Source organism: Amborella trichopoda, chromosome 2, assembly GCF_054954075.1.
Source record: "Amborella trichopoda isolate Santa Cruz 75 chromosome 2, AtrichopodaSantaCruz75HAP2 v2.0, whole genome shotgun sequence".
NCBI lineage: Eukaryota > Viridiplantae > Streptophyta > Magnoliopsida > Amborellales > Amborellaceae > Amborella > Amborella trichopoda.
Genome location: NC_142337.1, coordinates 10,289,115 through 10,433,293, shown reverse-complemented (window position 1 = coordinate 10,433,293; position 144,179 = coordinate 10,289,115). Strand labels below are relative to the sequence as shown.

Here is a 144,179-nt window from a genome sequence, read left to right as displayed (position 1 = left end):
TGGCAAGCAGGCTTGAAATTACACAAAAATCATGAAAGAAACCAACAAAATATGAAACTAAAAAAGTTTTAAAAAAAAAATTAAAGAAAGAAATTCTATCTGGAGTTTGGTTCGGTATACCGAGAACCTGATCTTGGGACCTGGATCATACCACAATTGATTTACCCATTTGCCTTCTCTTTTATTCGAGAATTAGTTGAAATTATACATAATGCATGTCCTTCTGAGGATTTTGATGCTTAGGACATGTTCTTCTTAAGGTTTTTTTTACCCATTTGCTTTCTCTTTTATTCGAGAATTAGTTGAAATTATACCTAATGCATGTCCTTCTGAGGATTTTGATGCTTAGGACATGTTCTTCTTAAGGTTTTTTTATATTAAATTATCTATCTTCATGATTTTTGGAAACATATTCTGTCGTACACGATTTTGAAAGTCTTCTTTCTCAACCGAACGTAGGGAATATTGGCTTGAGTAACAATTTAAAGGATCACTATGAATATTAGTTTTGGGAAATGGAAGGAAACTTTGTCGAGGAAATTTTTTTTTTAAAATGATTAAAAGTAAGTTTTCATTAATAAAAGGTGCCAAGCTCCATAAATCCAAATACAAAAAGGAAGAACTAGAGAAAATTCCCGACTTCCTAAAAAGACGGATTAAAACTCCCAAAACACAACCAAACTCTGAACCTCCGAAACCATACACCACCAACTACCTAAGAATCTCCACTGATCACCTAACGCACCTTCCAAAGGCCTTGTCCTCTCGGATTCCTCAACCCCAACACGACTTCTCACCACCACTCCTAGTGTGCGCCATCCGTTCCACTAGACTCACACAATCCAGGGTTGGATAATAAACCTACCACATATGAAATATAGACACGTATGTTATGAGGTTTGACCATGTGTCGACGCTTGGTAAACATCAATATGTGTGTCGATACTCTTAGACACATATACAATGCTTTTATTAAATGTCTACTATCGTGTACGTTTTTTTTAGAGGCTTTTCTTTTTTTGAAATTGACACTTCTTTTTTTAGAAACTTCATTCTTTATTGAAGAGTATTGTATTTTAAAAATAACAAATATTTTAGAATAAAACAAGTAGTTTAGAATTAAAAAAAAAAATTTGTATTTGTTAAATTAAGGTGTCTAGAAGTTATTGTTACTTATAAATAAAATATATGATTTTTTTGTTTTTTTAACATTAACACGACAAATATACGATTTATTTCAACTACCATAAAAGTTTCTAGGATTTCTCCCTCCCCAACTAGTTTATCCTTTTGCAAGTCGTGGAACATTGGTTTTTCCCTCTCTAAGCCTGTGGAGCACTGGTTTCTCCCTCTCTAAGTTGTGAATCAATGGATATTCATCTTTCTTCTTCAACTTTTCTCTTTTCCATGCACGTTGTTCATTGCGCCATGCAAGATCTTCATTGTTCCATATTTTTTAAAATTAATACATTGTATTGTACCTTGCTTTGTGCTAGTAATTGACTTTTACTAATTTTGAAAGCTTGTATATTTTATGAATGCATGTCTTTCCATGGCCACACAATAAGGGTGCTACATTTTGAATTAATAATTAGATAATAATTTTTCACTTTTTCCACATTTTTACAATGTCACCTTGGATTGGTATATAAGAAATTTTTATGAATAACTTTTTTTGGACTATTAATTTAATTATTTTTATTTTTTGGATGTTTTACTATTGTTGAATGACATGAATTATTATATGTACAAATGCATTTGTGAATTACACAGATTTTAATATATATATTGTATGGACATGTAGTGTCTAGATGTCATTTTTTAAGGCTCAAATTTTTTACACCCGTATCAGTCTCATAAATAGACACTCATGTCTATGTCTATGTAACATAGCATACAGGTGATGACGCCCAAAAAAGGATATTGGCACAACCAACAATTGAAAAGTAGGATTTATAAAATGGAAAATTGTTTCATACGGGCCGGACCGCATTTCTACATATGCGGTCCAAAAAGTGTAAAGCATCCATCTTAAAGATGGATGCAAGTAGGTGTTCCATCTAAAAACAATAGAAACTAACGGTCTAAATGTTTTTTACTAGAATTGTTATTTCTAATTTTTAAGATTTATTTATTTTTTCATATTCATGATCTCCATATTAGAGATTACATGTCCTTAAAAATTAAGTCCTAAAGTCCATCTCAAAAATAGATTTGTAAGAAGCCCACATTTCTACATATGCGGGCTTGGCCGCATAGAAACCGGGTCGTTATAAACTTGGAGGAGATTGTTGTGGCAGATTTTTATTCCTAGAAAAAATCATAAAAAAAAGTAAGTACTTAAATTTTTGACGGGTAAAAGAATGAAATAAAATGATTGTTTGGGTCTCAACATCTTCCATGGTACACAATGGAGAATTATTGTTTTCCTCTCTGTCTGGATCAAGTGGGAGTACATTTCTTTGGGTAAAGGCTTGGTTTGTGTTGGTGTGACAGCGTAGCTAACTCCAATAATCCAACCCTCTTTCATTTGGCAATGGGAAATACTTTCCACGCCTCTCTTTGACAACTTTTCGTTTCTCACTTTCTTGTAAACTAGGATTTCATTTTCCATACCCAAACCTCTCTAAAAAGAATAAATAGTTCATTTTTCTTTTTTTTTTCTTTTTTTTTTCTTTTTTTTTTTTTGAACTCTAAATACTTCACAATTTATTTTCCAAATCTACTATAATGATGTGTGGTGTGGATTGGAACATATATAAATGGACATTCATGAAACCTCACTTAGATAACATAGTAAACAAATAATGGAAAGAAAGGTTTTAAGTGGTGATGAAGCCATGGAACTCTTCATGGGAAAGGGCACGAGGCCCACAAGAGGTAATTGTACATGGAGCATTGTCCCATCACACAAATTGTAAAAGCCAACTTAAGAGAAACTTGGGACTTGGAAAAAGATGAAGTCATGATGAGCCCTAATTTTCTAATTTTCTACATGTGATACAAAGTGCGGCTGCCCCACTTTTGGCTAGGAGCGATGTCCCATCACACAATTTGTACAGGAAAATAGTACGATAAGGCTGCACCCCTATTAAAGTAAAAAAACCCTCACCTCATAGTTCATCAAAAAAATATAATTCAAACGTAGAAAAGCATTTACATTGATCATCTCATTTCAAAAGTTGAAAAGCATTTACATCGATCATCTTATTTTGAACATTATGGTCGTAAAACAAAATTAAGATTTTAAGCTATACAAATAATTTATATGATAACAAATTATCTACGACGTCTATTTCACCCATGTATTCTAACAAATAGTTTATATTGTAACAAATATGTAAGATCTGTACCTTTATTTTAGTTTCAAAATCTATTATCATATCAAAATTGATTTTATATGCAACACGGAAATTTTTATTATCAAAAGTGCTTCCTTGACAAGAATTTAAGTTGAAGTTTTATTTGTTTTCATAAGCCTAAGCCTTATATAAACTTCATCCACTTTTAAAAAGCAACCTAGTTAAACTAAGGGAAACTTGGGACTCGGTCAAGATATAGTCATGATGAACCCTGATTTTCTACATGTAATACAAAGTCCCTCATTTTCTGCATGTAATACAAAGTATAGCTGCCCTACATTTGGCTAAAAGGCACAAACCACTCAACGCAGCATTACGAATTATAGGATTTAATAACTCTCTTAGATGTAGAAACAAAAATCCCAAATGTTAGATCCTACTAAAATCGTGTATTTATCTAGCAAGAAACAAAATATGAGAGAGCAAGCAAGAAACAAAATACGAAAGAGCACGAGCTATAATATTAGAAATAAAATATAAAACACACCCACAACAAGAATATAAATTTACGTGGTTCATCCCAAAAAGGTTACATCCGCGGGCAGGGTAAACTAAAATCCACTATACTAATGAAACTTACATCTCAGATTTTGGGACAAAGAGTTACCTCTCTAATTCTCGATAAAACTCATTCGAGTAAATCTTTTTAGACCCAGTCTCCCGATCGGCACTATCGTCGACCTCTCATCTCCATTCCACAGCTAAACCATTGTTCAAGAAGAGACCATCTCCATTTCACAGCTAGACTATTGTCTAAAAGAAGAACCTTGAGGAAAATACCATCTTCATTATACAGCTAAGCCACTCTTGAGGAGGAGAACCTTGAAAGAAACTGATATTTTCTCTCATTAAAAAGGGAAACCACTTAAAATCTTCACAAAAACCGCTTCTCTATAGAAATCAGCATCTCAATTTACAAGAGGCACAACCGTTTCATCTATTTAAATGAGCCCTCTTTCCGAAATGCATTTTACCGATGGATTTTAGATTCAAAATTTTAAAGAATGACAATCTGAACCATGATGAGGCAAAATCCTAAAAAAATAAATAATTTTTTTTAAAAAAATGAATATTTGCATACCGTTGATTTTAAATTCTTTGAAAGGCATTAGTTTCTACCGTCCATCTCTCGATGTTATATGTATCGAGGGACGCTATTGTAAAAGTGTGTCCCCAGACACACTCCTCGATAGAAATGTCTTATTTAAATAAAAAAAATAGAAGATTAGACACAAAAATAATTTTTGGCCATTAGATTTGCCTTGTGAAATCGAAACTTTCAGCCATCCGCATCATGTGGGCGGGATACTTTTCCATTTAATATACCATGCACATACATACGAGATCCAAAAATGTCATATACACAAGGATCCAATCTTTAAAAAATTAGAATTGGCACGACTCAGCAAGGATCTGATTCTGAACCTCTTGACAAGTACTTCATGGGTGGAACCGAGTTATAGTTCTCATAGAAACTAAAATAGGTTAAAAACCAAGATAATCAAGTGATACAGGGGATTTTCAATCTTGATCCATCCTCCACCTAGTTCTGGTCCAAGTTGGCCGATTCCAAATCTGATCAGCCATCTTTAATCACTGAGTCCTTCATATCATACGCTAATGCAAATTAAATCCATACCTAACTCCTATAGACAAAGTGGCCCCTTTATAAATTTTAGACACCTTTGTGGTTGAATAATACTTGGGGCTGTTTCTTTTGGGTGCAATACTTGCTTTCTCATTATTATAGACTCAAAAAAGGTAGAACTTTCGCTTTAGGATGGGGAAAGTGGATTCGAACTCATGACCACACCCTTAATACTAAGGGCTTTGGTATGGGAAAAAAAAAACTTGTGAAAGTATTTTCGTACTCTTTTGGATTAGATATGGGAGTTTTTTCACCTGAGTTGGCTGTCAATTGATCTAAAAAAATATATATATTGAGATCAATTAGTGTGAAAAAGCTCCCACACATAATCACAGTTTTTTTATATGAAAGATATTTACGTACCAGCAATATTGGGGAGAGGGCCAATTTCAAAATGGAAACACGTTTGCCGCAATTTTCAGGTGGCACTCCTCACTTCCGAATTTTTTTTTTTTTCAAATTATTTCTGTCCGAAAAATCGAACCCCGGACAAATGAGATTTTTATGTTTAAATGAAATGTTGATGTTTGGTATTAGAATTACCGGACAGCTCCTTAAGGTCTTTTTTTTAGGAATTTCTTTTGGCAATTTCCTTTTGCCTGCAACCCTCTCTCTCTCTCCTGTCTTTTTCTTCAATAATTTGTCTTTAACAATCAGCACCATCCTTTGTCACATATCTCTCAATCGCTATCTTGCTTCCCCCTCTCTCTCTCTCTCTCTCTCTCTCTCTAAGATCTAAAAATTTCATATCAAGATGGGAAAGGTCGGGCAACCTTCTGGCCGACTACTACGAATACATTGATATCATCTCTTCCATTGACAACACAGCAAGGTACATAATCGACCTTGACTTGGTCGCAAATTTTGACAGAGCCCGACCCGCGAGCCACTTTATCGGAATCGGGGACCTTATTCCCACTGTCTTCATCGGAAAACCACAAACCCTAAAATCCACCATCAAGCTCCTCTGTGAAGAAACAAAGAGGTCGATTTGGGCACAAGATATGCAACATCTGTTGGATCCGGCACGAACGGCATCTTTTGGATGCTTCTGGAGTGCGAAGGAAAAACCTTATTGGCTTTCCTTCGCCTTCCTCCATGGAGGAGATACAGGTATATTCAGGCCAAGCCCCCATCCCCGTATGATTAACAATAAGCTGAGGTCCGAGGAATTTGGCGAGTGCATGTAGGATTTCTGGTGAGATTTTCAAGGATTTTGGCGAGGCTTCGGCCGAAATCCGGCCAGTTTTGGGGGGGTTGTCAGCATGCCTCTGTTTTAAGGGAGAAGACGAGTAGTTTTGCGATGGCAATAGCAATGGTCTGTTTTTTTCTTGTAATATATGAAAACAGAGTTTTTTTTTTTTGTCCTTTGGACTATAATTCATTCTTGCTTGAAGTGTATCCGGTTTTACATTAGAGAGAGAGAGAGAGAGAGGAAGGTGAGAGAAAAGTGGAGGTTTCGAAAGAGGGTTAATGTGCCCTCAAGCCCAGAAAGAAGAGAGACCGATCTTAGAGAGAGAGAGAGAGAGAGGAGCAGAGTAGCGATTGGGAGAGATGTGACTAAGGATGGCTGCTGATTATTAGAGAGAGAAAATATTGAAAATAGAGAGGTTGGCGAGAGGGTTGCAGGCAGAAGGGTAGTGCCGAAAGAAATTTTTGAAAACAACGTAAATTAGAATGTTCGTCCCGTATTTCGAACATCAAAAAAAATCCAGTGTTCGACTAGACAGTTGTTTTTCGTTTAAATACCAAAACAAACCCGGTGTTTGGTTTACTAGATAGGGTTAACTTGCAACAAAAAAAAACGCCCCGAGGAAAAAAGGTCGTGCCTGTAAATTTAGACAAATGTGTTCCGGTTTTGAAATTGACCCCTTAATATTGCCCGCCCGCCCGTAAATTTCTCTCTATATAGAGATACTATATATTTTCATGCATGCCAACCGTACCCTAATTCCAGAGGCATCGAAAGCTTATTGATTGGAATTTAACTATTGAAGCATCCAAAAAAACCACATTTATAAAAAAAAAAAAATCACATAACTATTTGAGTGCCAGAACCTAGCCAATAAAAAACATGGATACGGCCACAGACCCACCATATTTTAAGGGAGAGAGAGAGGAACCAAAATCTAGGGGAAGAGAGAGAGTTTGAGAGAGGAATCAAGATAGAGAGAGAGAGAGAGAGATTTTGATTAGTTGTAACCTCAGGTAGAGTTGTGTATATTAATAATTCGTGGTAGGGTCCAACTAAGCTGTCTACATTGTTCTAGAAGAAGAAAGCATTAGTGACCTTATTCTCAAGAAAGGAGAAAAAAAAAAGAGAAAACAAAATGACCTTCACCACAAGTCTTTTTGTATACGCAACTAGCATACATGTTTGCCACGTACTACGTCGTCTTAATCACTTCAAATGATCCTTTCACATGTATATGCATACTCTTGAGAGAGAGAAAGAAAAGGCCCATTATTATTATTATTATTATTATTATTATTATTATTAATAAAAGAGTTTATATGAAGTTTTAACTTGGAAGTATTGAAATAAGATACACATTAAAAATTCTCTAGAAGAAGGTGTTCTAACATTATAAAAGTCCTCTGACCAATCATCTTGACCTGGAGGTCTAGAGTAACGTGGATATGAAGGAAAAAAAAAAAAGAACTTCGAGTCATAATAATAGCGTGTCTTGTAATAAGTTAGTTGGACCATATATTTCCAAATGTTTATACTTTTGTGTTTTTTTAAAATTTTAAATTTATAATTAGAGATGAAATATATTTTCAAGCAATATTAAGATTTTTGATATTAAAACTCCATCTACAATCAAAATTTAGATGTGTATTGTACTTCTACAATATAAGGAGCATGCTTTAGGCTTTATACAAACCTCGCCCAAAGAATTAATCCTTACATTCACAAAAAGAAAAAAAATTATTTCAGGTTGCAAACCTATACTACTTAACTAGAATTAATCCTTACATTCAAAAAAAGAAAAAAATTTATTCCAGGTTGCAAACCTATACTACTTAACTAGGGTGTACCTTAAAAATCCTCTAGAACAAGAGTATTTGGATGTTCGAAAAAACTTCAATTGATCATCTCAACCTTGAGATATGTGGATATGAAGAAAAAAATTTCAAGTCTTAAAAATGACACATCTTGTAACAAGTTATCTTAACCATCTATTTTCAAGGTTTTCAATTTTTTCTAATTTTACTATTATAAATTTTATAACTAGAGATAGAAATAGATTTTCAAGTTGATATAAAATTTATAATACTGAAACTAAATCTCCAAACAATTTTAGAGATACGATTTACTCCTATACTATAAAGATAGCACCTTATACAAACCTCGCCCGTATGAAAAGCAAATTATTGATACTTGTAAATGTTGCAGTTTTTATAAAGCCTAGGCTTTACGAAAACAAAATAAAGCCTTATTTCGAATCCCCATCAGAAATCACATTAGGTATAAAATTACCCATGATGACTCTAAAATCAATTTTCAACACCAATTATAACATTTGAAGTTCTAAAAATGCAATATATCTTATGTATTTGCAAGCATTTTTTTTTGGAAAAAAATAGATGGTCCAAATAATATATTACCATATATATTCTTTTTAGGGTTTAAAATCGTAAGTTTTTTGTTTTTTGTTTTTACAATCATAATGGTCAAGACCGAGGGGATTGATTTAAAAGTTTTCCAACACCAAAATAAAAAAAAATTAGTATAGTGAGTTTTAAGGTGAGACCTTTTTTTTTTTACCAATGTTAACCGAGCTTTATTGATAATGGAAAATTACAAAGATAAGATTAGATCATCGGCCACCACAATTGAAGAAACCGTAGCACCACACTTAGCAAATGAATCAACCACATCCTTAGCCTCTCGATAAACATGAACAAAGGAGATTAAGAGGTGATCTGATAACTTCAAAGTTTGCAACCATAGCGATCTCAACATCGAGGGGATTTTCATCTCTCTCTTGCACCCTAATCACCTTCAATAATCAAATCCAATCTCAGATTTTTAGCCAAGAATATCTTCCAACCCTGAAAGAGGGCAACAAGCTCAGTATGAGACTTTATTGTTTTAAGGGAAAATTTCATACAGACCTCTAATTCCCCATCTTATTTTACGATGGACCCTCGTTCTATTTTTCTTTCTAGCTGTATAAAAAACCCTCGAGTATTTCACCTTACTCCCTCATCTCTTCTCTCCCATGTTCATTCACTTTTGGCTACAAAAACTAGTCTCAACAAATTGTTTTATTTCATCTCAATCCAAAAGCATCTTTAACCCTATTTTGCACTTTCAGTACCTAAGTGATTGAGATAAAATAAAACAATTTATTGAGGCTAGTTTTTGTGGTTAAAAGTCAACAAATGTAGAAGAAAAGAGATGAGGGGGTAGGGTGATATACTTGAGAGTTTTTTTATGTCGCTTGAAAGAAAAATAAAAAAAAGATCAACCGTAAAATAAAATGGGCTTCTCTACAAAAAAAAAAAAAAAAAATATTTTAATAGGGCTACAGCCTATCAAAAACATATCCCACTTGTAAAAGGGACACACATTTGGATTAATTCTTTACAACCTCACATCATAAAGGCCATTGTATACGAGAGTATAATCCGACACATTTTATGCGGCGGGGACTCGTGTCCCTCGCTTTACGTCGTTAAATCTCCAATTTGATACGTGAGATACAAATTTCACGCGGTTTCTGGCACGTGTCGCAATCGTGAAAGGCTGGCACTTGAGTGGGACCCATCAAATAAATGATGGGATGACTAACTCCTGGAGCCATATTTCGTAGGGGACCCAAGCAAGGATAAGTATAACCCAATGCGTTTCGTTTGTATAAGACTGAACAATGACGTACCTTCAAATATTATTGAAATATGTTTTTTTAATATCAAAAATCTCTATAATGGCTTAAAATTTTATTTTTATTTCAAATTACCAATTTTAAAAATTTAAAAATAGTATCGATCGGGCATATATATATATATATATATAGACACTTGAAATCTTGAAAATTGATGACCTAGATAAGATGTTTCAAGCTGCATTATTTTTAAAACTTGAAATCCATTTTTTTCTCATGTTCCTACCTATTGAAGTTGAAATCCATTCTCCTACGGGTTTTGATTTTCAAAAAACTATTTTTTTAAAAAAAAAATTGAAGTTGTAAAATTTTGGACTGCAATTAAGTTTGGGTTGGATCCCGGTTTATGGAATTTTCAAACAAACTAAAATAGAAACAACACATAAAGAATCGGGATTGAGTTGAATATGAGGTGCATCCGCCAAACATTAAATTTAGAGAAAAAATAGATTATTTATTTTTAACACAAGAACGTCACAATTACTCTTGTCCGCTCGATTTCATATTAAATAATTATGAATGTCATTGATTAGACTCCAAATTCAAAAAAAAAAAACTTAACTTTGTGATGCACCAAAACCACTCAAATTCACTTGAACTTATCCACACGACACATTTTGCCTTCTTGCATCTTTCATCGAATGTCATCTTTTACACGTAACAAATTTTTCCTTTTTTTTAAACTTTTGCCCTCTTTTTTTTCTTGAGTTGCATGCCATGTTACTTCATTCTTGTGATTAAAGCAGCAAGTTGCATGCCGTGTTTGCTACACTAATAGTAAAGACTCACAGGGACCACAAATTTTCCTATCTAAAAGCACTCTCTCCCTCTCTCTCTCCGCTCTCTCTCTACAATAGAAAATCCCTCCCCTACCAGTCGTGACTAGTCAATGAATTATATACAACGTTAGTTACAGTTAGGATGTTCAAATCAATTTGGTCACCAACCCATCCTATCCCACTCTCTTTTTCTTTTTCTTTTCAATTGAATCCGTGCCTAACTTTTAATTTGCCTGTGTGTAAATATAATTCATAGCCAACTTTTTTGGATAATCCAGACCTTAGAACTTCTTCCATAAATTTGGACCGTCCGATCAAATCCATGAACCTGAAAAATCCTACTATAGTATTGCCACTTGCTTTTGTGTCAAATATGAAACTTCCATTTCTTTACTACTTGGAGCTTTTTCTAAAAGAGACGTCGCCCATATGTTGGTCCTCTTAATTTCATGAAAACCGTATGCAATACGAGAGAAAGAGTGGGTTTTTTGGTTGTCTTCATCGTCGTCATCATTAGAGCATTTTTCCAACTAATTAGGGTCGGCCATACGGATAATGGGCTTTCCAATCTAATATGAAAATAAATACGATATACAAGGTATTTCCCTGGATGAAAGTCGGAAATAAAATACTTCAAAGAAATAACTAGCCCTTGACCTTTGCTTTAATTGCCGAATCATTGGTCTTTTTATGTTTTGGTACATATAAAAATATTTCTATGAAAATATTTTCATATAAAATATCTGTCTCATGTGATTAGGTGTTAAAAATTTTTCACACTAATTGACTAAATTGACATAAAAAAATTTGTTGGACCAATTGGTATAAAAACTCCAGCACTTAATCTCATGAGGGAGTTCTTTCATATGAAAATATTTTCACAAAAGTAGTTTCACATGTGCCAAACATACCCTTATTATAGTTTTGCTAATTTAGATTGCAAATCAATAACGATCATTTTGTTTTTAGTCAGGAAAACAAATTGCACCAATTTTGATAGTCTCGCCCAGTGGGAATCGGCACCCCCGTGCCGGTTCCAGCAAAACACACAGAACCGCACGTGTCTAGAGAGAACTAGGCGATTCTGAACAGTGAATCGCCTGAGTCACTGTACAAATATGGGTGAACAGTAAAAAGCTTTGTGAATCATCAAAATTTAGCTTTTTTTTTTATCATTTTTTTGTTTTTTCAGCCTTTGAATCTAATATTTCAGCTTTTATCTTCAACTTTTCAGCCTTATTGTTCGATATATTGGAGTAGAACGCATCAATTTCGATCACAAACCATTGGATTTATGAAGAACATGAGTTTTTTTATTAGGTTTTCGCCAATTCTTAGATTTCAAGTAAATCGGGCATCATTTTTTATAATAGAGTTATTAATCTTAAAAGTGTTATTGAGAAGAAATTATATGTACTTTGAGATTATTTTGGTTGATTACAAGTCAGATTTGGGTTTGAAGCCACGATTGCAGAAAAAACAGGTAAGAACTTCGATTTTCTGCCATTTAATTGATTGTATTCAAGTTTTAGCAAATAATTTTTTTATAGTATAGGGTTTTGATTCCTTATAGTGTTATTTATTATAAAATGTAACCAATTTGATCTATTTTGTTTGATTTGAGGTGGATTTTTTAGTTCAAATCACTGTTGTCAGGTTGGGTCTGCGTTTTTTTTTTTTTTTCGGCCATTCGTTGGATTACAAAAGAAATACGTCAGGGAAATTAGTCGTGATTGTGTTATTCTTCAGAATTTGTACACCTTTTTGTGTTGATTTTGGTCGATTAGAAGTGAAGTTTGAAAAGTCGGTTTTAGAAAAACATGCATTTTTCACCATTTAATCGATTTTGATCCATTTTTTGCAAATTTTGTGTCATATCATGGGGTTTTAGTCCTTTATAATGTTATTCAGAAATATTTGTATCTCATTTTTCATTTTTTGGTTGATTTGTAGTGGATTATAGATTTTGAATCATGGTTTTGTGAAGAACATTTAGTTTTTTTTTTTTTCCCGGCAAACTACAAATATGAGACGAATTGAAGCACTATTATGAATTATTTCAGATGATTTTTTAAGGTAATATTGTTCTTCAATTGATTTTGGGTGTAATTATTTGGATTAAGCAATTTTTATTGCTCGATTTTGGATGAAGAGGAGTTGTGGCTGTGTTTTTAAAAAATTAAAATTTTGATGATCAATTGTTTTGAAAAATCATGATTTTCAAAAAAATTATGAAAATAGTGACCAGGTTTTGACTATAATGAGGAAATAAACTGTATTTTAAATTTTTATTGTTAGATTTTTAATGCAAAAATTTTATGTTTATAGATAATTGATTCAAAAAAATACATGTCATTAAATTTTTAATGCAATTTTTTTTTTTAATTGTTAAACTGTATTTTTTATTTTCAATGCATAAAATGTATGTATATTATTGATAAATATTTTTTCACTATATTATCTTGAATGACTATATCATTGTAAATATTATTTGTGGCATATATGTATATTCTTGGTATTAAATGTATGAATATCATTGTAAAAAAATCGTGGCGTATGATAATTATATTATCTTGCATTTTTTAATTTTATTGTTAAATTTTTAATATAAAAAAATGTATGTTGATACATAAATTGTATATATAATCTTGATAATTAAGTTGTAGGCAAGTTTGAAACTTGCATTTTTAATTATATTATCTTCCATTTTTGTAATTGAGATGTATGACTATTTGTTCTCATTTTAATTGAGTTGAGATTGTGCCCACATATTGTTATATACTTGCTAGAAACTAATTTTAAAAGAGGTTTTGAGTAGGTTAGGCGATGCTATCATGAAAACCAATGATTAAAAGTACCTCCATTTTTTATTAGATTCCTAAAAATAGCATTTAATGAATTTTAATAATTATTTTCAGATTTTTTTTTTAAAGCTTAATCTGACCGATTCAGCCGATTCCCGATCCGAATCGCTGATTCACCGATCTGGATGGGTTTTTGAGGTGCTCGATCTGGGGCACCGATATGTTTTTTAAACCATTGGTCTCACCTAATTCTGTTAGAGAATTAGGCGAGCCATCAATCAAATGAATCAGGCTATTCCCACCTATTTCTTGTTTTTATTATTTTTCCAAATTCTAAACTTTCTTCAAATTTTAAATTTTAAATTTTTTTCAAATATAAGTTACTAGGAAGTCTTAGTATCAAGTGATTTCAAATTGGGATCATATACAATGAGACCATTTACCTTCGGTAGAAGGAGGTCATAATTACTTACAATCATCCCATTCGATGTAAAATCTGATAGCTTAGGCGTATCTGAAAGTTCGAGAAAATTTATTTTGAACTTTGAACTTGGTCAATGAAATAAATGTGGCCACCCAACTTCAAATTTAATAACCTTGTACCAAAGGTAAATGGTGTCATTGTATAGTTTCCCTTTCGATATAAGTTGATAAAGAGAAGGGGGTGTGCCATTTCTCTCCCATGAACATGAAAAAAATTTAGTTGGAGCGAAGTGCAGTCAATGATGGACCCCATCCACCACATTTCACATTTGATGGGCAGCGGAGACTGTGACTTTTTATACCAAAGCTATACAGTCTTTCAAATTTTACATTTCTTAATATGTTGAAAATGTATCTCATGCTTCGGTGAGTTTGGTATCTGAAATATCTATGATAGTCACTATTTGTTTTCTTGGGTAGGTTTGATTGGTATGGATCTTTGAAAGTTAGGATTAATTTATGTAAAGTTTTAAAATTTGAAGGGAAAGAGACGTATACTCCCTTTTTCTGCCCCTTCTCTTTAGGTTAAATTCAAAATAAACCCTCAGGCCCATAGGAAGCCTGTGGCAACCATTTTAGTTGAAAGAACATAATATTTAAGCCCTTCCATTTTTTTTTTTTTTCCAAATTACAATATTTAATTTAATTTGTTTTTCTAATAACTTTATGTGAGGTCTTCGGGAACTCTTGGTACTAGGAATCTCAAATAGCAAAATCTCATTTAAGATCTTGTACATAGTTGGCTAAATTTTAAATAGATGAATACAACTATAAATCAAATGCAAGAAATAAAGTAAAAACAAAAACACACTATAACGGCGTATGATTTATTTAGTTCACCATATACGTCCACTTCCTCAGTAAGTAGAAATCGAATATTTCAATGAAGATTATAATTTTGGATTATAAGAAATACACATCTATCTATACATGTGAAAAACCTCACAGATCTTTCTTAATATATTTGCTTCTCACGACCGATCAAGACCATCAATTAACATCATTTTTCCTATAGCTACACTACTACTAGAAAGATCAAATTGAAAGCAACCGAAAAACTTTTTTTCTCTAAAAGCGAAAACTAAACCAACCCAAAATCTCATGAAAATATCATGTCTCACTCCCACTCTCTCTCTCTCTCTTTGAAACCCTAAACTTTTTTAGAGATTCTTTCTCATGAACCCCAAAGGGTGACCTTTAAAAGAAATGAGTATTATGTCTTATGTAACCCCTTTAAGAAAGATCACTAAAGCTTCATTATTATTTCCTAAGAAAGCCCATTTTTCTCTTTTCCATAATACTTTTAATGTTTTAAAAAAAATATAGGTGTGGTGATTTTGACTATCACCATATCTAAAAATCTCTATCTTGATAACAAAATCATCATATTTGTCTTGTCAATTTTCATTGAATAGATTTCTTGATTTTTTATATCTTATCATAATTGTGAATTTTTCACAAAAACTTTTTTTTCATTTTTCTTTTAGTCTTTTTAAAAATCCTAATTGTGGTGAAGTTCATGAGATGATGAGATAGAGAAAGACAGGAGTTCAAAGGCGGGTACGAGGTTAACTTTTTGAGGATTTGAATAGTAATGTTATGTAGGGGAAAAAGGATAAAAGAGGTTTGAATGTAGTTTTCTTTTAATTTGAAAGAGATCCATAGGCTTTTTCATAAACTCCAAGATTTATTTCAAATTACAATTATAGAGATGGGGATAAGGAGAGGGAAATATATATATATATATATATTTTTTTCCCATATTTTAACTGTATATTCAGGTGATTAGCCAGCTGTTATGTTCACTTTAAGATAAATAAGTGGGCATTTTCGAGCTACTTTTTATTCTCTCACTAAATAAAATAAGAAGCATCCCAAAAGAGAGCTAGACAATGATAGCAGACGCGTATACAAAGGAATGGAATAAATCAATAAATAATAAGACGACCCCCAACACGAACGACTCTCTATTTCATATTGGCCGGCAGATTCGCCATTACCGGTCAACCCAACTCCTCCTCTCCATTTCCAATCCGCATCTCTCTCTAGAAAACCTCTCTCTCTAACCACATAAAACTCTCTCTCTCTAGCCAGATAAAACACCTCTCTCTCTCTCCAACACCAAGTTCTTCCTCTCTCTGTGTCCTTAAGAATGGTATTGTGAAATCCTGGTTTCATGAATGGCTGCATATATATGTTGGGTTTGCTGGAAATGACGAAGTTTCGCGGGCAAATGGTGAGAGTTCACGTGAAATGGGGCCTGGCTCGGCAAGTTTCGTTTCTGAAGAGAGTCTTTAGGTATCTAATTGACCGGATTCTGGCGTGTTCCTGTGATAGGAGGAGTTCTTATAAGAGGTTGGAGATGAGCCCTTCTGCGTTTTCCGGCCGATTTTTGCCGGAAAATGGTTTTCAGGAGAGTGTTTTGAAGTGCATGAGTGGGGATTCAGATGGGGACTCCAATTTGGTGGTTTTGAAAATCAGCCTTCTTGGGGATTGCCAGATTGGTAAAACCAGTTTTATGGTGAGAATTGTGGTATTTTGTTCTTGTCACAAAAAATTGTGGTGTTTTGTTGAATGCTTGTTTTTTAGGGTCTTTCTCTAGTCTCTAATATTTTTTTTTTTTCCAAACATATATATATATATATATATATATGTTTTGATTTTGGTTTTTCAGCTGTTTCTTGATATATCGTGTATGGGTTGATTTATTTTTTCCATTTTTAGTCTCCCTCACAAATTTTCCTTCTTTTTTTTTTAAATTTCTTGTTTTAATTTTTATATTATTGTTTACTTTTTTAAAAAAATTTGCTTGAAGTGATTTATATTAGGTTGAAGCCCTAAACAATCAGACTAAGACATAGTTGAAAGATGATTTTTCAGCGGCAAAAGTTTTTGATTGACTGAAAACTTATTTTTTATTTTTAATTATAAAACTTAAAACTCTAAAAATAATGTATATCAATCAAATCTATAAACACTTGAAAGTACTGAAATTGATGGCCTATACAATATATTGCAAGACACACTATTTGCCAGACTTTTGAAATCTAATTTTTTTTCACGTTTACACGTCCGGAGGAAGTCGAGATGATCAATTTATGGGTTTTTTTGACACGGAAACAATCTCTTGTAGTGTATTTTTGATGTGCGCTTTATTTTGATTGTTTAGGGCCTTAACCTTATATAAATTTTTTTCTTTTGCATAATGGGTTTTTTCCTACAAAGCTATATACTTTTTCTACCCAATTACTGCGTAGTTTTTTTTTTTTGTAATAAAATGGGCTAATTATAGTTTATTTTGCATTTGAAGACTAAATATGTGGGAGATGAAGAGGACAAGAGTTGTCTACAAATGACGGGGTTGAATTTGATGGACAAAATATTTTTTATTCAAGGGGCGAGAATTGCATTCAGTATTTGGGACGTCGGAGGTTTGAATAATTCTTCTTTCTTTTTATATCAATTTTTTTCTTTTATTATTCTTTTTTTTTTAATGTCTCTTCTTTTTCTTTTATTATTCTAACCACATTTTATTTTTATTTCCAACCCCTTTCTCTGGGGTTTATCATTTTTATATTTTCTTCTTTTTCAAATTTGTAGGGGATAGGCAGTTTCTAGATCATGTTCCGGTGGCATGTAAGGACGCGGCCGCAATTTTAATAATGTTCGATCTCACTAGCCGAAGTACATTAAACAGGTAATTTTTCCATTATTTTTGCTTCAATATGTTTTATTTAAATTTATGTCATTGCTAAATTTTGCAGTGAATTCGATTGATTTTATTTGTTTAATGGGAATTTCCTCTCTTCTACATACAGTGTTATTGACTGGTATCGACTAGCAAGGCAATGGAATCAGGTTTTTGTTTTTGTTTTTCAAAATATTTAATTATAGGTGTGTTTTGCATAAGATAGCAACCTTATGTAAAAATAAGGTCCTGATTGTTTGTATCATCCAATTTAATTAGACGTTGTAGATTTGACTCCGCACCGTCTGAATATAATGGATGGTGTAAATTACTGTAGCCTAAACTTCAACAAAAAGTTGTAAGTTTTACATAAACTTTTTCATTTAAGCATTTTCTTTGCAATTATAGGTTTTTCTCTATGCAATATTATATTAAGTTTTTTTTTTTTTTTTTTGTTAATTAGACAGCAATTCCGATTCTGATTGGGACCAAATTCGACGATTTTGTTCACCTTCCTCCTGATATCCAATGGACTATCGTTAATCAGGTACCCTATTTATTGTTTATGTGAAAATTAAATATCGATTTTTTTATTAATTATGTGAATAAGAGATATTAGAAAAATATAAAAATTTGATAAAACATGTGAAATAGAAAAGAATGTCTGTCGGTTAGGTAGTTATTTATGACTTTACATACCAACTAAAATCACGTGCGGAGAAAGTTCAATTGAACTTTTATGTTTAGGACCCGATTTTTATGCGGCCAAGCCCATAGAAATGTGCGTTTCTTGATAAATCTATTTTTTATATAGATTTTAAGACGTAATTTTTAAAGACATGTAATCCTTAATATGGAGATCATGAATAGGAATAAATAAATAAATTTTAAAATTTAAAAATAATAATTCTTATTAGAAAACATTTAGACCGTTAGTTTCCATTGTTTTTAGATGAAACCCCTACTTAAAAATAGCTGGACCACATATGTAGAAATGCGGCCGAGCCCACATGAACCAATTTTCCTTGTGCTTATTATGGAGATGAGTTTAATTTCTTAATAGGGATAGCTAGAGTACTTAGAAAATACTCATATGAGAATCCTAACTTATCTCAAATATATACCACTTTATATATATTAAAAAAGAACTCCTATTTTACCTTTTTTTAATGCTAACCATTATGGCTAACAATGGGCCGGGTGGCCCGGCTCTTAAAAAGTAGGACCTGGGCTACAAAATCGTGGCCCAAGGATTGGGTTAGGGTTAGTGATGACCCCAATTCAGCCTGGCCTGACCCCCAGTTGGTCAGGCCTAATCTTATGGTGACTAAGGACTTGACCAGGACCTGGGCTACAAACTTGTGGCCCTATGACTGCACTAGGGTTAGTGATGACCCCGATTCGGCCTGGCTTGACCCCCAGTTGGCCTGGCTTGGTCCTATGGTGACAAGTACCGGACCAGGGCTTGGGCTACAAAATTGTGGCCCTAAGACTGGTCTAGGGTTAGTGATGATCCCGATTCAGCTTGGCTAGACCCCCAGTTGGCCTGGCCTGTGGCGACAAGGGCCAGGGCTGGGCAAGGCTGTTGCCAACTTGTAACCATGACTTACTAAAACAGAATGGCGTATGTGTGGGGATTGGTTCTTCCACGCCGGCATGATTGAATTCTTTGAAAAAAATTCCACTCTACTTGTTAGCGGTATTCTCACTTGGTCGACTAATCTTAAGTGGGAAACTGGGATGGTGACTATCACCATACCTCAATGCGCTTTGAGAGAGAGAGAGAGAGAGAGGGTTGAGGACTTTTTGAGAGAGAGAGAGAGTTGATGCCTTTCTCTTTTTGAGTGGAGGGAGTAGAATATTTGCCTTTTGAGGGTGAAAGAATCTCCTTTTAGAGTTAAATAAGGTTTCTGGTGTAGGATTTATCAAAACAAAATAAAGCATCACCTCAAATCTTTGTCTAGAAAGGTGGTTCCAAAATCAATTTAATAAAATTTTAAACTTAAATTGATACCGATCTTACATATATGTGAACACTTATTTGTAGAGCAAAATGGAAGGTCTGGATATTTTGTTATAAGATACACCAGTAGAGCTTGAAATCCTTTTTTTTTTTTTTTCACGAACTGTAATGTTCAAGTCGATATGATTGATGTAAAGGTTTTTCACTATTTGAATTGTAATTTAAAAAAGTTATGAGATGAGGATTTACTTATTTTAATAGGCCTGCATCCCTACCAAACTATTTTCGTTTAGGATTCCCACAGCACACAAAAATTTCCCTTTCCAGATAGGGCGAGACATAGAAGGAGGGTTTAGGGTTGAGGTATTTTAGGGAAATCCAAAAGGGAAGGAAAATACGCATTTCACATTAGAAACTCATAAATTATTGGAAACTACATCCAAATAGAGATTGGGCCTAATCGTGGTGGTAATACCATCCGACCATCAATTAAAGGTGACAGCCTCCATTCTCGCTAATATTTTCAATGAAACTACATCCAAATTACATGTGTAATTTTTATATATGGTTCCCACAAATTTATATAGTTTTTATTATTATTCTTTTAATACACCTAGGTTGTCCCCAAGTATTGGGCTTGGCCAGGGGCCTAGGATTAACCACTGATTTACATACCATAACACCTGCCCATATTTCTGTTTCTTAATAATTCACATTTTACACTACAGAGTACAGACTATCCATTTACTCCTATGATTATTCAAAATTCTAAGGCCGAAAATTCGCAGGCGAGAATGTATGCACATGCCATGAAGGCCACCCTCTTCTTCTCTAGTGCGCTACACAACATCAATGTGAACAAGATTTTCAAGTTCATCACAGCCAAGCTCTTCGATTTGCCGTGGAGCATAGAAAGAAACTTGACGATCGGGGAGCCAATTATCGATTTTTGAGGACTCTTGGGGCACGTTTGACAACCGGAACTTTGGATGTGGGGCCCTCGGATTTTGTAAATAGGAGATTGTCGGCTGCACGACAACTGTCTTCGCCGCGTGGTAGAAAGATCGACTCGCGCCGATTACTTGCCTTGAGCCGGTTACTTGGTCCGAGTTGGGCCGACTTCGGGGTTTGTATACTCGGCCAGTCAAACCGGAACCGGACACTGGCCAATCAAGTTTTAGCCAGTTTGGGTGATCCAACCAGGTTTTTAGAAATGAAAAAAATCCTAAAAAAATAAGGGATTTGTTTGTAATGTGTTTTTGAATATTTCTTATCATTTTGACAAAGATCGGAAAGTGTTCTGGCCATGAATACTTATTTTTACATGTTTCCATCTATTTTGAATTTTTTTTAAAATACCCCTGGGAACAAATCCGTTTTTTAAAATCCATTTTTTTTTGCTACTTTTCAACTTCATTTGGATGTGCTTTATTTAAACACGTTTTAAATATACTTTTTCATATTTTTTGGATTTTTAAGTTTGTTTTGGTTTTCAATACTTTTTGTACTGACCAAGGCCTGCCTGATTAAGCCCATTCAACCAGTCAGTTCACTGGTTACTTGGACCCGGCCGCCCTTGGCCGGTTTTTTACGCTAGTTCGATTTTTTCAAACACTAGCCGACTTAGGGCGAAGCCAAAACGTGTTGAAAATAAAAAATGTATAAAAAAATCCAAAAAAAATATGTTTAAGGTAAAACTAAACAAAATCCATCTAAATGAGGTTAAAATATTAGTGAAAAAATAGATTTTGAAAACATTAATTTGTGAAGGGGTATTTTAAAAATAGGATTGTATATAATGAGACCATTTATCTTTTATACAAGGTATGTGGTTACAATTATGTACAACCATCCGATGTGAAATTTGATAGCTTGGGTGTGTCTTAAAGTTTGAGAAAAATTTCTTTGAAGTTTGAGTTTGGTCAATGAAATAAATGCAGCTATCTAATTTCACATCCAATGGTCAAGATTATTTATGACCACCTTATATTAAAGATAAACGGTCTCATTGTATACTTTTATTTTAAAAATAAATAAAAAACGAAGGGAAAAAGTAAAAATAAGTATTCACGGGCAACACAGTTTTCACTTTTGATAGAAAACATAAAAAAACATATTACAAATAAATTTCTTATTATTTGAATTTTCATAATATTTTTTAGAAGTTTTAAGATCCCATATTGGACCATCGAACTCAAGGATACTTGGGATCACCAGGGTCGCTGGTCCGAGTTGGCTCACCCAAGTAAATGTTTGGTGTTTCACTGGACACACCTATTGTGCATTCACTTTTCATAGTCGTTATTAGATATGGATTTTGGTTCTAAAATCTTATATATCAATAATTTCGACCACCATGATTGTGAATTTGCTATTTTTAACTTTATTTGGACTATTAATTTTATTTTTTTCTATTAATTTTATTTATTTTTACAGATCATTAGATCTATGCTACTTTTCGAGTAATTTATAAATATAATCCAAAAATACACTTCGTAGTTATTTTGGATGGGTTTTGAACCATAAAACATCCAAAATCAAGGTGGACTTATATGATCCAACTGACGATAAACTTTTCAATAATTAAAAGAACAAGTTTATGTGAGGTGTCAATCCTTATACTATAGAAGTAATGTGCACATAAAAAATCCATTAGAAAAGGTTGTTACAAAGCTTGAATGATTCATCAATTGACTATCTCAACTTCAAGATGTTAGATATGACAAAAAAAAAAAAAACAGGACAAAAAAAAACAGGACTTCAAGTTTTTTATAGTTGACTTGACTATCTATTTTTAAGACTTTAAGTGTTCATAGATATGCTCGAACTCGAACTGTCCAAATATTTATACTTATGTTTGATCTACATTATTTTTGGAGATTCAAATTTCATAAGTAATGATAAAAGTGGATTTTGAGACCATGGTAAAAGTTTTCGATACCAAAAATACATATTTGGACAAAGTTTGAAGATCCGCCTTAGATTGTTTAAGGTGGGCACCTCACCCATAATTAGGTGCAAGGAAAAGGTCTTTGTAGGAGAGAGGTATGGCAAGTTGTTAGAAGTGGTCAATTTTCATGGCACTCTTTCCTCTCAACCTAATTTGTTGTCTGGTGACTGAATCGTAAGAAAGCAGCCAGTGTTTTTTCATTATTAAATGCGTTGCATTTTCCTTTCCTTATTATGATGTTTGTTGGATCAAACAAGTTTTCCTCATATTCTTTATTATGACCTTCTATTTACCATTGAAAAAAAAAAAACCAATAACCTTTTTATGTTGTCAGCTTTCAACATCAACACGGGTAGAGGTGGCAGCGGGTGGGCGCCCGGGCTAGACCATCAGCTTTGGCCCTAATCCCAATAGCACCACTCCTAGACCAGCCTTGACCGGGCTGTAGAGCCCTTGGCCAAGCTTTGGACATGTTAGGGCTGGGCTGGACTGGACCAAATAAAACCTAAGAAAAAAAGAGAAAAAAGACGTAAGAAAAAAGTGGCCTAGCCCTAGCCCTAGCCCTAGCCCACCTTGGACTACCCGGTTCATCCCTCAAGCCATGGTACCCGGGCCCATCCTAACCCTCAGGACAAATCTTGTGGCACAGGCTCTATACGGGTGTTAAAAATATTCATTTCAATAGTAGCCATTCAAATAATGGTGTGTTTGTTTGTCATTTTAAAAAATATAGAGATGAGATTTTACGCGAGTTTAAGCATTTTTATGGTGAAATTTCAAGAACAAATATCCATATGAAGGGTTCAAGTTTATAAAGTGTCAAATAAAAGCATCGCTTTCTTGATGTGTTGACAGGCACAAAAAATCCGATATGTATGTCTATGTTACATAGATTGAGGGCCAAAAATAAAGACTTGCCATCGAGGATTGAGATCTTGAAAAACTTTATGAAAGCCCATAAAAATGCTCCATCTTGATTTCTATCTCAACATTTGATTTAGACCATCAATTTCAATGGACCCAAAACCTATAAGATTTGTATCATTTTAAGAGCTCCAAATCTAGTTTTTTAAACTAAAAAATGGACTTATATCTTTGTATCTTTAGTAGGGGTTTTGGGACCTTTATAGTTTTAATCCAAGATTTGCATGGATAATTTTCAAAGTCCAATATTTTTTTTTTCTTTTTTGTTTTTGGGTGAATCAAATTACAATCTTACTTGACGCAAATAGAGAGTGAAATCTCTTAACCATAGTGAATATTCATCTACTTCTATTTAGTCATAATGAAAGCATGTTTTGCACTATTATCATGGATAAAACTTACACTTCCATTAGCTAGAACTGAGATCATAATCAGAAAAATACAAAAGGTACAGAGTTGGGTGAAGTAGAATTACTTGGGCAAAAAATTGGTCGCTCCTGTTATAGTTGTCGTGAAATCTGTGAGAGATATTTCGATTATTTTAACAATTTAAAGTAATTTTTTTGCGGGAAAGTTGAAATTAAACAGTTTTGAATTGCACTAATTCATTGATGGCAAGAAAGGTAGATCCAAACAATCAAAGCACTCGCGCCTGTGGCAGAAGTTGCTCTTTGCTCGAGTGCTTTTGGAAACAGCACAAGTTTGCTTCCGGGACCAAACAAATAGTTCTTTACTTTTAAGTCTTATTGCTTCAACGACTAAGCCTACACTATGCGGGGATCAAAGCCTGCCAAAATGACATCTTGCTATACCCAGAATAGTCGAAAGTTACAGAAAGAGTTAGGATGGAGGCGGTTGTGTGCCAAATAGGGTCGCCGTTAAGTGAGCCTATTTACGAGCATAACGATAAGCCTTCTGTTAGTGAGTTCAAGGGATTAAACGACTTTATTTCCTGTCTCTATTCTATATTCATCAACACATAATAATTCTAAATTCTTTAGTTTGAAATCAAAGGCTATAAACTTTATTTAAGTTGGTTGAAGGAGGGTTTTAACTTTTAAGCCCTTGATTTATGGAAGATGGACGTCTAATACATGAGCAGACCCACATGTTTCGATTGCTTTAGAGGGCGGGTCTCCTTAGCATCTTCTCAAGTGGGGGAATGCACGGCTATGATTCGTGCGGCCCCCGCCAATGCCAACGAATCTCAAATGTTTTTGGGTTTTTAGTTTGGGAAAGTTCCCCTACATAGAAGTTCTATGTTCTCCTCTCCCTACCATCCAGCTCTTCATTTTTTATCAAGATAGACACTCAGCGTTTGATCTTAGATTCTACATCTCAAAATATTTTATTTTTAGTTTTCATAATACCATGTTTTTTAATATGAAAATTGGTACGCGCCATCTTCTCATTGGGGTGTACCTATAAAAAATATTAACAATGATTTTTCGATAAAAATAATGACCGAAATACCCCTTAAAATTTTCAAGGTATTTTGGTAATTTTATTTTATTGAAAATATTTTTTTTATATTTTTCGTTAGTGCGAGTTCAATATAGGAATGGCCTTCCAAAATTTGGTGTCAAAACAGTTTATAGAAAAAAATTAAAAATAAAACAGTGTAGAGACGTGACATTGTGATTGAAGCAATCTTAGCCCTCCATTAAAAAATGGATGGTTGGATAAAGGGGAACATAGAACTTCTATGTTGTAGGGGAACATAGAAAGCTTTCACTTTTACTTTAGCTAGTTGAATTAAAACATTTTTGAAAAAGTTCATATAAGTGTGAGGCTCTAAATAATCAAATTAAGGCGCAGTTCAAACATTAAAATTCATTAAAAAAAGGTTGTTTTGATGTTGAAAACCCTTCAATTTCATCATCTCAACCTCAAGATATAGGGACATGAGAAAAAAAAAAAAGAAGTTTGAGCATTGAAAATAGTGCATCTTGTAATGTACTATCTAGACTGTCAATTTTCAAGATTTTCAAGAGTTCATAGATCTGCTTGATCTACACTATTTTTTAACTTTAATTTTTATTATTAGACATAAAAATAAACTTTTAGGCCATCATAAAGATTTCTAATATTAAAACAACTCATTTTGGCAATATTTAAAGGTGCACCATGTTTTGATTGTTTAGAGCCTCGGCCCTATACAAACAAGACCCAAACATTTTTTGTTTCATATTTTTAAGTATTTTCTCAAGAAGCAAAAGTAGTTTCATTTTGGCTGCAAGTGGATTTTAAGAAAGGGAAATTACTTGGAATAATTATGGAGTTTTTACTATTATGTGATGATTCAATTTTTTTTTGTCCTTCTTTTTTTTTCCATTTTTCACTTTTACCCTTAGGCGGTTTTTATTACAAAGAAAATTGTTTGGTCTATGCATTGGAGGACACATTTCTATATTTGCATTCATCAACACATTTCTACAATTGCATCCTCCGATGCATTTCTATATTTGCGATCCCAAGCAATTGAAACTAACGGTCTAAAAGTTAAGTTTTTCCCAGGCAATTGAAATAACGGTCTAAAAGTTTTATTCATAAAATTGTTATTTTTTGATTTTTTCATATTCATAATCTCCATATTAGAGATTATATGCCCTTAAAAATTGCGTTTAGAAATCCATCCTAAAAATAGATTTTTAAGATGGGACTCATTTCTACATGAACTCATGTAAACCATGTTCTTATTTTAAATTGGACATGGTTTCTCTGCGGCCATCCCGCATATTGTCGAAATGCAGGCATGGCAATAAATATATATTTGAAATATAATTTGATTCTAATTTTTAGATAATATATAATCTTTAACATAGAGATCATGAATATGAATTTTTTTTTTTTGAAAACTAAAAATAATAATTATATTAAAAAAATATTTGAACCGTTAGACAACCTATTTGCATCCATCTTTAAGATGGATGCTTTATACCTCTGGACCGATAATTGTAGAAATGCGATCCAGCCCGCCTAAAACAATTTTCCTTTTGAAATCCTTGTATTTAACTGCTGTTGTGCTACCACCATATCCACACTTGCACTAGGGTTCTACTTAACACGAGCTATACTTGTATGGGGCCGTACTTGCGCCGGTTGTACTTGCTCTAAAGATGTGCCACAACTGAAGTTGTACCAGGACTGAGCATGTTCTAGAATTGGATTTATATTTGCACTGGAGCTGCACTTGCATTGTAGCTTTTGGTTTTCCATTTTTACTACTAACTTGGAGTATGAGATGGTGTCATTTTTGCCGAAGTATTGAACACCCACAGCTTGAGTATGGGAACCAATATTTCATTGGGTTCAAGGGAGTATACTAGGTGTACAAATAGTTCGATTGAACACCTTTTGATATTTCTAGTTGTACGCTCAAAAACTCTTCTAGAATCACAATTAACAATTATTCGTATAAATTTGCGTTCAAATTAGTAGAGAAATGAAATGCATCAATTTAAAACAAATCACGATAAAATCAATAGAATTAATACTCGAATTTCAGAGTAATAGCTAGTCCAGAACTCCAGATACAAAGTCGAGAGAAAGAAATCACTGTGAATTCAAAGAGAAACATCAACCAAAATAAGAAAATAGGAATGTTTGAAGGTACAGTTATTTTGAAGCACATCATCCAAGGTTAAGGCAGAACCTTCGGAGCACACAGATTTGATGAATTTCAGGGCAAAAACAAATGATCAATAACTTGCCTTAATGGACACTACATTTACTGTTGTGAAGGACGTTTTACCAATGGAAATTTCAAGCATTTGCAGTAAAAAAGAAATGGGCAACAAAAAAGTGAGTTCACCCTCTGATACTGGTGATACAATCCAATTCAAAGATTCAACCATCTCTTAAAGATACATTATTGCTGGCATTATATGTCGATACTGGTGATACCATCCAATTCAAAGATTCACACACAAAACCTCCTATAGTTTCATTGGTGATTTGCCTTCATTACTGTTTCTTCGCTGATTTCGTAAGAACATTTTTTATAATCGTTGGGGTTTTTAGCATATCAAAGAGTCTCCCTCACTAAGCTTCCATTAACGTGCTCCACTATGACGGTTATAATGATCTCCATGTACAAAAGATAAATGGTATCTTTATAGACAATCCTATTAAACTTTTCCTATCAAATGAATGCATATGGCATATTCATGCAAGAGCACACAGAGCTGGCCAACGAGCTACTTCAAGAGATCTTTTTTCAATATGAAATTATGAAATCTACCTAAGAATCAACAAATGCTTATTTTGTATATATCTTTTTTTGAGTTTTTAAACACTCGTATCTAACATCTAAAGATTTGATGGTCTCTATTCAATCTACATATGTTCTATTTTCAGATACATGTAGAGTGTTTGAGGTTTTTTGTTTTTTATTTTCTAATTACCTTTGGGTTGGTTGCTAGATTGAGACTTGATTTATTCTAAATCACTACAAATCCATATCCACCTCAACAAACCCATAAATTTAGAGCTCCAAAAGAATCTGCTGATTTGATAATCTTGAAATGGGCAGTCCAAAATAACGTATAAACTAAACCATCTTTAAGGACTAATTCTGGTATGGAAAATTGTTTCATGAGTAGGGGGATGGATTTATACATACATGTCCCCTAGGTATAAAGCATTCATTTTAAAAATAGATGTAAATAGGTTGTTTATCTAACAACAATTGCAATTAATAGTCCAAATGTTTTTTTTATAAAACTATCGTTTTAATTTTTAAATTTTATTTATTTATTATTTTCGTGATCTCCGTGTTAGAGATTATATGTCGTTAAAAATTAAGTAAAAAAAATCCATCTCAAAAACAGAGTTTTAAGAGAACTCATTTCTACATAGACTCGTAGAAATGATCGTTTTTTTATATTATTTGATCATTCATATGATAGACTGTCACAAGTTTCGATCCGCAATGCATCTTATATAACCCTAGACTTGGGTCTACCTCGCTTCCCATCACCGTTCCATCCACATTGCACAGTGAGGATTCAACGCACTATTCAGTGGGAGCATTCCCTAAATTTAAATTCACTCATTGAGCTTGTGGATCATCTCTCTCTCTCTCTCTTGGCTCAGTTCTAGGGGCTCTCTGAGTTCAGTTTATAGGGAGGGACAAATGGGCACTCTGAATTCTTCTTCTCTCCTCTTCTCTCACTTGATCACCTCCGTGTGGTCCTCAAATTGGAGGCAAATAGTGACCCCAAGATCGCTTTCTCTCACTAAAGTCACTGCCCAGTTTCTCACTCATTCATACCGCCCTGCACCATGCTCTTGGAGCTTCACCAAAAGACTGGTTGGTTCTACCTCAATTACACAGGCCAATACTACAATCAGCACTTCTCCATCCAACGTGTATTTCCTTTCTCATTTCTGTTCTTTTTTTTTTCTTTCTTGTCCTTCTTTTTGTTCCAATTTTCTTAGAAATTAAATTTTGGGTTCCATGAAAATGTCAAACAAAAGAGAAAATATTACTTTGGGTTTTCTTAGTTAAATTTCCGGCTCTGTTTTGCCCATTATTACTAACATTTAATGGAAATCTCGATATGAATGGTGATTCTCTTAAAGCAGGATGCTTTGTATGGGAGCGGTATTTATGGTGACTATTGATACAGTATAATATTTGTAGTGGCCATTGTTGCAGGGTAATGGAATTTGAATGTGAGTTTATTTGGTATACATTTTTTAATGCAGCTGGGTATGTGAACTAGAATGTGGGTTGATGTAGGACACATATTTATGTACCTGGGCATTTGAATTATGGAATACAGCTAGTTTATTCAGTTCGGTTTTATTGATTTTCTAACTCAAAGCTGAGTTTATGAGAACCCATGACGGACAAGAGCATATGCAAACCTAGACGCCAACTGCCATAGCTTGTGCATTGAGTTTTTCTAGTGCTTAAAAGTTACAGATTTTATCTTCATCTATTCTTTTTACAGACGAATCGGTTGTTTGAGTTTGATCTCTAGGGAAATGATATAGATTCGATTAACAGTTGTGATTAATTTTAACATATAACTTGACCATATGTGCACTGAGCAAGGATGCTCATGTTCCCATTCTGACATGAATGTAACAAGTGATAGATAATAGGTTTGCTGAGATTGTATCTTCCAATGTGTTCTCGATATACAAACAACAGTCTTTATTGTTATTGAGTTAATCTCGTACTCTTTTTACTGCATTAAGTACCTTATACATGAAGTCTATGGCTTGACTCAAATGTTCTATTTGTTGAAATCCTCATAATTGGGACGCAAACAATGGCGTTGCTGAGGTTGCATCTTCCTATGTATTCTCGATATAGAAACAACAGTCTTTATTGTTATTGGGTTAATCTCGTGTTCTTTTTACTTCTTCAATAAAAACCTTTTACATGAAGTCTATGGCTTGATTCAAATGTTGTGTATTTCTTAAATTGTCATTGGGAAGTAAAGATGTATAAAACCACATGCTTCAAAAACTACTTTTTCCATCCTTTTAATATTCCTTTTCATAGGTCATATTACTAAATCTTTATCACGGGGTCCTATCTATTTTATGGTTTCATTAATGCTAGAAATGAGCATTTGCAAATTTACATGAACATTTATTTATACTCCAAATTTAGAACATTTGGTTACTTTTAAACAATCCTTAGTACCCAAACTAAAAGCCTTGTATTACAGCTATCCTGGCTACACTAGCCTACTTCCGTGCCCATCAAAAAATGGACCACCAAGGATTGAACACCTAATAGTCTCAGAGGGAGGGCCTGTTCTTGACTATATATGCAAAGCTTTGGACCTCCCCACTTTGTAAGTTTGAAATCCTCACTCTTCAGGAGCTAACGAATAATGATCGATATCATTTTTGTTCAAGGTTTAGTTTTCAGCCCAAAAGTTTATTTTATTGAACAATACTAAAAAAAAAAAAGTTTATCTTGTTGAATTGAGGAGTCTAAAGTTATAATACATGTGAAGGTTTGTTGCAGATCTCATCCATTTTGGAGCAGTTTATTATGCATTGGTATCCCCTGAGCCTCCTCCAAGTGCCACCCCTGAGCAGGTGAAATTGTTCAAAGAAGCGACTGCACGATCGGTTTTGAGGAAGCGTGCATCTCTCAAAGGGAAAACTGTAAGGGAAGCACAAAAGACTTTTAGGATAACGCATGCTAATGAATTTGTGGAAGAGGGGACTTATCTACGAGTATATGTTCACCCAAAGCGGTTTCCGAGGTAACTGAATCAAAACTACTTTATATATATGAGATGTTGATGTTGTATTGGTTGAGTTCTATGTGTAATTGATTACAACAATTAGCCCCTGTTTTCGTGAAGCAGTTATCTTGTTTAGTTGTTGTTTTATCCGATATAGAGTAATTACATATCGAGCATGATGTGAATTAATTTTGTGTTCTCAATTCAGATGCTATGAAATTGATTGGAGATCAAGAGTCATTGCAGAGACTGAGTCATATGTTGTTCTTGACAAACCTGCTGCAACAACGGTTAGTACATTGTTCTTTGCTATCCCATTGTCTATATGTTTGAGGATGTGCGTCCAATCCCTTATAAATTGTGCATTATGTGCATGAGGGTTAAATTTTCATCTCGTGCAAGGATAGATCTGATGTTTGTAGTGCACTGTACACAGGTGTGACGTAGCATTCAGGTCTGCATGGCTTTTCATGTACCACTAAATTGGAGTTTGAATAATACTAGGCTTTCTTTTTATAATGAGATCTTGAACGTACTCCTGTATCTTTCAAATTTGTAGCTTTCCCTTTTTTTTTCTCGAAATGTTTGGACAATGCAATCCGAATGCATGAAATATTCGGCATCTGGACTTATGCATGCATGATGGACACGATTAATTTTATTTTAAATTCAAGGGCATTAGGATCTTTCCTATAGGCGAGGCGAGTTTTGGGCAAGTCAGTTGTGTACATCATATTTTTTTTTAGTTTAATTCTATTAATACATCGAATCTAAATTAAATGTGCCGAAGTGTCTTTTTGGCTAGTAGTACCACCTAAAGTTCAACCCGACTAGGTTCGAATCCCCATACTAGCCACCTTTTCCCACCTTTGAAAATGTCATTTTTTTTGAAGTTTTTTAAAAAATTTAACCCCCCGCCCGAATGGAGGTCTACACCCCTTGCAAAGTGGCGGATTTATGTGGAAAGCAATAACCAACACGGCAACTGTTGCTTGATGATAAAAACGTGGGACTTCTAATTAATATATATATATATATATATATATATATATATATATATATATATATATATATATATATATATATATATATATAACTGGATTTTATCTTCTTTTTCTTAAAAAAAAAAAATGAACTGGACTCGGGCGAGTTACACAGACTCGCTCGAGTAAATCGCCTCGGCCGGGTCTCGAGTACCTTGGCCGAGTCGATTTTTTGAACACTGGTCATTTTTATCCTAAACAAATTAGGAAAATGTTATCATAGGGCTGCAACCCTACTACAATAAATCTGTAACCCTCCACACCGTCAATTACTTTGGATGGTGCGGATTTTCCACCAGCGTCAATGAGTGTAATTTGGCCACCTAAACCCTTGGTTATTTTTATCCTAAGCAAATTAGAAAAATTGGATCGTAGGGCTGCAGCCCTACTACAATAAGTCTTCAACCCTCCACACCATCAATTACTTTGGACGGTGTGGATTTTCCACCAGCGTTGATGAGCGTAATCTAGCCACCTAAACCTTTGGCTGCCATTTTAATTTATATATATATATATATATATATATATATATATATATATATATATATATATATAGGAAAATGCTGAGATTAGCCACTAGCTTATATGAACATATGAGCCCAACAGCCCAGATTGAATCCGGGCCGATCTAACGGTCACGGCCCCATTCTGTATTTTAATTTTAATTTTTTTCTACAAATCCAAATAACTTGAAATTTTAGGCATGTGTTTTTCAAAAATAGGAGAATCTAATAGAAATATCAAAAAACATAATTTTCAAGAAATAAATTGATCAAAATACCCTTGAAAAGTTTCGGGTGTATTTTGGTCAATTTATTTTTTACGAATTATTTTTTAAATATTTTTATTAGGTGCGTCTTGATGAGAAGAATAGACGCCTAAAATTTCAAGTTATTTTTAGATTTGTAAAACAAAAATTAAAATTCACATACGAAATGAAGTCGTGATTGTCAGATCAACCCAAATTCAATCTAGGCCGTTGGACTCATCTGTTCATATGAGCTAGTCGGCTAATCTCAGCATTTTCCATATACACACACACACAGAGAAAATCAATGCAATATGTGAGATCCATTCTCTCAAAATTCAATTCATGACTGAAATTTTGATTATGAAATCATGTAAACAATAAAAGTCAGAGACTAAAACCCTCTCCGTCCCCCTCCAACAATTAAATTCGCCAAAATCCATCTCCTATTTTGGACTAAAAAAACCATGGCAGGCTCACATAAATCAATTTCATAAAAAATCCAAATTCTCCAATAACAAGGAAAGAAGCAGAAAACAAAAAGAAAACCAAGCAAAAAATATATATTCAGAAAAAAAAAAACCAACATGCTTTTTTATTGAAATTGGATTGGAATGACAATTGAAGAAGAGGCATCTGGTTCAATTTCTGGCCTATCTCCAGCAAAATCTGGATTTCTTCAATCGATCTGACAAAGAATGAAACTCCAAGTTCTATCTCGGTATGATGAAACAGCAAGGACATTATTAAAGAATTAAATAAGAAGATCACTTACAGACTCTAATAAAAGGGAAAAACACTGGAGAATTTCTCGAAATATGGGAGAACTGTAGAAAAACTCACAGAGAAGGGAGAAACCCTAGAAAAGAACTAGAGGTGATGTTCACTGAGAAATGTTTGATAGAGGGGTAGACGTTTAGAGAGTAAGAAGATTGTGGTTGAAAAGAAAGAGAGAACCAGTTTTCCTTAATGGGTAATGTGCAAAGTCTAAGTCATCCAAATAAATGGATAGTGCCGATGGCTGCGGCATAGTTGTTGAGTGCAGGAGGAGAAATTGTGAAAGACTAAAAGATCCCTATGGTTGAGAGGTTTGTCCATACAACGCATGTATTAAGGATTGAAATCACCAAATATTAGGGATCTCGATCCCAATTTGGGATGTCAATCAACCTTTTGAGGATCTTGCTTCCAACCATAAAAGGCAAATATAGTCTAGGTTTATATATACTCTTTAAAGTATATATCTCTTTATTTGTAACCAGTAAGAATGCAACTATATTAAAAGTATGGCCGCATGGCTTACTTATTATAAAAAAGAAAAGAAGAAAATCATCAGTGACTGATGATTGTCTTTGGTCTTTAAGGTGTATATTGAGATCCCATAATTTAATAATCAAGGTCCCATGCAGGTCCCTTTGCTAGTGAGTAGAAGCGAGATTCTGGAGTGGGATCACTGCCTAGGTTGGGAGATCCTGGCAACTATAGGCTGCATCCCTAGTTCAATAACTAGGGGTGCAGACCTATAGAAAGTGCATCCCAGATGTTAGAAGCAGTATAGCTATCAATATGCCTAAATTAAATATGCGATGGTATTTACTTTTGGGTAGGTAACTATATAGATGATCCTCCAAAAAGTACCATCTCTGTGTAATATAACAGGGGATGACCTATGTGTCATATAATAGGGGATCAAATACGGTAGGCATGTTTTTGTTTTAAGCATACTTGGTGGAATTTCTGCTGTGATATTGCCACCCGCGTTTCGGGTTGGCAGTAGCAAGAAAACATATGATGATAAGGGAAACATTGGTATAAATTTAATCCTATCCTACTGTAAAAGTGATAACAATTTAAAGTACACTACGTTAGAAAGTGATAATTATGAGTTGCCACATACCATTAGTTGGGGAGCAAAGAATATTAAAGATGCTATACTGTAGACAAGAAAATGGATGCCCGATTAAATAGGCTAAGTTAATGGCCATATTCACGAGCTGGCATTGTGGGTCAGGTCAACCTGGTAGAGTTTCAGGTTTGACCCAGTGTGTTTTTTCAACCATGCCTAGAACTATAGGTATTTTGGGTTTCTAGTTCTGGAAAAACCAAAGTGCTTCATATTCAAAAAAAAAAAGACAGACCAGTTGCTTCTCATTGATGCTGATCAACAAAATTTTGAGATCCTCAGTTTGTAGGGATCTTGAAGAGTGGCAAAGAACTGATGAATTTTGAATAAAAATGGCAGAGAACTGTGCTTGGATAATGATGATTCTGAAGCAACAATTTTGCTTCAAAATTAAGGACATTGTGGCTTGTTTGGAGTAAATTTCATGTCAGGAGGACTTCCAGGCAGCAAGGACCTCCATAATCAGAATCTTGGGACTCCTAGCTTATAGGTGCCTCAACTACTAAACGTGCTGGGACTTGTAAAGTATATAGGAAACCATGACTGCGACGATGTGACATATGGTTATACATGATTCACCAACTTAATTTAGGACAATTGATGACTGTGATCATAATAACCCCTAATTTGCACATGACGTTCTTACATGAAGGATACATACGAGTTCGAGTGCTAAGACTTGGTCATTATTGTTTTTAGCAAGCAAGGCAAGTTCTTCAATAAATTTTAGGGAACTCCTTACTTATGATTGTTTTTAGACTGTTTCTGTTTTGATATTTAGTTAGTTTTATTTTATTTTTTGTTTCCTGATAGAGCTATCTATATAGTTCAGAGGCCTAGTGGCATTAAGTTCCATTAGAAGCATAACAAGGAGTAGGATAGGACTCTAGAAGCTTTCTTCATTATAACTAGCATGGGCAAGAATTATTGTTTTCTTAGCATTTTTGTATTTATAGAGGTGCAATGGCATTGGGTGATAGTAAAATCTAGCAAGAAATGTTTGAATCATAATTATGATAACTTTTAATAATTAATTAAAGGCTTGTTTTTGTGTCTTGGCTAGTAAGAGTGTAGTTGCGCTATCTGTCAGTGGCCTCTGCATAAAACATGGGTACAATGATCTTGGGTTTCCCATACTCAAGCCACTCACAAATAGGAGTTCTATTTGTGGGTGGTTCATAAACATGGGTGACATGCAAAGGGGCCTGAATACCCTGTGTTGATTACAAGTGTCAAAGCCGCTAAAAAGCCTTGTAAACCACATTTTGGGTGGTTTCCAAACAGCTCCTAATTCTTCATCCTTGGATCATTGTTATTTAGTTTCATTTGGTAACTTTCGTCTATCATATTGGAGGGCACTCAGCTTGCATCATGCTAGAGAAGGCATGCAGTAGGGACAACTTCTAGCAAGCCTAGCTTAGGAAGGGAACCATGTTGTGGTCTGCGACTCCCTCCAGGCTCACTAGGTGTGGCTTAGAGGCACTTCTCCAGAGAATTCAATCTCAAAACAATAACATGCTTGGCATGAGTAGCTTAATGCCTGTTATTCTTGTGTTCATCCTTAGAAGCAACCATGGTACTTCAGTCTGTGATGATAATATCCTTTACTGATTTATTTTTCATATCAACCAGTGTTTGAAAGCTCTCCAAGTCTGACTAGGACACAGATCCCCAACTTGCTGGGGCTAGTTGGTAATGATACTCACCCTGTTCACTGCAACTGCGGTGAGTACCTGTCCGACTTGGGTGATCCCACAAAACACGTCACAATGGTACTTTTTATATAAAAGGGAATGGGGCGGGCTGGCAGTTGGAGAAATCTGACCCCCCTATCTTCCATTTTATTCATTGTTTGTGGTAGGATCTCTATTGAGATTCACACCTAGGCATATTTTTCCATCCTCTATCAAATCCAAACATCAAATTCAGCCAAAAAAAAAAAAAAATTCAAATTGGCATGATTCTCTTTTTGAACCAAGGTCTGGTTGAAGTTTTTCTTTGCTTGATTTCTGAACCCTAGTGTGATCCACCCAGAAAATGCATCCCATAGACTACTTGTGTGTTTTCTACTAAATCCTAGGTTTAAATTTCACGAAAAGCTCTCAAAATGTTGAACTTGTGAGATTTTGAATTTTGAAATAAGGTTTAGCTGAAAAATTCAACAACTTGGATTAGCTTTTTATCAATTTTCATTTTGTATATAGTTTTTCTTTATTTTTTTATGATTCTTCCTTCTTTTTTATTTTTCTGGATTCCCCCAAATTTTTTGGGTTCTTTTAGCCTCTTTGGGGGACTTGGTCCTTGGATTTTTTAAGCCTTTGGGACTCAACAAGTCATGGGATCTTTTGAGGTTTTTTGCTGGACTTCGCGCGTCCACTCTGGTCTCATGGAGCTGACGTGCTCTGGGCACTTTCGGGATGTAGTTTGGCGTTTGAACAGTGAGGTCGACGTAGCAGCAACAAATGAGGGTGTGAGAACAAACGTAATTCAGGACATATTCAATGAGCATTTGATGAGGAGAGACACCAACAGGAATCTTGAGGGAATATAGAAGTTAATATTATAGAGCTTTTCACACCACAGGTGCAGAGGAATACTGCTTTGAAACAATAGAGATAATGTAGATTTAGAAATGTGGCAATGCTTACCACCACTCTATTGTAAGTCAGAGTAATGCTTGAAATGCTGTTGCAAAATATGGTGCAAACTTTCAATTGCTTGAGATCATATGAAATGAATAATGGAAAAGAAGTTTCATCTCCATGATTTTAGCGTTTAAGTTCCCTACTCATTGTGTTTCTCTACAAACCAATTTAAATTGCTAAAATTTAGGAAGTAATTTATGCTCGAGAAAGTAAATACACGTAAATCAGAAGGGATACCTAGCAATGACTCTAGTCTGAAGGGAGGCAAGCACAAAAACCCTCACATCTGTAATTAGAAGCTTGAGAGGATGTATAGTTTTATATAACATAAGGTTTAGGTGCATCTGAGGACACATCCATCCTAGTGAATTCACCCTTCCGAAGTCTATCTTTACAGATCTATCTTCTCAACTGCCATGGTCATGAATATGAAAAAAAAAAAAAAAAAGGGAATTTTGAGCCTTAAAACTGCTCTATTTGTAACCTTCTTTTGGACTGTTCATTTCAAATTCTTCAAATATCAGAACTGTGCTGTTTTTGGAGCTCTATTATTCATGGATCTTAGGGGGAAGGGGATTTGCATTGAGGTTGGATGTCTTTCAGGTCCTAAAACCTTTGAAAACCAGTGCGGATGCACGAGTTGACAGGCTCCTCAAAAAAATTTCCTTCTATTAATCGAAGAAAAATCAATTATTTATGTTTCCAACATATTATCCTAAAAAGTACATTATTAACAGGAGTAAGAAAAATAGAAGAAAAATCAATTATTTATGTTTCCAACATTTTATCCTAAAGAGTACATTATTAACAGGAGTAAGAGATGTTATGTAGATTATTGATAGTACAATAAGTACCATTTGTGGGAAACGAGTACCAATTAAGTGCTGGATGGAGGAAGGAAGAACAACTAGAGCATTGATCTTGATCATATCATCCTTGAGGGCACAAAGATGCTCTTCATTTTGTTGAGTTATTGTAAAATTGGTTGAGAACTCCATTTGAAATTTGACATTTGAGTTGAAGGTGCATAAGTACAGCCTTTTGTTGCTAAGAGTAAGAATTGGGGAAGCACTGTTCATGAGATTTCTGGGGAAGGAGTTGAACTCAACCAAGATAAGTTGGTCTCGAGCTACCCTTGCATCATATTTAGATTTTTGATGATGGAAGTGATTTCCTTTCCATTGATCAAAGTATCTTCATATACAAATTCTTCTGGAGGAAAATGCCTTTAAATGTCACACAAGCTATGGACACAATCTGACCTTTGCAGTTACAAAACTTAGCCTGTGATAACTTAACCATAATGAGTTAGACTATATATTTAAAAAAGAAAAATAAAGATTGATAAACTATGGGAAAATTTGTTTTTGCAGAGTTTATGTTCATTCTTTTTGGATAAGTAATATATTTTATTGGAGAAAGCAAAAGCTAAAGGTCAGTGTAAAAAGAAATTCTGGAAAGTAAAATTAATTAGAGTGGCTTGAAAGCCCAATAGACAATCTATCTCTGCTAACAACCCCATTTATTAATTTGTGAGATTGTTTCCATGGTTATCTGATATAAACTAATAGTGTTAGATTTTGAGTAAAATTCTAAAAAACTGGCATGAAGATACCAAGGCTCTTTACCTCAGTCATTGAGGTGGGCTAATTCGGTTTGGCTCTTTATGTTCCCAATGCTAAAAGAATTTTGCCTCGGTCAAAGTCATTGGCTTACTTTGTCCCTCTAAAGGCGCTATTGGCAGATCGCTACCTGACTGTCAGGGAATTTTGTTTCTTCGGGTTTCTAACCAATCTGTCTATAAATGTTGATTGACAAATAGTTCCTAAAACATGCAATTTAGTGTTGGGGACTAGAAGACCAAGGCTTTATCATGGGTACATGAATTTAGATGTAAAGTAGACTTGCAAGTGATTGTACATAAATCTTTCATCTTCTATTGCAAATTTAGATGACTCTCTAATATAAATGATGAACATGATGCATGAATGATTTTTACAAATAAAAGAAAGGAATACAAATGATTTAGGAATACAAATGATTTAATTATTTGACATCTATTCATATTTTAACAAAATAATTTTTATTTTTCATAATTTTTCTATTTTTCAATTATTCCCATTTTGAAATCTGAATTGTTCTTTCCAATCCATGAAATAACCATTCTACCTTCTACCTAAGCCAAACTGAAGCAGGTTCTGATGTGAACTTCGTAACATCATTCCATAGGATTATACCGTCATTTTAATGCCATTTTTACAATATTTAAGTAGTCATGTTAAATGCCCTTATGAAGCAAGCAGAAATTCTTAGTCCTTCTGAGCCTGCCAAGTAATGATTCAGCATCAAATGAAGTAAAATCTATCATTCCCAAGAATCTGAGAAGCATCTAACATCTTTCCATCAACATTTTTGTAAAAAGCTTCAACCCCTATTCCTGGTCCTACTTTGCTATTCTAGCAACTAGAAATTTTTTGTATAAAATCTGATTCAGGAATCACAAGTTCTTACCCATTCCAAGAAAATAAAATAGAGCAACCATAAAATAAAATCATGAACTGATGCAAGCCTGAGACTTCTCAACTAGTGTTGGTATGTGCCCCCGATTTTTTTCCACATGAAACTGCCATGTAGGATATTTTCCCTTTAGATAATATATGAATGAGTTTGGAGGAAACAATGCAACAACTAAGAGTAAGGAATCTAATCCAATTGGGTTTAATCAATGTTTTCAAGAAATTGCATAGTAGCATTATCGCTTATTTGTTTTGTTAGGTGGGAGGAACACCATGTAATATCGAGGAATGCTGTGCTACATTTGTCTCTCGTGCTTTAGGATTGGATTTTCCTTTGAGGACTACTCATCAGATTGATAACTGCACCGAAGGCTGGTGAGATATTTCCCTTTCCATGTTGCTTGGAGTTTGACGTGCATAGAAGTTCACTACCTCATGATGTGTAAAAGCTATTTGGATGCAGTGTTGTATTTTCTAAAACGAAGGAATTCTGCTCGATATTTCATGGAAAGATCCGGGTACGTGCATATATGTTATCATCCTTATCGATTAAGAATTATGTACTATTGTGCTTCAGTGAAATTGGTAAGATTAAAAAATCACACTTTCCAAGCAATAAATTCATGATGCTTTGTGATCTTGCTATATATTCAGGAAAAACAGGTGAAAAAGTTGTATCTAGCTCTTGCCACTGCACCAGTGCCAGTTGGGGTAATTTCCCACTACATGCGTCCAGTAAATAGGGCCCCAAGAATCATCTCCAAAGGTAAATAACACTGGGTTTTACTACATACTTTAGGTGCTCTATTAGTTATACTCTGCCAAATTTTCTCCTTTGTGATTTAGACAATTTTTCATTTCCTTTGCAAGACTAGTGAAAAATTAATAACTATAGTTTCTTTGCGATTGGCACTACATTACATTTCTTGACTTAAATAGCAGTCTTTTGAAAAATCCATCCCTATCCTAGTTTTGATAGTTATGGGTTTTAAATTTTTCCATGTATTTTATCATGCAACTAATGGTTATAAGGTTGCATTTGCACAGTGACAAAGCCTGCAATTGTGAAACACCTCCCTTCTCTGACCATATAGATGCATTGATGTGGCTTTCTCCCATTCTTTGTAACACTCAATATCTGCCTACCGAAAATATAACAGGAATTTCCATTTTCTAAGGGTTGTTCTTCCATTTCTGCTACTTTCCTGCTGTTTTGTTTTGGAAAGATTTGGTGCCTGTGTTAAATATCTTAAGAAACATGCCCTAAAACAAAGATTTAACACAGGAACTTGTTCAAAATTTTAAATTACAGGAAGTTTAAAATCGTGAGGGGAGCTTAATACTCGACTCTTACAACCAGTAAATTAATTTGAGATTTAGTTGATTTAACTTTGCAAAATATAATTGTCTTGGGAAGTTATCAACTATCATCATGATCATCATTTTAGCCTTTTTCCAATTAATTGGGGTCGGCTACTTGAATCCTGGTTCTCCATTCTACTATATTAAAGGCCATATCCTCAGAAGTTGTCAACTATATGTCCACAAAAACAAGGATGTTTTTCACTGTACAGAGGGCAATTTCGTGATGTGTTGTATGGATTTGTTAACTATCCAGAAACTACCAAAATGTTTCTGTAATTGTAAGCAAGCATTAAACATGATATAGGGAGCTGGTCACTGACTTTTCCAATAATCCACCCAATACTTTTGTGGTCCAGTCAATCTTAGCAAGTATTGCCACGCATGTTCTGTGTGGCAGAGTCATAAGCAGTGGGTCAATAGTGAGCGACCAAATGGGCTCCTAACTGATGTTGCAAGGTAAATTCTTTAAACAATTGGAACTATATGTTTTTTGGCGATATTTTACTCTGCTGGGTTTTGGTCTGGTTAGGAGTTTCGCTAAACTATAGTTGACAAAAGATATAGTGAAATCAAACAATAAAAAAGATAAAGGCAAAGTATATAAAGAAAGAAAAACATATTTGACAAAAAGGACACAAGGGGCCTTGCCAAGATGATGAGGAGAAAACGAAACAAAAAGTTTCCAAACTGTCCATTGCCATCCATAAATTTATTTTGTATAAACTACTGGTTAATTTATTTGTATAAACTTCTGGTTTATAATACCTCACATTTTCATTGTCGTGTTTCAAAACTCTGTCGAATAACTCAGCGTCGACACCTTGCTAGGGCGAGTATTTTACATAAACTAGGCTCCTTAAATTCACTCAAAAAAAAAAAAAAATGGTAATAAATAATTAATAAATGATTTAAAAATGTGTCTCTATATAAGTTTAAAGTATAAATTGTATTCTATGAGACCATTTATTTTTGGTACAAGGAGGTCACAATCACTTTTAGCCAATCCAATAGATGAAAGTGTATTACAACATTAGAGATATGTTGTTCGGGAGTATGTGCGTAAAGGCCCTAAACAACGGCACAACCTCCACTATCCAATTTCAAATCTAACAGTCAATCATGATTGTGACCACCTTTATCAAAAGTAAATGGTCTCATTGTATACATTTCCTTTAAGTTATTTTATGGTGATTTGCAAATGTTTCTTATTATATGCTTAAATATTCAAAATTTCCTTTTTCTTTGGATTTTTCTGAATTGTTTCAAGCTATAAATCAATTTTTTTTCATAATCCATTTTCTATATGCTTTTTCCCATCTTTTCTAGCCTTGTAATGATGTTTATAACTTATTTTTCTTTTTTACTGATTTTTAGTTATTTTAATAAAAACTTTGAATTTGTTTTGGTGATTTTTTAGCCCTTTTTTGGCTCGTTCGGGATGCGAATGTTTCTTATTATATGCTTAAATATTCAAATTTTCCTTTTTCTTTGGATTTTTCTGAATTGTTTCAAGCTATAAATCAATTTTTTTTCATAATCCATCTTCTATATGCTTTTTCCCATCTTTTCTAGCCTTGTAATGATGTTTATAACTTATTTTACTTTTTTTTGCTGATTTTTAGTTATTTTAATAAAAACTTTGAATTTGTTTTGGTGATTTTTGAGCTCGTTTTTGGCTCGTGCGGGACTCAGCAAGTCTACTTCACCAAGTTACTCGGTTAGGGCAGGGGTTGAATCCCAAGCCCGAGCTGAGTTTATTAACATTGTTTCATAGAGATTGAAAACTTCTGGGGAAGGCATTCTCAATGTCTTTTTAGTGTTTTGTCTGTCTTCATGAACTTGATTTTCTTTCTTTATTGTAGATCATATTGGAGGATGGCATCTTTGCCAACTAGAGGTTCTTGAGTGCAAAGAGGTGCCATGGCCAAGGGCTGCAGTTGAAGCCCAAAATGGTGTGGAAGATTGTGGATGGCCCTCAAAAGACTTCGCATATGAATGCAAAATTAATCTTTTGACAGGTCGAACACACCAGGTATCCCGGTTCTTGATTGTATTCTAAACTTTTGAAAGATTCAGATTGGTATTTATTTTTCTCCTCTCATCTAATTCTACAAGAATGGCTCCAAAGCCTTTAAATGCACATATACCTGATAATACACAAATGGGTCTTGTGTTCATTTTTTCTTTAGTTTATTAGATTTTTGACGAGCATATCTTGTCTCGTTATTCAATAAGGAAAAATAAACATATTTTTGTCACCAGTGAATTGAGGTTGGACCCTATGCAGATTAGAGCACAATTGGCTGCATGTGGTGCACCCATTGTGGGAGACACAATGTACTTGCCTGCTTCAATAAAGGAGATTGCATTTCCAAATATCAACCCCTTCTGTGAGGCAAATTCAGAATCTATGTGCGATGAAAGCAAAGGGGAAGCTGTGGAGGAATGGATTGCTCAGCATGGGAAAGAACCCAATGCGGCAATTGGTCTTCAAGCATGTGAGATCTCTTGGGATGGTGGGGCATGCTTTTATACTGCCAGAGCTCCATGGTGGCGATCATTGTGATAAATAGGGCAAATTAATGTAATACTCTTTCTCTCTCTCTCTCTTGCATGCGCTTATGCATGTGTATGTGTGTGTGGATACATGCAAGAGCAAGCCAGATCTCTCTCTCTCTCTCTCTCTCTCTCTCTCTTACGACTATTGGTGCTCTCTCTCTCTGCCTCTCATGACCATTGGTGCTTGATAATAGTTTATCTGTGGCACTTGCACAAAAGAAAGGAATCGTAGTTTAGCTAAGGCTGATTGCATTTGTTTTATTTCAGGTACCAGCTTATCATTTGAGCCTGTAAAGAATCAGAACTTATGAAACTCGAGCTGATATTAAGTGTGGATCTTTTATGGTACAACAAGAAGAGAGTGGATGAGAAGGCAATGGAAGAGCTGGACCTTGTGCTAATAGCAACTATAGATTTATACATTCTTATCATGCTGATTTTCTTTTATAATACATCAAGAGGAAAGGGCAGGAAAGCAATGGAAGGGGTGGAGCTAGTGCTATTATTTGGAGGCAGCATAAGGCTTCTTAATGAGGGATTGTGTGTATGAAATGTTGTGGTGCTTCTTGTAGTTTTGAATGAAGCCTTTGTACCAATCAGCTGAGAGCTTTGGAGTCCTCTTGAATGTGGTGAAATCAACATGGTAAAGCCCAAATCTCATGTTGTAACCATTTAACCATTCAAAGTTGTCGAGTAATGACCACACCATGTATCCCTTTACATTTGCTCCTTTCCTGCATGCAACATAACATTGCTACGCTTCAAAGCATGCACATGTGAAATTATTCCCATGTTGAATCACTCATGCACATGTGCAGGAATGTACGAACATTCTCACACATGCACATGGTAGATCTCTCTGCTGCGAGAGAGAGAGAGAGAGAGACCTGATGGCATTTGCAAGGGACTCCAGGTAGCTGCCGAGATACTTCACTCTCTCAGCATCGTCTACAAATTCTTCAGCTTTGGCTTTTGGGGTGCTCCCTTGGGCATATCCTAACAAGAGAAACACTCAAATTTTTTCAGTTATGGGCAAGCAAAATGTATGCCTAAATGAAAGCAACTATCTTTGATTGCACTGTCTGACCATTTTCAGTAATGAACATGGGCAGATTGTTGTATCTTTCCTTCATGTACATCACGATCTTCTCCATTCCTTGTGGATACACATAGAATGTTGTCATCGCCGTCTACATGAATGAATAATAGTGCACACATTCTCAATGACTGAGGCAATTTACTTTCAACTTTTAACCCTAATATCAATCACAAACTCCTAAATCTATTCATATGCAACATGGTTACATTCATAGAAGCATGCATGCGCATAAATTACATACGATGCATCCATGCATAATTCCATTTTGTACATTTGAAATACATGCACGCATGCATAAATGCCTAATATCAGATACTGTATGTATATGCATTGATTGTACAATCTAGTAATTAATGTAAATGGTGGATGTATTTCATATTAGATAATCTAAAATGTGACAATATCTCTCATGATCTGTGTTGTAATTTATTGAGGGAATAGAACACAAATATTAGAGTTCTCTTGTTATCTCTATTGGGCCAAAGAAGACATTTATAGTTCCATGGGTGGGAAAAACTATCAACAATTATTTTTTACTCACTCTAAATAATCATATAAACTTAGGAACTTAAATTGCTAAGAATTAAGGTCAAATTAGTCATTTAGGTTATGAAGTCCATAAAGAGCATTGCAATTTCCTTTCATATATGTTAAATTCTAGGACTGTGTGATATCGTATATCATAGACTTTTTATCCCTTGATCCCATATATATAATGACTTTCCTTTTACTACCTTTCCTTTAATTTCTAGGCTCCCTAAAGCTTATGTGGTATAATTCATATGGTACATGTTCAAAAAACCCCTGGCCTATGAAATTTTTTAACAAATATAACCACATTTTATTTACTACATTTTGTATAAATTGTTAGAAACTAGAGATTGTGGTGTATTATCTACCATAGAACAGTGGCCATTCCTGGTAACCACTGACATTCACACATTTACTCAAAAAAAATTTGCTTCCATGTAGGGACATGATGAAGATGTATGTATGTATGTATGTATGAGGTATCATGAGGATGAGTGGTTACAGGTTCTCCGATGGGGATTCCTTCCCTTTCTAGTATCATGGAGTAGAACCCTTCAATGCTAGACATTCCATATGTACACTCAGAGAACAAGCAATCCTTAACATATAGGCTGGTATAGTGGTTGATCCCTATAAAATCCAACCCATTTTGCAGCTTCCTCCTTTCTTCCTTGGAAAATCGAGGCAAGCGGGAGCCCAGTATCTGCCTCATTTCTGGAGGATAATCCCCAAATACAATTGGATCCAAGAACCTGAAATCAAAGGAATTGGAGTTTTAATGAGAAGATTTTACTTGTTTCATCAGAATAAAGAGATTCTAACATGCACCTAATGCATTCTTGATGTAAGCCCTAATATATTGAAGGCCGAGGACGTAACCTTTATGGTCGTGTTTGGGTGGACTGATAAATGGGACTTCTAATTCTTTTTTAACATGTTAGTGCAGGAAATCATTAGCAACATGTCTGTTTCCCTCCCTTTTCGAACCTCATTTGTCTGAAAAATGCCACAGATTGCAGCTAAACATACATAGCCTCATGAGGGGGAAAAAGAAAAAAAAAGCTTGTTTAGCGCGTATCTAGAATCGTATTCCACATGAACAAACCTAAAGAGTTGATCCAAACTAGGCCTAAAGATATCTAGTGTACAACAAATAATATCACAATATTTATGGGCCACCATGTTACCGTCCTCTTACTTAGATAACATGCTACCTATCCCTGATTTCCTATTCAGGGTAGAGGGTTAACATGCACATTGGAAAGAGCAGAAGTGGTGTAATATAACCCCATAGCTTATCAAATTTGGATCCCGAACCACAAAACTACCTTTTATGTTGTGTCAATTTCATTCCTGTTCGGTTAAGAAAAGTTGAATACTTCGAGTTACATGACACAAAAATTTCTCTTGAAAATAATTTTACTTTATAAACAGAAAAGGTTTTATAAATGATACAAAAATTTCTCTTGAAAATAATTTTGCTTTATAAACAGAAAAGGTTTTATAAATGATACAAAAACTTCTCTTGAAAATAATTTTACTTTATTAACAGAAAAGGTTTTATAAATGCTAGCATATGAGATTCAAACTGTATACCAACAACTCTTCAACCTGTTTCAAAAAGTGTGCTAGTAGCTCCTTAAATGTTTGATGTCTATGGACAGTTTTTGGCCTTTGTTCAGAGTAGCAAACACGCCCCATCTGTCTGTTGCTCACATTGTTGATGAACTTCTAACTATTGCCTCAGGCCCAAATTCTAAACATTCTATTCTTTTGTATATAAGAAACTTTATTTATTTTCTAACTGGGGCTCATGGGAGTGTGTTTCCTTCTAGTTATTCACCAGTATTTACAACTTACCAGGCAGACTCGAATGCCAGGGCTCTTTGGGCAGCTATTCGATCAACAGGGGTGTCCTTAAGCGGTTCAAACCAATAAGAACAGATCACTATTCCAATGGATCCACCTTGCTTTTCCTGAAAATTTTCCCCCAAAATAAGGGAGGAAAATCAATAAGATTAAATCATGCAGCGTAGAACAGTTTCACGATCCATAAAAGTGAGATGCATCTTGATAAACTTTAGCAATTTTCAAGGGTTATTGTAGAGCTGAAGCCCCAAAAATTTAAGAAAAATGACTAAATCATCAATTATGTTTATAAAGAGCTAAACAAATCATCCCACCCCCCCTTTTCTCTAAGTACATTCACAGGAGATATCAAGATCACATATTCTAATTTTCAAACTTAAAACCATTCCATGGAGACGTACAGTCACAGGAGATATCGATATCACATATTCTAATAATGTTCAAACTTAAAACCATTTCATGAACATAAAGGTCCATTGAACTCCATTGAAGCAGATAGTAATTGGGCAATGAACCATTGCCTCATTTGGGAAGAGAAAAAGGGATTTTGTTTACATATGGTGTAAGAACATGATTTCAATTTTATTTAAAAAATAATTATTTGCTCCTCAGGCTAGCTGCTCTGATGGTCATGTTCAGGAAGGGACGGCCCTATACTGCATCTAGGACTTTCTTGGATAAGTAGATTAAGAGTTTGGATAAAAAGGTTTCAGAGGTACAGATGCAATATTTTGAGGAAACTGCTCTTTGCACTTCCTCTGTTTGCTACTTCTCACCCCTTAATCTAACTGCAATAACTACTAATAAATGAGAACATTCAAAAAACACATTGCTTAGAATTTAAATAATCAAAATTCTAAAAACAGTATTTTACTTGATACTTTCTTCGATAGATATCAACCGCAGTCGCATGAGAGAGGATGACATTGTGGGATGCCATGTATGGCTCGAAATCTGAGTCTCCATCTGTGCAGTTTCCGTAGGGCACAGAGCAATGGGCAGGTGGGTAGGAGCCACTCATGTACCCGAACCTCACCACGATGTTAGGCTCATTCAGTGTAGCCCAATACTTCACCCTGTCCCCAAACTCTCTAAAGCACAATTCGGCAAAGTGTCCGAAATCTAGCCTGCTCAAAAGTAAAACATCGTAAATTCATATATATAATACATGCATATTCACATACATAGGTATGTGGAACATCCATACATAGATATGTGCATATACCAACATGCATGAATGCATACATGTATGCATTCATATATATGAAGGTCCATGATTACATTAATGTGTAGAGCGCAGGTGGGTATTTGTCAAATCATCCACATAAAACTCTATTACACTAATAACTATGCATATATGAAGTTGCAATATCTGTGGGTATGCATGTATGTTATGTATGCAGCCATGTCATGTAGACTTATGATTTGGTGATTTATATAAGAGATATTGAACAAAGGTATGAATGCATTCGTGCATACATGCTTACATATGAACAAAGATACAAATATGCATGCTAGCATGTACACATACATACGTGAATGTATAGACGACTGCACAGGCATGAAATTTACATGCACAGATGCCAATGTTAGAAAATTGGGTACCTTATCAAAGGGCTGAGCCATGATCCATATCTGTTCTCTATCTCTTGTGGAATATCATAATGGTTTATCGTTACAAAGGGTTGGATTCCTATGAAAATATGATAATTCCGCAATGGGCAATGTATGTGTAAGCATAACCATGAAGATGATGGCATAAATCACAAAGGGAGATGAAACATGAGTAACTTTGAACTCCTAGAAAAAACAAAAAAGAGTTTAATTAGAAGTACCTTTCTTCACTAGTGCATCTATGAGCTTGTTGTAGTACTTGATGCCAGCAGGGTTTATGCCTCCAAATTTTCCTCCTTTATTTGAGATATAAAATATATTGAGAGAGTTGATTTTTATTTTCTTTATTTTATTTTATTTGTTGGGAAAAAAAAAGGGTTTTAGAGTATAACAACCTTGAATAATTCTTGGAACAAATTTTTCCTTAAAACAATGAACTCACTTGGGAGGACTCTTGCCCATGAGATGGAGAAGCGATAAGTGTTCACCCCAAGAGAATGCATCAACTCAATGTCTTCCTGTCATGTGCATAGTGCAGGTGCATGCACCATACGAATACATAAACTATTTTGTCTTGACAAAACTCCGCATTATGCTTGTGTGCCAACAAGCATTTAAATCTGGGTGCAGTTTGCATAGCGCTGAGGCTCTAAGCAATGAAAGTATAGCGCACCTTCAAATAATGTCGAGAAATGTGGTTTCAATATTGAAAATTTTTGTGATAGTGTTAAAATAAATTTTCATCTCTAATTATAAAATTTAAAACCCTTAAAAATAGTGTAGGTCGAGTAGATTTATGAAAACTTGAAAATCTTGAAAATCAACGGCCCAAAAATGCATTACAATGTACACTATTTCCAAAACATGAAATCTATTTTTTTCTCATGTCTATACATCTTGATGTTGAGATGATCAATTTGAGGATATTTGGACATCAAAACAACCTCTTCTAATGAAATTTTGGAGGTGGGTTTTAATTTGATTGTTTAGAGCCTCGGCTCTATATAAACTTTTTCCTTTATATATTCACATATACCCACATATTTGCGTGTATTTGTACGTAAAATGGGCATATGTCTATGGTTTTTTGGGCGTGTCAACGTATCAAAGACACGACACCAGTGTCAGTGTTTGTGTCCAGTGTTCGACTTTGGCTGTGTACTCAGTTTGAGTTCGAGTAACTTGGCCCAATTATGGGCTGAGTACAGTTCAAGCTAAATAATGTAAAAACATAATAAAAAATACAAAAAAGTTCAAAAAAAGTAAGAAATATATGTTCAAAGTAAGATTAAACAAAACACATCTAAATGAGATTAACATAGTAAAATAATAGATTTTGAAAAATCAATTTGCGATTGGAAATATTTTTAAAATAATCCAAAAAAAGGGAAAACGTGAAATAAGTATCCATCTTTGCCAAAATGATGGAACACTAAAAATATGTTATACATAGAATCCTTATTTTTTTTCAAAATTGTTATAATTATTTTTTAATCTTTTAAAGATTCCCGAGTTGAACACCCAACTCAGGATATTCTTGGGCGAGTTCGAGCGGACTCGCCTGAATAGCCGGACACTGTGTATTTGATACTTTGCTTCTCTTTTACTTCTTGCAATCTCAAAACTAGAATTTAACATCATTTATAATCCCAACTTTGGCATCTTTAAAGTCCGTAGAGATTGGCAATTTTAACCGTCAATCATATATGGAATATTGTTTCATGCATGGGGGATACAGTTCTATATTTGCGTCTCACGACGTACAAAGCATCAATCTTTAAAGATGGATGCAAATAGGTGGTCTATCTAAAAACCGTTGAAACTAAAGGTCCAAATTTTTCTTTACAAAATTATTATTTTATTTTAATCTATTTATATTTTCATATTCATGATCTCCTTGTCGGAGATTATATGTTATTAAAAATTAGGTCCCAAAATCCATCTCACAAATAAACTTTTAAAAGGTACTTATTTCTACATGGGCTCATACAAACCGTATCCAAGGCTCTAAAATCAATTTCCAACAGAGACAATAAATTTGAATCTCAAAAAATGATAAAGACCTTGTTGATACAAGAACACTTATTTTTAAGACGACATGGACGGTCTAGATAATTTGTTATAATATACACTATTTTTAGAGCTTGAAATCCTAAATTTTTTTCAACAACCATAATATTTAAGCCAAGATGATCCACTTAAAGGTTTTTTAATGCTTGAATTTCAATTTTCGATGAGTTATAAAGTGAGACTTTACTTATTTTGATCATAGTTAGCAAGTCGGGGAATATCAATATATCGGTTCACCATAAAATCAGAAATAAATCGTTTTTATTTTAAAAAGTCGGATGAAAAAATCAAGTAAAAAATACGGATCGGCAAAAAGACTTATGTAAAAATGTCGCAAATATAGCGGACTAGGCTCAAAAAATTGGAGTGAAAAATACGGATAAGTTTAAAAAAGGGGCACCTTATTTATGCTAACTATGATAATACTATAGTCATCTATTCTAACTATGCACCATACGAACTATACACCATACTCACCTTACTAACTATACACCATACTAATTATATCAATATGCACCGTACCATCATTTTATATTATATTTACACTTTTAGAGAGAGAAGACGAGGGGGGGGGGGTGACCGTTTCCTTTGACCGAGAGAGAAAGAGGGAGGTGGCATCGGAGAAAGAAATGCAGAGGGAGAGAGAGAGGTGGATGCAGAGAAAGAAATGGAGAGAGAGAGCGAGGGTGTGGGGTGACCATGCATCTCTCAAAGGAACACAGAAGAGCAAATTGGGTGACTTTCTTCTTAATCATAATGCTGCTGTCTTTTTGAAGCTGATGGTGAACTTCTTGTGAAGAAAATCAGATGGGAATCATGCCGTATTTTTTAATATGATGGATTGAATCAGGTTTAGGAAAAATCCCTTTGTATGTTTTTCCTTAGTTTATTTTTCCTAATATGTTCTTTGAGCTATCTTAATTTGGGGATTTTTGAGTTATGTTAAAATTGGGGATTTTTTATGTCATTTGGAAGTTCTCCATCATATTATTCCTCTATAATTTCTTTGAAATGTTGTTAAATTTAGGGATTTTTAAAAGCTAATGTTAAATTTATACTTCAATATAGACAGTGGTTCTCTTTCTCTAAAGCTTGCAATATAACCAGTGGTTCTCTTTTTCCTCTCTCTCTATATCTATCGATCTCCATACCCATCAAGCATTTGTGATGTAGTTCAATTTGGGGATTTTTTATACTTCTTTATCTCTGTTTTTTCCTAATTTCTTTGAGATGGTTATCTTTCTCTCTGTACCCATTGACGAGATCTTCTCTATCACATGTTTCTCTATGTGTGTACCATGGAGGACTATTGATAGAAACGTTTTTTTTAAATGACTTCTTATAAAAATTAAAATATCGTGTATTAAACTTCTTCATTAAAAAAGCACGATTTTTTTTACGTTCTTTTAAAAAATACGCAGTTTAAGACGTTTTTTAAAAAAACTCCGATTTTTTGAAAAAATCGCGCTTAAAACACCGATTTGCTAACTATGATTTTGATAGGGCCGCAACCCTATCAAACTATTTTCCAAATAACAATTATGCCCCAGTCAGAACCATTAGGGCGCGGCCGCGTGTCATGCGGAGCCAATAGGGCCGCGTGTAGAGTGTTACGTTATTAACCTGGTAACGATGGTACTCGTCAACTGCAAAATCTCCATTATCCCCATTAACGATCCTCCCTGCCAAACAACCCATATATATATATATATATATATTTATCAATCAAACCTTTGTCCTTTTGCTTTTTATTTTTTTAATTAAAAAAAAAATTAATGATCTGAGCCCTTCTACGGGACTCCAAAAGATCACTATTAAATTTAACATATATCTCTAGAAATATCAAATTTCACACCTATGGGATTAGTTTTTTTAGAGATATGTGTAAAATTTAAAGGTGATTTTTTGAGTTTTACACACATGGATGTGGACAGGTCTCGTATGATCGTTACTCTAAAAAACAATTTTTTTTTTTGGAGAAACTATTTCCCTTAATTTCCTTTCGAATCTATTTCGTATAGACAAGTAAACAAAGAAAGGGTCGGAAATGGGGATGGGGTTGTAGTGGTAGCCCACCCAGAACTTATTCGTCACGTCACAGTTCTCATTACCACCCTACTAACAATTTCAAAAAATTAATTCGTAACCTATTTGAAAACCCTACTAATAATTTCAAAAAATTAATTCCTAAATAATTTCAAAAAAAATTAATTCCTAACCTATTTGAAAAAACGGGTAGGGCGTGTCTTCTCCATTGAATTACCAAAAAAAAAAACCTCTACTAACAATTTCAAATAATTAATTCCTAACCTATTTGAAAAAACGGGTAGGGCATGTCTTCTCCTTTGAATTACCAAAAAAAAAAAAGAATCGGGTAGGGCGTGTCTTCTCCATTGAATTACCAAAAAAAAAAAAAAAAGATAAAAAAAGGGTGTTGTGGGGAGTTGAATGCCAAACCTAATCAGGTCGAGTCTGGGTCTCAAAATAAAAAGGATAAAAAAATTTATTTTATATTTGGTAATATATAGTTAATATTATTTTACTTGTATATTTTATACTTATACATACCATGTTCGTTCAGGTTGGGTTAACCCGGACCCAACCCAACCTGACCTGATGGCATCCAATCCAAACCCAAACCTAGACCTGACTTGTTGGGTTCGACACTTGGACCCAAACTTGAACGTGGTTCAGGTTGAATCAACCCCATTCCCACCCCTAAGAAAAAGTAGTCTCTTTACCTGGAATGTGAGAGAAGACATCCCAATTGCTCGGACCTTTGCCATCAGTTAAAAAGGCTCCTTCATACTGTATTTTTTCAGTAAAAAATAGTTAAAAAATAACTCTATATCCAAAGTCATAAACACCCCAAAATCAATAAAAATAACTTTGAAATAAAACACTTCCTATTTCTTCATGAACAGTTCAGACAATAAATTTTGGAGGGCAAAACTCTCTAATTTAAATAAGGACCCTATGCTCCTAGATTTAGCAATGGAAAGTGTTGGAAAGAAAACAGAAAACACCCACGGTCTCCCATCTTTCTATGTCATGTTGCTCCTTTTTAGTAAGGTTTTCAAGGTATTTTAAGTCATTCTCCCTCTCAGAGGCAAACCATTGCAGATTTTACAAGGTCTAGGCTCTATGAAAACAAAGTAAAACTTCATCTCGAATCTTTGTCTAGAAAGCACTTTGGGTATTGAAAAATCTCCATGATGGATCTAAAATCAACTTCTAACATTAGCTATAAAATTTGAAGCTCAAAAAATAGTAGAGATCTAGGGGATCCGCGAACACTCATTTTTAGGATGAAATAGACGATCTAGATGTTGTGCTACAATACACATTATTTTTAGAACTTGAAATCTCAATTTTTTTCCCAACCATAATAGTTAAGGCTGATCGATTTGAAGGTTTTCTAATACCAAAACAAGAATTTTTGGCAAGTTTTGAGGTGAGGCTTTACTTATTTCAATAAGATTGTAGCCCTATCAAAACATTTTCCATAAAAAAAAAAAAAAGATTATGTTGCTAAACGAGTTCATGCAATGTTGTAGAGACCTGGTACGCAGATGCTGCAGTGCCAAAAAGAAATCCCGGTGGAAAGCTTGTGTAGTCAATCTCACATGAAGCCCACACACTAAATAAATGGATCTGAATTATCAGAACAAGGAACCCCACCAAGCCCATCTCCTTCAAATAGAGAAACACTACAAGCAACTCTCTCTCTCTCTGTCTCTTCTTTGAATGGTAAAATTTTTTGATGAATCTCTTTCTCTTTCTCTGACTGATAAAAATGATTCTCTCTCTTCTTTGAATGGTAAAAAACTACAAAAAAAAAAAAATTATGAATCTTTCTCTATCTTTGAATGGTAAAAAACTAAAAACTTTTGATGAATCTCCATCTCTCTCTCTACTATGACAACAACTAAATGTACTTGTTCAATGGCAGGAGAGGAGAGAAAATGGGAAACAGTGGGGAGCATATTTATAGATTGTTGGGGTTGACGCATTCCTTGATTGATTGAGGTTTGCATGAATGAAGCATTTGTTGTTTGACATGTGTTTTTAATTATATCCACTTACCTTCCCGGGTCACGGACTTCACCTCAAGTACAAAACAATATAATAAATCAAATTAAAGGGGCAAAGTGTACCATAGACATAGCGCTGCAATGCCGTAGGACCTTGTCCGAATCAAAGTCATTGCCGGCCCAGCTCAAAGCCATTGCCGGACGGGCTCAGCATTTTTTTTTTTTAATTATATATATATATTTTTTTTATTTGTTTTTGGCCCGGCTCGGCCATAGCAGGGCCCTATAGGGACAAGGGCCACTGTGATTTATGTGCGGATCTTAAAATTATTTTCGAAATACGAAATGCTTTATTTATAGGCCGAAATTACAAAGGTCGATCAACCCACTTTTCTTTTTTTTTTTCTTCAAAATTTTCTTTCAGTCTAAGGATGGAATCATCAATCTAAATTTTATTTTTTATTTTTTTTATTTTTTCGGTAACAGGGAAATGCCACAAGCTTTAGAGCAGTATTCTATTAACCATAAAACAAAAATAAATAACTTAAAATTCAGCTCGAGGATGCCCTCAAACAGAGGGGATTTTTGGAAAAAAAAGGAAACTTGACCGACCTTCTTTTGAATTTCCACTTATAAATAGGATTTAGTTAGAAAAAATTATAAGGTCTGGATGTAAATCATTCATGTATGGATCCAAAAGAATTACCTGCCCTGGAAATGAGTTCTACTCGGTCCATAATCAAGAGAGCGGTATGAGGTCGCAATTTTCAGACCGCCGTTTTTATCAAAAAATAAAAAATAAAGCGCGGTCCAAGGATGGGGACCTTGGACCGTTGTTTTCTCAAAAAAAAAAAAAAAAGAGTCGTCCAAGGATGGGGACCTCGGACCGCTCAGGAATTGAGGCTTGCTCAATCCAGAGGGCAGTTCGAGGATTCTAACCTCGAACCGCCTAGGCATTGCCCTACTAACAAAAAAAACTAAAGAAAACAAACTTAAAATGCGATGCGAAGATCCTCGAACCAAAGGAAATTTTGAAAAGAAATAAAAAAATGATGTTGACCGACCTGTCACGTAATTTTCTCCCAAAATTGCCCCATTTCGTGTTTTAGGTAAAAATTTCTGATCCACTCGTAAATCACTCGAATTTTTAACTGTGTCAATACGCTATTGTGAAAATCGTGATAGAATTTGGGTTCAAACAGTATGCTCGAAGCCCTAATTCGAGGACTTCGGCGCGCCTCAACCCTCCTTTTCTGGCATTGGGTGGTTGAGGGACTTTCAGCATATTGTTGGAAACCCAATTGCTAACATAATATTAAAACCTCAAGTCACATCAGCAACAAAGAAGAAACTCGAAGGTGTGTCTCAAAAATTCCAACATTATTTAGGTAAGGTATTGGTAAATCAACAGGTTGAAGAAAGTGGACGGTGGATGGGTGCACAAGCGCCCTTTCAATGGTTGAGATTTTACAATGCCATATATTAATGAAATGGTATCATGCTAAGATTCAGGAAAAAAAAAGGAGAGGCAAAAAAGGAGGATAGAGATTGATCTTGAGAGGTATTGTTCTCTTTTCAATCAAAGATGTATACATTACATAGTTCTTTGAATTGTTACACAGCTAGCCATCAAATTAGGGCTTCCTCGAGGTTTATTGCTCATAGTAGCGGCATTATCTCCAGAAATCAAGATAAGATCAGGAGATTCAAGTGCCACATTCGTGTGGAAAACATATTCGGCCAGGTGATTAAAGATTGCTTTTGTTTTTTTAAAAAATATCTTTTTTTTTTAATTTTAAGTTAGGTGCCCACTTTATACCATACAATTAAGGCTTACTTCTAATTCACCTGGCCTGAATTCGATCCAAAGGACACTAAAGAAAAACCGATGCAAAGCGAACCATCATTCCAAAAGTCGGTGCCTAGATTCACCTGGCCCTGAATTCGACCCCAACAAATTACCGCATGGATTGTGCCTTATAGATTTGGAACTAGGAGGGTGGATTGTACCTTATAGATTTGGAACTTGGAGGGTGAACTCGAAGCACCAACGCCGAGATGAGGGTCGCCTCAAATAACCACATAAACATTAGGGAGTATATTAGTAATGTGATCTTATGATTTGGGGGCTAGTAATGTGATGTTGGGGGACTAGTATTGTTTGATTAGTTTAGAGGGATGAATATATATATATATATATATATATATATATATATATATATATATATATATATATATATATATATATATATGACTTAGGGGAGTTTTTAATCATTGAATTCTATTTATCTCAAGATTGACATATTTTCTGAATTATGATTATCTACAAAGGCAGTTTAACTTATTAAGATCAAGAAAAATACTAGTCTCTATATTTGCGTGTGTTCGTAAAAGGATAATTCTTTAGAGGATTTGAGGGAAGAAGTCCCTAAATTACTATATTTCCCATGTATTAATCTTGTCATTATAAAAGAATTTCTTAAAGGGATAATAAAAGGATTTTCTTGATCCCCTGGGATATAGATTGACAACTGGACTGTATCGAGAAAATATAATCTTGCATTAAGAAAACATTTTTTTCAATCAAATTTAATCAAAAAAACATTATATACGATGCTTACTTTCAAAACTCATGAAAATCCATTTAGTTGAGAGTATACTTAGGGAACCTATTCTTTCAATTGTTTCTTGCTATCATTTTGCAGCCTTTGTAAGAATTCACTTAAGAGTCGTTTGGATACTTGGAAATATATTGTCTGTGAAATATATTACTGGCGTAATACTTTATTTGCAAATGGTGCAAATGGATTGTTATTGTTTGGGTAATACATTGCTACTATTTGGTTGGGTAATACAGTACAGATCAAATTCTTAGTAGCACTTGCTTATACATTGCTACTATTTTACTTGACTAATAAGGTTAGTTTATTTAATAAATAGTTATGGGTGTAAAACGCCCACAACTAGGTATGATTCCTATGGGTAATTGTTAGAAAACGCTCCTATATTTGCTTGCATTGTAGAATTCACTAAGAATTTGATCTGTAATTTTCTTTATTCAAATTTGATCTGCAGATCAATCATCATCAATTTGTGTGAATTTATTCTGAGGAATACATTTCATTTGGCTCTTTAATCTAAGTTTTAAGGGAACATAAACTGTAAACTGAGGAAACTCAGTCATGATTGATTCTTCTATTGAATAATTGGTTGGCATCAAACTTCAAATGACTCTTGCAACACATAGCTCCCTTAGATTTGGACATACTAAAAAGCATAAATTGGATAGGCCATCGTGGGATCAGGATGTTTATTTACTTTGTTGGAAATGCAGCTTAGAAGTTCTGCGACATGATGATAACCCCTACATGGCCAAAAAAATGTGATAACCCCTTGGGATGGGAACGGATTTGGAATATTTTGTGTAGCTTATAGCAAGTTTATTTGATTGATGTGTTCTAGTTAATAGTTTTATAATGATATTTAGGTGTTGTTTATGCTGAAATCCTCTTGTGGATTGTATCTATAGAATTGTCTTTGTATCTGTTTTAGAGCTCTTTCTGGCTCCAATTCGGGTCATACATCTTTGCTCTCCCTCTGATAGATAAAAGAGATGAAAGCTGTTATTGGCAAGAACCAAAGCTACTTAACCTGCGTTTATCCATGTCAATGTCTTGTCTAATTGGAGTACCAAAAAACAAACAAAAAAGCTTTGAACATAGTTAATGGGAATGTAAGAAATTCTCTCAAGAAACAGAGGGCACCTTAATTGGATTGTTTAAGGTTGCAATCTTATAAAAACCACAGCCTTGAGCAAAAGAAAATAATAGGCTTTTAGAAAACGAAATTTTAAGCATATTGGACCACTTTTATATTATTTGATTCATTGTAAGGAAAAAAAATATTGCAATTGAAACTCTTGATTAGAGATTGTCGAATCTCAATTCAGTACCTCTTATGCGGTGGTGCTTTCTAATAGGTTTCTTTGTGTGAAAAAATGCTTTTTATTTTTTAAGGGTTTTACATAAGGGTGAGGTTGATATAGAACCTAGGCTCTATATTAAATTAGAGCCTACCTTCAAATAGTATTGAGAGATGTGGTGTTAATACTGAATATATTTATAATAACCTTAAAATATATTTTTATTTTTATTTATAAAGTTTAAAGCTTCAAAAACAGTGTAGATCTACAAGATTCATGAAAACTTGAAAATTTTGAAATTGACGGTCAAAAAATGCGTTATGAAATACAATATTTCCAAACTTGAAATCCATTTTTTTTCTCATGTCCATACATCTTGATGTCAAGATGACCAATTCGATGATATTTAAGCATCAAAACAACCTCTTCTAGTGAAATTTTTATGGTAGGATCCAATTTTTACTTTAAGCACCTAGATCAATTTATATAATGATAAGGGCGAGGGAGACAACCTCGATCGAGCATTTCAATATATATATATATATATATATATATATATATATATATATATATATATATATATATATATATATATATATATATATATATATATATATAAGAGAGAGAGAATCAAAAGCAAAGTTTCTTTCTCTCATCACAAATTTCCTGATAATGTTGTTATTTGTTATTAACGCCAATTTTTTGATGGATCTGCAGGTGAATGTTTTTTTTGGAGTAGAGACGCCTCAAAAGCAGAATTAGATGGCCATCACAGTCGAAGTTTGAGATGAAAGAACGGGGTACATGTTTTTTTAGAGAGAAAGAGATCCTAGACAAAACTTAGAACCATGCATGTTTCTTGACAAAGAGAGCTCATGCATTAGCCAGCCAAAATTTGAACCCACGCTCAAACGAATTTCTTGAGTTTAGAGGGAGAGAATGGGGGTCATGCCCAATAAATTTCTTTGTGCACACTTAAGAGTCCTACATGGAAATTGTGATAATGCTCAATGCATATGCCAAAGAGTTGTGGTAAACAAACTCTTTTCCATAATAATTGTAAAATATTTTACATTGTTTCCCCTACAAGAATTTGAGGTATTAATTATAAGTTTCAAAATAAAAATAAATAATAATTTGATACATTTCTAATACATTGACGTTAATAGTCTTTGGAACGTGAAAAAACTATATTGAGGATACATTGGAAAGGAAAAATAAAATAATAGGATTTCATTATAGTTAATAAACAATATTAAAGTTTGGAATGAATGTGAGAAGTTAATTGGTATATCTCAAAATAAAATGTAGGGAAAAAATACAAAAACTGCAACTGAATTTCTATGAATTCATGTCTTGTGAGCAATCCAAATACTACACTGGCATATTCCATGTTTCTTACAAGGTGCTATCCAAACATCATATTCCCACATCCTAGGGACATGCCAATTCTAGGAGAAGTCAATTCCAGGAGAACCCTAGTACATGCTTCTCCAGATACCCAAACGGACCTTTAACACACTCTGACACTCCCACTGTAGCCATTAGATTGTGATGAATAGTATTTCAACTCTCAAATCTTACACATATAGGATATTAGTTGTTTTTATTGTGATACTGAGGCCTATGATTTTGTATTCATATTAAAAGTGTAGGGATTTAGACCATATGTAATATATGAAGAGTGAGGATCAAAGAGTCTTGATAAAGGTTGAGGAGGTCAACGAAAGGTAGAGAGTTCATTTTTCAAAAATTATCAAATGACGAACACATTGGGAACACAATAGTAGAAGGAACTGTTGGCATAAATGAAGGCGCGGGTCATAGATACATTCGTAGGATTAGGATATTAGAAGTGAAAGAAGTTTTGAAGGTGATTGAGATAGGAAAGGATTTAGGACCAGATGGTATCCCAATAGAGGTTTGGAAGTGCATGGGGAGATCAGTATTGACTGGCAAACCAAGTTGTTCTACAAGGTGTTGAGAATAAAGAAAATACCAGATAAATGAAGAAAAAGTAATGTGGTGCCTATTTACCAATAACAAAGACATATAGAATTGTGTGAACTATCGAGGGTTCAAACTTAAGGATCACACTATGAAGCTGTAGCTGTAGAATAGAGTGCTCGAGGAACAACTAACGCATGGAATGAGTGTATCAAAAAAACAATTCGATTTTATGATAGGGAGATCAACAAGTGAGACTATTTTCCTACATAGGTAATTGATTGAGAAGTTTAAGCCAAAGGAAAAAGACATTCACATGATTTTTATTGATCTAGAAAAAACATATGATAAAATACCTCAGGATTTAATTTGGTGGGTGTTGGAAAATAAAAGAGTCTTTAAATACTATATCTACTTGGTAAGAGATATGCATGAGGGAGTGTTAATTAGTGTACAAACAACTATTGGAGAGACACATGAGTTTTGAGTTACTATATGTTTACATCAAGGGTCAATGTTGAGCCCATACCTTTTGATTTGAGAGCTTTTTATGTACAAACACCTTTCGTATCATTTTATTACCATTTGATGTCATTTTTTCCAAAGATTATGAATACCCCTCTCCGCTGTAGTTTTTTTTTTTTTTTCTACGATGCCCTCCTTTCACGCAATAACAATGCACAAGTGATAAACCTCTCACACTTCTTACATGCATGGTAGTTCAATTAAAGAAGGAAGTACTCCTGCAGGAGTGTAGTGTAAATTTACTCCATCGTTAAAAAAGACCTATTGGGTAGGAATTTTTTGAATTTAAAATCTTGAGAACCACTTAATAATCACTAGATTATTATGATTTGAAGGATATATTTTTTGGGCAACATTTAAAAAAATAAAAAATAAAAGAGTGACAACAAGGAAACCAAGAAACAAATAGCAAAAAGAGACAAATTAAAGAAGAGATTGTCTACAAAGAGACCATTTCTCTTTTGTACATGGAGATCACAATCAGTCTCACTCATTAGATGTCAAATTAGATGGCTTGGGGTGAGTTATGAAGTTCGAAAAAAAAAATTTGGAACTTTGTGTCTATTCAATGACAACTACCCAATTTGGAATTTAAGGGACAAGAATGATTGTGACCTCTATGTACAAAAGATATATGGTCTCTCTGTAAACAATCCAGTATTGAAATCACATTTCTCGATACTATTTGAACGTACGCTTTACTTTGATTGCTTAGAGCCTATACAAACCGCACTCAACACTGTTTAGGATTCAAACCTTAGCAAGGCCAAACTTTATGTAGTCGTACAAACCAAAAAGACTTTCTAATATATGTAATTTAGATTTGAGGTATTAGAATAATTAAAGTAAAAAATCATCTTTTATGGAGTTTTACTAAAAAAAAAAAAACACAAACTATAGGTCAACTATGTGGGAAGCACTAACCAACACATCAACTTGTGGTTTATTAATAAGAAGTTGCGCTTGTACTATAAATATTCGGATTTTCAAAAATAAAAAATTCTTAATTTTCGGTTTTTCAAAAACTGAAATTTTTAATTTTAAAAATTTCAATATTTGAAAAATAAAAAATTTTAAAGATTTCTGTTTTTGAAAAATTGAAAATGGACAATTCTGTATTTTTAAAAAAAAAAAATGTTAGGAAGTTAAAAAAACGGATATATGAGTAATAACATAAATTTTGAAGTATTTTCGTAATAACAGTAAAGAAAAATAGGGATCAATTCGTTGGGAGAGAAGGAAGAAGAAAGTGAAAATTGTCTTTTGAATATTTAGCGGCTTATTAGTTGACATTAAAAACTTTAAAATTGTATTGTAGAATATTGGCAAATATAGATAATGATTATATTAAAAAGGGTGTAGCTGTCATACGGATGCATCCGTACCTGTAGAGGTAAGGTGCACCTTCAAATTTTAGCATGGTATATAATTTTGATGTAAAATGTTCTTAGGATTATCTCAAAATCTATTTTTATATCTAATTATAAAATTTTAAAATTTAAAAATGGTTAAAATCAAGTAGATCTATAAACATATGAACATCTTGAAAATGGACGGTGTAGATAATATGTTGTAAAATGCACTATTTTTTAGATTTAAAATCTTTTTATTTTTCATGGTCATACATCTCGATGTCGAGATGATCAATCAAAGGGTTTTTCAACATTAAAACGACCTTTTTCGATTGATTTTTGAGGTGCATCTGCAGCTCTACATTATAAGGTTGCAACCTTATATCAACTTTTTTCTATTAAAAATAGAGTAATAACATTATGAGACCCTCTCATGCCCAAGTGAGTAGGATCCCAAAAGGTCACTATTAAATTTTGAATCAGATCTCTATAAAAGTTATCACATGGGTGTATGGGACTTGGGTGAATGGGTTTATTGATGACTTTTCTAGATATCTATGTCAAAATTTAATGGTGATCCTTTGGGTCTTACTCACATGGGTGTGGAAGGGTCTCATAGTGTCATTACCCTATTTTTAATAAGAAAGTTTTTATAAAGGTTGCTACTTTATAATGTAGAACTACATATGCCCCTCAAAAATCCATCGGAAAAGGTAGTTTTAATGTTGAAAAACGCTTTGGTTGATCATCTCGACATCAAGATGCATGATTATGAAAATAAAAAGATTTTAAGTCTCATAAATAGTGCATTTTACAACATATTATCTACAACATCCATTTTCAAGATTCTCATATGTTTATAGATCTAATTGATTTTAACTATTTTTGAAATTTGAAATTTAAAATTTTATAATTAGATATAAAAATAGATTTTGAGATAATCCTAAAAGAATTTTGCATCAAAATTATATAGCATGATAAAATTTGATGGTGCACCTCACCTCTAGAGCTACGGATGCATCCGTACGCCACGTGCACTCCTTTTAAAAATATGAGAAATGATCATATAAGACCCTCTCTCATTCATGTGTAGGACCTTAAAGGATTATCATTAATTTGACACGTATCTATAAAAAAATTCAAGTCTCACATTTGTGTAATAACTTTTTTAGAGATATGTGTCAATTTTAATAGTGATCATTTGGATCGGCTCTTTAATAATGATTCATTGATGTCCTACATGACTGGAGGAAGGTCCTATAACATCATTACTCTAAAAACACATACAAATATTTTAAGTTTAACAATAAAAGGGTATGCGTAAGGTTGCGTGCCTTGAACGTGCACACACGTTCTGAATAAATAAAACACCTAACCCATCTCCCTCGACCCTTTTCTTGTCAACGATGCCCCTAAAAACCAGTAAAAAAACTAGAGTGAGAAAGAGAGTAAAGCCCAGGAAAAAAATTTTAGAAAGAGGAGGTGTGTGTCTGTGTTAATGGCTTCCCGTGGGCTCCTTGTTCGGGTAGCTGAGATCATCCTCGTCCCTCTATTCACTTTCATCGCCATCTCAGTTCCCGTTTTGAACGCCCCGCCCAAACCGTTCTCCCCTCCTCGCTCTTCCCTCAATCATTCGCCGATCTAAATTCTCAGTACGTTACTTTCTCTGGCGATTATCTGTTCACAAAGAAGCCCCACTTCTTTGTTGGTATCATGCTTCTATGAATTAATCGTCCAATGGCCCCTCTCACTCGCCAATCTCTACGGCCTCCAAACCCTGGGTTCGAACCACCTGCCTCGCATATGGCGTATCCGTTTCTACAAGCATGGTACTTTCTACCCCACCTTACCATGAATTTTTGTTTGTATTTTACTTTGCGTTAAATAATCTCTCGTAGAACTAATGAATTATTTTGATGCATTTTTTGTGTAATTATGTATGGGGCATTTTTATGCTGGAGCGCATTCTATATGACCCCACCCTCATATATGGTGTATGTGACTTTGGATCTCAGCCATCAGATAGCTTGAGTCACAATATCATGCGTAGATGGTGCCCTCATGTGGTGTATGTGACCTTGGGTCTCAGCCAGCCATCAGATTTTAGTAGATGGCTGAGATGGCTTGAATACAATGTCATGAGTAGATGGTACCCTCATATATAGTAAATGCGATCTGAGTAGATGGTTGAGATGGCTTGACACACAATGTCACGAGTAGATAGTTGAGATGACTTGAGTCACAATGTCATGAATAGATGGTTGAGATCGCTTGAGTCACAATGTCACAAGCTAGCACTTAACCATCGGACACCTCGTAGTATTTTATTTTTTAATTTTATTCTACAAATAAGTTTGAATCAAAATTTGGAGCATACATGGATCTTGACAAGAGTGCACATGATAAAGATATTAAAAAAAGATTTCCCGTGATGAAAAATTACCAGAATGCCTTTGAAAATTATAATCTTTGATGCTAAAAATATATTTACGATAAAATTTGGAGGTGTGCCTTAATTTAATTGTTAAAGGTGGCAGCTTTATACAAACCTCACCCAAATTTATTTCTTAAAAGTACTCTTATATTGAGATTTACCCCATGGAAAATTTATTTTGAAGAAAGCTTCTCCTGCGAAATCCATGTAAAGTCTGAACCGCTATCATTAAACTTACTTTACTACAATAAACTAGGATGCCTCTGTAGTTGTGTTTCTTTCTCATGTATCGTTCCACTCTCCCATCACAAATTTTAGGGAATCCACCGAAACCCTTATCATGTAGCCAAACGGCCCCTTAAACCAATATATCATACCTGGTGATTAAATTATCGATTTATATTCAGTTGCTTGTACCATAGGATCTAAGTTCCAGCGCAGGACCACCCATCCTATCTTAACAAGAAAAATTTATCTGCTCGGCATGTATGACATGCTCCTACAATGTACTCTATTCACTTGTCTTTTTGGTAAAAGGGCTATTAACGTAGATCTTTTACATGAAATTAATCCGCTTTAGAGTCACTTATATGAGATATTTTTAAAGAAAACATAGATTTGAATTTTGAATTTCTAAACACTTAGATTTAACTACTAAATTAAAACAAATAGTTTATACGTTGAGGGACACATAACTACATATGAGGCCCTGAGGCATCACACATCATCCTAAAGATGGATGTGGCGTTGTGGTCTCTCTAGTAAAATGCAAAATCAAAGGTTCAAAAATTTTCCTTCAAAAGTTTATCGTTTGCAGCATTTAAGATTTATTTAATTTTATTAATTCATGCTCTTCATTTTACATGTTATATTTATGTAAACAATTGAGTCCAAAATCTATCTCAAAAATGGATCATGCCTAAGGGACAGAGATCTAAATACGACTCCTAGGATGAGACTTTTTTGTTTTTTAATGACACATTCAGAGTGCATCTAGATTCTTTTATTATAAAGGTTGGCATCTAGATCGAAGAGCTTATGTTTGAAGCTTTTTTTTTTTTGGTAAATAGGTTACTCGGTTGGAAAAAAACAGTGAATATGAGTTTACATGAGACCAAATAATTTTTTTTTTTTTTGTGTAAGTCAGTTGTGGAGAAGGCCCCTACCAGTTTTTCATTAATAAGTAAAAAATAAAAAGTTTACAATTCATTACCGTAAAATCCTAGAACAGGGTACTTGTGTCAAATCATGAGTTAAAACAAAGCAAATAAAATCTGGTGGACGAGAACGTCAATCAATAGCTCTTTGATAACATGTAGCACTCTTTGCAAAAATATCAGTCACCATATTGGCTTCACCATTTATTTGACTCTACCATTTATTCTCTCGGGTCAAAATTCACATAGAATATCTGAAGACCCTAAATTTTGGGGATGTAACCTCTTCTACCTATATATAAACGTCAATAAAAAAATTCCCTAATTGTACCTTTTATGCACTTGAAAAATGTTAAGGGAAAGTGTTTTATGCCGTTAGACCACATTTTTATATATGAGGTCCAAAAAGTGTAAAGCATCCATCTTAAAGATAGATGCAACTAGATGTTCCATCTCAAAACCATGGAAATTAACGGTCAAAATGTTTTCTTACTAGAATTATTATTAAAATTTACTTATTTTTTCATATTCGTGATCTCCATGTTAGAGATTACATGTCTTTAAAATCCATTTCAAAAATAGATTTATCATGAGACCTGCATTTTTACATACATATGCAGGCTTGGGCGAGATTGAGATACTCCCCAATTTTTAGATGCAGAGATTTGAGTATTAAAAAACTCAAACCTCAAAAAACATTTCTCCAAGAGAATTTTTTCTTTTGGAAATAATCATCTAATCTTAAGTAATTTTCAAATTAAAAAATTAAAAAATTCCTACCAAATAGGTATGGTGACGGAGGCAGTAGAAGTGCACTATGATCCCAAGGGAACATAGTATACGTGCTCTTAGAACGGTAGAATGCTCGTGGAAGAGCATATAATCTTTTGACCCATTTTAAAGTGAAAAATAAAATATAGAATGCCAAACCCATCTTCGCCCTAAAAACCAGTAGAAAAACTAGAGTGAGAAAGAGAGTAAAGACCAAAGACCGGGGAAAAAAGTTTAGAGAGAGAAAGTGTGTCTGTGTTAATGGCTTCCTGTGGGCTCCTTGTTCGAGTAGCAGACGCCATCCTCCTCCCTTTCTTCGCTTTAATCGCCATCGCAGCTCCTCTTGTCGACGCCCAAACCGTTCTCCCTTCCTCTCTCTTCCCCGAATTTCTCGCCGATCTAAAGTCTCAGTACGCCACTTTCTCTGGTGATTATCTGATCGCAAAGAAGCCCCCCTTCTTTGTTGGTCTCGTCTTCTACGAATTAATCGTCCAATGGCCCCTCTCACTCGCCAATCTCTACGGCCTAATCGCCTCCAAACCCTGGTTTCGAACCACCTGCCTCGCATATGGCGTATCCGCTTCTACAAGCATGGTACTGCACCCTATACTTTCTACCCCACTTTAAAATGAATTTTTATTTGAATTTTACTTTTTGTTAAGTAATCTCTCATAGTATTAATGAAGTATTTTGGAGTATTAGTTTTTTTGTGTAATTATTTATGGGGTATTTTTGCACTTTGTTAAAATGGAGACTTTTTCCAGAAGCTGTCTTTAAGATGGGTGTCGAATCCGGATCTAGCGATTCCGGATTTGGCTGAGTCCGCCTCGACTCCGCGGGGCGAGGAGGTGCCCGGAGTTGCATGTACAAATCCGGGTACATAGAAAAATTTTAAAAAATCCTAGAAGTTGTGAAAATTAGAGAAATGTTCTATAATTGTTTACATGATTTCCATGTTTTTAGCATATAGTTGTGTGTGTTTTTTGTTATACTCCATGTTTTTATATTATTTTTTCTTGGATTTTTAAAATATCCTCGCTTAATTTTTTAAACCTATTTTTTCTATTTTGTTTTTAACAATTGTTTCATGCAGGCTGGACCGCATTTCTACATTATGCAGTCCAGTGGTATAAAACATCCATCTTAACTAACCGTCCAAATGTTTTCTTATTATAACTATTATTTTTATTTTTTCAAATTTTATTTTTTTTCATATTCACGATCTCCATGTTAAAAAATATATATCCTCTTAAAATTAGGATCAAATTATATTTAAAAAATTTATTTATTGCCAAGCCCGCGTTTCTACAATATACAGGCTGACTGCATTCTAACCGCATCCATCCATCCATCCTTTTATATATATATATATATATATATATATATATATGAGCAATGACCTAATGCAATAGTTGTATCATAGTAAATGCAACAACACTTCTAAAAAAACCATGTTTGTGGTATTTGTATGATCCCAAATTTTGCACACACACTCTTCATCTCAATAATCAATCCAAAAAAAAATTCAATTTGAACGGTCAAAATGAGTCCCCTCCAAAAACAAATCTAGACTATTCATTTTGTGAATTTCAAGACCTTAGTATTTATAAACTCAAAATCATTTTTTTTTTAAAATATTGTTTATTTAATAATAATAAAGCCATCCAAAACAATTGTAAATGAAAAAATCCTTCTAAGGCTTAGATCTAAGCATCTCACCAAAATGAATGCCTTATGTTAATTGGGCTAAAAAAAAACTTTCTAAGTTGTGTTTTCGAAATTTCCTTTTTTGTAATTGTTCATTAGAATAAAAAGAGTGTATATTTCAAAATTTGAATCAAACAAATGGCTATAAGATGGTTTTTTAAGGTTATTGCGTCATATTACTATACAATGGTTGCATGAACTCATTGCTATATATATATATATATATATATATATATATATATATATATATATATATATATATATATATATATATATATATATATATATATATATATATATATATAGGGATTGTCTTTGCGGACACCATTTACCTTTTGTAGAGGTCACAACTATTCTCATCCATTAGATGTCAAATTGGATGGCTTGGGTTGAGTCACGAAGTTCGAGAATTTTTTTTTTGAACTTTATCTAGTCAATGACACATTTACAACCACCCATTTTGAAATTTAAGGGACAAGAATGATTGTGATCTCCTTATACAAAAAAATGATTGTGATTTCTTTATATATATATAAAAGTATACAAAGAAACCATTTATTTTTAATATAAGGAGGTCACAATTACTTTTGTCTATCAGATTTCAAATCAGATGGTTGTGAGTATATCATTTACTAGATTTTAGATTCAAAAAAAAAAAATTCTCGAACTTTGTGACACACCTCAAGTCATCCAATTTGGCATCTAAGGGCTGATACTATTTGTGACTTCCTTATACTAAAAACAAATCGTCTCATAATATACAATCTCTGTATATATTCCAACATATAGTATTCTAATGTTTTTATTGTGCTAAAAAAAAAGAAAATTTATCAAAATATACATAACAATGAAACTATGTAATATTTTATTTTAGGTGTATTTTGATTACCTTAGGTGTATTTCGGTAAATTTTAAAAACCACTTTGATGTGTCATTTGATGGGCTATTTGAAATTTGATCAAAATAATGATGGAACTTTGAAGTTAGACAAAAGTATGGGAAAGATGTTAAGTAGTTTGAATTATAGGCGTAGTGCTTTGATAAATTTCCCTAAAAATGATGAATTTTTTAAGTGATTTTGGAAATCATACTTTTTGGGCTGTTTTTTTATTAGGGATTGTATAATAAGGGCATTAGATTGAAAACATAATAAATTGAAGTGTGTCATAACATAAGAAATTTTATTTTAAATTTTGTGTCCAATCAAGGATATATCTTCAGCCACGTCATTTCACGTAACGGTCGATAATGATTAATACTTTTTTGTATTAAAAATAAATGATCTTATTGTATACATTTCCCATTTAAAATTGGTTCTTTTGAAAAATCACGTTTTTTTGCCATGAGTTTTTAACGACGGTGCTGATTATTAATGAATTAGAGGGGTTTTTGGCTCCTTTATTGCAAGATTTGAGTAGGAGTGGCTAGATTTTTTATGTGGTGCGATATGTTGTCCAACAAAGAGGCATCTGAATGTCCATGATGGAAGGTGGAGATTATGCTTAGCCCCAGTAGCCTGGAATACAGATGTTCTCAACGGTGGATCATTAGAAGTGGACAACTCAGGGTCACAGGATGCAACATCTACCATACACCATATTGGTGTATGGTGTATTTTCCCTTTGATATGGGAGTTTATGAGTGAAGAATAGATCTGATCTTGATCGAAATTAGGGGTATAGTGGCCATCTTGCAGTGCAATTGTTAAAATGGGATTGTATATTATGAAATCATTTATTTTTGGACAAGAAGGTCAATTTTTTTTTAGCCATTGGATGTTAAATCCAATATTTTAAAATGTGTCGTAGCTTTCGAGAAAATTTGTTTCGGATTTTGTGCTCAATTAGTAAGGCTTCATTACGATTTCACATCCAACAGTTGACAATGATAGTGACCTTCTTGTTTCAAAAATAAATGATATCGTTAAATATATTTCCCTATCATATTGCCAATTTTGTCATTCTCTAGTAAAGGGTAATTTGTCATTCCTATTGAGGGTAATTTTGTCATTCCATTTGGTAACGTATGCAAAGTTGTGGTAATTTTGTTGTTTGGGAAGTTTAGGGGTGTAATGGTTGTAGGGCTATTTTGGTATTTTGGTTTTTTAGGTGACCTCAGCTTGAGTGCCTTATTTGTTCACCCTCTAGGCCTTGTCAAGGGTCGGAATCAGACTTGACCGGTTAGCGATTGATGTTTGGCACTCAAGTTTGATTCCTACCACTCCACTACTCAAGAAAAGAACTCTATAAAGGGTGTTTTAGTCATCTCCGGGATGGACATTTTGGTTTTGGTTTTGGTTTTGGTTTTGGTTGGCGGAGTCATTGCCTCAAATGGAGTTTTAAAATTCATAATGAATATCGCAAGAAAAGAAAAGAAAAAATAAATAGGATTCGTACTTATCAATGTGGGGTTTACGAGAACATCTCACTTGTAGAACTAAAAATCTTAAATATCAAGATCTCACCCAAGATCGTGTACATAGTTGGCTAGATGTAAAATAGATTAACACAAACATATATCGAGTACAAAAAATAAAGTAAAACTTAAATCACGTCATAACGACAAAAATAAGTTTACGTGGTTTACTTTCATAACGCTACATCCATGATCTCAATAAGTAGAAATCTATTTTATCAATAGATATTACTATTTTGGGTTACAAGAGATAATATCTCTCTCTAAACATCATTAAGATCTTCAACAATCTTCCCTTATAAATCCGCTCCACTAAATGAATGACATCATTGATCAATCTATCTTTCCATTGTCATATTGCGACTGTAAGTAGTACCTTGAGAGCAACCAATAGACTCTCTCCCTCTAAAAGTGAAAATTTAACCAACTCAAAATCTCAGAAGGATGTTGCATCTCTCTAGGAGGCTATCTTTCTCTCTAATGGATACCATCGTGTTCTTGGAGGTCCCTTTCCATGAACCTCAAAGGGCGTATCGTTAAAATGATAGGTATTATGTCTTCTTTAACCCATTTTTATGAAAAACACTAGGTTTTTTTCTTGCTTTATAAGAAAGCCATTTTCTTTTTATCATAATACTCTTAATCTTTAATAGAACATAGGAGTGGTGATTTTGACTATCACCAAACCTAATAGACAAGACCTTATCATACTAGCATTTTGATTGGCCGAACTGCTGCTCGGTGCCTTTGACAGTCTAGCCAAAAGCAAAAATAACGTTTGGCAAAAAAAAAAAAAAAAACCAAAATCAATATTTGACCGGTTTTGGACTTCTGTTCGTTTGGTTTCGACTCCTCTAACTAGCCGGTTTCGACCAGTTTGACTGTCCAAACTAAGTAGGCGACTTTTTATAATATATTACATATGTTAAGCTAGTATTCATACTTTCTTTAATATTTTAAAATCCAGCCAAATTGGTTCTACCAACTGTCAGATAAGCTTTTATTTGGCCAAACCCCTTACCAATTTGGTGGTCGGTCAGATCTTGATACCACTTATTTTGAACTATTTTTTAACATCTTCTTTTACTCTTTGATCTAATTTCAAATTACTCATTGTTCATCATTTTTCAAATCACCCATCGAATGACACATCAAAATGGGTTTTGAAATTTATCAAAATATATACATGGAGTAAACAGATTTTATTAGGTTTGGTGATAATCAAAATCATTATACCTATGTTTTTTTTTAAAGATTAAGGATATTATAGTTGAAAGAAAAGCGGATTTTCTTGAAGAGCAAGAAAAAGCCCTAGTCATCTCTATAAAAGGGGGGTCAAGAAAGGCAAAATATTCATCCTTTGAGGGTCACCCTTTTTGGGATTCATGGAAAAGGATCTCCAAGAAGGAGATGGGTGTCTAAGAGAGAGAGCCATAACTTATAGACAAAGGCGGTTTTCCCATGGGACTTTGGATTGGTTAAAGATCTACTTTAGAGAGAAAATATAATGGTTGTTCTCAAGGTTCTCTTTTTGTAGTGGTATAGCGGTGGGAAAGATGAGGTTGATCAATGGTGTTGTTCGGTCAAGAGCGCGGATTTAGAAGGGAAAATCAGTGACGTTTTTATTGATAATTAAATAGTTATATCTCTTGTAACTCAAAATTGTAATATTCATCGAAATAGTAGATTTTTACTTGTTGAGGTCATAAACACAGCCCTACGGGGTAAACCACGTAAATAGTATGTTGTTGTGATGTGATTTAGTTTTTGATTTATTTTTCACACTCAATTTATAGTTGTATTTATTTATTTTACATTTAACCAACTGTGTATACGATATTGGGTTGGATTCCGATGTTTGGATTCTTAGTTTTGCAAGCGAGGGGTTCTCGAGGACCCTACAATTGGTATCCAAGCACAAGGTGTATACAGGTTTAAGATTTTTAATTTCAGTGAAGGACAAGATGAATGGTGAATTTACGTGGATACATGGTTGGTTTGAGGTGGTGAAATATGGAGGCGAAATGTTTGTAAAAATTCCACAATTGATGCAAGAGAAGAAATCAATGAATATATTCAATGAAAGTCGACGAAGCAAATTTGGTGATTTTGCTATCAAGATGGATATTGTTAGGTTTGGTGATAGTTAAAATAACCACGCCTATATTTTCTTTAAAAGATTAAGGGTATTATGGTAGAAAGAAAAAGAGATTTTCTTGGGAAGCAAGAAAGAAGCCTTAATGAACTTTCTAAAAAGGGGTTAAGGAAGATATAATGCTCATCCTTTAAGGGTCCCCCTTTTTGGGGTTCATAGGAAGAGATCTCCAAGAAAGAGAGACATGGCCTCATAAAGATAGGCGATTTTCCCATTGGGGTTTTTGGTTGGTTAGAGTTCCACTTTTAGAGAGAAAAATCTCTTGATTGCTCTTAAGATTCTCTTTCCAGTAGCAGTTTAGTAGTGGGAAAGATGAGGTTGAACAACAGTGTTGTTAGGTAGGGAGAGTAGATTTCGAAAGGGAGATATTAATGTCTAGAGTGGTTTATATCTTGCAACTCAAAATTGTAATGTTCATTGAGATAATGGATTTTTACTTGTTGAGGCTGTGGACGCAACGCTACGGGGCGAACTACGTAAATCATGTGTTATTGTGGTGTGATGTTGTGAATCCTAGTCCGTCATTCTACTTTATCAAAGGCCATACTTTCAGTGAGTACAAAAGTCTCCATATTATGCATTGTTAAACAAAATTTTGAATAATTTATTAATGCTCAACAAAATATTGTTTTGTTGTGGGATGTTGCAGGCTGCTATTTTGGGAGAGTTGTTATTGTCAGGGCAGTCATCCGATAAGCTACTGATGATATACCTCCCATTTCTCTTTGTCTCTCTAATTGCCATTGTTCGAGGTCTCGCCCCTTGTTCCACAATTGCTTCAACGCCTGTGCCGGCTAGAAAGAAGAGGGCTTAATGGTGCCCATTTTGTCTCAGACCCATTTTGTTTTTCAGCTCAACTTGTGCAGGCATGCACTTTTGTTTAGAGAATTTAGTGCACCCTTGGTAATTGGAAGTTGGGGATTCTTTAGAACCTGAAAATTCTAGGTCCCTAGATGCTAGAACCGTTATTATGTGGGAGTTTTGGAATGCTTGTTTTGGAAGTTTTTGAATGTTTATTTGATAAAAGTTCTATGTTCTTTTTTTGGAATATAGAATTTCCTAAAGCCGGTCAGCGGTAGCACTTCTAGTTTAACAAATAAAGAAATGCTACAATAAGCCTAGAACTTACAACTTTTGGGGCCTGAACTTCTAGTTATCAAACTTGCCCTTCGAAATATTTATCCTGGACAACATGGTCATTAGAAGTGAGCACCAAGCATATTTTAGTTGGCACTTCCGAGGTACTCTATTAAGGACACGGTTTCTATGTGTCTATGTAGAAATGTGTCCGCTTTTAAAAATATATTTTTGAGATGGAGTTTTGGACCCAATTTGAAGGAGATCATGAATATGAAAAAATAAATAAAATTTTTACAACATAATAATAATTTTATAAAGAAAACATTTGGACGATTAATTTCAATTGTTTTTAGATGGACCACTCATTTGCGGCCATCGTTAAGATGGTTGCTTTATAATGCAGAGGAGCAAATGTATAAATGCAGGATACGATGCATGAAAGAATTTTCCTTCTATTAATTCCATTTATAGTTTTATACAGTCAAAGCCTATATGCATATACTTATCCCAACTGTGTGGGATGTCAAAATAAGGGACTAAAGCACGAATTACTAATATCTGAAGGATTTCCTTTTCATGATAAACAATATCTAGGGGTTGAACCAGCGTAACATCCGTAAATTAGTTAAAAAAAAGATAATTTTGTCTCTGTAAGTACTGTAAGCCCATTCATGTTGCTGTACTTTCTTTCGTAAGGGTAGACCATAGAACGTATGCTATGGTTAAAAAAATAGATCCGTGATGAAGATCACCTATTTGGAAAGCTAGTCTGGATCTGCAATCTAGCCAAGTGAATTGATCGATAAGAAAAAAATAAATAAAATTTAAAAATAAAAGATGAGACCGGATCTAGCTAGATCTATGACATCACTGGCCAAAGCCGTCCCACCCCTGCCAGTTCCCGATCCAAATCAACCAATTGAAATTTAGATTGCTGATTTTTTAAACATTGTTATAACTTGAGCTCCTATTCATTTTTTAAATATTTATTGATTTTTTAATGTATTAGGTGAGAATGGAAGTTTAGATCTTAACTGGGGCACCCAACCTCATTCTAGGCCTTGTAAGCCAATAAAGATTGGACATTGTAAGTGTAATTAGTAGGAGGATGCAAATAATGGAGTGAAAGACAGCAATTCACTGAAGTGGAGGCAGAACGAGAGATGAAAAAAGTTAAAAAGGTTTTCTATGCTACAATCTCATTTCCCACAGCATGCTAGCCCCACCGGACCATCCGTCGACAACAGATTGTCTGGAACAATTGTTGTGCTACTCAAAGTAACCCAAAGGATTCAATAGATATTAGAGTGGAGAAACAACTCACAGAAACATGCGTTGAGGTAGGAGCATAGTTAGCAAGTTTGGGAATAATAATGTATCGACGAACTAAAATATTGGTAATAAATCGACTTAATTTTAAAAAGTCAAAGGAAAACATCGAGTCAAAAATACAGATCGCCAAAAAATATAAAGTAAGTTATAGAGTGAATATTTCATATTTGGCTAAAAAAAAGTGAGTGAAAAAAGAGATATTTAAAGATAACATAAAATTATGATTTGCAGTTATTGTATAGAAAAATTAAAGTTATTGAAGAATAATTTTATGGGCCTTACCTAGTATCATTAGACTAATACTTGACATTTTATTGTCTAAACTTTCAATAAATTCAACAACAATGCTTATTATGTTATCACAACACAAAAGATATCACATATTTATTGGGGGCATAAAATGAAACAACAACAATAACATTGAATACAAGAACTATATTAGTAAAATAACAAGAACAATAAACCAAGGTATAGAATTATTGTACAAAGAAAAAAAAAACAAAAATATCCTTTTTATAGGATTGCAGTAACTAAAACAGAATAAAAATAACCAAATATGTAAAATAGTGGTTCATCCAAAATATTATAGTATATACACTAATAAAATAAAATAAAATAAAAAAAATGAAAATAAGCAAACTTCTCTATGCATAAAGAAAGCAACAAAATGCTTAAAAAAATTCTAATCTTACACTAAATTCCTAGATGCTTAAATCTTTGGTATCATTGCATCTCTCTTGCTTTGAGTTTAAAGAAGAAAAAAAATTTGGGTTACTCTTCTTCTAACTAACCTATTATTTTGAGATATATGATTATTTTGATATCTTATGTTTTGGAGAATAAATTGCTTGTATTTTTTTCATACACTTTTTTTAAGAGAACTTATTAGTGAAATTTTTTGATGGAATTTTTTGTTAAACCAAGATGGTTAATATACTCCCCCGTTAATGTGCCTAAGGACCCGGTTTCTATGCGCCATGCCCGCATATGTAGAATGCGGGCCTCTTAATAAGTTTATTTTTTTAGATGGATTTTAAGATTTAATTTTTTAAAGGCATGTAATGTCTAACATGAAGATCATGAATATGAAAAAATAAATAAATTTTAAAAACTACAAATAATAATTCTAGTAAGAAAGCATTTGGACTGATAGTTTCTATTGTTTTTATATGAAACACCTACTAGCATCCATCTTTAAGATGGATGCCCTACACTTCCTGGACCACATATGTAAAAATGTGATCCAGTCCGCATGAAACAAATTTTCTATCTTTAAACCATAATTCAATAATACTAAGTTAATGAAGAAATAAAAGTACAAGGAAGAAGTTTTTTTGAAAAGTTTATTTTAAAAAATGTTAAAATACGAATTTATATCAGTTTCACTAAAAAAAAACACATTTTTTTGAGGATCTTATGGAAAACTCGAACTTCTTAACGGATTTCGAAAAATCTGATGTTTTAATCGAAGACTTACTAAATATGGGTAGTAGGAGTATGAGGAAATTGAAATGATAGAATAATATGTTGCACTAACCTGCATACATCCACTTCATCCATGTTATCTCTAATACCATGTTATCTCTAATACCATGTTTTCTTCTGTTTGGGAATGGAAAAAAGCCTTGAAAGGCAGACGCCCACATCTCCACACTTTTCCCTAATTCTGGGGAAAATTGCAGCACACCCCAAGGGGTGCGTTGCCAATTTCTTAAAAAAATAGGGAAACTATGAAACCCCCTCATCCACCTTTTATTTTTCTAACCTCACGATCTCTCTGAATCTCTCTTTGCCTAAGTTCTAGCCCGAGTTTTCTCTGATTTTCAGAGACAGTTTTCTATTATTTTTAACAAGGATACTTCTATTTTATTAAAAGTAGAAGTACAACATGAAGAAAGCTCAAACAAACAAAACCTCATAAAGAATCATGTTACGTCCCTTTTGGCCAAACTATATGCTATCTCATTTGCTTTTCTATAAACATGCCTAAAAGACACTTTTAGTTGTGCACAAATGTCCATTATCTCCATCCACTTGGATTTAAGACTCCATGGTGTTCTAAAATCCGTGTTGCACTAATTAATAACATTAAGAGAATCTCCTTCAACATAAAAAGGAATAAAAGTAAACCTCTAAAAGTAAACCTCTGTTACACCAACCGAAGCCCTTGTAATAATGCTTCGAGCTCTGCATAATTTGCAGTTGTCAAACCACAAGGGCCAGTATAGCATAATATAACTGCCTCGTTTGAATCCCTTATCACCCCCAAAGCCTTATTGCCACACGAGCTATCATCAAAGTTCAACTTCAAACTGTCATGCACAAAAACTTGTTGTCGACCCTTGAGTCTGACCTTAATAACCCTATGCATAATCAAATTGGAAAGGTTAACAACATCTGCTTCGGAAACACCAAAGCACTCCTTTGTGATAGAAAACCAGCTCCACATATCGTGTTAGATCCTCCTTTTTACCACCTCCTCTTCCAAAAGCAGCTCCTTCAAAATTCTTCTATTTCTATCCAACATAATTCTCAAATTAACAATTACCTTTGAAATTTTCCAAACCATCTTTCCCACCTTTGAGAACCAAAACTCAGTTGTTCCAAGATTTCCAAGACTCCAAGGAATGATTGGAGTTATTTCCAGCAATCGAAAGATCCAACACCAGAAACTATAAGAAAACAGGCAGCGCAAGAAAAGACTATCTCCATTCTCCTCATTCTCCTTATACGAAATACAAACGTTAGCCAAGATTGTGCCTCTCTTCACAAGATTATGCCTCTCTTCACAAGGTTATCCAGTGTTAATGTCTTCCTTGAAAGAGAATCCAAATAAAAGTTCTGATCTTTAAAGGAATAGGCCAACTCCAAATCTTATTTAGCAATGGGTGACTCCATTTTAATTTGTCATAGAATGGGAGGTAAGCAGATTTAACACTAAATTCTCCATCATTCTTAACCTCTCACACCAATTCATCTTTCATCATATGTGACAACCGAAGTTCCTTGAAGGTTACTAAACAATTCCAAATATTGCAATCAGCCACCCTATTATACAAGAAATTAATGTTCCACTCCATTGTTTTCTACATTTTCTTTTTTCTCAAGCTTCCAATTTCACATAGAATCTCTAGGAAAATAGCATTCTTAATTACCAAACAAGGCTTTAGGGCCTGTTTGGTAAATGGAAACTGAAAGTTTTCTAAAAATTTGGTTTTTTGGACTCCTAAAGTTGGATATTTTGATATATGGAATCAATAAAGACCATGTTTGATAAGCTACCTCTATGAATTCTGGGAACCTGTATTTGATTAAATCTAGCAATTTGGAAACTGAGAGACCTGAAAATGAGCCAGTTCCAACCGTTTATTAAAGATTCCATCATATGACATAGTAATATTTGTTCGAATTTTATAATCAATCAGCATCCACCACCATCATTATCATCAACATCAATAGAGTTTTTTTCCAACTATTTGGGGTTGACTACATGAATCTTGGTTTGCCATTCTGCTCTATCAAGAGTCATACGCTCAGTGAGGCTATAAGTTCCCATATCTTTTCTCAATACTTCCAACCATGCCCTTTTGGGCCTACCCGTTACGCTTTTTGAGCCTTCCACTACAACCAACTCACTCCTCCTAACATGGGTTGTAGTAGGTATGCACTGCATTTGGCCAACCCGCTTTAGTCTATTTTCTCCTATCTTATCGCATATTGGAGCTATATCTAAGTTCTCTTGAATGTATTCATTATGAATCATATCCTTTCTTGTCTTGCTGCTCATCCATCTCAATATCCTCATCTCAACTACACTTATCCTATAGGTATTATTGTTTCTTGACCACCCGATATTATGCCCCATAAAGCAAAGCTCTTCTCTTCTCACAGTTGTCTGAAAACAACCCACCCCCCCCCCCCACCCCCCTTTGAGTTTCATTGGTATGCAGCGATCATGTAAAACTCTAGTTGCACCAATGTTGTCAAATTCGCTTCGGAGTCTTCTTCGGTTTGACAAGAAAAATAAAGTAATTCGGTGCTTCATCCAATGCGAGAGCAGATTTCAGACTTCTTTTTTTTAATTTAATATAAATAAATTAGATATTTATATATAATGAAAAAAATTAAAAATGAAAATTTAAAAAAAAAAATTAAAAATACTTTTATATAGGTAGTTCTTTTCTGATCGAAGCAGCCCAAAACTTCAACCGAAGCAACCAGAAACGACCCAAATTTGACCGAAGCGGCAACACCATGCATCTCTTCGCTTCGATTTATGCTTAAACTCCGAAAGCTTCGACCGAAGCGAATCAAATTTAATAACATTGGGTCCCACCCAAATCTAATTATATATGCGGCATCTTTCTCGATCTCCTCATTTTCCTAAATTTCCAACCCAAAATATCGAAAGTACCATCTTTTTTGTTTTTCTTGACTGCCAATATTAACTACTTTTTCATCTCTACTCCTATTATTTCTAAACTTGCATTCCATATATTATATCTTAGTCCGGCTAATTTTAAAACATTTAAATTCTAAAACATCCCTCCAAAATTTTAACTTTCTATTGATGCCACTTCAGGTCTCATTGATCAAAACGATGTCGTCTATGAACAACATACGCCACGGTGCCTCATCTTATAAATGCCTAGTTAAATCATCCATAATTAAGAAAGCAGCAATCATCAGCATCCATTCATATGTAAAGTAAAATAGGCACATAATGTAAACGTAACAAAGTTACATTGTCATAATATATAATTTTTTTTATTTAGAATCCACATCATAATAGTGCACACCTTTTCTCTTTATTTGAAAATAATGCAATTTAGATATTTAATCATTATTTTGTTTTAGGGAAGTAGTCCTAGGGCATTGATTCAATCTTTGAATATTGTAATATGGCTATGGCGTCCAATTTTTGCACATTTTCGAGATGAGAATGATTGTAAACATAAAAGCACTACGCATTATAGACAATTTAGTCGTGTAGTCCACTATAACATGAGGATTAAGGCTACATATAAGTCCACCAAAACACCAATCCTATTGTCAACCAAAAAAAGGGACGGGGAGATAGAGAGGTTCACTGCACAGAAAAAAATTTACAAGAAGAAATAAAAGCATAAACCGACAGAAAAAAACCTAAACTACAAAAGGTATGGGCTTGGTGAAGATGAGCTTCTTCCGTAGTCCTTCATTGCAAGGAAAAAAATTTACAGCAAAAAAGAGATAAGTGAGGCAGAGAGACATTCTACCTTTTGCTGATTGCGATGGTTGGGTTGAGAGAGTGTAGCAGGGCCGTCGGGGAATGGTGGAATGGTTGTGGGGAATAAAAGGATGCTACAGGGGGGTTGTCATCTGCTCAAATGGTCACACAGGTACCAGTTCCAAAACCTCCGCTTCCATGGGGAGGGATGGAAGCGGCGGTATCCTCTTTGCAGGGATAAGGGTACTTCAGGTTGATAAAATCATTGTAACACTTCCAGTTATTAAACACAGAAGTGCTACAAAAAGTGGATACCACCTTCCAAAACAGGCTTCCAAAACTGGCCCTTAAAGACAACATTCTCAAATATCAGAAACCTTAAGCCACTTTCCTTCATGACATGTACTTCCTTGTTTTCGTAACTTATATTTACAAGTTTATTAGCATCACTTACACTAGCATAAATTCATTTATTCAATGCGAACCATGGGAAGATATCTCATTATATTAAGATAATACAAAATTCTACCGATATTTTCAACAAAAAGAAACCTAGGCGACAGACTAAATTTTGACTGATAGAAAAGAGGGCATAAATATCACAAACTTCTAATATCCAGGCTACATATCCATCACTCAAAAATTTGGAGAAACTCAAGCCCATAAATACAACATGGTGACAAAAAAAAAGAACATAATTGAACACCTCTGCTGCTCTACACATGAACCAAAACCATGGAAGGGATGCCTGATCATTTGTCATAACCCAGCGCATCATCAGGCAGAGTTCTCGTGCAGAATTACATATTCTCGGCTGGGAAAAAAAAAAAAAAAGGAGAACAGAGAGGTTTAAAGGAATTATTCAGAATTCCAATAACAAATGAACTAAACCTATATCAAACAAAGATTCACTAAATTAAACCAAAACATTGTTGGAAACAAAAGGTTAACATAAGTTTTTATATTAAGCAAGTCCATAACTGAGTGGAGCACCAAGATAACAATCAAAGCCAACAAGTATAAAATGTGTGCTCCATTTTTTCCTTTCAAGAATTAATAAGTATGAACAGTAATACAAGCACTATAAAGTCTGATTATGTAGCTATTATTTGTCAATCCCTTTTGTTGCCTTTTTCCCTTTGATATATATGCAATATCTTGCATGGAAAGTCTATACAAATCCCCCTTTAACCCTGAAAACTTGATCTTGGTATGCTTGAGACAGCTCCTTTTAGCTATATTATAATTTTTTTTTTGAATAAGTTGACATTTTTGCTCCAGGTCTTCCTTTAATGAACTAGAAATAAGGAACCATGATCTAGGGTCTAAATCATAATTTGGAGTCTAAGCCTGACTGCAAGAACCTCCAATATTCTAAAGAAAATAAAAAATACAAACACTATTAAATGGTTACTTTTCCTTGCACCATTACAAGGAACTAGTTCCAGAAATGAGGAATATGCCATAAGTATTCTCTTTGTGTGTGTGTGTTTATGAAATTTTCAAGCATTCCAATGCAAGGTAAGACTTAAGATATGGTCAAATGGGTTTTTTATGCTGTTCCCTGTATGGGTTACACAATAAAGGTAAAACACAAGCAGGTAAGCATGGGAAGGATGTATGAACCAAATAACACACATGATTGGTAGCTGAGACATATGCCTACACGCATGCAGATGACAAGTATAAATGAATCTAAATATAATAATAAGACTCCTCTTTAGAACGACCATAATATTAAATAGGAAAATCAATTCAGAGTCCTTGCAACAAGAGAATAAACATTAAAAAAATGGGTTTTGACAAACACTAGCAGGAACAAATTGTCCAAAACACCAGAAACATTTATTGCCCACAAAAGAAATAAAGATGTCTATGGGCAAAAGATGATAGCAGAATCTGGTGAAAACCTAACAGGTAAAAGCAATTGATAGAAACCTAACATTATCAAAGAGCATGATGTTAAACCACATGAATGCTGCAGATAAATTGCATATAGGGAATGTAAACAGTGACGCATGCTATTGAGGTGACAAATAGTTCACTCTTTGTAAACTACAAACGCATCACGGTATATTTTTACTGATATATACACACTCCAGAAGTCTATTCCCTACCTACTATTACCAAACTTAATTGTGTCCTTTTCAAAAAGTTCATAATAACGTTGAGGTTCCATAAGATTATCCTGCACCCACAAAAGGTTTAATTAAGTACTAATGAAAAGAAAGGCATACATGTTAGTCCCATTTCAACAAAACAACAGAACTAGAAATTCAGATATGCGAATGAGACTTACATTAATGAAAGTTCCATTGGTGCTACCAAGATCCATCAAGTAGGGCCTAGGAATATAGGAAGGAAAATTTTAATTTGACTGAAGAAAGCGTTGGAACAGATACCCATATCACTATCAGAGGTGTAGAGAGAAGACATAAAGCCCTACCTTACTTGCTTTGACAGCATACCATCAGGTTCCTCCTTTTCCACGAGCCTGTAATAGAATATGAGAGAATACAATGAAGAAATAATAAATCTTTGCCGAAAAATGTACAGTAGGCATGTCTACACAATTCTATATGAGCCAAATACTAGGCGCCATTACCTATACTGCAAAACAGCATGTTGCTTGCTGCAAGAAGGATGATCTGTAGGAATATCTGCAACCCTCCTTTCTCTCCCAAAGAGATAACAGCTTTGGCGATGCACATAAAGAGGTTCTGCACAAAAGCAAATTTATTTAAGAAAACAAAACCCAAAAAGCATAAAAAATACTCACAAGCATCATCTGCAATTTGCTATTACATTTATAATAGAAGCAGTTTCTTTTTATTGAAATATAATAAAGGCATTGTCAATGATACATTAAACAGCACGATTATAACTAGATCTAGAATTTCTCGACTTCTTGGCATGATAATAACAGTTTACTATTGTCAATTAAAAGTTCCACAATCAGTCACACTCCAGTAGTATGCATTTTACAGAAATAAGGCCCATTTATTTGATATAAGCAGAGTCCATGTATTTCAAGTCTGCTGGTCTTTTATTTTGATAGAAAAGTTCTTTTTAAAAGAAAGAAATGTTGTTCAATAAAGTTTACCGAGGTTAGACAATTGGAAAATGGTGAAAATTGTAACACTAGTTTGTCTAATTCCAAAAATAGAAAATAATTTTCTTGTCATTAGCAAAATCATAGCAGTATTTCAGATAATTTGTCCATGGTTCTTGATAAATCACAGTATTTAATTAAAAACCCCCAGGATTTACCAAAAGTCTGAGCCAGGGTTCTTAACTCAAGACACAGTTATAACACCTTCCGCAAAAATACATCAAATGCCGTTATCTAGCACAAGACATCAAGAGTATTTTTATGAGCACAAAAAAGTAGACAGAGAAATTGCCAACCTAGATTAATCAAATTAGAAAGCAGCAAGTACATGAATGAATTACTGCAATATAGTATAATTATTACTAATTATTACTTCTAAACATTAAATGACCAAATAACAAGTAGAACATAATGAATGGGTTAAGTTGGTATAGGACATAGATATTAAGGAAATCGTGAATCAAGATGTTCTGGAAAAAAGAAAGAAATTAGCAGGGAAACAAATCCTCCATATGAATGTTGGCCATCATTTTCTGCCATTTCGTAAATGAGATTTTTTGAGGTAGGAATGCACTAATAAAACAATGAAATGAGAAAAGACTATATATATATACCGACTTCATGCTTGTCTAGTTTCCCTTCTGGATTTTCAGACTTTTCTTTTTTGAGATCTTCTTCACTAACCATGAGTTCTATCCTAGATACTTGTTTACCTAGGCTTTTCAAATATAAATTTGTATAATTATTTTGTTCACTAACATGGTTTATACTCTCTACCGTTGCTGTGAGATTTAACCTTTTTGGTTCAAGTTTATAGGGTCCGGCTTTAACCCTTTTAATATCTACAGGTACCTCAAGAGGATGGACAGATTGGATTTATTTCCCGTCTTTGGTAGTAAAGACTTGGAATTCTTTTATCACCATGTTTAATTCTTTTTTTAAATTAGGAAACCGAATTCCTTGTTTCCTTAAGAAATATTCTAACCATTTAAAGAATTTTAAGTTCATTTTTTTTTCTTGTACAAATTTTATATATTTTTCATATAATTTGATTTTGAGGTTTTCTTTAAACTCATTTTGGTATCATTTTCTTATTTCCCTATTTTCTTGAGAGTAAAAGTCTCTTTTTAGAGCAACTTTATCCATTTCAAAATTTTCTTCTTTACTAAGAACAATAAGATCAAATACCATATCCGACCTGTGAGCTATGACCTGTGACCTGTGAGTACGTGTGTGTGTGTGTGCGCGCACGCGCACGTGTGTGTGTGTGTACCATTTATGAAAACACCTGAACAAAACTAATCAAAGGTACTCCACCCAACAAGCACATGCCCCTAAGTTCTAACAAAAGTGCATAACCACATTAGGCAATGTGAATACTTAAAGTGTATTCAAACTATGATAGAATATTGATTATCATGCCCCAATAATTGCTAGGCTCCATTGGGGCATGTGTATCAGAAGTTGCTTAATAAATGTCTACCACCATCACAGTTCGGCTTAATTGAATAAAGAGAGGTCAAATTAAGTTGAAATGATCAAGGCTAGGGAGCGGAGCAAAATAGTAAAGCAGAATAAATAATGTAAGCAAACTTCCATCGAGTATGATAATAAGAAAGGAGTTACTTTTTGGGTTATTTCAGCAGTAGGAATCGAACATGGGACGTAATGTTCATTAACAACTAACCAATCAATCACAAACCCGATTCAGGAAAAAAGTTTACACCTTTAAGCACTTCACCAGCTTTGAATACATATAATCGCCATCTTATATCTGGTTTGCGAGCCTCAGGTGGTTCAGTAAATAGCAAAGTCACACCTGCAAAAGGAGAAATTTCAGCTACCATAGAACCCTTCGCTTGGAAAACCCCTTGAGGATGCAGTCTTAATAATATGTCCCATTTTAGATTAGCTCCAGGCGGAGATATAGCAGCATAATAGGCAAGGAATACTTGCCTTGTTGCACTCAGAAAGGTGCATATCACACTAACTGCAGCATAAGAAAAAATAGGAAAAGCCAATGATCCAAAAACAAAAAAAGCAATGCTTCATAATGTGCCTCAACATCGACTAAGCACTGAGGAATGATAAGAAGATGGGAAAGTGCACAAGTAAAGGGAATACGAAATGTGTAAGATAAACTAAGAAACTTCAAAACTCACGATTAACACAAATATCACAGTAGCTGGTTGACGATTAAACAATACCAAGGGTTTTAGTAATGCATTATTACACATATATGCTACCCAAGCAATGAGCACACAATCAATAGCAAGCTTCATTACCATCTCGATGTGCAATATGAGGGCAACTCACCTCTTACTCGGTTAGTTTCAGCAGCAAGCTTCCCTGACAACTCAAATGAAGGCTGTTGCTGCATTTCAAGAATCTCATCAGTTAGTATAATATAACGCCGTGACTTTGCTAGCAAATCTAAACAGAGACATACTTATAACAAACCTTGACCGATCTAGATTCAAGAATGATCTCATGAATGTATTATTTACCTTTGGCTTTGTTTCTAGGGCTTCCTCAGCAGCTTTCATCTTTGCTAGTGAATCATTATTGCCATCCCTATTCATGAAAATAAATCCAGTCATCGGTCACATCAAGTACCCAAACTCTTCAGGCATTACAATGTATTAAAGAAAAGGCACTGTTCAAGAGAAGAAAGAAAATAATATCAGACAGATCTGAAAAAACATATCCATTTACACCAAAGACAATTCAGAAAGTTTTCTCATACTTATCAAATCGCCATGCGCTAACAATACCCCTACCTTTGGGAACAGTGCAATAACCAAAAGGAAATTTAAGCAGTTGGCATTAACCACAAGTGTAGGGCCTTAATCTTCTATGATAAATAAATTTCACACAAATGACAGATTCAGGTAACTAAAAGTTAAATTGGGAGGATCACAGGCACACTTAGGCCTATGAGAGTTTTATAATTTAGAAGAAGTGAAACTATCCTGGATCTCATAATATTTTAAAAACATTCTACAGTAATATTCCTACCTCCTAGTAGAAATATATACTACTGCAAGTACAGACTGCTTACTTTCAGAAAACAAGGCATTTTTCCAACTTCACTACTATCTAGGTCATTTGTACAGAGCCCCCAAAAGTTTTCTATAAATTTCTCAATCCTAGTTTCAAAAACAATTTCTCAATCCTCACTTAACACCTAAGCAAGTTCATTAGCCAACCAGTGGGAGGACTTCTGATCATGATTGACCCTCAAGTCACAAAGCCCTAACTAAATCACAGATCTCCTCAAAAAGGTGCTCGCATGGTTCTCAATAGAATATTACAACTCCTCAGTAACAGCATCATCATACATTTCCAAAGACCAAAGAATGGCTACTTTATGTATCTTCATCTCTTTAATATTTTATTCAGAGTGAATATTACTTATGTACAACTGTCTATTTTAATAATTTTACGCAACCCATGTATGAGCTTCGTAATGGATAATCTCGATTTCCCCAACTTCAAATAACAATCCTAACATAGGGTCAGAGCTGCCACAGGGGATCTCAAGGAATTACATGGTGTTCCAAACATTCACAGTTTGCATCTATTATTTGTTGATTGACCATTAACTTTCAAACAAATATTGCCATTAATTGCCTTGGATGCAACCACAAAGAGTGCATGCCATTAACACAAAATCCAAAACACTCCAAACTGCAACAAAATCCTCACCATAATCGCAATACACCCTACCCCAGATTGAGAACTTTTTTGGCATTTAATTGTCTGAGGAAAACATAGCAGGCATCAAAATTGTAAGGCATCCTAAACACTGTCATGAAATAACAAGAATACAATCTAAGTGAAAATAACTCACCGCTGTTGTTCTCCTCTTTGGTGTGCTACCTGGAATCACAAAAAAATGGCATCTATTAAAGGCTGCACCAATGATAAGTAGCATGAAAAGTGAAGAATACAAAACTCCAAGTAAACACTCATTAATTTTCCTATTTGGCTGATAATGAAGGTGCACAAAACAACAAAGTACTTCAAAAATATTGGAGTTAATATTAAAATTATAAGATACAAACGTTCACAGCATAGAATAGCTAAAAACTGAAAAACTACGAATTCAAATGCTTGGCTAGGCAAGATAGCAATCATTATGAAATTAAATGAACACAGAGGTGAAAATGTTGATGAATGCACAGGACAAAGTTAAATAATTCAATTTTTTTGAAAAAGTTAAATAATTAGAAAATATTATACATAATTTAAGATACATACGAAACAACTAACGTGATAATGCTATCCAGAGTACATTAGTTTTAGTTAAGATAGGCTACGCCAAGTAAAATAAATTGTCATCCAAACAGGCCCTTACCAACAAACTCTGTGAAATTCACCAAGACAACAATCACCTATCCAGCTAATCTTAAAAGACTAATACAATCCAAGCCCTACCCCATGGTTTTCATGTGAAACCAAAAAAATTAGCAGGTAACAAAACTGAGAGGCTTTGTATTTTAGAATGTCCATGGCAACTGGCCAATGAAAGAAAAGCTCCTTCTAAACTTGGACATTCATGACAGACCATGAAAATGAGAAGCAGGGTAAAGCTCTGAAAAAGTAATACTCCAAGAATACAGATGAGCCTAACACCACACCAATAGAAATAAGAGAAATATTCAAAAGAAACCCACACAACAACTTAAACAATGAGATAACAGCACAAGATGTGCAGAAAGAAGGCAAAAGTTGGATATCACCAGACACCTCGTCACGTGCTCCAGCTTTGGCAGATTGGTGGTGATCCTTTCCATAGTCATTGGCTATTCTAGGGGGTGACTCTGACCCACGTTTGTTCCAATGTCCACGATCCCTAGGAGAAATTGAACGACCATGCTTTGATCGTGAAGAGAAGTCATCTCGCATGTCCCTCATTGACTTTCTCTCAACGCTTAAGTCCTTATCTGAGCCCCTTTCTCTATGCCTCCCCCTATCATCATCCTTATTGTCACTTCTCCTGTGCTCTCTGTCTGATTTGTCCAGTTCTCTCTCTGCATGAGCTCTTTTTAGGTGTTTCGCATGTGGAGAAGGGGAGCGAGAATAGGGAGAACCTGACCTTACATTATTGCGCTTCTTGTATTCACTGTCTCTTAACTTATCTGCCTCTCTCTCTTCTTGAGCTCGCCTTATGCGCATTGTACGGGGAGAAGGAGACTGAGAATCGGGAGAACCTGACCTCACAATGCTGCTCCTCTTATGGTTTCTATCTCTTAACTTATCTGCCTCCCTCTCTTCTTGAGGTCGCCTCAGGTGCTTTGCACGGGGAGAAGGAGACCTTGAATGGGGAGAACCCACCCTTAAATTGTTACTCTTCTTTTGCCCTCTATCTGTTAATTTATCAGCCTCCCTCTCAGCTTGAGCTTGCCTCAATCGTATCGTGCGGGGAGAAGGAGACTGCAAATGGGGAGAACCAGACCTTGCATTTTTGCTCTTCTTGTACTCTCCATCTCTTGACTTATCCATCCCTCTCTCTGCTCGAGCCTGCCTCAAGTGTTTTGTACGCAGCGAAGGAGACTGGGAACGGGGAGAACCTGACATCACGTTTTTGCTCCCCTTGGGCTCTCTATCTCTTAACTCATCCACCTCTCTTTCTTCTTGAGCTCGCCTTAAGTGTTTCGTACTAGGAGAAGAAGGTCTTGCATAGGGAGAACCAGACCTTACAGGAGACCTCAAGTAGTTGGGGGACCTATTTTGACTGCGCACTTTTTCGGTTGTCGGTGATCTTGTTCGGTGATAAGTACCTCTATCAGGTGATCTCAATCTTGGGGAAGTCCTCCGACCGAAGAGAAAGTTTTCTTTTCTAGGTGGGCTTCTTCTACGGGAAGGACGAGGATATGGTGAGGATTGCCTTCTTGGAGGAGAACCAGACCAATCAGACGAGCTTCTCCTAGCAGGAGATCTAGGATTGACAGAAGGACTCATCTAAATCAACAGTAAGTGATTTATTAGTAAACAAGGCCAAGAAGGAAAGTTGAATAGTAAAAAACAAGTTCCTTAAAAATGCAGGTGTAAATATGGTAGCATCTATCATAAATTGTAGTTTCTTAAAAGGTTCGAGTTAAATTTACAAGAACATCAATATGAAAGAGGAAACTGAATAGACATGCCTATTAAAATATACAAAAAGAATATGGCTATGAAGCAGAGTCAAAACTCCCATTCTTGCACTGGAAAACGATTGCAGCATTCAAATTACATAGTTACAGAATATACTTTCTTCTTTCTTTCTACTTAATTGCATGATCTAAGCCAAAGGTCATCATTTTGTGGAGAGACAAGTAGGGAGCTGGCGCAACAATTTTAATGGAGACATAATGACCAAGAAAACACAGAAAGGATAATCAACTAGTGAAAACCATCACTCAGTAAAGGTACATCCTGGTAACGTGTACACTGCACAAAACGAGTTTTTATATATTCCAACTAGAGGTTGAGCCTTTTCAGCATATCAGGAGAAGGGAAAAAGTATTCAAATTTTTTTCATACTTAAGTAAGAGTATCACCTAAAAGTATCTCAAAACAAAGAGTGTCACGTAAAGATATTGACCTTCCCACTAAGCAGGTGTTACATAGACACCAACACAAGTGTCAACATCCCTCAAATGTCCTAGGTGTCTAGTACTCAGTCTAAAAAGTTGATATGGCTAGACACATCCCTAGAAACTTTTTATGAGTAAAGTATTAAGTTTACTAATATATATAACATAATTTCCATTTCTTTCACATATGGAGTAGTCAGGAAGGTGATTGAGCTCACAATGGTATCTCAATATCACTTGTGTTTGAAACTTACCTTGAGCACTAACAATGTTTTTAATATACCCAAGTGTCAACACGTGTCGACACACGACAAAATCTACAGACTAGAGTGTACACTGCAGGTAACACATAAAAAAGTTACACACTAGGTTAAAAAACATAACAAAAGTCAAAGCACTCAAAATTCACCCACTCTAGACCTGAAGATTGGACTATATTCTATCATTTGGATAAGAAAAGGCTCAGCGCTTGGGAAATATCAAGGAAATGTTGGGAAAGTCTTTGAAACTGCTTGGGAGAGATGGCGACCTGCTTTTCCTCTAAGGATGGGGGAAGAAAATAAGGGGAAGGACCTTCAACAGTGTTGCCAAGACCGAACCGTGACTAAACCGGTGAGGGCATCAGTCTAATTGGACCAACCAAACCGGACCAGTTCACCAGTCAGACCAGTACACTAAATTAAAAAATTAACAAAAATATCTAGAAAATAAAGAAAAAGGGGGGCACACAAAGAAAATATGGAAAAATCAGAAAATTTCAAGAAAATGAGTAAAATGTAAGTCTATGATTCACGATATCTTCTAACAGATTTAAATTTTTATATGCCTTTCATGGTGCGTTTTACTATTTTGGAAAATCACTTACATAAAAGCTTAAAAAGAAAATATCCCTAATACCAGAGGACCCATCCAATTATCCCTAAATCAAAATATCCCTAATAAAGGAAAAATATCAACTTCAAAGTTCATTCAATCATTAAAAAAAACGTCAAAAACAGAAAATTCTTGCTTTAAGGAAATGTCAATGACTTTTAGATAGAAAGCCCACAAAAAAAGGCATATAAAAACCCACAAAAAAAGGCACATAAAAACATAAGAAAAAGCATTTTCATGTGAAAATAACTACGAAAAAGCATTCCCACATAATGCACATTGGATTGAAATTAAATGATCACAAATCCAGAGATTCAAGGCTCTATAGAAGATTTATTGCAAAACCCAAAAAAAGGGAATTTTTCCATTTATTTTCCAACAATAGATCAAACAATCAAAAAAGCGGTTGGATACGCTTACTTGGGCTTCAAACGACGGTGGATTGATGGCCAGATTCGCCAAGGAAAATCACCAGAGAGAAGCCCTAGGGATTGTGGAGTTTTGGTAGGGAGAGAAAATTCCCCAAATGAGTGCTCTCCCTCCCTCTCTTCAAAAATTCAGTTTCTAAAACCTATTCTTCTCTTTAATTAAATTTGACAAAAATGCCTTTGAATGATTTTAAAATGACATTTTATGAAAGGAGTATTTTCAATAAAAATAAAAGGCATAACAGGTAAACATGCCACCAACCTGTTTGGAATTGAACTAGTACAACAAACCCTCCATACACTGGACCGAGTGGTCCACCAATCCATGGCCGGTCGATGGACCATCCGGCCAATATGCCCGACCGAATCGGTTGCTACCGAACGGGTCTAGCAACTGGTTTCCAGTTCGAACCGGCTGGTTCGGTCCCGTCCAATTCCTACAACACTCTCGCCTCACTCCCTCATCTCGACAAATTCTACCAAAGTCAAATGCATCCCAATTTATATTTAAAAATGAATGTTCTATCAACATAAGTGAAGTCAATTTATTCATTTCATAGACAATAAGTAAGCACATCATTTACATAAAGGGTGAGGTTTGTATAAGGCATCAACCTTAATCAATCACAGTAAGGTACTCCTCAAAATTATACCAAAAGATGTTGTTTCAGTGCAGGAAAGCCTAATAATGGCATGACAATCTACTGTCACCTGTAATTTTGAAATTTAAAGCTCGTGCAGATCCAGTATATATACGAATCAATGGACAAAAACGTGTCTATGGTGGGATCGTCTACCCTGGTTGGAGGAGAAATTACCAAACGTCTAGCATTCCCTCACGCTTGGCGCCATCAAGCAAATATACAAACAATTAAAATTTTGAAAATCGACGGTTCAAATAATGCATTAAAAATGAAAATATTTCATGACTTAAAATCCTTATATTTTCTTTTTCATATATGTATATCTCGAGGTCGAGATATCAATCTAAGGACTTTGTATCATTCGAACAACCTTTTCTTACGAGTTTTTGAGGTGTCTTACTACAATAGTATAACGTTGACACCTTGTATAAACTCTTTCTATAAATTACAACCAAGGAGCCAGCACAAACCTAAAATGACAAAAAACAATGGGAAAAAGTGATAGAAGAACAAAATAGAAGGCAACAGGGAAAGAGGAATAGTGACAGAAGGAAGAAGGGGGATAGGAAGTGAGAACCTAGAGTAATATGCACATGAAAGACACTGAGAAGAATGAAGCGGAAAATTAATAGAAGGCAATAAAAAGGGAAAAGTATACAAAGACACCATTCACTTTTGGTACAAGGAGGTCACAATCACTCTTGTCCATTGGATTTTAGATCGGGTGGTTGTGAGTTTGTCATTGACTAGGTTCAAAGTTAAAATGAAAATTTTTTTGAACTTCATGATGCACCCCAAGCTGTCCAATTTGAAATCCGATGGCTAGGGATACTTGTAACAAAGGTAAATGGTCTCATAGTATACAATCCCAAAAATATGAAATAGATATCACTTTCCTAGACAAAGACAAAGATGAAACTATTAGGTTTACCTAATTATCAAAATAGAGAAGTATGTGGCCAAAAAATCATTATGTAAAACAGTTTCAGGCAGTCCAAGTTATGTTGAATAAACCCTAATATGCAATAAGCAAAAAAATGAAGAAACATATGCAATACCACAAATTTATATTTGTGGGAAACCAAGCTTCTCTCTAAGAATCGTATTCACTGTAAAATTGTAACTAAAAACGTTGTACAACTAAAATGTCAAAAGAAAATCACTTTTTATTGAGACAGTGATACAAAATCACCACCCATTTGACATATGGTATTTTCCTCAAGGGCAAGGACAATTTTTTCCAAACGAAAAGGCAACTTTTATGGGGCAAACAAAAGTCATTGTGAGAAAAAACACAAGAAGAGGAAGAGCTTATGAGGGAGAGCTCTTGTGAGGTAGAGATTGGGAATTTTAGGGCAAAACCCTAGCTACCAATGTGCCCTATTTCGAGTGGTTACATCAGTGATTTCTATTGTTGGTGTATCCATTGAGATGGAGTCCACAATGGAGGTTGGATTGATGGATCTTTTAAAGTAACTCATGTATTTATTCAAATCTTGTAATTCTTCCATTAATAATGAATCCTTTCCTTGCTGGTGCCCGTGGATGTAGCCCGATTTTAGATTAACCATGTATATTGTGTGTTTATGGTGTTTTGATTATGGTTGTAGTGTGTGGTTGTGCGATTGGACTTCCTATTTATCTTCACTTGATTTCATCATATTTTTCTCAAATTTACTACACCATATATGGTTCTTTGGTGTTAGATTTCTTGGAATCAATTTGCTCTGGCAAATTGGTTTCGAGATATTAGATTTGTTGCAGTGCAAAAGAGGGGGTGATCGAGGTACCCTCGGTTCCCAACAAGTAATATCAGAGCTCAAGGGAAGTGTGTAGTAATTTGGGAAAATGGCTACTTACAAATTTGAAGTATCGAAGTTTGATGGAAGGAATAATTTGAACGTTGGAAAATAAAAGTTCATGATATATTGGTACAACATGATCTTTATAAATAACTACAACGAAAATCCAAGAAACCAGAAAGTATGAAGGATGATGATTAAGAAGAATTGGATGGGAAGGCCCTTGCCACAATTCAATTGTGTTTAGCGAATGAAATATTTTTTAACATAATATCAGAAAAGACGGCGACGGATTTATGGGCAAAGCTAGAAAGCTTGTATCAAATAAAGTCCCTCACAAATCGAACACATAGAATTTTCTTGAAAAGAAAATTGAATTCTTTGAGGATGCGTGAAGGTATGAAAGTGTCCGAACACTTGAATGAATTCAACGACATTATTCGTCAACTCGAGAGCATCAGGGTAAAGATGGATGGCGAAGATAAGGCAGTAACATTGCTATGTTTGTTACTGGAATCTTATGATAATCTTGTTACTACCTTGAGTTGTAACAATAAAGAATCTCTCAAATTGAATTCGGTTTGTAGTGCTCTACCAGCCAATGAACTTCGAAAGAAGGTATCGATTGATGATTCAAAGCATAATCAAAGCACCATAAACACAAAATATACGTGGTTAATCCAAAATCCGATTACATGGAAATAATTCACTATTAATGGAAGAATTACAATAATTGGATAAATACATGGGTTACCTCACATTTGGTAAGTACCACCAATTTCCCTTTCCACTACCAGAAAAGAGTCAGCAATCCAACTTCCATTATTGACTCCATCTCCATGGATACGCCACCAATAGAAAACACCAATGCAACCACCCAAAATATAGCACATTGATATCTAGGGTTTTAACCTAAAATTCCCAATCTCTACCTCGTAAGAGTTGTCCCTAATAAGTTCTTCACTTTTTGTTTTATCTCTATTATATGCTCCATAAAATTCACTTTTTCATTTGCTCAAAATTGTCCTTGACATTGAGGAAAACACCGTATGTCAAATGGGAGGAGATTTGGCACCACCTTCCCAACAGTTTCCCCAAAGGAAGAAAAATGAGGAGAAGTCAAATCAAAATTGATGCATTCGCATGGTCTCAGAATTATTTCAGGCCATGAAGCAACTGAAACCAACAAGCTTAGGTTTATGGAACTGATTGGTATGACACTAGAAACTAGAATAGATTTCAATGAAATTGAAAACCATTGGGGGCCAAAATAGAATGAAACTTTTTAGTTGTATTACTTTTTGCGGTTTCAGAACCTGCATCAATTAGACACTATCTATATTCTAGGTTGTAGTAACTAAATTCCACATTTAAAAAGATAAAAAAGGAAAGGAAACGGAACTCCATTTTTTTAAGGGAAAATGAAAGGGAGTAACTCACTGGTTATAGCTTGTAGAGAGCTCTGTTAATCTCAAAAACCCCTTTAAAGTCTTAGAACCGGTTGAGGAAACTCCATTGATAAGAAACTCACCTAAGGCTGCCTTGTTTTGGGCTCGTCTGGATGCAAAATAAATCTATCCAAACAAAATATTACTTTGTTTAAAATTAGTATATCACAGCAGCAATGCGCTTTTATTGTTTGGCCAAAGCATTCACATGCATAAGATTAGTGGCTCATGCATATCATATCTTGTTTGGCTCAGGCAATTAACACAGAGACCTCTCTCTCATCAATGTAACCCACAAGTGATGATGAACGTTCATAGCTGAAGCTACCAATCAACATCAACCCAATTCACATAAGGAACCTCCGCCATTGAAACCTTTACATCAATCCGAAAATCAACGAGAGCTACTGACCTTGAGGGAGTCACTGTGAGCTGACAATGTTGGATGCGCTCACGGAGATCGATCAGAACAGGCTTGCAGGGTGTTGCTGAAAGTTCACAGTTCCCGGAAATTGCTTATGGATATGTGGATTTGGCAAGAATTTCTAAGCCAAAATATTTTCCAGCTGTTTTCCGGTGAGTGCTGAGATATTGCACCAAAGTAGCACCTAGGGTTTTGCGTTCAATGGCGGTGCCTAGGGTTTTGGGACCAACCATGAATCAGGAGTCCGCCCGCTCGCTCTTTGAAGAAATTCCGCGAGAGAGGTTTCAGTGAGGGGGGCGTCGGTCTAACAAGAGCGATTAGTAGCGTCCAAAGGCGATGACGATAGCCGAGCATGTATTGGTGCTGTCGCAGGAACAAATTGTATATTTACTCCCTCGAGTAAAAGACCCGTGAATCCTTTAGGGTACGTTTGATAACTCCCTCTATAGTTTCTTAGGAAAATCTCAATAGCTGATTTTTGCATGAGGAAAGTGAAAATTGATAGCTTGAAAGGGTACGTTTGATAACTCCCTCTATAGTTGTTTAGGAAAATCTCAATAGCTGATTTTTCTAGAATGCAGGAGGAAAGTGAAAATTAATAGCTTGAAAGCTATAAATTTTGTTTGATAAATTGTGGAGTTGTTATTTGTATCTATTTGGTATTTTGAAATTTTGAAAATGCATGTCTTAACCATTCATTATGTATTTCATTGATTTGATGTGTAAAATATATATTTTGAATATGATTTTCTTACTACAAACCATCTCATGCATATCTTCTAAAATGTAATGGTTGAGATTTAAATTTATTCTTATATTGTGCAATGGCATGGAACATTTCGACCCCAAAAAACATGCAGAAAATGATAGACTCAAAGTTCCAATTTGATATCTAATGACCGAAAATGATTGTGACCTCATTTTAATAAAATAAATTGTTTCCGTATACAATTCAAAGAAAAGGAAAAAAGAAAAGAAAAAAAGAAGAAGAAGAGCACTCATACTACTGCCTCGATCAGACCTACTTGGGAGGATTTTTTCAATTTGAAATTTTAGTAACCACCTAGAGTCACTAGATGACTATTCTCAATAAAAAAAATTAAAATTTGAATTTCTAGTACTTAGATCTTACCTATTAAAAATTGGACGGTTTCCATTCAATCTTGAGACATTATTTTTTTAAGTGTTTAAAAGGTGCAATTAGGAAGTTTTTTATTGAGATTAACCTATGTGTTAGAAAGTTTTTTATTGAGGTTAACCTATGTGCTAGAAAGGTTATATCCCCAAGATCTCAGGTCCTCAAAAAAATCCGATGTGGGGTTTACACGAGGGAGTAAATAGACAGTATACTCCCGAAGGAATAGAATATCTTTCGGTGAAAAAAGGGTTCTCCAATCTTTGATATCAAACCTTTGAGGTCCCTCATCTTGTTCTATGTTTCACATTATGAATGCGTCTCATCTCCTAGATTTCAAACCCAAGATCCGCCTCATCTTCTTGATTTCAAAACTTTTTTATTTTAACCCATCAATTTGCCTCATCAATTTGATTTTAGACCCTAATCTGCTCTACTTTTGTTTCTCCAAATTCTATTCCAGCTCTTCGATGTTTCAGAACTAGGAAATTCTAGCTCGTACACCATTGGCTTCCTTAAACTCGTAAGTAATGTACTGATTGGGAAGTCTCGATTAGCTTTAAAAAAAAAAAAAGGGAAGACCTTCAATGGCTATATTGATGGACCAATAAACCATGATGCTCATACGCTCACTTAAGTAGATGAGCGTTAGTTTCAAATTATTATATGGAAATTCAGTCTTTATGGTGTATCAATAATATGGTTATTAATACAACAAAATGACATACCAAAATTCGTGTAGCCAAAACCCAATTACTTGAGAAAATCGTTTTATGATGATGATGATAATAACGACAATCTATGATAATCCAATTTGTTTCTTGTCATTCAATCTCTAAATTTCACAAATATAAGAATCCATTGTGCCTCTCTAAATTTTCAATGAACCTTCGAACATAATTTCAGAATGTCAAATCCCCCATACCCCAAACCCAAGAAAAGTCTATTTTCTAAGCCAAAGGCACTAGATCCGTTATGCATAGCCATATCCAAGCCTAGCTTTCACAGAAAATCACAAAGTACTCATGATTTTTTGGACATGATCAAGCTGAACAAAGTTCAAATCTCGAGTGATAGTGGTAAAAGACTTCGTTTTTTCTTCTCCTTCGAGGCCAAACAGGCCCTATCAACAGCATTTTCATAATAGACATCCATTTCGCATAGTTACATAGATACCTTATCTTTAGTAACCTTAATGGATGACCATGAATATAAGCATGATTCAATGAACATGATCATGTAGAGCAATATTCAAATGTCGAGTCATAATGGCTAAAAAGTTCCTTCTTTCTCTTTTTTTCCTTCTAATCTCTTAGACCTATTATAAGCATTTTCCCAAAGTACAAAGCAGTCACATTACACATCACCCATTGTTTTCACATGTGTTTGAGACAGACAAAAGAGGGCAGCACTGGTAGTTTAAGGCAGAGCACACATTATCCAAGGAGATTGACAGTCGAGGGAGAGAGAATTAACTCTTTTCAGAGTTGCTCTCCAATTCCCTCCTCAGCTGCAGGGAGAAGTCGTCGTTAACATCATCATCATCCCAATCATCTTCCCACTGCTGCAAGCCTTCTTTTCCATCTTCCTTGTCATCATCCCACTCTGCATCTCCAAACAAAAAAAATAGAAATTACCAATTTATGCAACTTTGTGCACAATAATAAGCACATGGCTATGCCTATTTTGCAACACGATGCATTTTTTTATCTAACACAGACATGCTCCCAAAGAAGCTGACATAACTCACTGAGATAAAACAAGAAATCACAAAGAGGATTACCCAAAAAGGACAATATTAATTGTCAAAAGAACTGCATAGCAGACATTCAAATAAGAGCAACTGTTAGCCTACAAACCAAGAGGGAATACAAACACATAGGGGGAACTTGTACAGATAAAAGCATAGCCATATCTTAAATTGTTTTAAGCCTAGGGCCATGTGTAAGAGTCCAATTAGTGTTCAACCAAACCTAAACAGAGGCATACGAGGTGATAGTTTGTAAATAATTTCTCTATCTCCTTTTTCCACCAGCTGCAAATTCAGTTACCAGTTTTCTTCCTTAAATGCGTAGGAAATTACCAATGTTCAGCAGCTTCTTTGAGTGATTATTCTTTGAATGGATACAGGGTGTTTAGAAACCATACACTTAAGGTATAAAATCAGAAAAGTGCCTAACACTCCAAGTTACTAAGCTATATGGCATAATATCCACATCTCAGGTTTGATCAATAGGGAACAGTGCATTTCATGATTCAAAAACTAAAGACTCGTACACGTGAAAGCATTCTTCCAGTTAGTACATGGATAGATGATTTCTTTGATGTTGAGAAACCAAACTTTCGGCAGATCACTCAATGAATGAATGGGGAATATCAATTTATGGGGAAAGGACTGTGAGGGATGTGCAATTGTTCATCATTCAAGTTTCTCCTGGTGCAATTTAGATTGCTTCTTAATGTTGCAAAAATGTATCACTCATATTTCTTTTCTGAAACTGTTTCTATGGATTGTTGCCTGGCAATAAAAATTCTTCGTCTTATTGCCTTCCTGAAACTGTATGTTACGAAATGATTCAACCACTAATTTATCTGTTAAAATAAAAAAGATTCCTCTAGTCACTCTTCGGTTAATCATTCTTGAGAAGTAGCCCAGATTGTGTAACTCTGAGATCAGTTTGGGGAAATAGGCCAGCCAAGCGGTATGCGCTCCTGACATAGCATGTGGTCAACAAAATTACCCTTTCCTGGCACAGGGGTCTTGGAAGGCATATGGGTGGTTTAGGGACATGGTCCTGAATTGCCTACTTGGGAAAGGATAATGGTCAGCTTTTATAGCTTTTGAAGGGTCCGATCCTAACTCTAAATGGGGGCTTACAGCAGCATAAGGGCCTAATAAACCACAGGTTAGAGAATACTTTTGGGTTATATTGGACAATGCAATCTTGCCTTGAAGTCTACGGTGTGTGTGTGGGGTGTGACTTCAATGCTGGCAGACGGGCTCATCAGAGTTAGCCTTCACCTGAACCAATCAAAGATTATAAGATCCAATATCCACTGCATTGTATCTCCTTGTGGTGAATCCAGAATGCGAAAGTGAACTCCCTGAAGTGAACAAAGCAATCTTGTCTTTAGGTCTACGGTGTGTGGGGTGTGACTTCAATGCTGTCAGATGGGCTCATCAGAGTGCACCTTCATCTGATCCAATCAAAGATTATTTGATCCAATCTCCACCGTATCGTATCTCTGTGGTAAATCCAGAATGGAAATGTGAACTCCCTGACGTGCACTCATGTGTCCTACCTACACCTTCCATGTTTTACCAATCATTCTTGACACAGAAGAATCAATAGAACAGGGCCAAGACCTTGCAAGTCTGAATTAGTTTGATCGGTAGATAAGTCACTGCCCCGACCTCCTAAAGAACGGGAAGGAGCCCTTTGAAGTCAAAAGATGAGTATGATATCAATATTCAAAGAGTTTCAACTCCTTAAAAGGGGGTGTTTGCCATCAGGAAGCAGAAATTTGGGGTTACCATAGAAGTTCCACATTTCTTAAAACAGCCTTTCTACAGTGAAATGCTACATTAGAAATTGTCACCCCTTAAATTGTGGTTCTCTCTCTCTCCCTCTGTCTCTCTCTCTCTCTCTCTGTGCAACAAAAACCATCTTCTCTCTCACCCATCCCTCTCCCAGCAGGTCCTCTCACTCTACTCTCCCAGCTCTCTCTCTCTCTCTCTCTCTCTCTCTCTCTCTCTCTCTCTCTCGCTTAGGGCACCATTGTGGTGAACCCTGATACATTGGAGAAGGAAGGCTGCCATTAAGGTTCCAGATCCACCCAAACTCTAGGTTACTCTCTCTCTCTCTCAAAAGCATTATACAGTCTCCATATTTTGATCCTCTCCCTTAAACTTCCAAATATTGATCATGACTTACTTGCTAAAACTATATAGTTGTTCGGTTGTTGTTGAGATGAATGAGTGGCAAGACAAGAAATAATAGAATTCGGAATGAATACATACATGGTAACTTAGGGGTGGCTCCAATAGCAGATAAGATGAGGAAAAGTAAACTTAGGTAGACTAAACATATGCAACATAGACCTAATACAAAGGGGCTATATTGGTTCAAGTGAAGGGCTCTAAAAGGGCAAGAGAAAGGCCCAAAAGGACATAGATGGAAGTAGTGAGAAGAGACAAGGTGACTTATGGTCTGATTGAGCGTATGGCACTTGATAGAGCAGAATGGCAGGACAAGATTCATGTAGCCAACCCCAAATAGTTGGGATAAGGCTCAGATGATGAAGATGAGTTGTTCGGTTGTGGTTCCTTTCTTTTTTTGTGGTTCCATTGTGGGTGTCCTTGAAAAGAGTATTTTAAGAGTAATGGTGTTTCCAAAGAAAGATGAAGGTGTTTAATGCGGAGGAAAAGGAATTGGGAGTTGAAGAGAGAGGAAGAATAAATGGGTTAAGAGAAAGAGTGGTGGTAGGGGGTGATTATGGGAACTAAAAGCAGGTGTTAAAGTGTTGAGTTTCAGTTGCATATGGCAGACCTTGGACAAATTGCAGCATCTCATGGACTTCAGCTTTGGTGTCTTTAGCATCTTCTTTTGGCTTCCTTGGGTGAATTTTCTCATCCATTTGTACTAGCTTTCTTAGCGCGCTCATATTACTGGTTAAACTTCTTTGAATTCATGGTCTTGGCAAGAAATGGTAATGGTGAGACACCACTAAAATTTTTTGGTGGTCTATTGAACTAGAGATTCAACTGAATGCCATCATATATATACAGGATTAATTGATTGCTTGTGAAAATGGTGGAATTTTGCAGAATCAATAAGGTGGATGATGCTTTGAAACTTCTCCAATACATGTTTAATGGGGGTACCATTCCTAATGCATTTTCCAACGTGTGTTTCACAGATAATGAGCTTAAAAATGGTTATGATGCGCCAGATATAGCAGAAAAATGGACAAAAATAAGAGCTTCATCAAGGACATTCTTCATTCTATTCTGATTTTGAGATTTTTGTTCTGGAGTTTGATGCCCTGCTAACAACAGATAGAGACATGATTGTTGTTCAATTGAAGTAGCATTGCTCTGATGTTATATGTATATTTTATAATTTGTTTAAGTAAGCAAATTTTGATATATCCATGTGAACTCGTTTCTGTTAATTGCTGGTTTGGAAGGTACCCTCTGGATGATATACCCATTTTTATCTCTTTTGTAAATTCCGCTATCTTTCAATTTTGAGAGAGGTGACCATGCGATTGACATTGCATATGGGAAGAATTCATTTTGGTCCCATTATGTCTTTCACACATATGATATTTTGGTCCCAAGAACCAATATATGGACAGGAGGAATTGTGATACAAATTTTTTTATGAGATTAAATTGGAAATTTATAAATGAAAATGTGGGATTGAGTGAGAGAGAGAAGTGATGAGGTCACAACATATCATACATTGCAGGAATTTACCATGGGCAGGTTTTTTCAAAGAGATGATGAGGAGAATGGGGTGCAAGAGTTTGATTAGTGGAGAGAGAAATTGGCTACCATGGATGAACCATCCATTTTGATAGACCTATAGTAGATTAGCAATGCTTTTAAATTGTCCTTAACAAATATCACCCTCTTATACATGAAAACTTCAACGAATGATAAAAATTGGGTAATTTGCTAGTCTTTAGGTTTACAAAATCCTCGATTAAACTATACGTAGTTTTCCAGAATCCAGAGAATTTCGGACAGGTTCCCAACACAGTATTCTCCATTAGAAGGAACCCAAAAGCTCCAGCTTTTCAGATTTCAGAACTGGAAGTTCCAAGGGGAATTTCCAAAGTCCAAACGCCCCAAAATCTCAACTGAGAATCTGGAATGAGGAGTGTTTCAGTGACTTGCAAGGAAAAACCACCACTCCATTAGAACAGGTTGCATATGGGAATAAGCTTGAGGAGGAAAGGCCACTATCTACAGAAGAACACAAATCAAGACAATAGGCCCAGATGGCTATATAAGACTGCCTGAGATAAGAAGAGGTCTTGTAGTATCAAAGATCAAAAGTGGATGACTAAAGGAAGGGAGCCTAACACATGCTTCTTCAATGCCATAGCAAATTATAGAAGAGCAAACTCTATCAGCAGAATTACAATAGCAGGGGAAATCTATTTTATAGTAGAAGAAATAGAGGAGGCCATTGTGGAGTATTTCAAAAGGATATTCAAATCCGAAGAGAGACCCATATTGCAAACCTCCCACTCTCGTTACTATCACAATAGAAAAAAAAATTGCTGGAAACACCCTTTGGGCAGTGTTCAAAAACGAGCTAGGCAGGTCCTAGGCGGCCTGAGGGGTCCAGGCCGCCCAGCGCCTAGGCGGGCACCCACAACCTGGGCGGCCAATCGAATGCAAAAAGGATATATAATATAAAAAATAAAAATTAGGTATTTAGGGCACTTAATTTGAGTGTGATTGCTCAATCTTCAAACTTCCACCTCAAAGATACTTTGAAGGACTCAAAATCTTCTAAAAAAACCCCAATATATTTATAAAACATCAAAAATTAAATCTAATATCCCTTCAATCCTAAAGAAATCATAAAAAACTAGTTTTTTTGGAGGCTTTCTCTCTCTAAAATGGGCTCCAATAAGTTTTAGGTTTCAAATGAACTTAAAACCATCCTTCTAACCTTTTATATTATAAAAAAAAAATTTGCCTCTGGGCGGGCGAGGGTTCCGTACCGCATAGGCGACCACCCAGGGACTGACGCCTAGATTGGCCGCCTAGGCCTAGGCGATGCTCCCAAGCCTTCTAGACCGCCTAGGCGGCCGCTTTTTGAATCACTGCCTCTGGAAAATCAAGAGGAGAATGTTCAGTATGAAGTGTAATAACACAGCCGGGCCTGACAGTTTCTCTTTACCTTCCTTCTGAGACTTCTAGGAATTTCTTAAGGATAATTTCCAATACAAGAGTACCACGAGAGAGGAAGGATCAACAATGCAATGAACTCAACTCCCTAGTGACAAAGAAAGAGGGGGCATAGAACATCAAAGACCAGCAGGCCAGTTCACTGACGTGCATAGAACATCCTAACAAAGGTTCTAGCTTCAAGGTTAAATACAATAAGTCCTAAATCATGTAATATGATTGCCAGAAGTAGTATTTGTAAAGGACTGATAAGTTGGATAGAGCTATAAACACACCCATTCAAGATACAATCATACAGGGCCAAACAGAGAGGAATAGCATGCAAAGTTGAGTTACAGAACGCATATAACAAAGTAGACTGGGCCATCTTGAATGAGACCATGAGACTCATAGGTTTCAGGAAAAAGTGGATATTCTTTGGATGATCCATCAAATATTCATGACATTTTCAATTTACGAAGTATATAAAAACAATGAAAAGGGAAGCAAAGAAAGGACCACATAGCCAATATTCATACATGAGGGAATCAACAAACTAAATGAACAAAATATTGATTGAACTGCCTTTCAAGCCTTCAAGTCTTACACATTGTTAACATCTCCACAGCACACAATAATCTCTCTCTAATGTCCCCATCTTTAACCTAGTCTCCAAATTCCAATCAAACAGTGGACTACGGCCACCAAAGAAATGCCGACTCAATCAACCATCTCAAGTTTTAAGCAGCAGACATTGCTCCAATGTTTTCCCTTTTCTTGTTTCGATCGAATCAGTCAGCTCTCTTCATTCACATTTGCATTGCTCCAAAAAACTCTAACGAGTTTATAAAATAGTCATCTCATGAGACTTTGCAAAAGACCCTTTTACACATATTCCGCAACTTTATTTTCTTCAATTTCTAAATAAATTTCCCATAAAGGAAACTGAATATATAATCAAAGAAACCTGAAGCTAACGAAGCCAAGGCTAAAAGATGAGATAACTATTCCTGTTACAATCCTAGGTGGTTTAAGGACTTAACTTTCCGTAACTCCATCACCCAAGGGTTTTGGGGCGTATTGGTTAGGTACTTAACATTTGATATCAGAGCAACCACTGCGATTCAGGTTCAAATCCTAGGAAAGGGCTACCTAAAAAAAATAACATCAGAGTGAGAACAAGGGGGCTACCCATGGAAAGGGGCTACCTGAAAAAATAACATTATGAGTGAGAGCAGCCATGGAGTCAGAGCTTGCCGAGTAGGCAGAGCGTGGAGTGAGAGCAGCCATGGAGTGAGAGCTTGCTGAGTAGGCAGAGCGTGGTGGTACATTACGATCCTAGGTAGTTTAAGGGCGTACTTTCCACATTTCCATCACCCAAGAGCTTTGGGGCGTATTGGTTAGGTACCTAACAATTTCTTTGCAAAGGCAAACTACTATATTCTGCATGAATCCTAAAGAGATTTGAGAGAGGTCTCTCATGTTTTGCCCTAAACCATCCTCTAAACAATCAACAAGAAAACCCTAATTTGCACAGTTCCATATCCCAGCTAAGGTACCCAAAAAACCCTAATTTGTGGCAATAAATGAAAAAACTGAACAGAAAAGAGAAACGATAACCATGATTCAATGGAATAAAAATAAAAAATAAAAAAAATCAATGGAATCTTTTAGCTTCGTTCCACAAGTTTTACCTAAGCGATCATATAAAATCGGTAAAGAAGAACAACATGAAAAATTACAACTACGTTGAAAAAAGAAAAAAAAGAAATAAAAATTCCAAGTGTACGTTAAGTTAAGAAGTACATGATGTGAAACCAAGGTGCAGAGAAGTTACAGGGGTCAGTGGAATCCATACCCTCGTTCTCGAATTCTTCGAATTCGTCATCGTCTTCAAATAGATCGATTTTAGGGTCCTCGTTTGTAACCTTCTTTTCGATCTCCGGAGTAGTAGTCGCCATGCTAAGGAGAGAGAGAGGGAGGCTATGTCCTACGGGTCAAAAGATTCAGATTTTGTTTGCAGCAGCTGATTGAGAGAAAACACTAGAACTAAAGCCAAAAAATATATACTCCCCCGGGAGTATAATGTCTACTTACTCTCTGGGCTAAAAAGCAAACCTAGATTTTAGAAAAGGACCCGGTTTCCATGCGGTCATGCTTGCATACGTAGAAATGCACCAAGCCCGCATATGTAGAAATGCATACCTTTTAATAAATCTATTTTTGAGATAGATTTTAAGACTTAATTTTTAAAGACATGTAATCATGAAGACCATGAATATGAAAAATAAATACATTTTAAAAACTAAAAAAAATAATTATATTAAAAAAATATTTGGATCGTTAGTTTCCATTATATTTAGATGGAACCCTACTTGCATCCATCTTTAAGATGGATGCTTTACACTTTTTGGACCGCACATACAGAAACATGGTCCAACCCGCATGAAACAATTTTCCTTTAAAAAAAAATTACATAAAGTTGTACCCTATACTATAAAAATTAGTAAACCTCAAAAATCCATTAAAAAAAAGTATTTCGAAGTTGGAAAACCCTTCAACTTGATTATATAAATCTCAAGACTTATGGGTATAATAATTTCAAGTCTTAAAAATAGTGCATCATATAACAAGTTATTTCAACCGTCTATTTTTTAAAGTCTCCAATGTTTATAGATCTACCCAATCTGAACTATTTTTAGAATCTTAAAATTTATAATTAGGGTTGAATATGAAGTTTTAGAACTTCATAAGGTTTTCAATAATAAAGCTAGATCTTCCAATAAAATTTAGAAGTGTGCTTTACTTATATAGTTTAAGTTGGGCACCTTATACAAACCGCACCCCTTAATTTTAAGATCGGATGTAACCTCGTCAAGCCATAGATTGACCTCAACAAAAAAAAATTCCAAATAGTATATATATATATATATCGTGAAAATAAGAAAGGATCCTAATTCTATAGAGATTGTAGGACACATTCTCTATCTCTAGAGAAAGAGAGAGAAAAAATTATACACCTATATCTAGGGAGAGGAAAGAAGGAGATAAATATATAGAGAGAGCAAGTGAGAGAATGAAATAGAGAGAAAATCATTAAAGATTTGTCTTGGATAAACATGCAATTTTCTTTCTAAATTTAGATAAAAATTGCATCTTATATTTCTTCTTTAATTTTTAGTTTTTTTTTTTGTTAAATTGAATTGTTGGTGTTGGTTTCATTTATTGTATTCATAAAATATCTCATAACAATATCTGAGAAATCCAGATTGAAAATCACATTAATTTATTTTCAGGTGATTAATATCCTTCAATAATCTGGTGCTTTCTCGACAATATGGTGGTGGGCTTAAATTTTGAACTATGGGATACTTAGCGATGCTTACCCTCTGATTAGTGTAGTGCTACTGTGTAAATTAATTATTTTAGCAGTGAGTAAACAAAAAGCGAAGTGAATATCCATTTCTGATTGCTATTATGATCGAAAGTATGGCTCAATATTGTTATGACCAAAACTATCATGGAATATTATTATGACCAAAATACTTCTATGATCAATAGCGAGGGACGAGTGCAATCGTCTCTTGGAAGAAGTCGTTGAATAGCATGGCGGATATCCTGCAATATGTAGATGCCCTCCCATCTGCACTTATTGAAGATTTTCTCCAAAAATTTTAGGATTTTCTTCAATCTCTACTTCCAGCAAGTTTCCCTCCAATAAAACCTCTCTCCCCATGGTCCTTTATATTAAGATATTCTCTTTCCTACGTTAATATTTGGATGTTTGGAAACCTTCTCTTCATTAAAGCTGCACAGAGCTCATTGCTTTTCTCCATTAGGTGAACAACATAGAAGGACAAATATACACAACATAGAAGGACAAATATACACAACCTAGGGACTACTGCAAAGCTGCTCATTGGAACACAACAGAGCTCATTGGAAACCAACGGAGGTGACCGAATACAGCTTATATGAATGAAGAGTAACAGCTTATACGAATGCATATAAGATTTCTATATAATGGATTATTTTGAAATCAATATTTGGGAATAAACTATGTCTTACTTTTAGTTATTAAAATTGGACTCTCCTGTTATACTCACATTAATTTATTTCAAATATATTTTATTTTTTTAATGGATTTTTTAAAAAAATTCATAAATTTTACTATTTCTAACTAAATTCATGACGACAAATTATTTTCCTTATTGTATATTTTATTATTTTTATCCCTCTTTTATTGTTATAACAATGCTTACATTGTTATTGTGTTTTATTATTTTTATATATCTTCTCACATTATTACATTCATCACTTACATTGTTATAAAGATATAACAATATATATTTTAATTATACATCACGTGAGGGCCTCAATCGTTATGCAAAGCCGGGATGCATCTTAGCAATCACATGTCAAACTTGATCCATGATCTATCTATTGTTTCCTTTTCTGTTCATCATTAGAATTTGGGTGCTCATAATGATTTTATTTAAATTTTTGAATGTTTTATTTCTATGCTTTTATGGACTATGACGGGATTGGTTATTGGGTTCACTATGAAGGGATTCTATCTTCTAAAATTGTATGAGGTGCTCACCATGACGGGATTGCTTTCAGACGATGTCATTTTGTTTTTGAATATCTTTCCGATTGCAGGAAATCAAGAAGCCTAACATATTCCCTTGCTCCATAGCTTCTTCTCGATCATAGGAATAAAAAATGGTCATTTATTTCCTCTCTAAAGGTATGAGCCAGTAGTATTATGAATAAAATAATAAAATAATTTTTTTTATATTTTCTCATTATTTGCGATAATATTCAATAAAATAGAAGATAAAATCACTAACCAATTACTTAATTTAGAACAGTCCATGTATGTACCCATATATTTGTAATGCAATATTTATATACAATAATAATTATCGTATTTGTTGCATACATTCAGCATATGTTCAAAATTTGTAGTGATATTACATAATAGGAAATGGATCATAACTCTAAAAAACACTCCAATGACAAAAATCCATTCCACTAAGAGAGAAGTGATCCTCATGTAATATTGACAATGACAATGGTATGAACTCAAAATCATTGTCGTTCTATACAAATTTTCCTCTCATATTTTTTGGAGAAAAATATTGCAATAAATTATAAATTTTTGTTAATTTTTTTAAAATTATAGCAACTTCTCCATATTATTGTAGTTAACATTTTAGAAAAAAATTGCAATAAATTATAATTTTTTGTTTTTTTTTTTTTAATTGTAACTACTTCTCCATATTATTGTAGTTAAAATTTTATTATATCTAAAGAGTGACTCATGATTAATCAAATTTTTTATTAATAGATCTCTTTGATCATTGAATATTTAGTTAATATGTTACAAGTAATTGCATATGTACAATGTACATAATTTAACTAGTATATATATTAGTAAAAGTTCTGATTAGGCCACTAACAGATGGAATAGTGTAAGCCCAATGACCTAGATTGAACCTCAGACAATCTGATAATCATAATTGTATTTTATATATGAATTTTAATATTTTTTCTACTTATCCAAATCACTTGAAATTTGGAACGTCCACTCTTCTCATCAAGGCTTACCTATTAAAATATTTAAAAAATTATTCAAAATAAATAAATTGACTAAAATTTCCCTATTGTTTTTTGGGATATTTTGTTCAATTTATTTTTTACCAATTATTTTTTAATATTTTTATTGGGTGTGCCTATTTTTCAATAGTATACGCTCAAAGTTTCAAGTGAATTGAATTTCTAAAAAAAAATTAAAATTAAAATATAAAAATACAATCATGACCATTGGATTGACCCAGATTCAATTTTTGGGTCATTGAGTGTTTATTATAATTGTTAGCTAGTGGGCTTAAAGTTTTTAAAATCCAATATATATATATATATATATTGGATTTTAAAAACTTTAAATATTATTTTTGGATTCTCAATATCTAAAAATTAGGTAAAACCTTAAGATCAGATTTTTCATATTTTGAGTATATAAAATTAAATATAATTTAAGTATTAATTTTGGATTTTCAATATAAAAAAAATAGAAAAATCCTTAATTTCATCATATTTTGGATATCCAAAAAATTAAAAATAACTTAATTGAGACAGCTTCGGAATAAGGTGATTGTTGAAGCCATTTTGTTGATTGAGATGAGGCAAAGGTTCATTATTGCCAGTGTTGCAAAGGAGGGTGAAGCAGGGGCAGAAAAATTTACAGATTCCTTCTTATTTTTGGCCAAGCGCTTCTTAAGAAAATATTTGCTCCATTGCTCTTTGTACATAACCAATGTCCATAACTTGAGCAAATTTTTTTCAAGATACAAGAAAATAGAAGACCTCAAATTTGCTTCTAGGTTCTATGCACACAAACTAGATGCGCACTATATGCACCAAAGTTGTATTGTTCTAGAGAGAAAAAATAAATTTAAAATTAAATAGAGTGAGAAAACTAGGTAGAGAGAGAGTAAAAGGTATATCTAGATATGGGAAATATGAGCCCATTTATGGGGGTTTTGATGGCCTTGGGAAGTGATTGTTTACTTTGAAACATTATGACTGTTCATTGCAGCTTGTGACTGCTGGAAACCAAACAGTTACCATTAACAGTTAGTAACCATTGGATGTGCTGTTCAATGGTTATAACTGCGGCCAGATCTCCCCACAGTAATCATACACATGCGCTCAATAGCTATAGTAACCCAATCTTTATGCTTGCCGCGTTCAAATAGTTTTCAACCCGGTGGACATGATGTTTACCGCGCCAAGTGCAAGGGCCCTTGCCCCCACACATGCACGTGCAAATTCCCACGTTATGTATGCTCCGCATGGGTGTGGTTTCTATAAGGTTGCAACCTTAAACAATCTATTTAAGGCGCACCTCCAAATCTTATCATAATGTATAATTTTGATGTAAAAAATCTTATGATTATCTAAAAATTTATTTTTACATCTAATTATAAAATTTTGGATTCAAAAAATGGTTAAAGCCAATTAGATCTATAAACATATGAAAATCTTGAAAATGGATGGTATAGATAATATATTGCAAGATGTACTATTTTTTAGATTCAAAATATTTTTTTTTTATATTCATACATCTCGATGCCGAGATGATCAAACCTTTTTCGATAAAATTTTGAGGTACATGTGTAATTTTATATTTTAAGGTTGCAACTTTATATAGACTTTTTCCATTTTCTAATCAATATGTGATGGCATTAGAGAAAGGGAGGATTGGGAAGAAAGAGGGTATGCTAGGACAATGTTGAGGGCATAAGAGAGAGATGGTAAGAGCCACCATCCCGGACGGTTGGGAAGTGAAGGGGTGGGAATAAAAAAGAAGATAATAGGGTTATGATTTTTGTTGAGAAGAAAGATGGGTTAAAGTTACAAAATATGAGGAGTAAGGGTTTAAGGGTGGTGAAGACTATTTTTTTTAAAAAAAAAAATTTAAAATTATATGTTGTAAGTAATTTCGAAGTTTAAAATGGATAATAGGATAGCGACTTAAGTTTTGGGATGCACATGGTTGGCATGCGGGCGTACCTACGCACCAACTTGAGCTATCCTTAGAGAGTGGTGCCGTTTAACTAATTTGAACGGTGTGGAGGGTGGCTCATGTTTATATGTACGCATGTAAAACTTTTTCTTTTGAGAGGGGATGTGGTGCATGAGCTGCAATTTCGAAAAAGAATTTTTGAGATCATAGCCAATGAGGTAGGTGACGGTCATCCAATAATAACTCAAAAGTAATTGGAACCATGTCAAAGAAGTACAATTGCAAAATGAAATTGCATTCTACTGGTGGCACAACAATGTGAATTATTAAACAAAATATATAGATTCATATGGAAAGAAAAGTCTCTCATTATCTTTGTACCCTTGAGAAGTGACAATGATTTAAAAAACATACTGGTGACCTAATTGGGTATCCTAAAAACTAGTCAGGATCGGTGAATCGTTGGTCCAGATCGCCGTTTTACGTTGAGGAAAAACCAGTGAACTAGTGAAAAAACATGTGAAAAACAGTAAACCGGCAAAAAATCGATTCAGATTAGTAAATTGGGATCACCATTTTACTATAAAAAATCGTCGTTTTACTGTGCAGAAACCACCGATTCCCTTCTAATCTCAACTTTTATCCTATATACATGCAGAATCGGAATTGGGACGATCAATTCCTACGATGTATTGGGTGATTCCGTGCCGACCAAACATTTTTAAATCACTAATTGGTGATATGGGACCTTCATAGTGCATTTGATTAATGATTAATGCACAGCATTTTGTAGAATGGTTTACCATAGAATTCGGAATATTCAATCCACGTGTTCCTCTTAATGTGGAATATAAAATGCATGAAATTAATATCGATATTAACAAATGAAGCAAATATTTCCTCATACTTTGCAAGATACTCTCATGTATGGACTCCAATTCTCTCTAAAGCCCAAACTAATCCAACTTGGATACATATAATCTTAACTTACTAATCCAATTGACACTAAGAAATGAATTTTGTGTATAAGGAGCCTGGATAAAAAATGTTTATTGGATAAAACTAATGAGAAAACAGAAATAATAGTATAATGAAATCGCTATAAAATAATTGTTGCTATTTTATGTATTTTATTACATTTTTGGGGTCTAAACCATTCTTCTTGCCTAATCTATTATGGATGACCTATTAGATTCTTTTTTTTAAAAAAACCAATATTCCCCCTAATTACAAATTCTTCCATCATAGATTAAATTAGTTAATTATCAGGTTTCCAGGTTTGATTACTTTTAGGTGGTACCAAACATAGGTTTCCAGGCTTCCTCTAAATTCCATACAAATTACCAAACACAATTATTTAGAGTCTTATGAGCCAGATCATCCAGCTTCGGGACAAAAAAACTTCTAAATTTCAAATAACAACCAGCTTCGAGTTGCCAAACACGCCCTTGGATAAGAGGACTATTCAACACGCGTGGCTGAATGGGCGTATAATGCTTGTCTGGACCTCCAAAAAGCTTGTTTGTTTGCACGCATTTGCTGAAATCAGACTTCCCATTCAAAGAGATTTCATTCGTCCTGTTGTATTAAGACATGTAATTGTCATTGAACCCACAGGCATAAAAAATTTACATTCAGATGGATTTGATTCGTTCTTTTGTATTAAGACATCTAATAATCATTGGACCCACAGGCAAAAAAGATTTACAACTGTTGACATGTGAAAAGTACATCATGCACTAGTGGTCCATTGAAGTTAGATGGTACACAACTGGGACATGCCCCTTTATTATAAGGATATATAAGTCGCTGAAGTGTATATGCTTATCACGTGAACAAAGCCAATCGAATTATTCTTTTGGAATTTTATCCAAATGACTTAAGATTACCCATTTTCAATTATTCTAACTTGTGATTATGTATGTTTTGATGGGATTCTTGAAATTAAATAAAAATAAATAAGAAAAAATTATAAATCCCCCACAATTTCAACTTTTTACAAATCCTACCCCCAATATTTTTTTTATTATACCTTAAACCCAATACTATTTTCCCTTGTATTTATCCCCAGTCAAATAGTCGAAGCATTTTGAAAGCAAAATGCTTTTTTTGTATTTTCTTACTTCCCCTTTTTCAACATACTTCTTTTATATTTCTTTCTCTCAAACTCTCCCTAGTTACCAAAAAACCTCTCACCCATCCTCTATCTCTCTTTCGCTCTTTGCTCGTTTCTCTCTCTATCACTCTTTTTCTCTACCCTCCCTCATCTTTTCTCTATCTACCCTCCCTCCCCATTTTTCTATCTATCTTTCTTTCTACCATCCCTCACCATTTCTCTATCTATCTTTCTCTCTCTACCCTCCCTCACTCTCTCCTTATCTCTCTAACCTCCCTCACTTGTTCTCTCTTTATCACTTATATGCCCATAATGTGGTCCGGTATGTTTTTATGCCAGATCAATTTTTATTTTTACGGTTCAGCATGTTTTTATGTCGGACGGTAAAAAAAATTTCGATCAAAACATAAAAATGTGCCAGACTTCATTATGGGCATGTGAGTGGTAGAGCGAAAAAGAATGAGGGAGGGTAGAGAGAGATAGAGTGAGGCAGGATAGAGAGAGTAAGAGAAATGGGTAAAAAGAAAGAAAGAGAGGTAGAGAGAGGGATAAATACAAGGAAAAATAGTGTTAGGATTTGAGTATAATAGAAAAAGTATTGTGGGTAGGATGTGTAGAAAGTTGAAATTAAGGAATATCTATAATCTTCACAAATAAATATTATATTAATAAGTTAACTTCTTAGGTATATTTTAATATATATTTTTTTTTAAAAAATGGGTAATAAAACTATTTATCTTTTGTAAAAAAAGCCACAATCATACTAATCATTTGGTGTGAAATGAAGTGGTTGGGTGTAAAAATTTTCGTGTTCAAAGTCCCGTGACACTTTTTTTGGATTATGAAAAATGGATATAAAAGGTCTGCAAGAGATCTAGAAGAACTCATTATTGTCTATTTTATTTTAAGTATTACCGATAGGGAAATTAACATAGAAATTCCTTCTTCTTTTTAGTTATTATAAATAATAATAAGTTTTTCATATTTTGTGCCACGGTTCTCTTTTCATGTCAATTTTTTATGTTTGCCTAAAATACCTCTAGTTTAGTACTTTACCTACTAAACTATATGCATAATTTTTATTTGAAAACTCAATCTGATACTTGAAGTATTAGACCGATGTTTTCAAAGTAATATTGGGATGTCATAACCATCGTTTGAAAAACTACCCGATATAGTTGGTAACGCCCGGTTAGATCGGAACTGGCCCATTGCCAGTTTCGGTTTCAAGCGGTTTTGGTAATCGGTCAGTATTTTAAAAATAAAAATTCAAAAAAATATCTATAAAATTTCAAAAATAAGGAATTTGATTTGTAATACATTTTCTCAATAGTTTTACATTATGGTAAACATTAAAACTTGTTTTGGTCATTAACACTCACTTTTAAAATCTATTTTTTATTAATTTTCTACTTCATTTGAATGTGTTTTGTTTTAATCATTCTTTATATGCCTTTCATATTTTAGTAGATATTTTTTTTACATCTTTTTTATTTTTTTCAACAATTGTTTGACTGCTCGGGACTTGTCCGATTAGAACAATTGAATCGGTCGGTGTACCTTTTAAGCCGGTTAAACCGGTTCTGGCCCCATATCCGGTTAATCATTCCAGTTCGATTTTGCGTATTGACAACTTTTTTGCGTTAAGTCAATCCTACACTTGGAGTGTCATATTATCTTATCTTTGATTCAACACTTCAAGTATAGGAATAACTCAATAAAAATTGATCAAATAAAATAAATAGGGTGGAGTTCTTTATAACTCAATCCCCACCCCCACCTCTCTCTTTCAAAACCCCACCAAACCCTAGTGCCTTAGATCTTTCGGGTGAATTTGTCTTTTTTATCTTTTTTTGGTTGGTCCAACGCTTGAAATACTTACCAAAAAGAAGATGGCCCGGACCGAGCCAAATTTGATTTGACGATTAGAGTGCCATCCACCACATTTGTAGAGAAGTCAGTCTGGTATTTCAAGGTCCAAACAGAATTTTATGGAAAATTTTTATGTGCGGTCCGGTACTTGAAGCACCTCCTAGGAGTATTTCTGGAGCTGAAGTTAAATATAAAAATAGAAACATATATCTCATCATCATCATCTATATGTTCCTAATATGTATAGATATAACGCTTAAAATATGAAACATGATTGTATGAGAGAGAGGCATGCTACTTGGTGACTAAAAGTCAAAAGATAGGAAATAGTAAAGAATTATACGTATATTTTCCTATCTTATTACATGCAATATACACTTTTCTATCTTGTGTCATCCTCTCAAAAGGAAATAGTCACTTTCCTATCTTGTTTGAATTTTGTTTCTATTATTCCCCCTCAAACTCGGCTGAAGAGGCATTTGAAGCTTGAATTTGAAGCAAATATCTCAAAAAACATCTCGTGGCAAAGGTTTGGTGAAGATATCAACTATTTAATTGCGAGAAGAGACAAAACGAGTGATTAGTAATCAAAGAGCAATCTTTTCACATACAAAATGATACTTTAACTCAATGTGCTTTGTCCGAGCATGAAAAACATGATTAACTGTTATATAAAGAGCACTAATATTGTCACAAAAAAATGTTGGTGGTTGAAGAAGAGACACCCCAATATCTCGAAGAATAAAAGAAAGCCATGTCAATTCTACAGCAGTGGATGCCATAGATCGGTATTCCACTTCAGCACTTGAACGAGCCACAATGGATTGTTTCTTAGCACTCCAAGATATGCAGTTAGAATCAAGATAGGTACAGAAACTAGTGATTGAATGACAAGTGTTTGGACACCCAGCCCAGTATGCATCAAAGAAAATATATAACTTAAGATAAATGTCTGATATGATTCTTATACAACAGGACTGTGTACCACTGAGATAACGAAGAATCCGCTTCATTGCCTGAAAATGTATAATTGTAGGGATATGCATAAGTCGACACATGTTATTAACACTATAGGAAAGATCAGGCCGTGTTATGGTAATATATTGGAGTGCACCAATAATGCTCCGATAAAAGGATGGATTAGGAAATATATTAGAAATCTCATGAATATTATTCTTCATTGCCATTAATGTAGAAATAGGTTTGACACCGAGTATCAAAGCACGATCAAGAAGATCCTTGTTTGAATTTTGTTTCTATTAATATATAACACTGGGATCATAAATATGTAAATAGTAAAAAAAAAAAAAGTCAAAAGTTCAAAACAAATATTTTGGAATATTTTGGACCTCAACTTTACATCCATCTTAAAGATGAATGCCCAACACCTTGGGGGGTGCAAATGTAGAATGTGTCCCTTAACTCATAGACTACTCTCGTTATTTAGATGAGTCCTCTGTCTACAATATATTTTAAAGATAGATTATGGATACAAAATTATAGAGAATGACCATCTCAATGAAGTAGGAACTTGAAAAAAAAATACAATTTAAAATAAAAAATAAAAAAAATTAAACATAGTTTTAATAGCATCAATTTTAAATTTTTTTAGGGCTACCATTTTCTAACATCCATTATGCCCGTTAGTGGACGCTGCTGTAGAAGTGCATCCCCTGATGCACAAACTACATTTCCAAATCTAAACATGCCAAAGTTAGGAGAGCATTGTAACATAGGCGTGCTAATTGATATGCAAGTGGTCAATGGAGGGTAGCTTAAATAAGGCATTAATCAGAGAGGAGAATCCTTTCATAGAATGATGTGCCATAGGGAAATGACAGGTTAATGCATGTACTAAGACAAGTAAATTTTGATGAATACATATCCATTGTGTATATATTAAGTCATTGTGCATGGACCCGTATCTATCTATATCTATCTACTATATATTAAGCCAGAGGAGATTTTATAATTTTGACATGTTCTTTTTACTTCCTCATTTATATTTTTTAATTTCTAATAATTCTTGCTTTGTCTCTAACCATATCCTTAAGAAAATTAAGACCATTACTATTCAAATAAGAAAATGCTTATTTGTATCAAAGAGAATTATGATTTCCCATAAAAGCCTTTATTACAAGGGATTGTCTACAAAGATATCATTTATTGGAAAAAAAAATAAAATGATGTCTTTGTAGATAATTCTTTATTGAGATAGTATAAATATTTATTTATGATTTTTTTTTAAAATAGACATGTAATAAATGCTTACTATAATATCTCTCTCTCGCCAACTCGAGCACGTCTCTCTCTCACCCACCGGGCACACCAACCCGGGCATGTACGCCCCCTCCCCCCAACTTAAACCAATAAAAAAACATACCCCTCTCTCTCTCTCTCTCAATTAAAAGAAATTATTTTCTAATAAATAATTGCGTAGTCGCAAACTATATTTTTATATATAGAATAAAACTATAATTAAAATTACAAAATTATTTATATTAATAAATGCAAAAAATTCATTCTCTATTTATTCTTTTATGTTTTCTATTATCTATTTTTTACATTTTTCCATCCTTACTTTTTTACAATTTCAAAAAAAACTTGCTCTCTAAATAATATAATTAACTATTTACTAATAATGTATTCATTTATGAACATGGTTTTTATCGCTTCGCTTTAAATAAGTCCTCCCTCCAAAATCTATTTTAGAGATATGTTTTGCATTTTTAATTATGAAAGTATTTACCATGATGAATCTAGAAGAAAGATAAATTTTAAAAATAAAATATGAATTTTTTATATAATTTTGATATCGTCAATTTTAAATTTTTGTGGCATTACAAGATTGAAGTTTAGTGTGTCAGGGGGATGCTATTGCAGAAGCGTATCCTCTATGTACTACTTTTCCATTTACTTATAAACAAAAAAAATTATTGCAATATTCCTGAAAAATATTTATGTATAAGTAAATAATATATTTTTCAATATAAGCAAAGAGAATTTCAATTAGGAAAATTTGCATATAAGTCTTGTTTTTTATTAGATATTTAAAAATAGTTTCATATATTTCATAGTTTACAATGAAGTCCCATTTTAATAATATAAATTAAGTTTATATTTTTTCTATATATTATATTAAGCTTAAATTTGGTATTTTCATGCTTTTTACAATCACACTGCTGTAGAAAATATTTACAAATAATTTAAAATAAATAAAATTGCTAAGCTACCTCTAGATATTTTATAAATTAGAAGTAAACTTTATGCTTAAAAAATGGGCCTTGAATGAAAAATAAAAAATATATGGGACTATTTTTAAATATTTAAAAAGTCTTTTATGTAAATTTTCCTTTCAATTAATTTAGTAAATAATATAACCGAGAATGCAAAAAAGAAGAAAAAACACAACGAGTAAAATTAACTAAATAATGACATTGTCATTATATCTAATAATAATAATTCTATGTTTAATACTAATAGTACTCATATTTTTATGTTTGTGGAACATGCTATGGAAACTATAATTTCATTTAAATAAAAATAATGTTATCTCTATTTTTTTATTTTTCATTATTTCCCTCGATAAGATTTACTTATGAGTACATAATATATTTAATATTATAAGTAAATAATATAGTCACAACAATTTTTCAGGAAAATATTTATTTATAAGTAAATAACATATTTACTAATATGAATAAAGTAATTTCACTTATGCCATTAAATATTGTAATTCAAAATGCAAAAATGCAAATTATGGAGTTGGAATTACATTTTTATAGTTAAATAGTTATTTCTACATTAATAATTACTTGAAAGTAAGAAAAAAAACCTTAATATTTATTTATTATTAAACCTGATTTAAAAATATATTTAGAGGTAATTAATATGATTCATGAAATATATGTGGCAAAAGTTAGGGTGCATTTGGCATATAGATGCATCCGTAGGTGTAGAGGTAAGGTGCATCTTCAAATTTTATCATGGTATATAATTTTGATGTAAAATGTTCTAAGGATTATCTCAAAATCTATTTTTATATTTAATTATAAAATTTTAAATTTAAAAAATGGTTAAAATTAAATAGATCTATAAACATATGAAAATCTTGAAAATGGATGGTGTAGATAATATGTTGTAAAATGCACTATTTTTGAGACTTAAAATCTTTTTATTTTTCATGGTCATATATCTTGATGTTGAGATGATCAATCAAAGGGTTTTTCAACATTAAAACAATATTTTCTGATAGATTTTTGAGGTGCATCCGTAGTTCTATATTATAAAGTTGCATCCTTATATAACTTTTTTTCTTATATTTATTGCCAATCAAACAAAACCTTTGTGCCATGTCCATGATTGGGATTGGGATGACCGGCTTGGAACCAAGTAGGGTAAAAAAATGGAAAATACCTATAATTTTAAAAAGGGTGTGAAGGCACTTAACCATCAAATTAAAACCTATTTTCAAATAGTGTTCAAAAATATAGTTTCAATTTGTGCTTGCCTTAAATTACATTTTCATATTTAGTTAAAAAATAGAATAATGATCTTATAGGACCATCCCGCATTCATATTCAAAAGATTACTATTAAAATTGACATAGATCTCTAAAAAAATCATATATGAAACTTGACTTTTCTATAGATCCGTACCAAATTTAATGGTGATCATTTGAAGTCTTACACAATGAGTGAGTGTGAGAAAGCCCTACAAGATCATTTTTTTAAAAATATTACACATGAAGAGATTTATTAAAACTCGAAAATCTTGAAAATTTACAGTTATAAAATACGAGACAACCTGCAATATTTTCAAAACTCCAAATCCACTTTTTTTTTTTTTCGTGTCCGTGCATCTTAATGTCGAGATCAGTGTTTAAAAAAATGCCGAGTCGAACCGGACTCGCCCGGTTCGACTCGGGAATCCCCATGGACGGTTTGAATCCGTGAAAAAAACGGGAATCGTCCAGTTCTAGAGAGAACCGGACGATTCTGCACAGTGACTCGCCGATTCACTATACGGAATCGACGAGTCCCGCACAGTGAATCGGCGAGTCCCGTACGGAAGAGCAGAATTTTTTTTTTTTTTTTTTGGTAACCCATGATAGAATTTTTTGTAATCCATGATCGAATTTTTTGTAATCCATGATCGAAATGTTCGTTTTTTTTTCTTGTAATCCATGATCGAATTTGTTGTAACCCATGATAGAATTTTTTGTAATCCATGCTCGAATTTTTTTAATCCATGATCGAAATGTTTGTTTTTTTTTTCTTGTAATCCATGATCGATTTTTTTGTTTTTTGTTTTTTTTTTTGTAGCCCATGATAGATTTTTTTGTAATCCATGATCGAATGTTTTGTAATCCATGATCGAATTTTTTTTTTGTAATCCACGATCGAAATGTTTGTTTTTTTTTTTTGTAATCCATGATCGAATTTTTTGTTTTTTGTTTTTTTTGTAACCCATGATAGAGTTTTTTGTAATCCATGATTGAATTTTTTGTAATCCATGATCGAATTGTTTTTTTCTTTTTTTGTAATCCACGATCAAATTTTTTGTTTTTTTTTGTTTGTTTTTTTTTGTAATCCATGATCGAATTTTATGTAATCCATGATCGAATTTTATGTAATCCATGATCGAATTTTTTGTAATCCATGATAGAATTTTTTGTAATCCATGATCGAATTATTTGTAATCCATGATCGAAATGTTTGTTTTTTTTTCTTGTATTTGTTTTTTTTGTAACCCATGATAGAATTTTTTGTAATCCATGATTGAATTTTGGTAATCCATGATCGAATTGTTTTTTTCTTTTTTTGTAATCCACGATGGAATTTTTTGTTTTTTTATGTTTTTTTTTTTTTGTAATCCAGGATCGAATTTTATGTAATCCATGATCGAATTTTTTGTAATCCATGATTGAATTTTTTGTAATCCATGATTGAATTTTTTGTAAATTTGTGATTTTTTTTTTTTAATTCATGATCGAATTTTTTTTTTGTAATCCATGATAGAATTTTTTGAAAATTTGTGCTTTTTTTTAAAAATCTATGATCAAATTTTTTTTTGGAATCCATGATAGAATTTTTTGAAAATTTGTGATTTTTTTTTTTTAATCCATGATCGATTTTTTTTGAAAATTTGTTAATTTTTTTTTTTAATCTATATTATTCAAAGAGAAAATGAGAGAGATGATGATTCTGAGGCCACCCTATCCCAGCCATATTATTCACATATCGAGTCCCAACAGCAACAGTGTAGGGATGAGCACGACAGTGAAGGTGAGCATGAAAGATGGACAAGCTTCGGGGATTTTGGATTGAGAACACAACAAAACACTAACACTCAGGGATTTGAGAATAGTCAGACGCCTGCTAATATCGATGATTCGTTTTTAGATCGAATCAATGAATTGTCAAACGAATTCAATCAATGGCACCAGCGTGACCAAGAAGAACAACAACGTCGTCTATCATTTTATTTTTAGATCGTATGTTACTAATTTTATACTTTATTGTAGTCCATGTATGTTGATATACTTATTCCATGATAATTCTATGTTTACCCATTTGTGTGATGTAAATTAAATGCTGAATGTCGGTTCATGCAGGGAAAGAACATATCAATATTCGCATATTCATTCAAAAACATGAAAATTCTTAATGGAGTACCTTCATTTCTTATTGAATTCCTAAAAAATAATATTTATAATGAATTTTAATAATTTTTTCGGATTTTTTTTTAGCTTTATTCTTACCAATTCACCCGATTTTCAATCCGAATCACCGATTCACATATCCGAATCTATTTTTTGGATGCCCGATCCGGGTCACCGATCCGTTTTTTAAACCATCGGTCGAGATGATCAATTTGATGACATTTTTAAAACAGCCTCGTCGGTTTATAGTTTTGAGGTTGGCTGTGTTTAAACTTTTCTCTTCAAAAAATAAAAAGGTTTTTTTTTCTGTTTACGTTAATTTCGCTTGGGTTATTCATCCAAAAAAGCGAGGGCCCTCTGTAATTTTCTTTTGTCCTCGCCTTCCACATATGGAGAATTCAGAAAACGCTCCATTTTAAATACCAGTTCTTCAGAGCCTTGTTTTTGAGGAGTTTTATACACCAAAACCCATGGCCATGTACTCAGCTTCTTGTTCTAGTAATGGCCTTCACTTTGCTATAAATTCCAGAAGTTCCTCCTTCAATGGTGTCCTGATTCCCACAAATCCTAGCAATTTGGCCTTTAGCTCCACTGTGACGCCTTCTGGTTCTGTTATATGTAGAATCGCTGAAAACCCAACTCTAGAAATGGAGGTTTCCCCAGTTATACAGAGGCCTGATTCATTTGGACGGTTTGGAAAATTTGGGGGAAAATATGTTCCTGAAACCCTAATGCATGCTCTCACTGAGCTGGAGTCGGCTTTTGCAAAATTTGTCAAAGAGAAGGAATTTAAGGTAAATTTGTGCCGACTTTATTCTATTTTTTATTGTATGTTAGTGATTTTTTTTTTTTTGAAATGGGTTGTTTTTATATGTGCTTCATGTATATCTAGAGAATTGGAAATGTGGGTCTTTGTTGATGAAATCACTGTTTATCACTGTTATAGATTTGCATTGATATGCACAGCGCAACTAGTTCATCTTGTAATTTTGGATTAGGGCGATTTGTTTCCATCCATGTCATGGGGCTATATTTTTATTTTTTATTTTTTTAACTCACCTTTTATCATTTTATGGATGTTTTGAAGTTAGAGAAACTCATAAATAAGTTATTGTGATAGCATGCAGATAGGTAGACTTTATGGCGTAATTTGGAATGCAATATATAAATGAACAAATTATTCAAAGTGGCGATCCTTTTCTTCGAAAAAATGTCGAATTTATATTTATTATGTTTGAGCTGTTTCCCTTACAAATGGGCGTTGCTGTTGAGTTGTTAATTCAAAAAAAATAAAACTTTCTTTCTGGGCCTGAGCTCTGTATTAAAACTTTCATTCTACATGCATTGGTTTTTTCCCATGGTTTTGTAGAAATAATTGGTTGATTTTATTGGTTTATTTTGTTTTACTTTCTATTTGTAATATGAAATAAAATGATTTCAGACCTACGCCTCATGTGCCAATTGTTTTAGTGATCCGGAGATGAAGCTTTATGGGTCTGTCTTTTGTTACTTCACAATTGCATGTAATCCCTGGAAAATTGTTTCATGTGGGCTGGACCGCATTTCTAGAATATGTGGTTCAAATGTATAAAGCATGCATCTTAAAGATGGATGCAAATAGGTGGTCCATCTAAAAACAATTGTAACTAACGGTCCAAATGATTATTATTTCTAGTTGTCAATTTATTTTATTTTTTTTTTATTTTTCATATTCATGATCTCCATGTTAAAGATTATATATTCTCTAAAAATCAGGATCAAATTATATTTGAAAAAATATTTATTGCCATGCCCTCATTTCTACAATATGCGGGCTGGCTGCATAGAATACGTGTCCTATAATCTCTATTAGATTTAATACATCATTGATATCATCTACAGTTTATTGGTTCTTTCTCGAGGTGATACTCTGGTCATGATAAGAACCTGCACATACATTGTATTCACCTCGTTCTTTAACATTCTTTTGAATTTTTAAGTCTCTATTTAACTTCTCTTTTAAAAAATTCCATGTAGATATATATCTGGTTTCCTTTGAAGTCTCTTTTATTGCCTTTTGTCTTTATTGATTCTGTTGGTTTTGTTTTAGGATGAACTAAATGGGATTTTGAAAGACTTTGTTGGCCGCCCGTGCCCCCTATACTTTGCGGAGCGACTCTCAGAGCACTATAAGCGTCCCAATGGTGAGGGGCCCCACATATACCTGAAGAGGGAAGATCTCAACCACACTGGGGCCCACAAGATCAACAACGCGGTTGCTCAAGTGTTACTCGCAAAGCGCCTGGGTAAGAAGCGCATAATTGCTGAGACTGGTGCTGGTCAGCATGGAGTTGCAACCGCCACTGCATGTGCGAGGTTTGGTTTGCAATGCATTGTATACATGGGGGCTCAAGACATGGAGAGACAGTCTCTAAATGTGTTTAGAATGCGTCTCCTTGGAGCTGAGGTATGTTCTTAATATGTACGGGTCGTGGCACCTATGACTGTGTTCTCTGTCTTGTTTGATTTTGATGTTAGAAGTTATCAAATTAAATCCCTTTGATAGTTTGGTTTTTAGCTTTTCTATGACAGGGTGGACAATAGAGAAAATGGAGTGAGAAAAGATAGAAGTATATTAATTTTCTAAGCAAACATTGTTACTTTTCTAGCCCAGAAAAGTAAGCAAGCTTCCCTTTTGCGTTGACTTTTAGAGATGTATATTAAGTCATTGACATGCTAATGGGCATCATTGGTCTCACTGGTTGTTTGTTATTTTCATTTTTATACAATTTTTGTGAACTTGAATTTGTTTGTTTAATTGTGGTGAGCTCGGATTAAAACTTAAAATCTTGTGGTGCTAAAGTATATTCTATCAGTACGAGTATATTATTATTGTAGCTTACTTACCTCTGGCCTCTGGGCCATGACAAATATCATGTGCCATTGCTCAAGACAGGATTACATCATGTGCTCCCTGCTAGCCTAAACATGCTCTACTTCAGATGCTGGAATTTGGGGTCTCACTATTCTGCATTCCTATTGCTTGCTCCAGGACTTTATGCTAAGCACATTTTGGAGCCACATCAATCATTGAGGGTCAAATAGTTAGCATTAAAAAAATAGTCATTAATGTCCATATTTTTCTTTTTTTTTTGATTGGTAGCTTCAGTAGTTTCCCTTTTGTCATTTATCATGAGGTCCAATTCTCCTGTTGTACTTGCCAACCTATCTTCTCATTTTCTCTTTTCAAGTGTATTGCCTAGGTGGGGAAGAAAAAACTATGATGTTGCCCAGACATCAATATATGTTTTCGTTTCCCTTAATATCTGGGAACAATTTCTGCATGCGACCTTATTGGCTTCGGCCCTCTGGCTTAGTTTGCCCATGCATTAAATGTTCTCTATTCTCTTCCCTCCCTTTGATATACGAGTAAATTCATCTTCCTCCATTTAATATCAGGATTGATTGTTTTACTTGCTATTTGATGCTTGACTTTTCTGTGTCATCCTTTTTCTCTGCACTCTCTGAGAAGTTCATCCACTCCAACTGAGAGCCTGGGTTGAATAGAACTCCATCCTAATGTTAAGGATCCTGTCAAAGAATCATGTACAGCCTACTAACATTATGAGATGAACTTAATTGGTCCATCTTACCACTCCTAGGTTCAGAAGAATTTCTTTGGTACTGGAATGACTTCTTAAATGGAAGGCATCTTCACAGTAGATGCTTATAGTTAAAATATGCAATTAACTGACATTTTCATTGAGTGGGTAAATGTTGAAGTTGCCAATACAATTTTACATGATTTATTTAAAGGCCTGTGAGCATGTAGTGAATAGTAGGAAGCCTTTGGTTGGATAATGAGGAATGGTTTGCAATGGTTTATGAGGTTGCAGGCAGAGTCAAAGAGGATTATAAACACAATACTCAAAAGAAGTGCACCTGCTTACCTTGTTGACTGCATATTGACCAATGAGATGCACCATTTCGTGCAACCCCCAACCCCCCCTCCCCCTCCTCCCCCCCCCCCAACTAAAAAAAAAAAAACTTACACACATTCTTATTGTGCTGGTTGCTTACAAGATGAGTTACGACTGTGTATAGAAAGAAGAAAAGAAAGTTCCTGTGTCTTGGCACGGTAAGTAGCAATATGTTCTGTCCAAATCCAGTGAAAAGGCAGAGAATCGAGCTATGTTTGCTATAAGTAGTGGCAGTATCTTTGTGCACTATATCATCATCATCGTCAAAGCTTTTTCCAAACTAATTGGGGCCGGCTACATGAATCCTGGTCTGCCATTTGTTCTATTAAGGGCCATACCCTCAGTGAGGGTATTTGTGCACTATATAAAGATCAAAGTTTCATCTCCTACCCCATATCATGAGGATACTTTTAGCAGCAATCATACTCTTTTTAACCTCTGGGTCATTTGTATGTTGTCCAAATTTAATTGCATTCATGTTGTTTCAAGTGTTGTGCCAATTATACCGTTGCTAGTCATACTGTTGCTTTAGTTGTGCTATTGTTGCTGCTACATTTTCAGTGTTGTGGTGATTCTTATTGTTGTTGTTTCGATAAGAAACAGGATGTAGCATGTTGAGGTGGAATCCTATTGTATTAGAAAGATACTACTTGAAAGGCTTTTTTAGTCTCCATATATAATATCACAGTATCTTGCTAATTCATTTACTAAGTTGTTGATCAGAGCTAGACATTCTAGATAGTGAACAAACTATTTCTTGTTTTATTGGAACTTGAATGTGTTTTTTAACAGGAAAATATCATTTTGCTGGTCAAACCAACTCAAAAACATCACATCAACCAATTTGTTATGGATAAAGTAGGTTACCTTTGAAAGATAACTCCACTCAAGTATCTCAAACTATTTTGTTAAAAAAATACCCAAAAGCCCCTGTTTTGGGCTAGGAATCTTGAACAAGTAGGGGCGTTTTGGTTATTTGGCACCACTTAAGTTAACTGTGCCAAATGAAATAAACACCCGTGCTTGTTCTGAGTTCCAAACTTAGAACATGTTGTTTTTAATTGAACTCTTTTTCTTTTAAGTTTGGAACCCGGAACAAGAATGGGCAATTTACATCATTTGGCTCAACTTAAGTGGCCTCAGTGAAATGGTGAAAGCACGGCCACTTGTTTTGGGCTCCAAAACAGGAACATGTGTTCCTATCATCAGCATTTCTTGTTTTGGTTTTGGAAAGGGAACAAGCAGTGGCATTTTGGTGATTAACCGATGGGTAAAATTTCTGAAATGCTCCTTGTTCAGGATTCTGGTCCTAGAACAGGGGCCTTTTTGGGTATTGTGAAAACAGTTGAGGGGTACTTAAGTGGAATGATCATAACCTTTTTGCTTATAAATTAGTTGATTTGACTGCTTGAGTAATTTGTTGAGGCGGTATGATCATTTTTACTTATTCTTCTCCTTTTACAATTTGTGTGTATTTTTTGTGCCTTATGGTTTTCAAGGGTGGGCTAAGTGATGTTGTCCTTGCATCTATTGACGCAAGGTTAGTTAACTCTTACTTGCTTTGGAACTTGGCATGACCCTGGAGGGAGTCAGTTCAGCAGTTCCCAAATGGTCTCACTAAGTTCCCCCCCAGTTGGCCTAAAATCCCTGAGAAGTATAGAAATTTCATAGAAAATGGAAAAATAGGATAAATAAAAAATTACAATAACCGAAATATTACTAAAGGGAGTGATGTTAATTAAAAAAAAAAATGAATTATATGAAGGTATGGTATAGCCTACACATGATGTGGACGTTCGCCCTTCAACCTTTCAAATTAAACCTAGTCTCATCCAATGGCCACAAAGAAATTTTGCTTTTTATTTTTCATTTTTATTTAAATATTTATCTGAAATTTGGGGTCTATATGTATTTTTATATGGCGCACCACATAAAAAAAATAATAAAATATTATGAATAAAAAAAGAGACCATAATACCCTTGAATTTCAGATAAAGATAATTTTTAAATAAAAATAAAAAATAAAAAACGAAATTAGCTTGTGGCTGTTGGTATGGCCTTGTTTAATCTAAACTAGTGTTTAGTTACTCCCCTCGGGCTAGGTACTTGGGAGTCCAAGTGGACTTGCCCAAGTTTCTATATATTCAAAAAACAAAAACTTAAAGAGAAAATAATAAATTAAAGATGAAAGAGGGCATGTGGACAAAAGAATTTTCCTTCCGTGGCCACGTGTCTCCACCTTTCTCTCTCAACCTAACATCTCTCTCTCTCTCTCTTATTTGTTTTTTTGAGAAATGGTTAACTTTATAACAGAAGAGGCAATTACATCCAAATTAAAAAGGAAGAAGGCAGCCCACAAACTGGGTGCTCAGAGTACAGATAGGGGGAAAAGATAATAAAAGAATAATAGAGGGTAAAGAGGGGGGTGAGGAATGCATACAAGTAAAAAGAAATTAAAAGACCAAGGCTGAAAACCTAAATACCTAGTAACCAGTATAGATGAGAGGAAGAGCCAATTAAGTCCAAAAAATAAGTGGCCTTTACTGAAGAAAGCCGCAGTCGTAAGCTGACTCATCCATTGATGAGGTCTATTCAGTTATACTCCATTAGGCAATATAACATGTGGGCCGGGTGGTGCTTCTCGTGATTGAATCGTCGGCTGGGCGCAACCAACAATGTGCAAGGAGGAGGAGGTTAAGGGTTAAGCTAAGGGGTCATGGTTCTAGCCCGAGAGTAGAGGAGGTATAGATCACAGGGGAGAGCAGAGGGTTAGACAAAGGAAAGTGTGGGCATAGAATAGGGAGACAAAGAGGATTAAGTGAAGTAGAGAAAAAGTGGGTGAGAAAGAAAAGGGGAAGGAAAGAGAGAAAGAGGAGAATAAAGAGAAGAGGCGAGTTAGGGAGGGAGGTGCGAGAGGAGAGAAGAGGATAAGGAAGAGAGGAAAGGAGGGGAGGAGGGGAGGAAGAACGAGAGGAAGAGAATATCTCTACCCCTTATTACTCCCTTATTACACTTGTCTTGTTTTCTCTCTCTTCCCCGACCCACCTACCACCTCTCTCCCACCACCCCCATCCAGCCACCACCTCTCTTTCTCTACCCACACCCCCCATCTCTCTCCCCACCCGACGACTACAACTTGCTCTCTCTCTCTCTCTCTCTCTCTCTCTCTCACCCCTGTTGATTAGTCTTTGCTCCTCTCCCTGTAAAATATGAAAAAGTGTCTCTCTCTCTCTAGAAAAGGGTAAGAAGGGCTTACCTTTGGTTAACAACAATGGTGGAGGCGAAGCCACCTTGAGTGGGTTTTCCATCAGCATATACATTGTTGTAGCTCCACACTTTCTTGTTGTAATATTGCTCTACCTTTCCCTTGCAGCACCCACACGGACCACCACATCTTGAGGCCCTGTTTTCCTGTCAATACCACACATAATACACTTTTGAAACCAAATATTCCTGTTGATTTTATTGAGATGAAGGCTTGGAGACGAGAATTGCAACCAGATGAAGAAAGAGAAGATTGGAATAACTGAGATGGAGAGAGTGTAAAAACGTAGGCATAGAGAGCTGTTCTTGTCGATTTTATACCTTTTTTTAAACTTCTATTTTAGCATGGCAAGTTGTACACCTGGCTCGCTTCGCCTATAGGGCAAGGCTGAGTGACTCGGCCAAGTCTGTGTGGAGTCAGCCAAGTCGCAGCATACTGATCTAAACAGTTGGAAGCATGCTTGTACACCCTTCCACTGTCCATGTGATGTGGACGGGAGACTTTCTCTTGTATGAAAGCAAATTGAAAGTTACCCAAAATTCCAAAGTTGATCCTCCAGTAGTTGTGCTTGATTGGAATCAACGCCTCCAATCTTTGTCATAGGGTCCCCAAACACCACAAATTGAGACCTCTAAATTAAATTTGGTATTTGAATTCTGATCTAGTTGATTCGAGCTCTTGAAAATTTTTTTGAGTAATATTTCAATTTTCAATTCTTACAAATCTGAGATATTTAGTGGGTTTTTTTTGTGAGACACAGGCCTATGATTCTATAAGGAACCCAAAGATAGGCTTAGGTAACATTTTCTTCAAAGATTGAGCAACTTTTGCGAAGAACTTGCAACTTTTCGAATTTGGCCAAAACCTTGGACGAAAAATTTGATTTCTCAAATCAGCAAAATCTACTTTTGCCCCCTCAAATCTGATCCTTTCAATAGATCATGCAAACAACCCTACAGCCAAAGTCTGGGCTCCATCCAATGAGTGATTGAAGAGAAATGAGAAAAAAGTGAGATCGGTTCCATCCCCCATTTATTTTTGAAAAATGTCAGACTTGGCAAGTTCTTACAAACTGGGTGAGGTTGTCGTTTTTCAACTATCTCAGGTGAGTTACTGTAGTAACTCGACCAATTAGGTGAATTGTACCTCCGTACATCTAAAGTCTGGGCTCCATCTAATGTGTGATTGAAGAGAAATGAGCAAAAAGTGAGATCAGTTCCATCCTCCATTTATTTTTGAAAAATGTCAGACTTGGCAAGTTTTGACAAACTGGGTGAGGTTGTCGACTTCCGATTATCTCAGGTGAGTTACTGTAGTAACTTGACCAAGTAGGTGAATAGTACCTCCTTACATGAGTGGGGGCGGGGGTGGTGGTGGTGGGGATTCAGGTCTCAACGAGGTGCTGAGTGACTTGGCCTAGTCTGAGTGGATTCAACTGATTTTTCCAAGACATAACGAAAGGATGCGACCCCCCAAAAGATTTCTCCCTGTTAGACCTTCAGGTCCACGGAAACCCTGTGGACCCATAAAATTTGAACATCAACCCCCTGCTCTAAGCTTTCCCCTATCATATGTACATTTATGTCCCTGTTCATTTAGTTAATGACACCACCATCCGAAACTAAGAATTGAGGGCTTCCAAATCAGAAACCTCTGTGTATCTCTCTCTCTCTCTCTCTCTCTCTCTCTCTCTCTTCCTTCACTAAAGCCTCCCATGAAACCGCTGCCTCCTCTCCTTTCCTTCACATACACTATCTTTCCCTTCACATACACTCTCGTTCTATACCCCTTTCCTCACTCGCTCTCTACCCCATCCTCCATGCTTTCTCTCTCTACTCTTTCCTAAAACTACCCTATTCCTCTCTTTTATCTTTTGATCAAAACTTGGCAGGTTCAAATCCCTCAATAACATGAAATTATATGAGCTTTTGGCCAATTAGGACCAAAGACCAGCTCCTGCAAACCATGAATAATTGCATCACATGAAATATAGGAGTTCTTACGGCAGATTCGGAGGAAGAAAAACGTAGCACGGCTACTTCAGCAGATGCAATCACACTGATTCTCTCATCAAGAAACATATTTCTTCCTGTCCATACAAAACTTTTGATCCACATTCAAGAAGATATCAGATGTTTATGTCCAGTACTTATCTTTTCCAGGAACCTGTCTCGATGGGCTCTGCTTGCCCTTTCAGTACACTAGCAAGACAAAAAGGAGGAGCCATTAGTAGAAATCCTCACTGATTTCTTGATAACAATATAGATCCTATAATAGAAAGACATAATAAATATTACGAAATATGGTGGATGAGAAGAAGTTGCAATCAACATGGTAACACTTTCTAGGGAAGGTTCAGCATTGTTGTACTCCTCTAAAGTTCTTTTTCTTGGAAGAGGAGCGAAGCCATCTACGAAACCCAAAAATGTTTACGCAATAAATTTACAATTTACAAAATATAAAAGTCTTACGAGAAAGATTAGAAGAAGAAATCATGTAGTTTTGGGGGAAAGATTAGAATGTGAGAACCCCTGATTCATGGAATGGTGGAGAGAGAGAGAGATAGAGAAAGAGAACGAGCATTATGGATGGGGTAGAGAGAGAGAGGGGGAGGGAGCGAAGGATGGATAGAGAGCATTAAGGATGGGCCACATAGAGAGAGAGAGAGAGAGAGAGAGAGAGAGGGAGAGGAAAGGGGTAATGTGTGTGTGTGTCTGTGTGTGAAGGAAGAGAGAGGGAGGAAATTAGGGAGGGGTGGAGCAACAGAGACAGCACCAAGGATGGTGTAGAGCGAGGGTGAGAAAAGGGGTAATGTGTGTGTATGTGTAAAAGAAGAGAGATGGAGAGGGGGAGGGTTTTATGGGAGGAGGGAGGCAGGTAGGGAGAGAGGTGGGTTTATGGGAGGTTTTTGTGAAGGAAGAGAGGCGGCTGCATGGAAGTTTCTGTCTTGGAAACCTCAATTATTATTTTGGGATGATTGTTTTTATTAATCGAAAGAAAAGGGATAAATGTAACTTGATGGAGGAAAATGTAGGGACCGGGGTCAATGTCCAAATTTGAAAATATTGAGGGAGTCCACGGACTTCCCATGGACCCATGGGTCTAACAGGAAGCAATTTTGGGGAGGGGGTGCATGTCTTTTCCCATTGAAATAGTGAAGCTCCCTTTAAAAAAATTTCTTCCAAATTGACATACATTTTGGAAGTATCTGAAACATTGGCTTCCATACAAACATTTGCTTTGACAATGGTAGCCACAAAATTGTACTGCTCTTTGACAATGCGCACGTCTTTTCCCATTAAGATAATGAAACTCCCTTTTCACAAATTTTCTCCGAAATTGAATACATTTTAGAAGGATCTGAAACATTGGCTACTATACAAACATTTAGTTTGACAATAGTAGCCACAAAACTGTCCTCCCCTTTTGTTTGGAGAAATGACAGTCCTAAACTTTGTGCTATGTTTTTTCTGATGCATTAACAGTGGTGCGAAATGCTATTTGTGCACACACAATTGCTGAACTTGGATTCAATAGAATGGAGTATTATGCATAGTAATCGCTTGGTTTGTTCTCAGCACTGACAGATGGGTGATTCCTTAAGTGGACTTTTTTGTTTAGAATGGATATTGTGGGTCTATGACATGCTCTCTCTCTTTTGTTGAATTGTATTAACCATCTTACTGATGCCGATTGTTACATCATAAACTGATCCTAAGACCTGTTTGTCGATTTTTGAAGTCCCTTATTGTATGCTCCTGTGCTTTGGTCATTCATTTTTCTCGTAACGGTTTATGATTTTCCTTTATCAGAGTAGTTTGTCTTACTCTTTCTCTATTGACGAGCAGTTTGCTTTCATGTAGGTAAGAGGTGTCCATGCTGGTACTGCAACACTGAAGGATGCCACATCGGAGGCTATCCGAGACTGGGTAACAAATGTAGAGACCACACATTACATTCTCGGTTCTGTTGCAGGGCCACATCCGTATCCAATGATGGTAAGAGAGTTTCATGCAGTCATTGGTGAAGAAACCAGGAAACAGGCTTTGGAGAAATGGGGTGGAAAGCCAGATGTATTAGTGGCCTGTGTTGGTGGTGGTTCGAATGCAATGGGACTCTTTCATGAGTTCATTGATGACAAAGATGTAAGGTTGATTGGTGTGGAGGCTGCTGGGTTTGGCCTAGATAGTGGTAAGCATGCTGCGACATTGACTAAGGGGGAGGTAGGTGTTCTTCATGGGGCTATGAGTTACTTGTTGCAGGATGAGGATGGGCAAATTGTTGAGCCACACTCAATTAGTGCTGGGTAAGAAACAAGAAAATTATGTTTCTTTGATGTCTTGGGTTTTAAGGTTTAGCGTTTGGCCCTTATAATCTTTTGGGTAATTTGAACTTCGATGCTGGTCTTGGTCTTGGAAAGTTTGGGGAATTGGAGTTTGATATCTTGAAGGAACTGAGTTATAGATCTTGGCCATACTTTTTGGAAACTTTTGTGATTCTAAATGCGCAGGGTTTCTTTGATATCTTAGAGTCGGGTTCTACATATTGAACTTGAAAATTTTTCTCTTCTTTCCATTTCTAGATTAATTTGCTTGCTTTTTCCTGCTTGATGCTCATGTTTGAATACACAGATTTTGACTCCATTTATCTCTTGCAATTCATCTAGGTTGGATTACCCTGGGGTTGGACCTGAACATAGCTTTTTGAAGGACATTGGCCGTGCTGAGTACTATAGCATTACTGATCAGGAGGCACTGGATGGTAAGAGTGACCTTTGATTGTTATATTTTACCTGCATGTATTTCAAGGCTTCTTTAATTGGTTTTTGACTTGATACTGAGGTTCCTTGTTTCATAAAAATCAGAAATATCCCGAAGTGCTGTTTACAACTAGTATTGATAATTTACAAACGGTGCCTAATCCTAGAAGTTAACTGCATGTAGTAAACTAAAATAAGTTTTCTTGCAAATTAATAGGTATGGGACAGTGTTAGAGAAACTGGACGGGTCGAACGGGACCCGGCCCATGGGCAGGTCCAGTTAAGCCGGATTTGGTGGTCAAGTTCCCAAGTTGGAAAAAAATTTATGTCATTTTGGCAAAGATTGGAAAGCATTTTGGTTATGAATACTTATGTTTACATTTTCCCTTATTTTTTGGATTATTTCTAAAATACCCCTGGTCACCAAATTGATTTTTGCAAAAATTCTTTTTTTCACTACTTTTTTAACCTCATTTATATGTGTTTTGTTTAATTTTGCTTTAAACATATTTATTGAGATTTCTTTATTGTATTTTTTTAAAAAAATTTCAAACACTTTTGTGCCTAGCCTGTACATGCCCGACTCGGGCTGGTTTCCCGGACTGGGTCTAGGTCACCTGGACCCAGCCTATGGCCAGGTACCCGGCCCGAGTCGGGCAATCCTACACTAGTATGGGCCGCTGAAGTATGTGAAGTTGGGAAAATTTAGATTGTTACAGAGATACATGATATGATTGCCTGATTGCATACTTTTAGACTGAAGGACTGAGATATTGGCAAGTGGAGCTGATTTTACAATTTAGTTAACCAAACACCGATCTTGACAGAATTTTCTGCTCCTGCACTAAACTGATATTAGTAGAGCTGATTTTACAATTTAGTTAACCAAACACCGATCTTGACAGAATTTTCTGCTCCTGCACTAAACTGATATTAGTACACATGGGCCTTGATCTACCCTGCTTTAGGGGGTTTTACGTGTTTGTGGAGGCTTATTTCATGTGATCTACACAAGCTGACACTGATTCTCTTTGTTATGCATTTTACCACTGGCTATTCATCTTGTCACTACCTCTGCCCTTGAATAATGGTTTTTCTTAGATTATTGGTTTATTTCATGATAAGTTAATATGGAGTTATTTTCTTTCGATTTGGTTATATCTAATGGAGTATCGGTTTTTGATCTGTTGTAGCTTTCAAGAGGTTATCTAGATTAGAAGGCATTATCCCTGCCCTTGAGACCTCCCATGCTTTGGCATATTTGGAGAAGCTTTGCCCAACTTTACCCGATGCAACAAAGGTTGTTCTCAACTGTAGTGGCCGTGGAGATAAGGATGTTATGACCGCAATTAAACTTTTGGAGGTCTAGTGAAGTTCTTTCTTTATACTTTCTCTCTCCCATAGTATGCAGGCTGTTGTATTCATTTTCAAGAAGAGGGGAAATTGTGGTTCATGCATTAAACTAGTCGACTAGAATAAATTATGGTGCATTGTGTTTGCTCAAGTGCAGTTTTGTATTTGTTGTTATATGATATACACCTGGTGAAATATAATGTTACAATCTTGAAGTTTATCCGTTACTTTTGCTTGGTATTGCTATGATGTGTTTTAGTTTGTTTGTGTTAAGTCAATGATACACATTTTTTGTAGGCTGAAGCCTATATGGGTCACATGGAGGTAGGGAGCGTAATGGAAAGCAACCTAATCCCGGTCTAGGTCATGATCTCAACCCGGTGGATTAGTCCAGATCCACCTTGGGCGGTCCCAGAGTGACCTACTCATCAAGTTCTAATACCCAGTTTATGTATACTATAACTTATAGGGAAAATTACCTCTCCAAAATTTTCATCCCTATTAGCCCTCTTTTGGTTCACGAAAATCCCTTATATCCCCTCAAGAGACTTTTAGCCCCTCAATTTTATTTTTCTTTGTTCTTTTTATAAATTTGATCTTTTTGTTTTAGAGGGGTACAAAGAATTTTGGTGAACTCAAGGCCCTAACAGGGATGGAAATTTCGGGGAAGGGGGTAGAGGTTATTTTTCCGAATTTATAATATTTATTTGAAAATCTTAAAATATATATTTGATGGTTCATACTAATTTGTATTTTGCTTTTTTCTCAGTAAGCCTTTTATTAATATTAATGAACCCTTAACTCTCTTCAAATTAAAAAAGAAAAAACATAATTTTCTTGAAAAAGAAATTCAAATTATTGGTCAAGGGCCAAGAAGGATACCCACGTGTGACATGCGGCTGGGTCCAAGTCGATCCACCTATTTGGACCCTTGATCAAAGACCCTACTAGATTATAGGGCATGTTCTCTATTACTGTCCTGCTTGGCTCTAGGTTGGGGTGGATTTGGACCCAACCCGCTTCAAGTCCAGTTTAGGGCTTGGGTCCTCCCGAAGTAACAGACGGTCTAACTCGGCCCATTTGCAGCTCCAGGTTGAAGGCATTTTTTCTTGCAACTTAGTTTTCTGCCCTTGAACAGAGTGGTTTTTCAATGCTCTCTCCGGTATATAATGTTTGTTCAATCTGACTTTGTGGCACATGTTTAGGATTTCAGGACAGATTTAAAATGCTCAATTGTTCCTTCATGTTTAGGGACTCCATACCATGCCGGACACAGCCACCTAGCAGCGGTATACTGAATGTAATTTGTACCCTTCATTGTTGAAAACGGAAAGTTTGACCTTTAGGTTCCCTCAACCATGGCGGTCCAGCATATTCTTTGATTCTTCTGCATGGGTCAAGGATAGCTTTCCCTTGTGTTTAATATATTTCGAATAAAAAAAATAAAAATGTGTATCAGCAACCCTATCTATTCTCTAAAGACCAGATACAAATGCAGCAAAGGATGGAGACATCTTGAAGATTGAATCCATAAAAATGGTGGGAATACAGATTCGGATCTACAAACTTTATACTCGAGTAGCGCTGCACCTATAAGTTAATTTGTGCACAAATTAACCTATCAAAATTGTACATAAAAATGGCTGGTATACAGATACAGTTCTACAAACATTAAAAATATAGGATTGTAGAAGTGCGTTGAGAGAGGGAGAGTAAAGACAATAGGCAAGTATTAGAAGAACTTAGAAAAGAGAGTCAATGCCATTTTGCCTCTTCTCGATGAATTAATTGAGGGAAAGACAAACTAAGAAAAGAGAGAAGAGAAACTCATCATCATAATTAAGAAAAGACGAATTAGATATTGAAAGACAAATGCGGCAATTTACAAACGCCGCCATATATTCTTACTTGGACAAACACTAAAAAAGAAAGGCCTAAACAATTCTTCAGTACAACATTGAGACTGGTAATTTTTTTAAAAATATTGATACAATGAAATTTTTTAAATTTCGTGAATATAAATCTTCCAAGCAATCTAAACGAATAAAGATGCATTTCAAGTCTCTGCCAGATGCTAACCAAACAACATACACCTGAAATGTCAACTCTATGATACTCGTTTTTCCAAAAGCCCCATCTGTACGGACCAAACGGGTCCTAAAGTTAAAGAAAAAGATGGAAATATTTTGCATCCCTCCACAAGCTAATACCCAGCCTTTTCATTATTCGTACCCCTTTTCTCTCACATGCCATCCTATATTCTATGAAAGTGGTAGTATTTGGTAATTGTGTTGTGCATGACTTAGCATCCAATTTCTTATGGACCCGGTTTTTATGTGGCCAAGCTCGCTTATGTAGAAATGTGGGTCTCTTAATAAATCTATTTTTGAGATGGATTTTAAGACTTAATTTTTAAGGACATGTAATCTCTAACATGAAGATCATGAATATGATAAATAAATAAATTTTTAAAAACTAAAAATCATAATTCTAGGAAGAAAACATTTGGACCGTTAGTTTCTATCGTTTTTTTTAGATGAAACACCTACTTGCACCCATCTTTAAGATGGATGCTTTACATTTTCTAGACCGTATATGTAGAAATGTGGTCCAGCCCGAATGAAACAATTTTTCATTTCTTATCTCTCTCTCATAATAAATGAAAAAGGAAGTTGTACACAAATTAGCATCTTATAAGTGTCTCTATTAATTGTACGAAAGTGACGAAGAGATGGTCCAGATATGTTAATGTTGAACTTTTAAGGGGAAGAGATGAACCCACCAAAGTCTTAGGAATCGAAAGCAATGTCGTAAGACCGTGAATAGTAGAGATCAATGTTTTACGACGATACTTGAGAACTCAGTCTTTCTCTGTGTGCCTCTCCATAGCCATGAAACCCTAGTTATATAGGGATGGGAGGAGGCCGTTTTTCAACGTTTGGCTTTCTTCTTGGAATCCCTAAAAAGGGGGCTCTTTTTTCCTAAGAGGTGGGTAGTTATCTTCTACCCATTGGATAAAAGCATATTCTCTGTCTAAGAACCTTTTTTAGTGATAAATATTAAAATGTATTATTAAGATAGAGAGAGATAAATATGGTACATATGAGGCTCTATGGCCACTCACACGTACCAATAGTTAGCACCTGCGATTTTATTGTTTGACTACACTAGTTGGAGTTTGCCCAGTATCTATCCATTGAATTAATTTTTACGGATGTTTATAGAGGAAATGGTTTATATAAGGTATAACCTTTTTTATTTATATAAGCTATCAACTTTATAGAAGCAATGTGCGCCTAAAAAGTCCACCTCAAAAAGTTGTTATTAAGTTGGAGAACCTTCCAATTAAAAAAAAAAAAAAAAAGAATATAGAGAAAAAATATGATTTCAAGTCTTAAAAATATTGCATCTTTGTAACAAATTATCTGGACAGTTCATTATCAAAAAATTTATAGCGTTCATAAATTTGCTCAATCTACACTATCTTTAGAGTTTAAAATTTTATAGTTAGATATAAAAATAGATGTTTAGGCTATCCTAAGAATTTCAAATACCAAAATTACATCTTGTGACCAAGTTTGAGAGTGCGTCTTACTTTGATTGTTTAAGGTTGACATTTTACCCTTTCATAAATTTGTAGAAGTCGTCATTGTATGATAATATTCACAAAAGATTTCAACATGTCTATCACACATTCTATGCAGATAACAACCTCACTATATTTTTTTCTCACTCACTTAAGCTCCATATTGAATTTTTATCCCTCATCTTTCATCTACTGCTATCTAATTTTTTCATTCTCTTTGCTTTTGGGGTATTACTATGAATTTTCTTTCATCACCCTTAATATCCTACAGGTGATACGTTGATACTACGAGTTTATTTCTTGTCATGTGACCTAAATCAGAACACCTTAAAATTTGGCTCGACCTTTCATATATACATTTCAATTGCGGGAATATCATCTCTTTTATTTTGCCTTACTACCCATCCTTGGAAGCTGGAAAAAATAAAGATGCGAGGCTAATAATATGCAGCCAGTCATTAACTTTGATCAACTTGAATAACCTCAATTAAGCCATATAATTCAACATTGTCAAATTCGTTTTTAGAGTTTCTTTCGATTTGGTGAGAAAAATGAAATATTTTGATGTTTTGGTCGATACAAGAGAAGATTTCAAAATTTTTTTAAAAAAATTAATATAAATAAATTAGATATTTATATGTATAATATATACAAACAATAAAAAAACAAAAAAATACTTTTATATAGTTATTTTTTTGCTAGCCAAAATAGGCCTGAAATATAAAAAAAAAAACCCAAATATGATCGAAATAGCCCGGAGCTGACTGAAACAGCAACATCAGGCTTTACTTCACTTCAATTTATGCCTAAAATTCCGAAAACATCAAATTTGATAACATTCATATACCTACTGCTCGTTTCACCCTCCGGCATGATAAAGGTTGAGAGCTTTCACGTGCATCTAATTAAAATTAGGTGGCCTTGAGAGGTCCATATCGATACCACAGATGCGAGTCACATTACTCCATTGAATATTCCAGATGCCAGTGACATCACTCCACTCTCTGTTAGTTTATGTAACAACAGCCTAACTCACGACATTGTTAAAGCCACCTTGTCTTTAATCCGATCTCCGTTCTACGAGGAAAAACTTTCAAAATGACATTTACAAAAAAAATATTCGTAATGATGTTTGTCATCTAATTTGAGGTTAATAGTAATCATAAACTCTTTATTACGATCCTATATGTCTGCTTGTTACCGGTTAGTGAGGGGTCGTTTAGGTGTATGGAAATCTATTACATTATAATAGATTACAAAGAAATTTTGGTACTCCTTATTACAATTCTATGATTGCTTGATATATGGTATTAGTTACTAAGGAGCTGCTTGGGTATTTAGAAATCTATTACATTACAATAGATTATAAGAAAATATAATATTTTTATTGTTTGGTAAATTTTAATTATAAAAAAATTAAAAATTTTATAATTAAAAATTATAAAACCCAAAGAGTGAAATATTTATAGATTACAAAAAAATATAATATTTCTACTATTTGGATAAACTTTAATAGTACGAAAATATAAAGTGATTATCTAAAATTTCTAAAAAATCATGAAACCCGAGGTGAAATATTTATTACTTGGCAATCTTTCGAAAATCTTTCCCACGGTCTCTCTGCTCTATACCCGCTTAAAAAAAGTACCAACCCCCCCATTTTTCTTTTATCAAACTCGTGTGAGTAACTTATCCCTGTCCTTTCTTCTCTCAAACTCGTGTGAGTAACTTACCCCAATCCCCTGCTTAAAAAATACCAATTTGCTATTTTCCATCTCTCAAACTCGTCTAAATAACTTATCAAAACAACGTTTCTCTCTTCACCACTCTTCCATCCCCCTCTCTTCACTACTAAGCCCTACTCTTCCATCCCTTTCACTGGTAAGCCCTACTCTCTCTCTTCTTTAGTCATTTTTCCCTCATCAAACTCGTATAAATAACTTACCAAAATGATGTTTCTCTCTCTACTACTAAACCCTACTCTTTTCTCCCTGGTAAGCCTTACTCTCCCTCTTTTTTAGGCATAATAACTGATCTGCATAGATGCTCCCTCTCTCCCTAAGCCTGCCCCTCTCTCTTCATTGTTAGGTTTGCATAGATGCTCTCTCCCTATCTAAACCTGCCCCCTCTCCTTTGTAAGGTGCTCCGTCCCTCTCTAAACCGCACCCTCTCTGTTACGGTGCTCCCTCCCTCTTTAAGCCTGCCCCTTCTCTGTTAAGGTGCTCCCTCCCCCTCTAAGCCTGCCCCCGGTGCTCCCACTCGCTCGAAGCTTGCCCTCGCCTGCCCCCTCTCTGTTAAGGTGCTCCCTCCCTCTCTAAGCCTGCCCCTCTCAATTAAGCCTGCCCCCTCTCTATTAAGGTGCTCCCTCTTTTCTAAGCATGCCCCTCTCTCTCATGAAACCTAATAAGTGGTTTACATATAGTGCTCCCTCTCTCTTTAACAAGTTATTTTAGTGTGGATAAGCCCTATCTATTTAGTCTCCTCTTACCATAAAGATATTTTGGTATGGATAAGCACTATCTCTTTCGTCTCCTCTTACGGTAAAGATTTTGAATTTGGTACCATCAATTTATTGCTTATTTGAAGTTATATAGAAACATTTGAAATATTTCTATAAAAAATAAATAAAAATAACGCTTATCACAATAAAAATATGTTATTCCAATGATTTTTCATGTTGAAACCAAAGTCTAATCATGTTAGAAGACATGTGATTCAATGTAAGTGTCAAAGGCATACAAAATAAGTAAGAAATGATGTGATGATGACTTTAATAGTACAAGTTATTATTAAAAAATATTTTTGGAATGGTGATGATGTTATTAATAAATTTTTTTTTTGGAATGATGTGATAATGATTTTAATTTTACATTTCAGTAGAATTTTGTGACCAAAAAAGAAAAAATGATAGTTTATAGGCAAGTGTTGGTGAAATGTTTGTAATGCATTTTCCATATTTCTCATGGACATAACCAAGAAATGTATTTCTCAAGTTGTATTTAAATACTTCCCAAACAATAACAATCTATTTGCAGGTAATGTATTACGCTTGCAGGTAATATATTTCACACTATATTTCTAGGCATCCAAACGGCCCTCAAGTGTATGTTCGGTTTGTATGAAAAAATTCTTTCATGTCGTTAAAAAGTGCAGTTTGTACAGAGCCGAGGCTCTAAACAATCCTACCTTCAAATAGTGTCGAGAAATGTGGTTTCAATACTGAAAATATTTGTGATAGTCTTAAAATATATTTTCATCTTTATTTATAAAGTTTAAAGCTTAAAAAATAGTGTAGTTCGATAGATACATGAAAACTTGAAAATCTTGAAAATTAATGGTCCAAAACTTGAAATCCACTTTTTTCTCAAGTCCGTACGTCTTGATGTCGAGATATCAATTTGAAAATATTTGAACATCAAAACAACCTCTTCTAGTGAAATTTTTGAGGTAGGCTCAAATTTGATTGTTTAGCCTCGGCTCTATATAAACTTTTCCTACAGTTAAATCTGAGAATATTTTTATATCAGTTAGTTGTCAATGGGTATGAAAAAATACACTAAAATCAATTAATATGAAAATGTTCCCACACTTAACCGCATGAAAACAAAAATTTCATACGAAAATATAAAACAATATTTTCATGTGAAGCAAACGTGCCTTAACGGTATAGAAAACAACTTAAAATAGTCCAAATTTCCTCTCCAAAGCCCACTTTTGAAGTTTCGATCAAAAATTCAACTCTTTCCTAACTTATACCCGTCCACCAGACCATCCGAGGTAATCTACCCGGATTTAAAAAAGTCAAATAACCGCCTAATTTCTTTTTGACCCCTTCTCTCAACTTTCTCTACCCACCTTCCCCTTCTCTCTCGCTCTCACTCCCGTGACTACGAAACGAGAACACCAACCAATGTCAGGAATAAGAGATTCGCACGCGTTCCTCAACAGCAAAAGCCCAACAAGCCAGGTGGGATGTATACTAGGCCGCATTTTATTCAACGCACCCAACCAAAATACAAATAATAAAATTAGGTCACGGCTACTTCATCACATGTCACTCAACCACAACTTGCGCCATACACGCACCTAACACCACTCACATGTAATAATAGCGACAGTGGTAGGCCTCAGATTCTTTCACACAATCTGAATGAACGAACAACGGCAGTCAATTAACAAACTCTTCCACGTTTATTGATTCTATTATTATTGATCCGCCTCAAAAAGCATTCCTTATTTCAGCCTCCTGAATACAAAACCACTACCAAACAACCATTGCAATTTCATGGAAATATGGAAACAAATTCTTAGAGGGAAAGAGGAAGGGACGAGAGACCACAATATCTACAACAGACTTTAGAGTATGAAGGGTCAAAAGAGAATGGATGGTGGATGTAGAGCCCGTGCCAAAATCGAACGCCATTGCCCACTATGGCTCCTCTCAGAACCAAGAATTTAGGTCCCAAAGTTTAGCTCTTTGCCTGAAATCACGAGATTGAGAACCCCAAATAAGCACACCATTATAACCATAAACAAAGTTTCACAACTAACACCATATATAGTTCCATAACACACCTTCAACAAATGTATGAATTTTTTTTTTTTTAAATGTATTAAGGGCATGTTTGGTATGCATGAAACTACTCAGTATAAATATAAAGAAATAAGGTTAGCTAAAGAATCTGCACAAAGAAAAAGTGAGATTGTATATAAAAGTCCATTTACTTTTATCATAAGTCACAATTACTCTTGTATGTCTGATTTGAGAAATTTGGTGGTCGTGTAAGTGTCATTGAATAAAAAATTCAATAAAAATTTGACACACCCCTACGATCCAATTTAACATCTAATAGCTACAAGGAACTGTGACCTCTTGTAATAAAAATAAACAGTCTCATAGCATAGCATGTACAATCCCCAAATCTTGTTCAGTGAAAAAAAAACTATCAACATTCGTAATAATGGTGATTTACAATGGTGAGGGCCAACATGA

The 144,179-nt window shown here is 34.6% G+C and overlaps 8 protein-coding genes and 1 long non-coding RNA gene across 25 annotated transcripts in view; 4 read left to right on the top strand and 5 right to left on the bottom strand.

The window, feature by feature from the left end:
• Positions 1 to 15,932: 15,932 nt before the first annotated feature.
• SGP1 (Ras-related small GTP-binding family protein) lies at positions 15,933 to 20,929 on the top strand. 3 transcript variants are annotated; one of them, XR_016049113.1, is made up of 6 exons: positions 15,933 to 16,492; positions 17,282 to 17,402; positions 17,572 to 17,668; positions 17,790 to 18,017; positions 18,123 to 18,206; positions 20,411 to 20,929. XR_016049113.1 is itself a non-coding variant. In XM_006857997.4 (6 exons), the coding sequence occupies exons 1-6, from the start codon at positions 16,148 to 16,150 to the stop codon at positions 20,573 to 20,575; spliced, it is 852 nt and encodes a 283-aa protein (XP_006858059.2). In that variant the 5' UTR covers positions 15,933 to 16,147; the 3' UTR covers positions 20,576 to 20,929. The 3 variants fall into 3 exon arrangements, 1 of the variants encoding a protein (XP_006858059.2); XM_006857997.4 differs by having other exon boundaries at positions 17,790 to 17,829; XR_016049114.1 differs by lacking the exon at positions 17,790 to 18,017.
• A 7,430-nt stretch (positions 20,930 to 28,359) lies between these two features.
• On the top strand, positions 28,360 to 44,719 carry LOC18447911 (Pseudouridine synthase family protein). Of its 2 annotated transcripts, none has more exons than XM_006857996.4 (10): positions 28,360 to 28,869; positions 30,186 to 30,314; positions 30,480 to 30,734; positions 30,925 to 31,006; positions 39,831 to 39,946; positions 40,035 to 40,089; positions 40,226 to 40,337; positions 42,799 to 42,968; positions 43,224 to 43,520; positions 43,763 to 44,719. In XM_006857996.4, the coding sequence occupies exons 1-9, from the start codon at positions 28,634 to 28,636 to the stop codon at positions 43,500 to 43,502; spliced, it is 1,434 nt and encodes a 477-aa protein (XP_006858058.1). In that variant the 5' UTR covers positions 28,360 to 28,633; the 3' UTR covers positions 43,503 to 43,520; positions 43,763 to 44,719. The 2 variants fall into 2 exon arrangements, 1 of the variants encoding a protein (XP_006858058.1); XR_016049112.1 differs by having other exon boundaries at positions 28,363 to 28,869; positions 43,199 to 43,520.
• Positions 43,801 to 54,595, bottom strand: LOC18447910 (beta-glucosidase 18). 4 transcript variants are annotated; one of them, XM_011630182.3, is made up of 12 exons: positions 54,240 to 54,595; positions 53,420 to 53,486; positions 52,302 to 52,360; positions 49,051 to 49,126; positions 48,830 to 48,904; positions 48,600 to 48,687; positions 47,869 to 48,121; positions 46,986 to 47,101; positions 45,628 to 45,877; positions 44,583 to 44,685; positions 44,383 to 44,491; positions 43,801 to 44,229 (listed from the first exon to the last, which is right to left on the bottom strand). In XM_011630182.3, exons 1-12 carry the CDS (start codon positions 54,366 to 54,368, stop codon positions 43,998 to 44,000), a joined length of 1,557 nt encoding a protein of 518 aa, XP_011628484.2. In that variant the 5' UTR covers positions 54,369 to 54,595; the 3' UTR covers positions 43,801 to 43,997. The 4 variants fall into 4 exon arrangements, 3 of the variants coding, with proteins under 3 accessions (XP_011628484.2, XP_088714067.1, XP_088714068.1); XR_016049111.1 differs by lacking the exon at positions 44,583 to 44,685; XM_088857941.1 differs by lacking the exons at positions 49,051 to 49,126; positions 52,302 to 52,360.
• A 12,368-nt stretch (positions 54,596 to 66,963) lies between these two features.
• Positions 66,964 to 74,123, top strand: LOC18447909 (uncharacterized). The gene is made up of 2 exons (XM_006857994.4): positions 66,964 to 67,414; positions 73,747 to 74,123. Exons 1-2 carry the CDS (start codon positions 67,082 to 67,084, stop codon positions 73,909 to 73,911), a joined length of 498 nt encoding a protein of 165 aa, XP_006858056.1. The 5' UTR covers positions 66,964 to 67,081; the 3' UTR covers positions 73,912 to 74,123.
• A 6,359-nt stretch (positions 74,124 to 80,482) lies between these two features.
• Positions 80,483 to 80,856, bottom strand: LOC148783100 (uncharacterized). Its single transcript, XR_016049110.1, has 2 exons — positions 80,768 to 80,856; positions 80,483 to 80,598 (listed from the first exon to the last, which is right to left on the bottom strand). It is a non-coding gene; the product is annotated as an uncharacterized LOC148783100 (long non-coding RNA).
• Positions 80,857 to 81,187: 331 nt separating this feature from the next.
• Positions 81,188 to 96,322, bottom strand: LOC18447908 (FHA domain-containing protein DDL). Of its 11 annotated transcripts, none has more exons than XR_016049107.1 (12): positions 96,022 to 96,322; positions 95,602 to 95,735; positions 88,576 to 89,797; positions 87,684 to 87,712; positions 86,338 to 86,404; positions 86,147 to 86,204; positions 85,557 to 85,649; positions 83,324 to 83,438; positions 83,165 to 83,212; positions 83,018 to 83,063; positions 82,836 to 82,906; positions 81,188 to 81,532 (listed from the first exon to the last, which is right to left on the bottom strand). XR_016049107.1 is itself a non-coding variant. In XM_088857938.1 (12 exons), the coding sequence occupies exons 3-12, from the start codon at positions 89,795 to 89,797 to the stop codon at positions 81,496 to 81,498; spliced, it is 1,779 nt and encodes a 592-aa protein (XP_088714064.1). In that variant the 5' UTR covers positions 95,602 to 95,735; positions 96,022 to 96,322; the 3' UTR covers positions 81,188 to 81,495. The 11 variants fall into 11 exon arrangements, 7 of the variants coding, with proteins under 7 accessions (XP_088714064.1, XP_088714063.1, XP_011628433.1 ...); XM_088857938.1 differs by having other exon boundaries at positions 88,583 to 89,797; XR_016049106.1 differs by having other exon boundaries at positions 95,602 to 96,322.
• Positions 96,323 to 98,350: 2,028 nt separating this feature from the next.
• LOC18447907 (uncharacterized) lies at positions 98,351 to 106,106 on the bottom strand. Its single transcript, XM_006857992.4, has 2 exons — positions 105,937 to 106,106; positions 98,351 to 98,773 (listed from the first exon to the last, which is right to left on the bottom strand). The coding sequence occupies exons 1-2, from the start codon at positions 106,037 to 106,039 to the stop codon at positions 98,640 to 98,642; spliced, it is 237 nt and encodes a 78-aa protein (XP_006858054.1). The 5' UTR covers positions 106,040 to 106,106; the 3' UTR covers positions 98,351 to 98,639.
• Positions 106,107 to 122,681: 16,575 nt separating this feature from the next.
• On the top strand, positions 122,682 to 135,827 carry LOC18447906 (tryptophan synthase beta chain 1). The gene is made up of 5 exons (XM_006857991.4): positions 122,682 to 123,058; positions 124,354 to 124,710; positions 133,352 to 133,794; positions 134,155 to 134,249; positions 135,441 to 135,827. Exons 1-5 carry the CDS (start codon positions 122,735 to 122,737, stop codon positions 135,614 to 135,616), a joined length of 1,395 nt encoding a protein of 464 aa, XP_006858053.1. The 5' UTR covers positions 122,682 to 122,734; the 3' UTR covers positions 135,617 to 135,827.
• Positions 135,828 to 143,358: 7,531 nt separating this feature from the next.
• Positions 143,359 to 144,179, bottom strand: part of LOC18447905 (glucose-6-phosphate/phosphate translocator 1, chloroplastic) — a 5,727-nt gene continuing 4,906 nt past the window's right edge. The window contains exon 6 of the mRNA XM_011630130.3: positions 143,359 to 143,667. Coding sequence (XP_011628432.1) covers positions 143,656 to 143,667 — 12 coding nt within the window. The 3' untranslated portion in view covers positions 143,359 to 143,655. The remainder of the gene's footprint in view (positions 143,668 to 144,179) is intronic.

Bases quoted from the DNA above. Each gene is read 5' to 3' on its own strand.
- SGP1 (XM_006857997.4), top strand. From the start codon at position 16,148: ATGAATGGCTGCATATATATGTTGGGTTTGCTGGAAATGACGAAGTTT. The intron at 16,493-17,281 runs GTGAGAATTGTG...TTGCATTTGAAG, and splicing joins TTGGTAAAACCAGTTTTATG to ACTAAATATGTGGGAGATGA. The intron at 17,403-17,571 runs GTTTGAATAATT...TCAAATTTGTAG, and splicing joins CAGTATTTGGGACGTCGGAG to GGGATAGGCAGTTTCTAGAT.
- LOC18447907 (XM_006857992.4), bottom strand. From the start codon at position 106,039: ATGGCGACTACTACTCCGGAGATCGAAAAGAAGGTTACAAACGAGGAC. The intron at 98,774-105,936 runs GTATGGATTCCA...TTGGAGATGCAG, and splicing joins CGAAGAATTCGAGAACGAGG to AGTGGGATGATGACAAGGAA.
- LOC18447909 (XM_006857994.4), top strand. From the start codon at position 67,082: ATGGCTTCCTGTGGGCTCCTTGTTCGAGTAGCAGACGCCATCCTCCTC. The intron at 67,415-73,746 runs GTACTGCACCCT...GGGATGTTGCAG, and splicing joins TATCCGCTTCTACAAGCATG to GCTGCTATTTTGGGAGAGTT.
- LOC18447910 (XM_011630182.3), bottom strand. From the start codon at position 54,368: ATGGGCTTGGTGGGGTTCCTTGTTCTGATAATTCAGATCCATTTATTT. The intron at 47,102-47,868 runs GTAAAATACTGT...GAAAATTTTCAG, and splicing joins TCTATCGAAGAAAGTATCAA to GAAAAGCAAGGTGGATCCAT. The intron at 44,686-45,627 runs GTAACCACTCAT...TCATTCATGTAG, and splicing joins GAATCCCCATCGGAGAACCT to ACGGCGATGACAACATTCTA.
- LOC18447911 (XM_006857996.4), top strand. From the start codon at position 28,634: ATGGGCACTCTGAATTCTTCTTCTCTCCTCTTCTCTCACTTGATCACC. The intron at 31,007-39,830 runs GTTAGTACATTG...TTGTTTTGTTAG, and splicing joins ACAAACCTGCTGCAACAACG to GTGGGAGGAACACCATGTAA. The intron at 42,969-43,223 runs GTATCCCGGTTC...GACCCTATGCAG, and splicing joins TGACAGGTCGAACACACCAG to ATTAGAGCACAATTGGCTGC.
- LOC18447908 (XM_020675908.2), bottom strand. From the start codon at position 89,797: ATGAGTCCTTCTGTCAATCCTAGATCTCCTGCTAGGAGAAGCTCGTCT. The intron at 85,650-86,146 runs GTGAGTTGCCCT...CTCCTTTTGCAG, and splicing joins TGAAACTAACCGAGTAAGAG to GTGTGACTTTGCTATTTACT. The intron at 83,439-85,556 runs GTGTAAACTTTT...GCTTTTGTGCAG, and splicing joins AGCTGGTGAAGTGCTTAAAG to AACCTCTTTATGTGCATCGC.
- LOC18447906 (XM_006857991.4), top strand. From the start codon at position 122,735: ATGGCCATGTACTCAGCTTCTTGTTCTAGTAATGGCCTTCACTTTGCT. The intron at 133,795-134,154 runs GTAAGAAACAAG...CAATTCATCTAG, and splicing joins CCACACTCAATTAGTGCTGG to GTTGGATTACCCTGGGGTTG. The intron at 134,250-135,440 runs GTAAGAGTGACC...GATCTGTTGTAG, and splicing joins TGATCAGGAGGCACTGGATG to CTTTCAAGAGGTTATCTAGA.